The 144179-nt window shown below is 39.7% G+C and overlaps 2 protein-coding genes, 1 non-coding gene and 1 pseudogene across 5 annotated transcripts; 1 reads left to right on the top strand and 3 right to left on the bottom strand.

The window, feature by feature from the left end:
• Nucleotides 1–2261: 2261 nt before the first annotated feature.
• PNLIP (pancreatic lipase) lies at nucleotides 2262–24464 on the bottom strand. 2 transcript variants are annotated; one of them, XM_004050146.5, is made up of 13 exons: nucleotides 24439–24464; nucleotides 24259–24304; nucleotides 22949–23103; nucleotides 21921–22043; nucleotides 19171–19305; nucleotides 16580–16691; nucleotides 15124–15243; nucleotides 14912–15031; nucleotides 14301–14419; nucleotides 11101–11230; nucleotides 9855–9963; nucleotides 8743–8907; nucleotides 2262–2382 (listed from the first exon to the last, which is right to left on the bottom strand). In XM_004050146.5, the coding sequence occupies exons 2-13, from the start codon at nucleotides 24302–24304 to the stop codon at nucleotides 2319–2321; spliced, it is 1398 nt and encodes a 465-aa protein (XP_004050194.1). In that variant the 5' UTR covers nucleotides 24439–24464; the 3' UTR covers nucleotides 2262–2318. The 2 variants fall into 2 exon arrangements, with proteins under 2 accessions (XP_004050194.1, XP_063565859.1); XM_063709789.1 differs by lacking the exons at nucleotides 2262–2382; nucleotides 24439–24464 and adding an exon at nucleotides 6748–6750 and having other exon boundaries at nucleotides 8754–8907; nucleotides 22934–23103.
• Nucleotides 24465–32105: 7641 nt separating this feature from the next.
• Nucleotides 32106–32213, bottom strand: LOC115936098 (U6 spliceosomal RNA). Its single transcript, XR_004071681.2, has one exon. It is a non-coding gene; the product is annotated as a U6 spliceosomal RNA (small nuclear RNA).
• Nucleotides 32214–92497: 60284 nt separating this feature from the next.
• On the bottom strand, nucleotides 92498–142636 carry PNLIPRP3 (pancreatic lipase related protein 3). Of its 2 annotated transcripts, XM_019034502.4 has the most exons (12): nucleotides 142422–142636; nucleotides 133631–133785; nucleotides 127265–127384; nucleotides 126009–126140; nucleotides 114651–114759; nucleotides 109357–109476; nucleotides 109152–109274; nucleotides 104278–104396; nucleotides 101141–101273; nucleotides 98580–98691; nucleotides 93635–93802; nucleotides 92498–93365 (listed from the first exon to the last, which is right to left on the bottom strand). In XM_019034502.4, the coding sequence occupies exons 1-12, from the start codon at nucleotides 142468–142470 to the stop codon at nucleotides 93302–93304; spliced, it is 1404 nt and encodes a 467-aa protein (XP_018890047.3). In that variant the 5' UTR covers nucleotides 142471–142636; the 3' UTR covers nucleotides 92498–93301. The 2 variants fall into 2 exon arrangements, with proteins under 2 accessions (XP_018890047.3, XP_055208225.2); XM_055352250.2 differs by lacking the exons at nucleotides 101141–101273; nucleotides 104278–104396 and having other exon boundaries at nucleotides 92528–93365; nucleotides 142422–142616.
• On the top strand, nucleotides 130389–131038 carry LOC129525021 (high mobility group protein B3-like; annotated as a pseudogene).
• Nucleotides 142637–144179: the final 1543 nt, after the last annotated feature.

The following is a 144179-nucleotide window of genomic DNA, read 5'->3' as shown; positions in this document are numbered from 1 at the left end:
GATGAAAATGGATATCTTTCTTTACAAAAGATTTTTAACTGATTTTTAAAAATTAAGCTCCTTTGTTTCATCTTATTAAATGAGTAAATTTACACATAATCCTATTTCTTCATTGATTTTTATTATTCATTATTCATCATTATCATTAATGTTTAGGAAAGTTTCATGAGGTCCTCATGGTAATTACAATTATAAACATTCATTAAGCACTCACATGTGATAAACATTGCATTATTCTCTTTGCAGGGAAGTGCAGTGCTTAAAAATGACATCTATAGACTAAAGATGCCGAAGTTTATGTGTCTAATCTAGATTTCTGTCCTCACTTCTGTGCTTATATATCCCAATGCCAGCATGCCATGCCCAGTTGCATGCCTGATGAGCCTCTCAAATTTGACACGACTAAAACTGACCTTCTGATCTGCCTCTTCAAAATCGTGCCTCTCAAAGCATGTCCATTTCAGGCAATGGCAACTCCATCCTTCCAGTTGTAATGATGATCCATGAGTCGTTCTTAACTCCCTTTTTCATTTAGATATCAATTCCTTCTCTATATAGTTCAGGTACGTTGAGGATGCTGGCCTTGTTCTTTGCCCAGGAATGTTCACTGGTTGACTTAAGACAATCAGCACATTCCACTTCCCTGGTCAGGGGCCAATAAGAGTGAATCTCACAAGTTTTGTGAGAAAAAAATAGGAAAGAAGATGCACTTTCTCTCCTTGTTGAACGTGAAATAAATGTTTATAGCCTCAATTGTGGGAGATGGCCATTCTTCAACTGAGAAGGGAGCCAGACTTGGTATAAAACTAGCACCATAGATATCAGAAGATAGAAAAAGAAAGTGGCTTTTGAAGAGGTTATTGAGTAACTGGGTCATCAAAACCTGAAGCTTCCTCGACCTCTGAACTTTCCAATCATGTGAGCCAAACACTTCCTTGTTGTTAAAGCAACTTTGAATTGGAGCTTTTGATTCATGCAAGTGAAAGCATCCTAATAAATATAAATGGATGGCCCTTTAACAAGTCTTTGTGTGTTGATTAACTTCATATATTTTGGTGAAATACAGAATAAATGGCATTTTCAATTTTTCATAGCCCTGTGCCTTTGGCTATGCTGTTCCTTCTCTCTGGAGTGCCCTTTCTACCATGTCCTCTTAGCAAATCCCTACTCAACTTTTAAGACCTAACACAAATATCCCTTTCTTTCTTAGGATGTATTGTTTAGACATGGCCTAATTTTAAGTACCTGACCCTAGTGGATTCATTCGTTGGTCCCATTAGTGGGAAAGTCATACAAAAAATACATATTTTCTCTTCTACTATATGCCAGGCATGTGCCAAGCACATACAATGGGAAAACTCCTTAAGGAGTTTAGAAATTGGCTATGCAGAGAAGTGAGCCAGCAAGCAATTACAATATGGGAAGTCCAGTGTTGAGACGGCAAAATGTCTGGGTGTGGTGGGAGTATAATAGTGGTAAGCCCTTAATCAGGTCTTAGTGGGTATGGATAATGGAGGTGAGTCCTGGAGGAAGTGATGTCTACAAAAAGATTTAAGAACCAGTAGGAGCTTAACAGACAGGAAGACAAAGAAAAGAACATCCCAGGAAGAAGAAGAGTTCCTGACAACATCCAGCAGCATCAGAGATCAAGACAACCCTCTTGGGGGACAGGGTCAGAATATAGAGTTCCAGAAGGAACATAGTGAAAGATGAAGCTAGAGTCCAAGGAGAAAACCAGACCAAGAGGGACCTCACAAGGCTTACTAAAGAATATGGATTCTGTCCTGGGGACCACTGGGAAGATGATTTATTTGTGCTTCAGAAAACTCAAGGAGGCTGCAGAAGTGAGGGGTTTGGGGGAGCCCCACATAGACCAGGTAGACCTGTTAGGGAGCATTGGGTCTGTCTAGTCCTTATCTCCTTGTGTGTCATTTCCCCTGAGATATCTGATTAGGAGCAGACACAGAACTTAAAGATTATGGAAAAAGTGGCAATTGTGAGTCTTTCCATGTGAGCCCACCAAGAGGGGGTCATTTTGGACATGGAAGACTGCCTTAAGTGACCAGAATGGCATAAGTAATATTGATAATGAACATGATGACAGTACCATGTAAACAACATTCTTAAGGTCAAATATGCAGCAAAATTTAACAGCCATTGGTGGTTCTTTTGACCAACTCCAAATTTTGGATTTTAGTCACTTCATCCAACAGATTCACTTGAAACAATGGAGGTTTTGGACAAAAGAAACAGGCATGTAATGCATCACCACTAGATTTTATTAGAAGTCAATTCATTGGTCAAATAACAGTAGTCTCCTAACATGGTGTGAGAGTGAGCAGAACTTCCTCCCTGACGGTTTCTGGACTACAGAAGTTGAACCTGTGGAGAAAAAACAACACAAAGTCACCTCCTCTTCCTGGCACACATCTGGAGTGTGACAATGAGGACAACCTATGCCCCCAACCTCCTAGTCTGAGGGAAGGGCACACCCTGTGCTGGAGACCAGACAATGGCTGAGGGAAGACCTCTTCTACATAAAGGACTGAATTCTCCTTTCCAGTGTTATTTTCTGGTTGTGCAATAGCAGAGAGAGAAGCTGTCAGTAGACACCCCAAAGAAAAAGAAAGACTCATTTGTCATGAGCAGTCACTGAACACTTAGCCCATGTCAACCAATGCAACTGAGGAACAGCAGAGTCACCATCATAAGAAATCAGCCCAGTGTATAAAATCTATTTTCTGGTGTTACGTTGGCTAACCATTATTTTAATTCAATATTTGAACTGAAATGACAAACTTTTCTCATTGTGACTGAACAATATGCCTTCTTTCCCTGTGTGGATCAAATAAAGGAAAGGAAGGAAGGAAGGAATAAAGAAAGAAGAAAGAAAGAGAGAAAGAGAAAGAAAGAAAGAAGGAAAGAAAGAAAGAGAAGAAAGAAAAGAAAGAAAGAAAGAAAGGAGGGAGACAAGGGAAGGGAGGAAGGATGGAAGGAAGGAAAAGAAAGAAGGGAAGGAGGGAAGGAAAGAAGAAAGGAAGGAAGGAAAGGACAGAGGGAGGGAGGAAGGGAAGAAGGAAGGAAGGAAGAAAGGAAGGGAGGGAGGGAGGGAAAAAAGGAAAGAAAGAAAGAACAGGCTGAACAATACTTAGGATGCTTTGGAATATTTTTCTTTAATAAAATACCGTACCATGTGTAAACTACCAGGCACAGAAAAAAAGTGCTCAGAAAATGTTTTTTTCCCTTCACGCTCACTTCCTCAATGACTGGCAGCCTCACAAATAGGAAATTAAAGGTTAAAACTGTCATCAATCAGGGACACAAGAAATGAAAGGCACCAATATTTATATATAATTAAAGGTGAACTGAATTTTTTTTGTAGTAGTTAAGAATTTTGTAGAGTCAAACTTCCTGCATAGAAATTTAGAAATGGTACCTTAATTAATTATCCATAAAATAAGGATAATAAAACCATCTACCTCATAGGATATATATTTTTATTTTAACAAATTTATTGAGCTTTAATTTACCTGGAATAAACTGTACATATTTAAATTGATACGTTTTCACACACACACAACACACACACACCTCTGAAGCCATCACCAACATCAAAGTTATTAACATATCTGTCATCCCCCAATTTTCTTTCTTCCTCTTTGTAATTGCTTCTTCCCATTCCCTCCAATATTCACTCCTCCCAGGCAACCACGGCTCTGCTGTCACTATAGAGTAGTTTGAATTGTCTGGAATTTTATATAAATGGAATCTAAGGTGTATGCACTCTTGTCTAGCTTTTCATTCAGTATAATTATCTCGAGATTCATCCATATTGTTGAGTGTACCATTAGTTCATTCCTTGTTACTGCTGAGTAATATTCCACTGTATGGACAGACCATAGACCATAGTTTGTTTATCCATTCCTCTATTGGTAGACATTTGGATTATTTCTACTTCTTGGCTGTTACAATAAAAGCTGCTACAGGCCAGGCACGGTGGCCCACGCATGTAATCCCAGCACTTTGGGAGGCCAAGGCAGGTGGATCACCTGTGGTCAGGGGTTCGAGACCAGCCTGGCCAACATGACGAAAACCAGTCTCAACTAAAAATACAAAAATTAGCTGGGCAGGGTGGCGTATGCCTGTAATCCCAGCTACTGGGGAGGCCGAGGCAGGAGAATCGCTTGAACCCAGGAGATGGAGGTTCAGTGAGCCAAGATCGTGCCACTGCACTCTAGCCTGGGTGACAGAGCAAGACTCTGTCTCAAAAAAAATTGCTATAAATACTCATGTACAAATCTTTTGTATAATCATATGTGTTCTTGCCTCATGGGTAAATATCGAACACCAAAATCGCTGACTCAGTGAGATGTATGTTTGGCTTTTTAAGAAACTATTAAACTGCTTTCCAAAGTAGTTGTATCATTTTCATATTCTCATCAGCACTGTATGATAGTCCTTCACAAGAACTGGTATTATCAATCTCAATTGTGGCCATTTAAATAGGTGGTATCTCATTCTGTTCTTAATTTGCATTTTTCTAATGATTAACAGTGTATCATTTTCTGCTCTTTCACGTTGAGAAATCTATTTTTGTTTTTATATTTAAAGTGCATTTCAGGCTGGGCACAGTGGCTCACGCCTGTAATCTCAGCACTTTGGAAGGTCGAGATGGGTGAATCACTTGAGGTCAGTTTGAGACTAGCCTGACCAACATGGTGAAATCCCACCTATACTAAAAATACAAAAACTAGCTGGGAGTGGTGCTGCTGCCTGTAATCTCAGCTACACAGGCGGCTGAGGCAGGAGAATCACTTGAACCCAGGAGGCAGAGGTTGCAGTGAACCGAGATCGTGCCACTGCACTCCAGCCTGGGCGACAGAGCAAGACTCCATCTCAAAAAAAAAAAAAAAAAAAAAAGTGCATTTTATATAGCCAGAATACAATTGGATATTGAGTTTTAAAAAATACAGTGGGGTAAGTTTTGTCTTCTAATTGTGGTATTTAGACCATTTTTACTTTATATGATTATTTATATGGATAGATATGAGTCTATTGTCTTCTATTTGTTTTCCACTTGTCTCCTATATTCTTTGTTGTCTTTTAGCTCTTTTTTTTTTTGAGACGGAGTCTCGCTCTGTCACCCAGGCTGGAGTGCAGTGGTGCGATCTGGGCTCACTGCAAGCTCCGCCTCCCGGGTTCACGCCATTCTCCTGCCTCAGCCTCCTGAGTAGCTGGGACTACAGGAGCCCACCACCACGCCGGCGTCGTGTATTTAGTAGAGACGGGGTTTCACCGTATTAGCCATGATAGTCTCGATCTGACCTCGTGATCCACCCGCCTCGGCCTCCCAAAGTGCTGGGATTACACGCGTGAGCCACCGCACCCGGCCCCTTTTAGCTCTTTTTATACTCTATTTTGGATTATATTTTATTCCATTTTATCTCCTTGTTTGGTTTACTTGCTATTATCCTTCGTTTCATTACTTTAGTGGTTGTTTCATTATTTGTTTCATTATTTTAGAATTTATAGCGCGTATTTTTAACTTATCACATCATACCTTCAAGGGAAAGTATACCAATTCATAAATGGTATAAGAACCTTCCAATAGTATATTTTCAGGTCTCCCCTCCTGCCTTTTATGTCATTGTTAGATTTTACTTATACATATATTATATATTCCCCAAAATACTGTCATTATTTTTTAAATAGTCAATTTTTTCAAAGAGAATTTAGTAATAAGAATTAAAAATATTATGTATTTATCATGTATTTCCTATTTCCTGTGTTCTTAATTTCTTTTAGTGAATTCTTTTCTACCTGGTATCACTTTCCTCTGCCTGAAGGCCTTCCTTTGACATTTCTTTTAGTGTTAACCTGCTGGTGAGGAATTATTTCAGTTTTAAAATTCTTCATTTCATCTTTGTCTTTGAAAGATATTTATGGGTATAAATTCCGGGTTAACGGTTTTTCCTTTCCATACTCTAAGATGTTGTTTCACTGTCTTCTGGCTTGCATTGTTCCTGATTAGAAATTTGCTGTATTTTTTTTTCTTTACTCTTCTAATGTGTCGTTTTTCTCTGACTGCTTTCAGTATTTTGTCTTTCTAATTGGGTTTCAACATTTTTTTATTTGTGTAAATTTAAGGGAACAAGTGAAGTTTTGTTAGATGGATATATTGTATAGTGGTAAAATCTAGGTTTTTAGTGTAATCACCTGAATAATGTACATTCTACCTGGTTTGAGCATTTTGATTTTTATGTGTATTGGTTCTGTGCTGTTTCCTTCATGTTTCTTGTGATTTTCTTTGATCTGTTGGTTTATAGTTTTCACCACGTTTGAAAATTTTCAAGGTATTATTTCTTCACATATATTTTTCTGTCCCTTCTTTGTTAGGGTCTTCAAAGACCTAAAAAAGGGTCTTATTTCAAATAAATAAGCCTTATTATTGTTGTCCCACAGATCACTGATGTTCTTTTAAAGTTATTTTTAAGATTTTTTTCTCTGTGTATTTCATTTCAGAAAGTTTCTATTATGTATTCAAGGTCATTAACCTTGTCTTCTATAATGTCTAATCTACTGTTAATTACATTCTGTGCATTTTTTGTTTGTGACATTGTATTTTTCATCTCTAGAAACTCAGTGTGGGTCTTTTTCTACATAGGTTGAGCATCCTAAATCCAAAAATAAAAAAATCCATTCCTGAGTTACTTCACTCAGGAATGGAAAACCAAACATCGTGTGTTCTCACTGTTATGTGGGAGCTAAGCTATGTTGACGCAAAGGCATAAGAATGATACAAAGGACTTTGGGGACTTGGGGAGAAGAGTGGGAGGGGGCGAGGGATAAAAGACAACATATATGGTGCAGTGTATACTGCTCAGGTGATGGGTGCACCAGGATCTCACAAATCATCACTAAAGAACTTACTCATGTAACCAAATACCACCTGTAACCCAATAACTTATGGAAAAATAAAATATATTAAAAATAAATAAAAAATCCAAAATGCTCTGAAATTTGAAACTTTTGATTGCCAACATAATGCTCAAAGGAAATGCTTATTGGAACATTTCAGATTTTGGATTTTTTTTTAATTTTTGATGCTCAGCTGGTACATATAATGGAACTATTCCTAAAGTCTAAAGAAATTCAAAATCTGAATCACTTCTGATCTCAAGCATTTTGGATGAGAAACACTTAACCTGTATATGCCATGCCTTTACTGACCTTTTAAGCAAATGGATACAGGTTTAAGAACTGTTTTAATTTTCTCCTCTGCTAATGTAACATCTATGTCAGTTTTATTTTGGTGTCGATTGATTATTCTCCTCATTATAGGCTGTATTTTTCTGCTTCTTTATATACCTGGGAATCTTTGAGTCAAAGTCAGATACTGTGGATTTTAGAGTTTTAGGTACTTGATAATTCTGGATCTTTATAAATATTCTTGAACTTTTTGTTCTGCAATGCAGTTATTTGGAAACAGTTTCTTTACAGATCTTGGTCAATATAGGTAAATTATTTTCCACTATAAAGCAAGACCTTCTAAAATACTCTACCCTGTGTCCTTTGAATTATAAACTTTTCCAGACTGCTTGGTGGAAACAAGCACCATTCCCAGTCCTGCAAAAGTAGGGGAACTATTTTCTCTAATCCATCAAATGGATATTTCAATGACCTCCAGCTGGTTTGTTCTCATACATGGGCCAATCAGTACCTTGATGAATATTCAGGGAGACTTTTCATAATCTCTGGGATTCTCCCTCAGCAACTCTCTCCTCTCTGGTATGCTGTCCTGTGAAATCTACTTCCCTGGATCTTCTCATTCTTAGCTCTGATTCTTTAACTTAAGGAGTCCACTGAACTCTGCCTGGGTTTCTCCTCCCTGTGACACATCCTGGAAATCTCTCGGAGCAGTAAGCTGGGGCAACTGCAAGGCTCCATCTTGTCCGTTTTTGTCTCTCAGCAATCACTATCCCTTATTCCTCAATGTTCAGTGTCTGGAAAACTGCTTTTTCATATACTTTGTTTGAATTTTTGGTTATTTCAGTCAGGCCAGTAAATCTTGGCTCTGTTACTCCATCTTTGCCAGAAGCAAAGTCCTCTCATTTGGTTTTTATGAGGATGGAAGGATAGAATGACAGAAGCACAGTGATTGCCTCAGAATTTGGCCTAATACTCAGAAATACTTGGTCTAGTATTGGTATTGTTATGATTATCACCAGATCACCTTTCCTGGTAGTTCACCATCCTTTGGCTCCCACACACTCCAGTCCTGGTTGAAACCAAGAATTATCTCCTGGACCTTCATCTTCACTAAGAAGACCAGTGATTTGGAAAAGCCTATTTCTATTCCTTGAAACATTCACTGTGTTTCCAGCAACTTAAACAGCAATTAGGTGAGCCTGGGAAGTTTGGAAGATGCACACAAGAAGCACTCACATAGCACGAAGCACAGCTGCCAAAGGAAACATTCCTCTCGCCTTAGAATCATGAAGCCGGTTTCTCATTCTAACATTTAATTTGTATCAGCTAACACATATTTATCATGAATTGATCAAAGCTGTTTCCTAAAGTTCTACCCTTTTCCCTAAAGAAACAGAAGGCATTAGGAGGCAACTGCAACTAGGATGTAGGCGATCCCCTGTAGGAGGTTTCACTTAAATTAGACTTTTAGTGGGAATAGAACTATAAACACAGACTCGATATTTCACATCTCCTGGGATTTTCATTACTTACTGTTTTCCAACATTTGTCTCCACTATAATCTTGGATGCTCCCACTCTAGGTAAAGTTGGGTTGATCACATTGTTATACCAAATAAATTTAACCTTCTGCAAGTCCCCAACGTCCACATCTGAGTCAAATTCATTGGAATGAGTACTATCTGGTTTGAGAGTGCCACTAAGGATTTAGGAAGTTAACAAAAACATACATGAGCATACATGTAAATATATACATATATATTTGTGTGTATGTGTGTACACATATACATACACATTTATGTTTCTAAGACCAGCTTACAATGCATTTCTGGCTAAGGTGATTGGCAGTACATTTGCATTCTAACATATTAAACAAATTCAGACATGCATGCTAACTCAGTGGTAGTCCATTTGCCATGAATATCTCATATTAGTCACCTTTACTTTAATAAAACTTCAAACATGTATTAGTCACAATTCCCCCACAATTTAATAAATGATGAGAGTATTCCATCATCTTTTCACATGTGTTTGGTGGGCAGAGTAATTAATTACTGATCATAAATCAGATGCCAGTTATCAAAGCAAACATGAATGGTCTTATCAGGAAATAGCGTGAAAATATTTAGAAACCGAATTCTGAATGGTACTAAGGCGTAAGGATGACATAATTGCTTCCTTTTCCCTTATACATATCAGTACTCTACTCCCATTTAGTAACGAATAGACAAACTCTTATGTTGATGACATACATTATACATGTGCAGTATTCCAACATTAAGAAGGATTGGCTGGCCACCGTGGCTCATGCCTGTAATCCCAGCACTTTGGGAGGCCTAGGTGGGTAGGTCACCTGAGGTCAGGAGTTTGAGACCAGCCTGGCCAACATGGTGAAACCCCATCTCTATTAAAAATACAAAAATTAGCCAGGCGTGGTGGTAGGCGCCTGTAATCCCAGCTACTCAGGAGGCTAAGGCAGGAGAATTGCTTGAACCCTAGAGACAGAGGTTGTAGTGAGCCAAGATTGCACCACTACACTCCAGCCTTGGCGACAGAGCAAGACTCCAGCCCGGGCGACAGAGCGAGACTCCGACTCAAAAAAAAAAAAAAAAACAAAAAACCATAGAGCAATATTATTTTACTCACTTGAAAATTTCATACTGCTTAGAATTTCCTTTATTTCCAAACAAAGAAACTAGTATGTGTCCTGTAACCTTTTTTCCAGACAGTGTGACAGATACCTTATACCTCCAACCTGCAAGGGAGAAAAATTGCAAAATGTCAGTTTGGAGATAAAAGACACTAAAAACAAGTTAATTTGCATCCCACTACTGCCGAGTTTTGAATAATTTATTTATAATTGTGTGTGTGTGTATGTGTGTGTGTGTGTGTGTGTGTGTAATTTTCTAATGAAATAGTGATAGATATTCCTTTATATGTGTTTAGGGGACAGGCATTAGGTAATAGGGGCTTTGCAGATTTTTTTCAAAGTTAAGACAGATTTTTTTTCAAGCCAAGGGACTAAGGAATACATTTAGTTTTCAATTTCCAACCTGACAATTTATCCTTGAAAGTTATAAGAACTTTATGTTAAAAGGTAGTTGTAAAATTGTGAACTGTGACTTTTTTCAGTTTAATTTATTTTCATGGATCACCAAATTTTAGGGTACTGCTATCTTTTTGTCTAAATATCTACATTTATTTTCAAAATTCTATAATTCAACTTTTCATTGCCTTTGGGAATATATTAATTTATGAAAACCAAAAGAACGTTTTCTTGGTGCTAGCCAATAGTTTGCCATTTAGAGATAGGCTGAGCAAATTGGGGAGGAGATAAAATTTGTCATTAGTATTTAAAAAAATCGGTAACCCCATTAACTCTCATCCAAATAATTTTATTCCTCTGTTATTCAGAAAAGAAACCCAGAACCTGTTCCCATTCCTACCACTCCTCCAGCCTCTAATTCCCATCACCCATGGAGCCTACAATCCTAAACGTCTCTTAAATCTGTCAATGTCTTTCCATTCTCACAACCTCTGCCATCTCTCTCTCCTAGATTACTTTTCTGATTTTACAAAAATCTCAGAATTTTGTTCAGTGAAACTTTTGACTGAATATAAAGAGGCTGGAGCAGAGAAAGCCTTCTGAATTCAGCACCAGAATCAAATGTGAAGAAACTTATTTTTGCAGCATTAAGAGTCCAGGACCCAAACTCCGTTCTGCCACCTTAATTAGCTATAATTACCTTGAACATAGCATTGAGCATTTTTCCACCTTGCAGAGGGAGTGTTTAAAGCTTTTGTATAAAAAAGCAAGTATGCACATTTTCAGTGGACATAATAATAAAATATATAGCAATAAGAATATAAGATACAGAAAATAGAAACTTACGTGCAAAATTACTGGCATCACCAGTGTCTAGATAAAATTTCTGGCCCACATCATTTGTTTTCCCAGGATATCTATCAGCATAGTGACCCATCTGTGGGCAGCCTTCACTTGGACAAGGGAAGCACTTGTTCTAGTGAAAACAAACAAATGATGAATGAGGATGCCCTATCTTTTAGTTGTGTACCATATTTCCTACATGTTGTCGCCATTCAAATATTCTAAAGCCAGTTCTGTTCTGATGATAAATGGGGACTTTAATAGTGTCTCAGCAGCAAAGATTAACAATGCATTTCATTATTCACAACAGTAAGTCACCAACTTCACGGTCAAACAACACAATACCATAAAAATCATACATTTTTTGGTATGGGCGTGGTGGCTCACACATGTAATCCCAGCACTTTGGGAGGCTGAGGCAGGTGGATCACCAGAGGTCAGGAGTTCGAGACCAGCCTGATCAACATGGTGAAACCCCGTCTCTACTAAAAATGCAAAAATTAGTTGAGCATGGTGGCAGGTGCCTGTAATCCTAGCTACTCTGGAGGCTGAGGCAGGAGAATTGCTTGAATCCAGGAGGCAGAGGTTGCAGTGAGCCGAGGCTGCACTATTGCACTCAAGCCTTGGGCAAGAGAGCAAGACTCCATCTCAAAAAAAAAAAAATCATACAGTGAGAGAATATGTGTGTGTGTGTGTGTGTATGTGTGTGTGTGTGTATGTGTGTGTGTGTATCTATCTTCTATTTTTTCTCTTTTGCCTAATCTGCTCCCAAGACATTCATCTACTTACAGCTAGAATTTATTTTAGAAAGATTGCATAAGTTGGCCGTGCGTGGTGGCTCACACCTGTAATCCCAGCACTTTGGGAGGCCAAGGCTGGAGGATCACGAGGTCAGGAGATCGAGACCATCCTGGCTAACACAGTGAAACCCCGTCTCTACCAAAAATACAAAAAATTCGCCGGGCATGGTGGCGGGCGCCTGTAGTCCCAGCTACTCGGGAGGCTGAGGCAGGAGAATGGCATGAACCCAAGAGGTGGAGCTGGCAGTGAGCCAAGACAGCGCCACTGAACTCCAGCCTGGGTGACAGAGCGAGACTCCGTCTCAAAAAAAAAAAAAAAAAAAAGAAAGAAAGAAAGATTGCATAAGTAGAACAGAGGTTATAATCAGCTTCTGATAAACAAAATAGAATTTATTAGGAGAACAATAGGCTCAAAAGTCAGGCTTTTTTCAATTCTTTTTATTTTTAAGGTTTAAAAATGTTAGCCAGGATGGTCTCGATCTTTACTTCCTGATCCACCTGCCTCGGCCTCCCAAAGTGCTGGGATTACAGGCATGAGCCACCGCGCCCGGCTTTTTTCAATTCTTTTAGCTCATGTTTAGCAATATCAAGCCCTGAAGGATTCAGATCCCGGAATTTTCTCTATGTAAAGAGAAAATGCTCCAGCTAGCCTAAGGCTTACTGTGAGGCTGATACCTGGAGAAGACATATTCGTATAGGAAAATACCCCTTACTTCTGGACCAAGGACTTCTGGGAAAAAGAGATGGAGAGGGAGGAACCAAGTTGGCAGGATAAGTGTCCCAATTCCCACTGTGAGGGGTAGGGCTACTCTACAGTGAAGGCAAGTGGTGGACTCCTGGCTCAATGGACCATATTATGGGCTTATCACAGTCGCAGGGTTGGCATTCAACAAAATCCAGGTGTTGCCTAAGCTAGCCGGGAAGAAATGGCCAAAGCTCTCTGAGGGCGTTGCTAGAGCCAGAAGAATAGACAAGCCCAAGACGTCATCTCTAAATACAGCAGTGTGCCCATCAATAAAACAGGCAAGGCTATTACCCAGAGTCGAAAGGAGCCCAAAGACTTTGCACCCATGGACTCCCAATTCATTTCCTCTGCTGAACACACGTCGACCACCACCACCAGATCACCTGGCCCCAGCACTCACTTGGAGAGAAGCTTAGAAGGGAGTGCAAAGGTGAAGAAATCTGCAAGACTGAGACATTTTTTCTTATACAAGTGCTGAGTATCACTTAAAAGAACTGTTTATATTGTTGAATTAGACTAAGTTTTAACTGAATGAAACCTGAGGCTTTTGGTTTGCTTCTTTATTTTTTCCCCCATTACTTATTGTTGGGTATTGGGGAAGAAAATAAAAATAAAGTTAAAATAAATAAAGAAGGGATCTTCTGTCTCATTGCATATGGAAGCCGTAGTGTGAATAATATAGGTACTCCCTCTCCCATAATAGCTAACATTAATTGAATGCTATTATATTTTTTGCTCTGGGCTAAGCAATTAACATATGTATTCTCATTAAGTCCTCTCACCAAATATGTTGAGTTTGCCATCAGTATTTACATTTATACATGAAGAAACTTCTTGGAGAACTGTTTTGCCCAAAGATATTCAGCTATTTAATGGTGAAACCAAGATTTGCATCCTCTCTCTTAATCACTAAGGTATATATCCTGGGTAATTATGACTTCAGCTGGCACATTTGTTACTGGAAATTTTCTTATTAAATCCATAGGTTTTAAATTTTGATTTCAAAAATTTATGGTACAAAGCAAAGTCAATTTTATAAAAAAAAAACCCAGACAATAGATATGTCATATTTGAGATCACATATAAATAATTCAACCAAGAGGAAACCACTACAGCACACATTTACCTATGTAACAAACCTGCACGTTCTGCACTAGTATCCTGGAACTTAAAGTAAAATTAAATAAATGATTCAACCAAGATATCAAGAGAATACCAAATAAGATGAAAATTCAAAAAAAAATTTGGCCATTATGAAATTGCACAGAAACGTCCACATGTCTATAATTATATATTAATAGTTAGAAAGGTCAGCATTTAAGAAAATTTTTCCATGTTCATCAGCATCCTATAGCTATTGCTCAGATTTCCATAGACTAATTATTTTTTGTCTGTTTAGGGTTATTTCTAAAACAAGTTTGGACGTTAACCCAATGCATACAAAAGTAATACAAATGAAAGTAAACAGGACATTTCCATGTACAAGCTCATTTCTCTAAAGTGCTCTAATTTATCACTATTTAAATACATATAATTAAAGGCATGTATAAGTTCGAAAGTATAAACATTCATTGAATGATGTCATGTATCGGAAAGCACACCAGTCATGAGAAGTGACAGTCACAAAATTCTTTATGTGGAAGGTGGAGTCTACTTACCGCAGTGAAGACGTTGTAAGAGGCACAGGGGAATCCAGCAAAGCCATCAGGGTTGACGATGCTATCAGTGTAATATTTGTAGCTTCTTAAGTGATTACAGGCCGCAAAGTCTCGAGTCCCTTTGAATCAGACACAATTACACATCAAGGACAGATTTTATTTTTCCAAGTTAACGTCATATTCAGAATATAGTGGTTGAATAGATTTCTCTAATTAGTGTGAGCTAATGCAGGTCACAGAAAAAAGTCATTTGCAAAGTATATTTATGATTTGTGATGTAATCAGAAGTTGAGTACTGTTTAAGATTATAACAGGTAATACTGTAATTAAATGAAAGGTTTAAAATACTGTAGAAGAAAAAGATTGGTTTAAATAAATAAAAGCTCATTCCCTGAATTAGGTACTCAGAAGTTGACTGAAAATACGCTTTCCTTCCCAGTCTCCTCATGCCCACTTATCCCAGTGAAAACCTACATCTCATGGATACAATTAAAAGTCTTTTGTTATATAAAATGTGAGACCTGTACAATTCCAAAGAATTTAGCAAGTTTAGCAAAACAAAACACAAGCTTTCCCCTGAGAAGATCTCTTTCTACACATAATAGTTCTACCTTCCCAGATTCCATCTATGTCCACAATCTGAGAGAGAATGTTCTTTTTACATCCAGGCATTTCCACTCCTCCATTTGGAAAGAAATCTAGGTGGCCCACAACTTGGCTCATTCCAAACCCTGAAGAATCATAAAAATACATGAGGGTTTATGCTAATGTATATAGACTCAGACACTATAACACCCTTTGGGGGACGGGTTGAGGAACTCACCCAAATTGGGGATTATGGGGGCACCATCCGTGTGAATTACATCCACAAATTTGGCATCGCTGGGGTCCAATCGGACTAATTCAGGTGTGCCCTGAAAGCAAGGTTCTGCTGGGTCCAACCCTAAAGTAAAGAGTATGTTTCATGAATTATGACAAGTCCTGAGTACAAGTATTAAGAGTAAAATATGAGTTATGCATGGAAAGGGATGAACGAGTTCTTCCTTACCTGACCATTTGCTGAAGAGGAATCTACTTCTAGCTATTTGCTTTAAAGTGAATTTTCCCCAAACCAAACAATATGCCTTTCCTCATGGCTGCGTGGTCACTGGGAGAGTCTTAGTCACTAGCAGCAGTTACAACAAAAGAGGTAGACTCTGGGACACACTGGACTAAAAACCACTCAGGGTAAAAAGAGTCCCCATTAGACTGTGAACTCCCACAAGGGCAAGGACCTTGGCTTTCACAAACGTCACTGAGACCACAGGCGTGCACTGCACAGCACCTGGCCGTGCAGGCTGTGGGAAAGAAACATTTACAGACTGTGGAAAAGAAAATCTTGTGCAGATCTTCCTTTCAGCAAATGAACGGATAGGCAGTCCAGATTATCCCAAGTCCAAATACAGCCGACTTATCCCAAGGGTTAAAAAGAAAATCACCAAGTCAGAGACAAAAAGGTTGAACACAGATGGAAGAGGAAAGTGGTCCTTCCTTGAAATAATCACCTCTCAGATCCAGGATGGTAGCATCTTTCTTATAACCTTACAGAGGTTTTAGAACCTGGGTATCCAATATGTGAGCTCACTGGCTGAATGCAGCCAGCCTCAGGTTTGTAAAATACTATTCGTTATCTCATTAGCAGCACACAGAACTGGCAGCCCAGAACACCCTGACCACCTTTTCCCTGACAACTCTGGGGTTATATTTGAGGTTTAAGCGCATTAGCAATTGCTAATGAAACAGAATATAATTAGTTATACAAATTTCAGCTCCTTAGGTTTAATTATTCTACTATTTATGAAATTTATTCTATTCATGAAACTTGTCCTTTGTGAATGTCGGTCAATGGGGAAATAGACATGAATAAAATCTCTAGATGTCCTTAATTCATATTTTAGTCACGTGCAATATAAATATGTTAAACAGAGTGCTGTAGACCAAAGATTGGTATCAATGAAGACTTTACAAAGCCTCAGAACATAGCGATTTCTGATCATGGGGCCCAATTCAGAAAATGTGAAAAGGTAAAACGTAGGGTTGCACCAAATTTCCATCTTGTATTTCCTTTTAAACCACATACAGGCTGCATTTAGTCTAAGTTTGTAGCTTCCTTCCTTCCTTTCTTTTTTTTTTAAGGAGATAGGAGTTTCGCTATGTTGCCCAGATTGGCCTCAAACTGCTGGCCTCAAGAGATCATCTTGCCTCAACCCCGCCTGGCATCTTTCACTGTTTTCACCAACCTGTGATGCGTCCAATGGTCCCATTGGTTCTCCTTCCAGCCTCCCCAGCAGCGTGGGCACCCAGGCTGTGGCCAATGACGTGCACGTCGGAAGGTGAGTAACCGAACGCCGACTGTCGGAAAGAAAACCTTTTCAGAATGTTTTCAAGTACAGTCATGAGTTGCTTAACAACAGGGATACGTTACAAGAAATGCATCATCAAGCGATTTCATTGTTGTGGGAACATCATAAAGTGTATTTACATAAACCTAGATGGCATAGCCTGCTACCTACCTGGACTGTGTGGTACAGCCTGTTGCTCCTAGGCTACAAATCTGTACAGCATGTTACTGTTCTGTGTACTCTAGGCAACTGGAACACAACGTAACTAGTTGTGAATCCAAATATATCCAAACCTAAAAACATACAGCAAAAATACGGTATAAATGATTTTAGGCTGGCCTTGGTGGCTCACACCTGTAATCCCAGCACTTTGGGGGGCCAAGGTGGGCTGACCACCTGAGATCAGGAGTTCAAGACCAGCCTAGCCAATATGTCTACAAAAGTAAAAAAATTATCTGGGCGTGGTGGTGGGTGCCTATAATCCTGACTACTTGGGAGGCTAAGGTGGGAGAATCACTTGAACCTGGGAGACGGAGGTTGCAGTGAGCTGAGATCGCGCCATTGCACTCCAGCCTGGGCGACAGAGCAAGACTCTGTCTGAAAAAAAATAAAAAAATTCTGAAGTGGTAGATCTGTAGAGGGCATTTACCATGAATGGAGCTTGCAGGACTGGAAGTTGCTCTGGGCAAGTCATGGAGTAAGTGGTGAGTGAATGTAAAGGCCTAGGACATTATTGCACACTGCTGAAGACTTTATATACTGTACATTACTCTACACTCAGTTCATTTAAAATATTTTTCTTTCTTTATGCAATTTTTATTTTATTTTATTTTATTTTTGAGACGGAGTCTCACTCTGTTGCCCAGGCTGGAGTGCAGTGGCACGATCTCAGCTCACTGCAAGCTCCACCTCCTGGGTTCACGCCATTCTCCTGCCTCAGCCTCCCGAGTAGCTGGGACTACAGGCGCCCACCACCATGCCCGGCTAATTTTTTGTATTTTTAGTAGAGACGGGGTTTCACTGTGTTAGCCAGGATGGTCTCCATCTCCTGACCTCATGATCCACCCGCCTCGGCCTCCCAAAGTGCTGGGATTACAGGAGTGAGCCACTGTGCCGGGCCACAATTTTTATTTTTTTTAAACTTTTAACTTTTTGTAATAACCTTTAGCTTAAAACACACTGTATCCCTGTATCAAATTATTTTACTTCTTTATATCTTGATTCTATAACCATTTTTATGATAATTTTTTTAACTTGTCAAAATTTGTTAAAAACTAAGACACAAACACTTGCATTAGCCTAGGCCTACACAGGGTCAGGATCATCAATATCACTGTCTTCCACTTCCACATCTTGTTCCCTGGAAGGTTTTCAGGGGCAATAACATGCATGAAGCTGTCATCTCCTATGATAACATGTCTTCTTCTAGAATACTTCCTGAAGGATCTGCCTGAGGCTGTTTTATTTTTCTTTAATAAGTTGAAGGAGTATACTTTAAAATAATGATAAAAAGTGTAGTAAATATGTAAACCGGTAATGTCATCATTTATTATCATTATCATGTATTACATACTGTACATAATTATATGTGGTAGACTTTTATATAACTGGGAGTGCAGTAGGTTTGTTTATACCAGCATGACCACAAATCCATGAGTAATATGTTGTGCTGTGGTATCGTGATAGCTATAGGTCACAAGGCAATAGGAATTTTTTAGCTCCATTGTCATCTTATGGGACCTCCATCATATCTGAAGTCCATCATTGACCTACACGTCCTTGTGTGGTGCATGACTGTATTGCAGAATTCAATGAGGGGCGCAGAGGGAGAACCTTCAAAAACTTCAGTGTCAAGAAGATACACTGCCTTTCCAAAGCACTTGACTTCCATGTTTTTTAAAATAGTTACAATGAAAAACGGAAATGGGTTTAACTTTTAATCTGGTGGAAGTAGGGCTGTATTTTGTTGTTTTACTATGGAGAGAGAACTCTTAATGAACATGAAGAGTTGTTATCCAGAGATGATGAAGCAAGTATTTGGATTAGAAAGTAAAAATAAAAACAATTATTTAAACACATTCAAGTATAACATTTTCTGTGGTTTTTGTTACCAAATGAGGTTAGCTTGTTATCACTGTGCTTCTCTTAAGAAAGCAAAACTAAAATCAAATAAAACTAGATTAATCTTAAGGTTGACATTGGTAATAACTAGTAAAATTAAAACAAATACTCGTGGAATTTATTAAAAACAACCTACCAATTGCTTGAATAACTTAACTTAAAAAAACTAGTTTATTAACATAATGGGTTATTGATGAAACCCAAAGCTAGATTTTTTTTTAATTTTTGTTTGTAGCCAAGAGAAACATCATATTTGAGTAGGGAAGTGTCTTTATCTATGATTAAATCTACAGGCTTTTTTTTTTTTTTTGGAAAGATAATCTGGAAAACCACGTGTACAGGCTTTTATGCAATCCGGGAGTAATTACCTGAAGAAATTCAACAAAATATGCCACTTCTGCTCCCACGATCCTGATGTTCTGCGAGGCTTGTGTGTATCCAGTTCGGGAGCCACCTTTCCAGTCCACACAGATACAGTTCACACTTTCCACCTTGAACAGATTCTGGTGGAAGGGGCACAATAAACAGATAAATAATTCAGGATCTTTATTAATTACTAGTTAACGTATTGGAGGACTAGGATAAATTCCCTCCTTGACCCACACAATGTCATTATAACCCTAATGCAATTGACAAAACTTTTAGTCTGTTATAGATATATAATCTCTGCTAAAGTTTAAAATCATCTCCAAACTGGAATTTGACCATAGTGGGAACTGGATTCTTGGGATTTCTATTGTAGCAGATACAGAGACATTTAATTCAAGAAAAAAGTGTATAAACTGTATAAAATGTGGTACAATGTGTTGTTCATTAGGTCATCCTAAATGCCATAAGACTACGTTGTCCCTTAATAGAAAACACCCAAGGAAAATGTTTGCCTTGTCCACTGGTATAGCCTCTGTGTCCAGAACAGATTCTGGTACACAGTAGATGCTCAGTAAATATTTAATGAATGAGTGAAAGACAATGTTAGGACCCCTTATATAAATACATTGAAGGTAAATAAGTTTTTCCACAATGGAAAGACTAATCAAATTTTTTGGATGAACGTGTTTTATTATACATCACTAAAGAGTTATTAATATTTCACACGAAAGCATGGCCTACCAGATATCTATGGAAAGCCTTGTTTGATGGCATTTAATTAGGGTTTCATGGAGGTTAGTTCTGGAAGGAATTCTGTTGTCTGAGTGTGTTTATGTATAGCCTCTTTTTTTTTCAAAAAGAATTTGAGAATAGGCCAGGTGCAGTGGTCACACCTGTAATCCCAGCACTTTGGGAGGCCGAGGCAGGTGGATCACGAGGTGATGAGATCGAGACCATCCTGGCTAACATGGTGAAACCTCATCTCTACTAAAAGTACAAAAAATTAGCCGGGCCTGGTGGTGGGAGCCTGTAGTCCCAGCTACTCGGGAGGCTGAGGCAGGAGAATGGCGTGAACCCGGGAGGCGGAGCTTGCAGTGAGCCAAGATCGCGCCACTGCACTCTAGCCTGGGGGACAGAGCAAGCAAGACTCCATCTCAAAAAAAAAAAAAAAAAAAGAATTTGAGAATAATGGAACAATCTTAGAAATCATCTCCAACTTTTCCATTTTTCAAAAGGAAAAATCCAAAGCAGGGAAAAGATTTGCTAATCATAGTTAGCTAAGGAGAGAGTCAGGACTGGACTGTAGAACCTTTATCCTTCTAGTTTAAACCACTTGTTTCTGCGTCTCAAAGCAATAGTTCTGTCAAAGCCAAATCAATGCAAAACAAAACAAAACAAAAACAAACCACAATTGCCTTTGGGATCTTAGAAATAAATTGCATAGCCATATCAAAGGTAACTATATTCCTTTTGAACTGAGAATCACATTTTTTTCTTCACTGTTGTATAAAAATCTATTATTACCCTCCCTCCAGTAATCATCAGCTTTAAATTATTTTGGAGGACAAGTTGTGGTTTTACTGCTTGTGTTTAAACTTGCGGAGTGTACAGATTCTACAGTGCTCATCTGTCTTCAGGATCAATGGATAGGCTCTGGAGTTGACTCATTCTGCCCTTGGTTTGAGCCAGAGGGAGACCTGAAACTGTATGGGCTTAGGAGGACCTTTGTGTCTTTTTTTTTTTTTTTTTTTTCCGAGACGGAATCTTGCTCTGTTGTCCAGGCTGGAGTGCAGTGGCACGATCTTGGCTCACTGCAACCTCTGCCTCCCGGGTTCAAGCAATTCTCCTGCTTCAGCCTCCTGAGTAGCTGGGATTACAGGTGTGCGCCACCATACCTGGCTAATTTTTTTTATAGTTTTAGTAGAGACGGGGTTTCACCGTGTTAGCCAGTATGGTCTCGAACTTCTGACCTCGTGATCCACCCGTCTCAGCCTCCCGAAGTGCTCAGATTACAGGTATGAGCCACCACACCCAGCCTGTGTCTTTCTTCTTGACACCTCTGAAGAAAGGACTACTCCCTTTGTGCGACAGCAGGTCAAAGAAATTTGATGAATACATGAATAAATACTTGAATAAATGAATCAACTGTAATGTTCCTCAAGCACTAGCAGTTACTAGGAAAATTTATTCTATTTGATTTTCTGTCTTTTCATTCTTCTTTATGACAGGGCATATAGCCAAAGGCAAATTAAAGAAAATAGGATCACCGCTGTTGAAACAACAGAAGCCAAAAATGAAAACCTACACAGTTTTCCAAGTTATTGCTACCAGAGGAGATCCGAGGTAGCAAGCGAAAATCAAAGGAAAAGAATTCATTCAGGCAAAATGAGACCTCTTAGCACTTCACATAAAATTAAAAACTAATGAAAAAACAGGGGCCTATAACCAGCTGGTGTGCATCAGCATGACAGCATCTGTTGCTATAATGTTGAAACACCTCCATATCAGTTATTAAATAACCACTGCCTGGATCCACCAAGTGCTTGCCAGCCTTACTGCTCTGACCATCCTAAACCCCCTCTTCCCACCACCACCTCCTTGACCTCCCCTAGGAACTCCAGGCCCAGCAGGGGTCTGAATACCCTCCAAGACCTCCAAGCACTGTCCTCATTGGTCGGGGCCAGTGCCTTACCGTTTGTTAATTACCACTTTGGAAACGATCTTTCCTTGAGAGATGACCACATCTCACCTTGCACACATTGGCCAGCCAGTTTTCTTCTCCCTTGTCTATGAATCCATGAATAATAAAGCGAGTTTTTCTATTTGTTTTGAAATTGGAGCCACTGATGCTTGATGAATCTGCGACAACTTCCTGTTTAGATAGAAAAGTGTTTCATGTCAGTTTCCTATAGTAGCCAATAGAACCATTTGTACATGGAGAGGGGCAGTAAGTAGAAGACTGCTAGGATTCAGGATCCTTGTGAATAATGATTCTTCCATAACAACCACAGTATTCACTATCATCATCATGTTGCCATTTCCCAGTCATCACAACATGTTTGCCATTGTTCAACTTGGGATAATATGTCTGTTATAATCTTGGTGGTAATGATCTTTTCTTCATACAATGGAAGGCTTTGTGTGTGTATGTGTGTGTGTGTGTGTATTTTTATATGTCTTTATCTATGTAGAGATACATATATATAATAGGAGATTACATAAATATATAATATTGGGAATGTTTATATACTTTATATGTATAATTATAGCCCTACATTTACAATATTTATTAAATGTTATAGAGGAAGGACAATAATAATATGAAGTTAATGAATCTTTTATAAACAATTTACATTAAGTAATACCTAAGCTCAGTGCCCTGAATATCTACAAAGATGCAAATTTCACAGCTGATTTTTTTCTCTTAAGAACTTGAATATTCAGTATCCTTACTACAGAAAACAGGTGGAACTTGGTTCTTCTTTTTTTTTTTTTTTTTTGAGATGGAGTCTCACTGTGTCGCCCAGGCTGGAGTGCAGTGGCACGATCTCAGCTTACTGCAAGCTCTGCCTCCCGGGTTCATGCCATCCTCCTGCTTCAGCTTCCCGAGTAGCTGGGACTACAGGCGCCTGCCACCACGCCCGGCTAACTGTTTGTATTTTTAGTAGAGATGGGGTTTCACCGTGTTAGCCAGCATGGTCTCGATCTCCTGACCTCGTGAACCGCCCGCCTCGGCCTCTCAAAGAGCTTAGTTCTAAACACAGTGATAGTTCTTACTTGAAAGTTGTCTGGGTTCTCATTAGTATATAGGAGGAAGCGGGTGTTGACATCTTCTGGAGACCAAGGCAATATATGGAGGGGTCTTTCCGTAATTCCTGACCATGGGGAGTCATCACTGAAGCAGCCGAGTCTTTCGTAGCAAACTTCTTTTCCTGCAATCCCCCAGAAGGATATTAGTTTTACAAGCATGCTCTTTTTAACGATCTGTCTGCCAATATATGAGTTCAATTACACTGTGTGGTAGACTTTCCTCCTCTGCTACTCTCAACACCCTCCTAGCCACACACTCACAAAACGGCTTCAAAAGACAACACAACTATTCCAGACAGGCTGTTGTTCTTGTTCCTCAATTCTACCACATGGATCACTTCACTCCCCTTGTGTCTCTGCCCAATCCCAACGTGGGACTCCTTTTAGCCTCTAAACTCAGATATCTTCCTTGGGCTATAGGTGCTCAAGAAAGGGACAGCCCTGTGTCCCTAAGCCTTAACTTCTTGTAGCCACTGTTTAGCTGTGGGCTTTGAAAGGAGAGCTAAAATTTTATGGAAAGGCCAAAACCGTATATCCGCATCCTTGCTGTACTGCAGGTCATCTTCATTCCTGTGATGAAGAAGCTGTTCACAAACAACCAAACAAAAAATCCATGGTTTAACACAACTCTAGGCTTGAATGTCACTCCATAAAAAAATAACCCAAAGTAGGGTTCTCTTCTCTAAGGAGGATAAATCTAGATTAATGGTAGGAGTAAGAGTAGCAGCTGTTGTGGGGGCTGCGTTTCTCAAAATCTTACCATGTGCCAGGTGCTGGGCTGGATGGTTTACTAATCTGACCTAATTCTCACAATAATCCTAGGAGATGGGGAATCCGACTCTCCCCATTTTGCAGACAAAGATTCTGAAGCACAGAAGAGTTAAGAATTTTGCTCAGGGTAATACAGTTGTAGGTGGTGGTGGAGCCAAGGTTCAAACTCTTAACTTGACTTAATGTCAGGGTTGCTAGATTTAGCAAATCAAAATACAAGTAAATTTGAATTTCAGATAAATGACAATATTTTATTATAAATATGTCACATATTTGTTGTTTGTGGGAAATATTTGCTGTTTATCTGAAATTCAAATTTAACTGGGCATCTTAGATGTTTTCTGACAACCCTGCTCCACGTACCTGTGCTCTTACGCATCTCCTGTGCTTTACTCCTTGAAGTAAATCTTCATGTTATTACTGCGGCCTGAATTCAGCTGCCCTAGCCCTCTTGACCGTGTTGAAAAGTGAATCTCTCCCAGCTCAACATTTATTATTTTTCTTACCTGCTACTGCTCCCAGCAGCAGTGAAAGAGTCCAAAGTGGCAGCATCTACACGAAATTAAAAACATGATTGAGTCTGGCTAAGTTTTTAAAAGATCGGCAAGTTTTAGTTCATTTAGACCCCTGGGGGAAAATGGATAAATTCTGATCAATTAGGCCTGGAAAACATGTTCCCGACTCACCGTGGCAGTTCCGTCAGGTTCCACACACAACCAGATAGCAACAAAAACTCCTTTTATAGGCGAAGCTTATCTTTTTGAAACCGTGGAAAAATGGCATGCAAAGAAAGGCCCAAGGATGTGTTTCTAATTTTAATCATAGATAAACTAAGGTTGACAGAGTAAAGTTTTCCATAGTAGTTGTGGGAAAATGAGAAAGGGGGTAGATATGTGATTATGTAAAGCTCAAAATCACTTTAATTTCATTATAGTAAAGGTTCTATATAGTAAAGGTTCTAGTCTTTCTGTCTCTTTTTAAGTTTACAATTCTCTGTGCATGTCTGTGGGCATGTGTGAAACTAAATTGTTTTCACAGATTTGATAACAGCAGTCTTAAAAACAAATACCAGCAGCCTACCAGCTCTTGCCATTTTTGTATAACCTTGCCTTACCTCAAAAACAGTGAAATAGAAGCAATCCTTCAAGAGAGTTCATACCTTCTGGAAAAGCATTTGATTTATTTTGATAGTCCATAGAACTGATTTATTTCTCAACAATGTCATGGAGGAAAGAATAAACAAGCTAAGAAAAGGAATTGGGGGTACGGCCGAAAGCATAGAGCCAGAATCAGTGACCCCACTATCAGATGAAATGATGAATAAGCGGAAAAAATATGACTCAACTTGGAAGAAAATGGTTTAGAAAAAATAATCTGAAAGAGAATTGTTTGATGGAAAATAACTGGGATGTTTTCAGTTAATGATGGATTGCTTACAATAAATGTTAAAAAGAGTACAATGTGATACCATAATTTTAAGAGACCAGAACCTTTTAGCCTGAAAGTGTCACAGCTATACACTGAGTTGTTGAAATTGTCACATTCGTAGGTCAAAAGTGGTCAAAAATAATTCAATCCCCTGGAAAAGTTTATAGGTATAGAGAAAAGCAACAGAATTATCATGTACAAGGGAAGTTCAAGGAAGTTTGGCAAGGGAATTGTTAAGATAAAGCAGAAGGCACAAGGAAGGATCCATGGATGGACACCATGGCAAATTCCTACCTAATCTTTCAAATATCAGCGTTTCATCCCCTCCTCAGGCAATCTTCCCCAGCCATGGTTAAGCTGGTTCCCTTGTTCCCTCTAAGGAAGGTTCTTTTTAGAACTTCTCTCACTTAAGACTGATCATTTGTATATTATAAACTCAGAGAAGGCTGGAATGCTCAGGGCCTTGTTGTCACATCCTAGCACCTAGCTCAGTGCTTGATACACAGCAGGCCTTCAAAACATCTCTGATGTATGATTGAACAAATGAGGGAATGAATATGAAAAGCAAAGCAATTTATTTTGCATAATGGCTGCAATAATAATTGTCTCCACAGTCTCATAAGTAAAAAGCTGTTGAAACTTCTTTTATTCAAAACATGTGGAAAAAAAAAATCCAGAAGCCTCTAAAAACAGAAATCTTGCATCTCTCTAGTATTTAGCGATGGTAATGCTATATTGATCTCAGAGTCATATCCTATGAGAGTCATTGTTTACTCTAGTTTTACCATGAAGTTATTTACATTTTGTGTGAGTTACCAAGTAATTCACACAAAGTTTCTAAGTTGTCATTTTAGATGGCACAAAATGTAATCCATAATTAGGGGGACATTTGTTTAATATAGTATAAAGAATTAGCATCAATAGTCACCAAATTCTGAAATAGTGAAATCTGTGGGGATATTTTGTAAAGTAAAATAAGTTCAAATTTTATAATATCTCAAGAAGATTCAACTTCTCAAATTTATAAAAGCTAAGAACGGAATGGTACATAATCAGCCGTCTATTACATCTGCTCTGGATGAATAACTTCCTCTGTACATAATCCTGTTGAACTCTTAAGCTGGGTTGTGAAATGTTATAAACCACATTGTTTCATTCAGACAACAATGTACTATCTAGAAGCGTCTATTTTCATAGTATGTGTGGCAAAGTTGCTAGCATCTTTTTTTTTTTTTTTTTTTTGAGATGGATTCTCCCTCTGTCCCCCAGGCTGGAGTGCAGTGGCGCGATCTCAGCTCACTGCAAGCTCCGCCTCCCGGGTTCATGCCATTCTCCTGCCTCAGCCTCCCGAGTAGTTGGGACTACAGGTGCCCGCCACCACGCTTGGCTAATTTTTTGTATTTTTAATAGAGATGGGGTTTCACCATGTTAGCCGGGGTGGTCTTGATCTCCTGACCTCGTGATCCAACTGCCTTGACCTCCCAGAGTGCTGGGATTACAGGTGTGAGGCACCGCACCTAGCCTTGCTAGCATCTTTCTACAGGGAATAGAACTAGACTCTATTCTCTGTCCTCCCTTGCAGGGAGATGGGGTCATGTAACCAGTTCTCTGGCTAAAGAGATGTGAGTGCGTGGATGTGCACCCCTGTCAGTCCTGTTCCTAAAAAACCCACACAGTGGCTGGTCGTGGTGGCTCAGCTCTGTAATCCCAGCACTTTGGGAGGACGAGGCGGGTGGATTACAAGGTCAGATCCAGACCATCCTGGCCAACATGGTGAAACCCCATCTCTACTAAAAATCCAAACAAATTAGCCGGGCGTGCTGGCACACGCCTGTAGTCCCAGTTACTCGGGAGGCTGAGGCAGGAGAATCGCTTGAACCTGGGAGGCGGAGGTTGCAGTGAGCTGAGATCACGCCATTGCACTCCAGCCTGGCAACAGAGCAAGACTCCGTCTCAAAAAACAAAAAACAAAAAAAACCCACACATGGTCCTCCATGTGCCATGCCTTCTGTGGCTTGATGCAGACAAATACAAATCCTTAAAGGCCATGTGTTGAAGCTGATAGAAACACAAGATGGAAGGAACCTGGGATCCCTGCTTAATGGAACACTACCCACAATCACAAACATCCATTTTAAATTGTACGTGAGCAATAAATGAACTATTATCCTAAGCCTTGAGATTTAAGGGTTATAACAATTAACATTATCTTAACCAATGGATTATTTATTATAGAATGTTTCTCCTACTTCCATGAACAGTCCATGTATCAAACATTAAATGCCGGGCTAAAAATTTCAACATGAGATTTGGATGGTACTTACGGATAACACTAATGCTTGGACAGATTTTTTTCTAATACTTGATTTTTTGAAAATCCCTTTCTTGCCACTTCCCATATCACAGAAAATAAGTGCTCAAGTATTCACTTTATTGTAGTAAATTTTAAATTCTAATGGGCATTTTTCAGTTCAGTCCCTAGTGGTGACCATTGTTCTACAGAGAGTCTGAGCCCGTATGATACCCACAGTTTAGAGAAAATTCACCCAGTGTTGCTTGGGTCCCTAGACACAACTGATCTGAACTTGGAGCAGCTCAATGTTCTTGATACATAGGAGACCCTGCAACACCAGAGGCAGATTGGAGCTCCCATCAAAACCCTACTTTCTACCAGCCTCTGTCACTCCTCACAACTCAGGATTGCAGGCTTGACAAGAAGCTGTTCAAATGGTAATGAAGCATTGAGAGTCCTCAGCCTACTACCTCATGGCATTGACAGCCAAGATGGGATCTCACTGAGAATTAATTCCATGTGTCCTATTTACCAATGCATTATATAACATCCGTTCAACTTTGCCCCAGAAACCTTGCACATTTGAAAATAAAAATGCCAAACTTGGATGCTTCTAATCAAGTTGCAGCAGAGTTAAATATTAGTTTAAGTTTAGGCTCTGCTTCTGACAACTTTGTGATACTAAACTCCTGGTGAGGGAAAGAAAGGTTTCAGAACACCTGTGTGGCCAGATAACCAGCATGTTAGCCAAAGGAGGTCTCATTTACTTAACCTTCAGAGAGCCTGGCCTGCTTCCCTTTATCTAGCTCAGCCTCTTTCCAAGATCATTGAAGGTAAGGAGGACATGCTCTCTGGAGTATCCCAAACTTCCCTGAGCAGAAAAATACTGTGAAGTTCTGGGGATGGTTAATTGCTTCACACCTTCTAGAGCAACCATCCTGCCAAATGTGAGTGGGTCACACATTCACTATCCAGGCCCAAGGCGTGAACGTATAGTCAACCCTCTTCTGTTATGCATAAAGATGGTTTTCTTTGTGGCCTAGAGTAACAAGCATACCTAAAATTTTATAGCATTAATTATTTAGGTTTCCATACTTTTTAAGTTTTTGCCTTTAATCTCCCACCAAACTTAAAGGATTAGCTGTTTTCCTTATGAAGTCGGTGAGACATGAGTTTAATCAACCTGCCCAGGAACACACAGTTGGTAAGTAGCAGAGCTGTCCGGAGGGACAATTTCTTCTCACCATTTCCAAATGACTTGTTTGTGTCAATCCACGGAAGGCCATGTTTTCCCAGGCTGTGTTAGTCTAGCCTTGGACTAAAATATAGTCAGGAATGAATACCAGGGGGCATTAGTACGTATATACAGGTGTGTAAGACTGGGTATTTGCTTTCCAAAACAAATTCACGCAAATACGCTTTGTATAGCCTATTTTTTTGTTTTATTTATAGTCTGCTTTCCAATACTAATGTAGTAAATGGTAATTTTATCAAACAGAAATACAGCTTTTGTGATACTGAATATGACAAATCATGTCTTTCCTGAGCCATCACAGTAGTCTAACTGCCTTCCTTGCCCTCAGACTGTTCCTTTTCTGTCTGTTCTCTATACACTGTTAGAAAGTCAGTTCTAAAATGCAGACTGGTCATTGTACTGTCTTTCTTAAAACCTCACTTCCCTACCCCTCTCCTGTGCTTTCTAGATTAGCACTGCCCAATAGGAATATAAGCAAGCATATTTAAAATGCAAAAAGAAACCAGTGAAAATAATGTTAATGATTTTTATAATTCAATACATACAAAATATTGTCATATCAATGTTAATATGTGGTACTAGCTGCATGTCAACTGATCAATGGTCATATGTGGCTAGTGGCTGCTGTAATGTATTGCACAATTCTAGATTAACTTTACTCTCTTTACATCACAAATACAGCTTTACAGATCTGGTTAGCTTTTCCGTGGTTTCCGGGCAACCCTGTTGTATACCCACCCACTTAGCCCATCTTCCACCCCTTATGAGCTTCTTTCAAAATATGCACTCTCAATGGGTTTGGAATGGGAGACAACTGAAAGTACTAAAGAATGGAATAACAAACTTTTCCAGGTGCCAATGATCAAGAAGAGAGAGTAAATAGGAAGAGTTGCAAAATTCTACAGACCCAAAGATCACAGCATGACTATTGAGAGGTGTAATGAAAGTGAAAAAAGAGAAAGCACAAAAGAGAAAAGTGAAAAAGAAAAAAAAATCGACTAACAATAATTTGTACCAAATATATATATTTGTTCCACACCTAAGATGTTTGAGGCACCAAACAATTATGAATTATACAAGGAGGCTCACAAAGGGGCGGGCTAAGCCAGAGGTTGTTATTCATGTGCATTCCACAACTACCCTTGTAAGGCATGAAGCAAAGTCTCTTTCAAAAATTATAGGCTGAGGGATTTACACTTCTAGCCATGATGGGGCAACTGGTTTCAGACTTGCTCTTTTACCATAAATAATTAAAAGTCTGGAAAATATATATGAAGTTTCCCAAGATTGGACAATAGGCAATGCAAGACTATGGTAAGTGAAAAAGGAAAACAAATGAGGTGAGATCACCAATTACTTCAGCTATATGTCTGGAGACATTTCCAGGACCCTAGCAGAGAGAGGGAGAATCCGAGAAGAGAAAGGTAGACTCATCAGGCTGAGGAGATGAAGATCAGATTTCAGTGAGGCCAAAGTATTTGGAATGAGCAGAGCAGAGTACTGAAGAGGAGAAGCTACAAATATGAAAAGCTCCAGAAATTGGCACAGGAGTCCACCTGAGTCCTTGAATAATACTAACATGCTTACAAAGAATAAGATTCCATGAGACTGGTCAGATAACAACCATATGAGAAATAACAATTTGCTGGTGGACTTTGTAATCCAAACAACTCCTGGAGCTCACACATGATGGAAGACATTTGGTCCAACAGAGTAAGAGATTTTATTGTATAATCAGAGCATTTAGTAGACACCCCCAAAAGGCCATGCTTTAGGAGGACTAAAATATCCCTAGAATAAAGGTTAATCTCAATCTGCCATAAGAAAGCATAAAAACAAACCTTCAAGCATCAATCTGATCTGCAAAAATATAAAATTATTGGTATTCAGTATCCATTATCAAATTATTTGGCATACAAAGAAGCAGAAAAATATGACTCACTAGTCAATAGAAGGAGACCTAGAATTGATAGGGATTATAATATTAACAGATGAGTACTTTAAAACAGCTATTATAAATAAGATTAAGAGCTAAAGGAAAACATAGGCATAATGAGAAGACAAATAGAAACTATTAGGCAAGATTAGCATATTAAGCAATACAGAAGAGAATATCAGAAAACTGAGACATGGCAATAGAAAAACCATTCACACTGCCAAGTTCAGAGAGGGGAAAAAAGGGCTGAAAAATCTGCAGAGTCTTCATGATCTTTGGGGTAATAATAAGCAGTTTCACACACATCTAATTGCAGTCCTGGGCCAAGTGTTAAATAAAATTGGAGAAATCATGGCTGAAAATGTCCAATATTGATTTGTAAAAATGAATCTATGTATCCAAGAAGTTGAACAATATCAAGTAGGATAAATCCAATGAAAACCAAAAAAAAAGCAAAAAATGGTAAAATTTTGAAACCCAATAATAGAGAAAAAAAAAAACTTAAAAGCAGACAGGGGGAGAAAGATACAGGGAAAACAAAGAAAGAATGACTGCAGACTTTTCAATGGAAACAGCAAGCCAAAGACAATAGAATGGCTTACAGTAGTTCCCCTTTATTCATGGGGAGTATATTCTAAGACCCCAGTGGATTCCTAGAACTGTCAATAATACTGAACCTATATATACTATGTTTTTTCTATACATACATAACTATAATAAAGTTTAATTTATAAATTAGGCACAGTAAGAGAGTAACAACAATAACTAATAATAAAATAGAACAGTGTACAGCCATAAAATTGATGTACATGTGGTCTCTCTCACTTTCTTTCCATCCCTCTCTCTCTGTCTGTCTTAATAACTTATTATACTCTACTCACCCTTCTTGTGATGATATGAGATGATATAATGCCTATGTGTGGTGATAAAGTGAGGTGACTGACATAGTTATCACTATTCTTGTGATTGAGGGCCATTATTAAGTAAAATGAGGCTTAACTGAACAACAGCACTGGATACCACAACAGCTGATCTGATAACCAAGACAACTGATTACCAAGTGACTAATGCCTAGGTAGCATGTCCAGCCTGGAAATGCTGGACAAAGGGATGATTCACGTCCCAGGCAGGAGGGAGTAGGGCACTGTGAAATTTGATCATGCTACACAGAACAGCATGCAATTTAAAATGCATGAATTATATCTGGAATTTTCCAATTAACATTTTTGGACTATGGTTGACCATATGTAACTGAACCTGCAAAAAGAGAAACATGGATAAGAAGGGACTACTGTGTTTAGTGTGCTGAAAGTCACAGACCTAAATGTAAAAGCCAAAACCAAAACCTTCTAGTAGAAAATAGAGGAGAAAAATATTTGCTACCTTAGAATAAGCAAAGATTTCTTAGACAACACATAAAAATCACTCTATAAAAAAACAGATAAATTGGACTTTATGAAAATTTAAAACCTACTCTTCATCCTTGTGCAGGGTCATGCTAATCTCTGTATCATTCCAATTTTAGTATATGTGCTGTCTAAACGAGCAATAAAACCCTATTCTTCAAAAGATATTGTTAAGAAAATTTTCATTGCCTTTTCAGGCAAGACACAGACTTGGAAAAAGTGTCTACAACACACTCCTAACAAAGAACTTGTATCCAGAATATAAAAAGAATTCTTACAAACATGATAGTAAAACAAACAACCTACAAAGATAGAAAAATATTTAATCAGGCCGGGTGCGGTGGCTCACTCCTGTAATCCCAGCACTTTGCTGGGCAGATCACATGGTGGGCAGATCCAGGTGGGCAGATCACACGGTCAGGAGATTGAGACCATCTTGGCCAACATGGTGAAACCGCATCTCTACTAAAAATACAAAAATTAGCTGGGCATGGCGGCTCGTGCCTGTAATCCCAGCTACTTGGGAGGCTGTGTCAGTAGAATTGCTTGAACCTGGGAGGTGAAGGTTGCAGTGAGTCAAGATCATGCCACTGCACTCCAGCCTGGTGACAGCTAGACTCCATCTAAAAAGAAAAGAAAGAAAGAAAGAAAGAAAAGAAAGAAAGAAAGAAAGAAAGAAAGAAAGAAAGAAAGAAAGAAAGAAAAGAAAGAAAAAGAAAGAAAGAAAGAGAAAGAAAGAAAAAAGAAAGAAAGAAGGAAAGAAGGAAAGGAAAGAAGGAAAGAAGGAAAGAAAGAAAGAAAGGAAAGAAAGAAGGAAAGAAGGAAAGAAGGAAAGAAAGAAAGAAAGGAAAGAAAGAAAGATGAAAAATATTTAATCAATAACTTCACAAAAAAGATGCATAGGTGGCTAACAAGCATGCAAAAATACGCTCAACACCTTTAGTCATTGGAGAAATGCACAACAGAATCACAAGGAAATATTACAGCCCAGTAAAATGGCAAATATCTGACAATTCCAAAGGTGTAGAACAATTGGAAATTCCATAAAGTGCATAAAGTGCTAGTGGGAGTATCAAATTGACAACCAGTTTGGAAAAGTTTGACAGTTTCCTATAAAGGTAAATGTCACTTACATAAAAACCAGCAATTCCACAACTAGGTATAAGCATATATCCACAAAAAGACTTTTCCATTAACAGTCATAGCAGCTTTATTCATAATAGCCCAAGATGAAAGTAACCCAAATGTTCATTAACTAAACTATGACAACATTAAATACAGCAGTCTGTTTTTATTAATGGTTTCTCTTTCTGCAGTTTCAATTACCTGTGGCCAAACACAGTTTGAAAATATTAATTGGAAAATTCTAGAAATAAAATAAACACTTCATATGCTTTAAATTGCATGCTCTTCTGCGTAGCATTATCAAATTTTGCACTGTCCTACTCCCTCCTGCCTGGGACATGAATCATCGCTTTGTTGAGCATTTCCAGGCTGGACATGCTACCTATGTGTTAGTCACTTGGTAATCAGTTGTCTGGGTCATCAGATCAACTGCTGGGGTATCCAGTGGTTTTGTTCAGGGAAGCTTTATATTACTTAACAATGGTCCTAAGTCACAAGAGTAGTGTCATAGTTGTTTGTGTCCATGTGAAAACCACATAATCATCCTGATAGATGCAGAAAATATTTTGATAAAATTAAACATCCATTCATGTTAAAAACCCTCAATAAAATAAGTATTGAAGAAACATCTCTCAAAATAATAAGAGCTATCTTTGACAAACCCATGGTCAACATCATACTGAATGGACAAAAGCTGGAACATTTCCCTTGAGAAATGGAACAAGACAAGGATGCTCATTCTCACCACTCCTATTCAACATAGTTCTGGAAGTCCTAACCAGAGCAATTAGGCAATAGAAAGAAATAAAAGGTATTCACATAATGAGAGGAAGTCAAACTATGCTTGTTTGCAGAGGATATTATTCAATACCTGGCAAACCCCATGGTCTCTGCCCAAAAGCTCCTTGATCTGATAAACAACTTCAGCAAAGTTTCAGGATACAAAATCAATGTACAAAAATCAGTAGCATTCTTAACACCAATCACATTCAAGCTGAGAGCCAAATCAAGAATGCATTCCCATTCACAATAGCTGCAAAAAGAATAAAATACCTAGGAATATAGCTAACCAAAGACGTGAAAGACCTCTCCAATGAGAATTAGGAGGAATCAATATTGTTAAAATGGCCATATTACTCAAAGCAATTTACAGATTCAATGCTACTCCTATCAACATTATTCACATAATTAGAAAATTCATATGGAATCAAAAAAGAATCTGAATAACCAAGTAAGTCCTAAGCAAAAAGAACAAAGCTGGAGGCATAACATTACTTGACTTCAAAATATACTACAAGGCTACAGTAACCAAAACAGCACGGTACTGGTATGAAAACAGACACATAGACCAATGGAATGGAATAGAGAACCCAGAAATAATGCTACACACCTACAACCATCTGATCTTAGACAAAATTGGCAAAAACAAGCAGTGGGGAAAGGACTCCCTATTCAATAAATGATACTGGGATAACTTGCTAGCCATATGCAAAAGATTGAAACTTGATCCCTTCCTTATACCGTATACAAAAATTAACTCGAGATGGATTAAAGACTTAAATGTAAAACTATAAAAACCCTGGAAGACAGCTGAGAAAATGTCATTATGGACATAGGACATGGCAAAGACTTCATGATCAAGATGCCAAAAGTAATTGCAATGGAAACAAAAATTTATAAATGGGAACTAATTAAGCTAAGAGCTTCTGCACAGCAAAAGAAACTATCAACAGAATAAACAGTCACCCTACAGAATGGAAGAAAATATTTGCAAACTATGCATCCCACAAAGGTCTAATATCCAGAATCTATAAGGAACTTAAACAAATTTACAAGCAAAAACCAAACAACACCATAAAAAGTGGGCAAAGAATATGAACTGACACTTTTCAAAAGAAGACATACACGTGGCTAACAAGCATAGGAAAAAATGCTCAACATCACTAATCATTAGAGCAATGCAAATCAAAACCACAATGAGATACCATCTCACACCAGCCATAATGGCTATTATCAAAAAGTCAAAAATATCAGACAGATATTGGTGAGATTGTGGAGAAAAGGAAATGCTTACACACTGCTTGTGAAATGTAAATTATTCCAGCCATTGTGGAAAGAAGTTTGGCAATTTCTCAAAGAACTTAAAACAGAATTACCATTCGACCCAACAATCCCATTCTTGGGTATATACCCGAATGAATATAAATCATTCCACCATAGTGACACATGCATATATGTGTTCATCGCAGCACTGTTCACAATAGCACAGACATGGAATCAACCTAAATGCCCATCAATGGTAGACTGGATTAAAAAAAAATGGTACATATACACAATATAATACTATGCAGCCATAAAAAAGAATGAGATCATGTCCTTTGCAGCAACATGGATGCAGCTGGAGGCCATTATCCTAAGCAAACTCACAAAGAAACAGAAAACCAAATACTACTTATAATTGGGAGCTAAATTTTGAGTACATATGGACACACAGAAGGGAACAACAGACACCGGGGCCTATTTGAGGGTGGAGGGTAGAAGGAGGGTGAGGATGGAAAAACTATATCTGTTAACTATGCTTACTTCCTGGGTGACGAAATAATCTGCACACCAAACCCTTGCAACCCAGTTTACCTGTATATTAATAACAAACCTGCACATGTACACCTGAACCTAAAATAAAAGTTTAAAAGTAAACAAATAAGAAGTAAAAAATAGCAACCATAAAAAGGAATGAAAGCATGTCCTTTGCAGCAACATGGATCAGCTGGAGGCCATTATCCTAAGCGAATTAATACAGGAACAGAAAACTGAATACCACGTGTTCTCATTTATAAGTGGGAGCTAAACCTCAGTGACTCGTAGACATAAAGATGGCAAAAATAGACACTGGAGACTATTAGACAGGGGAATGGTGGGAGGCAAGGGTTGGAAAACTGACTGTTGGGTACCATGCTTAGTACCTGGGTGTCGGCATCACTCATACTCAAACCTCAGCATCATGCAATATAACCAGGAAATAAACCTTCACATGTATCCCTGAATCTACAATAAAAGTTGAAAAAAATTATGCAATATTCATACAGTGGAATACTACTCAGTTATATGAAGAAATGAACTATAAGTACATGTAGCATCATAGACAAATCTCAGAGATATTAAACTAAATGAAAGAAACCCAACAAAAAAGAGCATATAACTGTATTATTAGGCTTCCATGAAGTTCTAAAAGAGGCAAAACTAATGTTAACTACAAAGAACAGATCAGTGTGTGTCTAGGGTTGAGGGTGAATTCGGGGATTATTTACAGGGCGCCTGTAATCCCAGCTATTCGGGAGGCTGAGGCAGGAGAATCTCTTGAACCTGGGAGGCGGAGGTTGCAGTGAGCCGAGACCCTGCCACTGCACTCCAGCCCGGGCGACAGAGTGAGACTCCGTCTCAAAAAAAAAGAAAAAAAGAAAAAAAAAAAAGAAAAGTGCCGGGCGCGGTGGCTCACGTCTGTAATCCCAGCACATTGGGAGGCCGAAGAGGGTGGATCACGAGGTCAGGATATCGAGACCATCCTGGCTAACACGGTGAAACCCCGTCTCTACTAAAAATACAAAAAAAAAAAAAAAAAAAAAAAAAAAAAAAATTAGCCGGGCGTGATGGTGGGCGCCCGTAGTCCCAGCTACTTGGGAGGCTGAGGCAGGAGAATGGCATGAACCCGGGAGGCGGAGCTTGCAGTGAGCCGAGATCGCGCCACTGCACTCCAGCCTGGGCGACAGAGCGAGACTGTGTCTCAAAAAAAAAAAAAACCAAAAAAAAAAAAAAAACAAAAAAATGACTGATAGGATTTGGATGGGAGTTGGGTAAATGCAGATGAGTTAAGGATGACCCCCAAATTTTGGCTTGAGCAATGGGAAAGCTGGAATTGCATTAACTAAGATGGGGAAGGCTGCATGTCAGTGGAGTAGGTTTGGGGTGGAGATCCGGAGTTCAGTTTTGGGCATGGTTAAAATTAAATGTCTTCTTAGAGTCTAAGTGGAGATGGAGAGGTGGCAGTTATCTGTAGTTCAGAAGAGAGCTCCACGTAAGAAATATCAACTTGGGTTTTACATAAAGCCATTAGTCTAGATGAGATCTCTTAGAAAGATGTTTCTAAGTACTAAATACTGAGGCTCTGCAATGTTACAAGCACAGGGAAATTAAGGATTTGAAAAACAGCATCCAGTGAGGACAGAGGAGAACCAAGAGAAAGTGGTGTCCTGGAGACAGAGAGAAGAAAATGTTTCAAGGAGGTGAGACAATCAAAAGACTCAGAGGTAAGAAAGGAGTTGATGGTAAGAATGGGGAACATGAGTGAAAACAGTGATTTGGGTAGGCAGAGGTTAAGAGAGATTTCTATTGAATTTACCGTTTTCACTATGTCTTTCAACATTCAATCAGGAACATGAAGCATTTAGTTGATCATCAGCTGGTCTCTGAGATTTAGAATTCTTTGCCACCTTTTATATCTTAACAGCCACATTCTTCCCTGATGCAAACACAGTTGGGGTTCTAAACCTGCAGATCCCAGGGCTTTGTTTTCAGTCTGTGTTATGGCTCACAAAACAATGTTTAATTGTGAAAATTCAATGATCAAGTAGACAAAATCAAGTAGACAAAAAAGAGTGTAAAGCACTCTTCCTTGTGCCTTGTGTGCCAGGAACCAATTCCAAATATGCACAAGTGGGGCCATCCGATTGCAATGTGAGACATCTCTCCAGCACACTCTGGGGAGTAATTTTAAACAATATGCCAATGATACCATGTAACGTTTAAGGTGGTCATCCGATAAGGGAATTTGGCTGATAACTCATTCTTCCTTTTCTCTCCCAATATCGTATCATTATCATTTTGGCTGGTTTTATAGCTTCCATGTGACAGCATGATTTGCAAGTTTCCACTACAAGAAATGTTAAGTTTGAATAATGCCTGTGTACTCTTGGGTTGATTTTCACTGTTAGCCACAAAATTAATCAATTTTACTGAGCTTGGGACCCTTCCAAACCTTGCCCTGTGTGTCTCTTCATTTAACTGTTTCATTTGTATCCTTTAAATTATTCCTTGTAATCAGTGGCTAAACTAGAAAAAAAATTAATTCATTTCTTCTTGCAAAGCATTATTTGTTGCTTGTTCTGGAAAAAAAGTGACTAAATTTATTTATCTGAACAGTCTCTAGTATTATTCAAAATATTATGAAAACAACAACATCATCACCTCCACTTAGGATAAATATTCATGACAAAAGCAAGGCAGACTGGGAGTAGGGGGCAGGACACTACAGGACAAATGAATATGGATCTACTGTCAGCCAAGTTTAGCTCATCATTGCTGTGTACTCTGTTAGCACCATCCCATTTTCCGCTTGTTTCAAGACAGAGATTCATATGGGGGATTCTCCTTTGAGACTTGTCCACAATTTAGGTTATGAACTTATTGTTCACTATTTAGGTTTCTGAGCTATGCTATTTTTTTACTGTTTTTATCACTGTTTTTTCACTTTAACGAACCACTTGAAGCCATTGATTCTTTTTCTTTTCTTGAGATGGAGTCTTGCTCTGTCGCCCGGGCTGGAATGCAATGGTGCGATCTCAGCTCGCTGCAAGCTCCGCCTCCCAGGTTCAAGCAATTCTCCTGCCTCAGCCTCCCAAGTAGCTGGGACTACAGGCACCCACCACCACGCCTGGCTAATTTTTTGTATTTTTAGTAGAGAAAGAGTTTCACTTTGTTAGCCAGGATGGTCTCGATCTCCTGACCTCGTGATCCATCTGCCTTGGCCTCCCAAAGTGCTGGGATTACAGGCGTGAGCCACTGCACCCAGCCTATCCTTTTTTTAAATACCCCAAAATGAGAATCTAACTCAGAATAGGTATAATATAAAATAGAAATTTGACAAATGATATTGAGCCAGTACACAAGGGTTGTGAAAATACATTGGCCCATGAGAACTCTTCTCAGGTGAGGAAATGGTGCTGAGGCAAACTGTCAAAGGCCTCTGCACCATGGATGGCCACAATTATGAAGAAGTGAAAAGGATTTCTGTGAAAAGCATAAGAAATTTCACAACTCAGATCTGTCAAACGTAGGTCAACAAAATGGTTTCATCACATTCTCTACTAAAACTAACAAGCCACCTAGATTGATTTCAAAAATGCTCTAATTGCCTACCTCTCTCTGTATCCATGTCTTTTGCAATATGGCTTTTTAGCTACCTTCATCAATAAGTAGAATTTATCCTTGAATTTGAACTTGCCGGGTGACCTCCTTGTCCAGTAGAATGTGGTGAAAATAACACTTTGCTTCTGAGCCTGGGCCTCAAGAGGTCATTCTTACTTATATTCATTTTCTTGGACCCCTGGGAGTCCAAGTTCAAAAGCACAGGCTAGCATGCTGAAGCATGAGAGATCATGTGGAGGAAAGCCGATGCACACAAGGCTGCCCTAAACCATCCAGCCCTCTGCCAACCAGCCACAAACATACGAGTGAGACCGAGCAAGATCAGCCAACCCTGGCCCAGATCAGCCAAACAGTCTAGTTGACTCATAGAACAATAATAAATGATTATTTTTCAAGTCACTGAGTTTTTGGGGTGGCTTGTTATGCAGTGCTAGCCAACTGATTCATCATCTGTCTTCTGTTTGATTGACCACACTTTAAGAAACATCAAAGAGGCAGAAAACTTCATGAGTGTAGGGATCATGTCTGTATTTTCAACTTCTAGCTCTCCAATATCTAAATTAGGGTTTGGCACATTGTCAACACTCTCTAAGCACTTACTGAATTAATGAATCTATCAACTCCTTACCATCATCTCTACCACCATTTTACATCATGTATTCTGAACATTATCAGCATCCTTTCAAACTGACATAAAGCTCATCTCTTAAGGGAGGAAAAAAATTTGAGTTAGGACTCTAAAAACAGTATTTTCAAAAAAAGTACCAAGTTCAGAAATACGTAAATTATTTGAGTAAACCATTCATTTGAAACAATTAAACCAATTTGTAAATGACTTCATTATGATAAAAGTGGATATCTTTCTTAACAAAAGGATTTTTAACTGATATATAAAAAAATTTACACTCCTTTGTCTTATCTTATTAAATGAGAAAATTTGCACATAACCCTATTTCTTTATTGTTTTTTATTATTCATTTTTCATCATTATCATGAATGTTTAGAAAATTTCATGAAGTCCTCATAGTAATTATAATTGTAAACATTTACTAAGCATTCACATGTGGTATTGTGCTATTCTCTGCAGAGAAATGCAGTGCTTTAAAAAAAGCCACCTGCAATCTTGATTCCCTTTTTCCACGTAGCATGACATATTCACAGATTCTTCAGATTAGGATGCAGACATCTGGGCAGAGGGGACTGTTATTCTGCTGACCACAGCCTTTAAGTACTGAAGGGGGAATCAGGCCTCTCTGAGTAGGTGTTGGGAAGTTTCTTTTTGAGGCTATTAGGATTTTATTAGCTATGATGACTTTTTGAGTCCATTATGACTGCTTTCTCTGAAAAGGTAAGGTTTGTCTTGCTCACACATAGCTTTACATAGAGTATCCAATAAGGCATTTGCAAAAACAAGAGGCACATCAATCAATAGCTCCAAATCCGGGGAACTTCCGTAAAGTTTGTATTCCTGGGATGCACTCTTATCTACTAAATCAGACTCTTCGGGGGTGGTACTGAGGAATTTGTATTTTTCAGAACCTCCCCTGGTGACTCACGGCACACACGCTTGGGGGGAACACTGATACAACATATTGGGTTTGGGGTGTTGACTGAAATGTTATTTCCCCGGGGCAGGCTGCCCATGGAGCTGCAGAGTTGCTGCCCAGGGATTCCACAGAGCAATGCTGCACTGCATTTTCTCCAGCGGACACTTCACCTTGCCCACACAGACATCTGAATGTGTTCAGTGAAACTGCTGTGTATTTCAAAATCTGTTCCAAAAAGAAAAGCCTAGAACCTCACCAAACCAAACTTGAATATAAAGACGTTCATTTTTGTATCATCTAGTGTTGTGGTCTTTCTGCTTCTTAGCTCAGCTAGGTCCAAGTTTTTGTCTTGCAACCAGGAGGAATTAGGCATGCAGACACCAGAGAGTGAGTGGAATAGAATTTATTAAGCAAAAGGAAAGCTCCCAGCCAAGAAGGGACGCAGGTTGGGGGGTTGCCCTACCCAACGGCAGGAAAGTCCCCGGTGTGACTGGGTCTGGGGCCTTTTATGGACTCAGAATTGGGAGTGAATGCTGGTAGGTTTGTGAGTATGCAAAAAAGGTTAAGGTGAAGACACCACTCAAAGGTGGGCATGACAGTGTAGAAAACCAATTAGGAAAGGGTAGGTATATGTAAAATAGATGAAGGGTGGGGACCAATCAGAGGAGAACGCACCAAACAGGAAGACAAGTTCTCAATCCAGTCCGAATATTTAGTTTGTATCTTGGCTTTCAGGCTTTAAACTGTCTTCAGCTTGGAGGTGGGATTTCACCCGGGACCCGCCCCTATCTGCCTAGGCATTTGGCTGCCTCCTGCCGTTCTCACTAGTAGTTTAAGAACCCAAATCCCGGCCGGGCGTGGTGGCTCAAGCCTGTAATCCCAGCACTTTGGGAGGCCAAGGCGGGCGTATCACAAGGTCAGCAGATCGAGACCATCCTGGCTAACACGGTGAAACCCCATCTCTACTAAAAATGCAAAAAATTAGCCGGGCGTAGTGGCGGGCACCTATAGTCCCAGCTACTTGAGAGGCTGAGGCAGGTGAATGGCGTGAACCCAGGAGGCGGAGCTTGCAGGGAGCTGAGATCGCACCACTGCACTCCAGCCTGGGTGACAGAGCGAGACTCCATCTCAAAAAAAAAAAAAAAAAAAAAAAAAAAATTCCTGCTGTGCTATCCAAGCCAATGATACCAACAGACGTATTTTTATCCATAAACATGATACTACAAAGGACATCTTTCATCATAGCACAGAACTTAATCATTTGAGAAAGTATACTGGAACTTAGGAAGAAAATGACAGGTATCTCCAGCGTTTGATAGCTGACCTGACTCACTTCACAGGCCTCAGCCACAGGCCCATCTGGGCAACCACGCCTGGTGTGGGAAGTTCTTGATCTAATGAAAATAAATAAATCTTGGAGTCTTACCTTTTTAGGAATTGGAATGGTCTCAAGTCATTGCTATTTGGGAGGTAAAAAGTGATCTTAATAACGTTTTAAAAACATCATCTCTTGAAAGACCATTTTCTTGGCAAAACACATATAGAATGAATAGCTTTCCAGCAAATATTGCCCTTTATAACAGGGGCACATGAGTTTGGTGCCTAATTAGAGACACAGGAATGTTCCCTGCCTTCCTTCCCCCATGACCAGGTAGTCTGCACCCAAGCCCATGTACACCCCATCCCACCCCTAACCCAGCCCTAACCTGGAAATAGTCTGCAGGTCTCCAGTCCAAAATCCCTTCGGGCAGTGATGACAACAGGTAGAAAAAATTAGACTATGTCTTTCCTTGATTTACTGGCTCTGATTTTTACCAAGTCAATATAGGAAATGGCAGGTGTGTTCTGTATCCAAAAGCTTGGGACATAATTCTTTCCCTCTTGATCTTATCATTTTGCCCAGACGCCTCCCAAATTCCTTCCTACACCTATGCCCCAGTAAAAAGCAGGCTAGACAGCCACTTTTTCTGCCTCTAATTGCTACTTACTCGATTGTATGTAGTTTTTCTCATCACACTATCATTTTTATAACATGAGGTCCCATGGCCAGGTAACCTTGCACGACACAGAGGCCATTTTGGATGGACCCTCTGTTGCATTTGCTCAAATTCCAACTATGTTCTTAGTTCCCTTCACCCCTGTGGTCTATGGCAGAGATTGGTAAATTTTTTTCTCTAATGGGCCAGACAGTCTCTGTAGCTACTACCCTACCTGGCTGCTGTGACATGAAAATAGCCATGGACAATATATAAACAAAAAAATGTACTGTGTGTCAATAAAACTTATTTATGGGCACTGGAATTCTTATTTCAGATAATTTTCGTATTTCACAAAGATATTTTTTCAATGTTTGAAAAATGTAAAAACCATTCTTAGCTTGCAGGCTTAAGGTGGCAGGCTTAAGGTGCAGACCCCTGGCCTAAAGAATGCAAAACCTTCTACAGTTTTGTGGTGATGTATGTGGGATTAGAAATCAGATTTCCTTGGTGTGAATCCCAGCTCCACTACATGCTAATGTGTTCTTAAACTTGTTGCTTAAGCTCCTTGTATCTCAGTTTCTTCATCTATAAAAGACGAATGTTATAGAAGCTACCTCACTGGGTTCCTGTAAAGAATAAATGAGACAGGAAAAGCATACAGAATAAGGCATGGCACATTGCAGGTACATAATAAATATTATCATTATTGTTATCATGATTAATTTTTCCTGTTTTGTATTCCTATAAGGTCTTGCAGAATTTACTAACTTAATCTATTTTATTTCTTTGAGTCAATCTCAATACTCCCCTCTTCTAAGTGAATAGAGCTCACCTCTGATTAATACCACACACTTAACGTATAACTTGATATTTTCATTGTGAAATGATGTATATCACCAAGTCTGAGTTTAATAAATATATATTTTAAAAAATTGATAATAAGAAATAACTGATAATTAACATTGCATAATGAAAATTACAACACGTGAAAATGAAACCAATTACATTTTTTTGTTCATTTGGTGACTATAACTTTGTCTAGAGTATCAAACATGTAGACGAAAAGTAAATATTTCAGATGAGCCAGTAACTTGAATAACTGAGGTTAAATTAAATTTAAATTAAATTTTCTCTAAAATATCCTTTCCTGGATAAGCAGTATGTAAAATAGTTCTTAAATGCATAACATGCAGAAAATTGTATGAGTCATAAAAATTACTGAAAATAATATCCTGTTTCTTTATGGGTGATACTATTCCCTAGTCACTGCCATGTCAAGACACTTTCCCTTATGAAACTTTACAGGAAGGGCAAGGATATCCTGCAAAGATATCTGTGTTGAGAATATTACTGGAAAAATCATTTAGCTGTTGACACACTATAAATTCTCTTATAAAATCGGACTTGATTACACATTAATGACCATTTTTTTTCTAGTTAGTATCCTGTTCAGGATATAACGAGATAGGCATTATTGCAACTGGATCAGAATCACACTGTGACATTACAGCCTTAGGACTCATTTTGTAGTTCCCAAGAGCTGTTTCAAATAGGTCATAGATAAAAGTGCAAAACAAACTTAGAGAAAAAGATTGATTCATTTAGATGAGTCTTACTCATTAATGGATAGTCTAGATTAGCTCAATGAAATGTTTATAATAAACATTCTTTCTCCAACAGTTTTCTTCATTCACCCTGGCAGAATACTCACAGAACACTGGCAGTCTTTGGAACAATGTTTGAAGTCCTTATACATTAAATAAAATAAGAACTAGATAATATTTAGCAAGTTTGGCAAAACAACATTTTCCTGGAAAAAATCTTTCTACACACAAAATGGTTTTATGGTCCCAGACTCATTCTCTATTTGCAGAATAGAAGAGAGAATTCTTTTTGCATATGATATTTCTTTTCCTTTACTTGGAAGAAATATAGATTCTTGCTATTCAAAGTGAAGTCTGCAGACCAGCAACCTTGGCAGAACCTGAGAGCTAGCTAGTTACAAATGCAAAAGCGTTCCTGCTGAATGGGAATCTGTATTTTAACAGGATCTCCGTAGGACTTTGTGAGCACATTGAAGTTTGAGAGATGCTGATCTGGATGGCCCCAGTTTGACTTATCCCCAAACCTAATATACTTGAAAAGGGGCCGGCCGCGGTGGCTCACGCCTGTAATCCCAGCACTTTGGGAGGCTGAGGCAGGCAGATCACCTGAGGTCAGGAGTTCAACACCAGCGTAGCCAACATGGCGAAACCTCGTCTCTACTGAAAAATACAAAAATTAGCTGGGTGTGGTGGCAGGCTTCTGTAATCCCAGCTACTGAGGAAGCTGAGGAAGGGAGAATTGCTTGAACCTCGGAGGTAGAGGTTGCAGTGAACCAACGCAGTGCCACTGCGATCCAGCCAGCCTGGGCGACAGAGCGAGACTCCATCTCAAAAAAAAAAAAAAAAAAAAAGAAGGAGAAGGGGAAGTTAATAAAATTGCCATCTGAGCAATAATAGCTGATCATCCTTGGAAACTGGGGTCCAGGAGCTCCTCTATTTGGGGGTTATGGTACCACCCTCTACATAGTTTGCATCTACAGATAGAGCATCAGCGGCGTCTTCAGGCTTCTTCAAGCTGGGAAGATCCAATTCTAAAGAAATATTTACACCGCTGGGAAAGCAACCATCATGAGAACTGCCTGCCCCTCTCTGGGATTGCTCCATCAGAGCCCTGGGCGTGGAACATTCCTCTATACAGAAGCTGAGTGCTGAGCTGTTGCTTGTTCTCTGATGCTTTTTCCTAATTAGGAGAAAACTCGCCCCTGTTCTGGGTACAGAGTGAGCTTCCTTGTATTGCTCAAGTGTGTGCTACATGGCCAGCCTCACCAGTATATCTTCTACCACCACACCACCCAAGGGAATGTGGGTGTTCTCCAGCAGCCCAAGAGATCTGTGTTCAGCCCTTCACCCTGCGTTGGCTATTGGGAAGGACTTCTGGCCATGGGAGGTGGGTGCACACCACAGGGTACCCTTGATGCTGGTCTCTTCTTCCTGTGAGTAAAGCATTGATCCAACCAGTGCCTTGTGTGTTGAGTCCTCCTTGGCATCTCCAAACCTATAGAAGATGCAGTAGGCTCTGATTTCTGGTGGTTGGCATTGCTATGGTCTTTGGTGTCCTTACTTGAGATTGGGTAGCTGGGTCTTCGAGCCAGACACACTCGTCATGTTAATAGCATAGATGTGAATGCCTAGGGGCATTGCCTCTGTAGGCGGGAATGTGCACAAAAATCCAGCTTTATAATTGGGTCTATGTATGGGATGAGACTTCCCTGCCATTTTTGTTGTTGTTGTTGTTGAGACAGAGTCTCGCTCTGTCACCCAGGCTGGAGTGCAGTGGCGTGATCTCGGCTCACTGCAAGCTCCGCCTGCTGGGTTCACGCCATTCTCCTGCCTCAGCCTCCCGAGTAGCTGGGACTACAGGCGCCTGCCACCGCGCTCGGCTAATTTTTTGTATTTTTAGTAGAGACACGGTTTCACCGCGGTCTCGATCTCCTGACCTCGAGATCCGCCCTCCTCGGCCTCCCAAAGTGCTCGGATTACAGGCGGGAGCCCCCGCGCCCGGCCCTCCCCTGCCATTTTCTGAAGTGAAATCACCTAGATTGCCATTTACGTTACTGAAGAAATCCACAAAATTATCTCCTATCTCTCTAAACCTCAGTTTTTCTCTGTAGAGTAAGAACAATAATGGTAACTTCATCACGGAGTTATTGTGGGGAATATATAAAATAATGCATGTAAGGGCTTAGCACAGCCCCTGCTAAGTGGCCAAGAAGGGGCAGCTGCTGCAAATATCTAAGGCTGCTTAACTCTGAGGATTATCTCCTCCTTGGGCAATTACTAAGATTCTGCCAAAGGTGGGAGATGCTGGTTCCATAAAAGCAGCTCAGCTGTGATGGAGAACGCCTCTTCAGCTAATAACCTGCTAGAAATTCTAAATATCAAATATCTCTTCTAGGATATCTGAAGACAACCAAATTTCCTGAAGAACTGATGAGTTTTAGGAAAGCCACAGAGAGATAAGAGACTCACATTAGCACAGAGAGGAAGTAACAGGAAGAGGGTTACTGGTTCCCGAAGTGCCCCTCATCCACTGGGGGATTATGGGAGTTGCATCCATGTGATTTGTATCTACGAAGTTGACATTGTTAGCCAGAGTAGCAGATAACAGGTAGCCCTCGGTTGCCTACAGATGGCCCAGGGATTCTGCAGCCCACACCATTTTAATGTCATTATTCAGGGAATAAGAACCAGAAGGGTCTGACCTCCTTTCCTTCCTTCTTGAGTAATTGACACTACCTGGAGTTCAGCTGGTAGCTCTGCATCTCTGAGTGATTGCAGTGGAAGCTGGCTGTGAAGAACTATACAATTTCTAGCTCTACAAGTTTAATTTCACTTAAATTACATCATGGAACTGGGACACTGGGAATGGCCAGCTGGGTGGGCGTGGATGCAGATGAGGTCCCCAAATCACTTTTGAGTCTCAGATAGTATTTATGTGTGAAACATGTTCTGCCAACCCCGCTATCGCTATCAATAAAACACAATCATGCTCACTCTCAACCCTTCAAAACTGGATCCTGTGTTCCCGTACTGAAAACACTTGGGAACCACTCTCCCAGGCGAATATGTAACTATTTGAAGTTGAATGTGCTGCCTGTTCTGCCCTGGGCTGCCAGATGAACAGGCTGTGAGTCGCCCGATGGCCTCATCTGCTCTCCTTCCAGCCTCCCCAGGAGAGTGGGAGCCCAGTGGTCTCCAACGATGTGAATCTCAGAAGACCAGTGCCCACTTTTGGAGAGTAAACGGTTTCAGAATGTGCCAGAATGAGCCAGTAATAAAATAGTGTATGTAATGGGAGCCTCTGGCTCCTTGATTTGCCAAGATAACCTGACAATAACATCTACAGAGAAATAATGGGATTTGGGTCCAATTAAGGGAAGATATAAAAGCACTCCAAATATTCATTAGCTATTTTTCTTCATAGTCATATGAGAAAATAACAGTACATCTAACTCTTAAGGTAGTTGTCATGGGTCATTATCTTGTCCCTCTGCTATGAAGAAGCAGTTAATTTAACAAGAATCATTGCAGGAAATTGCTATTAGAAAGAATTTCTTCAAGAAAACAGTAATGAGAGTAATGACTTAACCCCATGAAATTCAAGTGTATCTGTTTCTTATAGTAAGTTTAGCTTTTCATTTACTCCATGAGTTTCCTATAACACAACCTATTTAATATTTTGGATGAATTATGCCAATTTATTAGAATTGACATTGATAACACATGAAATTCAGTTTAAAGATGAGATTAATTCCTTAATTAAATTGCCTTAGCTATATTTACAATTCTAAAAACAGAAAAGACTAGTAAATGCGGTCAAATTGGGTTCTGACTGAAGCTAAAAATAGTTGTCATTCACAGTATTTTTCTGTTGAATAATGGGTAAAGCCAGTGCTCCTGGGGGAGTGACTGTGTCATTGATCATACCTAGAGCATTGCTTTAGGAAACACCCCAGAGAGCAGAGCCTGTGGGTTCCCATGTGACTGCGATATAGTTACCTGGCAAACACTCACAAGAAATGCCTCATTGCCTCCCACCACCCTTTGCTCCAGCCCACACATGTGTTCATCTTTTTCACCTGAAAAATGCAGGAACCATCTACAAAACTGGAAAATCATTCAGGACCCAGGTGTTTTCTCCTTTAATACATTTTTGAGGGTAAGATAAAATTTCATCGATTTTTTACATTCTTGCCCACAAAGCTAATCTAACAGTAGCAACCAATAGTCGGGATAAAAAATTAAATGTCATATTCCTATATATGTAGTCTCTGATACATTTTAATACGGAATCCAAACTAGAAGTTCAACCTGAGTGAGAACTTGAGTATTGAGAATTTTACTGTAATATACGCATAGGATTTTTTTAAATGAATAAAATGTATCACTGGCTATTAAATGTGTAAGCAGCCACTGTTGTCAGGCTATGTCCACCTTCTTCCACTAGAGGGCCCCTCAACTAAATACATTGAAGGGATGTGAAATTTTTTTTTAAGATGAAAAGATCAATATTCTCTTTAATCAAAAAGGCTTTTGAATCTATACCATTATGGTACATTGGCGGAAAGTTATTTCACAGAAAAGCATGCAGATATTCGATTAGAGCTTTATAAGGCAGAGAACTATGACTAGAAGACAATGTCAACAAAATAAAAAATAGAAATGTACAGTGTTAATGATGAATGGAAACTTTTAAAAGAATAATAACATAACTTACAAACACTCTTATCTGTTTAAATATTATTATATTTCTAAGGGCAAGAGTCTTGGAAATAATCCTAAACATTCTCAGTTTTATAGATGGAGAAACTGAGGCTCAAGGAGGGGAAATAATTTGCCCGGGACAAGATCACCAGTTACTCTGTGGGGGCAGAGCCAGGTGCCCTAAGCCCCAGCTCAGTGCGTTCTCCACTATTCTCTAATGTAATAGCATCCTCTATCTCTACCTATCCATCTATCTACCATCTACAATAAATAATTTTACCTCTGATTCTCAAGTCCTGGGAAAAGTCCCGTACCACCTGACTTTTGGGTAATACTGCAGGTAGGATGGCCATCTTCTTCACTGTTATGTGGAACTGTGTTCCTACAGCTACACACCTCTGTTCTCCCATGATGTCCCTGGCTTCTCCAAATGTCCGTCAACAGGTTAGCAGATGAACAAATGTGGCATATCCATACAATGGAATAACACTCCACAATATAAAGGCGTGGCCTATTGTGAAATGCAACAACATGGACAAATCTTGAAAGCATGATGCTGGGTGAAAGGAGCCAGACATATAAGAATACACACCGCAATTCGATTTATCTACAATCCTAGACAATGGAAACGAATCTTTTTGCACAAAAAGAAAATTTGTGGTTGCCTGGAACCAGGTGGAGGAAAAAATGGACTGCAAAGGGGCAAGAGGAGACTCCTGGGAGTCTACCTTGATCATGGTAATGGTTTCACAGGCTAACACACTGTGCGAATTCATCAGATTGGCCATTTTAAATGGGTGCCATTTATTTTAAATAAAGTTTATAGCAAAGTTGGTTTTTAAAAATAACCCCATGAGGCAGGTGCTATTAAAATCCCTATTTGATAGAAAAAAAGCAAATAATAATGGAATATATTTATTAAATGGGAGAACAAGAATGATATCAACTTAAAAACAATATCAACATAATAAATCAATTACAATTAAATTATATAACATAACACTCGAGTTTACTGATTCTAAAGATTTCTAAATATAAAATCTCATTATCTAAAGCCATCTAGATTTTTTAAAAATTAACATATTTTAAAATTAAGAGCTAAGTACAGTAAAGTACCCAAATATTAAATGCATCCTTTGATTAATTTCTATACATGTAAACACCCATGTAACTATCACTCAGATAAAGATATAGAAGATTCTAACAATGAGAAGGCTTCCTTAGGACCCCTCCCAGTCAGTAACCACTCCCAGGAGTCGCTATTCTGACCTACATCACCTTTGACTATTACTTTTATCGTTTTTGAACTTCTTCAGATTGGACACTTTGAATAGGTGCCATTTATTTTAAATAATAAAGTTTATAACAAAGTTGATTTTAAAAAACAACCCCATGAGGCAGGTGCTATTAAAATCCCTATTTCATAGGAAAAAAAGCAACTAATAATGGAATATATTTGTTAAATGGGAGAACAAGAATAATATCAACTAAAAAAGAATAATATCAACACAATAAATCAATTAAAATTAAATTATAGAACACAATACTTGAGTTTACTGATTCTAAAGATCACATGATTTGTACTCTTGTGTCTGAGTTTTCACTCGATATCATGTCTATGAAAATCATTCCTGCTGTTGTACATATTAATTAGATGCTTCTTTTCAATGCTATGTAGTATTTCATTGCATGAATATACCTCAATTTATTTAGCCACCTATTACTAATAGGTATGGGTTGTTTCTGACTTTGGGCTATTAAAATAAAGCCACTATAACATTTTTGAACACATCTTTTAGTGAGAATGGGGCCATAATTTCTGGTGCGCATATATCAAGATAAGATTGCAGTGTCATAAATGTTTTAAAGTTGCATGTTTAGCTTGTTTTGATTAGATAAAATATACAGGCATAAAATATAAGACTAATTAGTAGTTTTCCTGGAAAGTTGTTTCTGTTATCATTAGGTAACGAGGTGTTAATATCTTTCCCACTCGGGGGTCTTTGGAAAACCTCCCAAAATGAATTTCAAGGATAATAGTTTTCTAGAATGTGACTTTGTCAAATGATCCATGATGAGTTAAAATGAAGTTCATAGCAGGTATTTCTTCCCTTCTGGCTTTTCTCCCAGGACCCCACAAACAATCATTCAAACCAGTGCTTCAACAATTTCACTTCTGTATGGGTGGCAGGAATGCTCTTTTCTAAGGAAGTAAGCTGTCTTTTTCCTGCCACTTCTCAGATCAGCCATACTTTCAGACTCATCTTTACCATTCAAGATAGATGGCCGTTGCCATTAATTCAGTCAATTCATTAATGGTTTAGGCTTTACCTTGAGCACTTAAGGTTCCCGTTGTGACCAGAAGTTTTTCCTTTTCATGCATGTCTGAGCTTTTCCATCTCTGGCTTGAGTTTGAGGGTCCCCTGGATGCAAGTGCTACTTATGAGCAAAACAATATGAGTTCTTTCGAGTTCCTAAAACTACTCTATGAAAATATGTATCAAAGGAAAATATTCAGTATATTCAGTTTTATCCGTTACATAATTTGAAATCATATTATCTTGGCACTTTAAAAAAGCTTTTAAAAGTTTTTATTTATTTATAATTTTAGAGACAGGGTCTCACTTTGTCACCCAGGCTGGAGTACAGTGGCATGATCATAGCTCACTGCAACCTCAAACTCTTGGGCTCAGGCAGTCCTCCCACCTCAGCCTCCCAAGTAGCAGGCACACACTACCATGCCTGGCTAATATTTTTTTTTTTTTTTTTTTTTTTTTTTTTAGAGATAGGGTCTTGCTATGTTGCCCAAGCTGGTCTCAAACTCCTCCCGCCTCAGTGCTGAGATTACAGGCATGAACCACTTAGCCTGGCCACAAAGATTTTTATATAACATCTCTTTCAACACAGACATAAGTACAGGCATACCTCGGAGACACTGGGACCACAGCAATAAAAGGAGTCCAAAGTATTTTTTTGCTTCCCAGTGTGTACAAAAGTTATGTGTGTGCTACACTGTAACGGTGCAACAGTATTATGTCTAAAAAACCAATGTGCGTACTGTAATTTAAAAATACCTTGTTGCTAAAAAGTGCTAATGATCATCTGAGCCTTCAGTAAGTCATAATCTTTTTGCTGCTGGAGGTCTTGCCCCAGTGTTGGTCGCCGACTGATCAGGGTAGTGGCTGGCAAAGGTGGGAGGCTGTGGCTAATATCTTAAAATAAGACAACAGGGAAGTTTGCTGCATCAATTGACTCTTCCTTTCACAAAGTGTTTCTCTAGAGCATACAACGATGTTTGATAGCATTTTACTCACAGTAGAACTTTTTCCAAATTCTAGCAAGACCTCTCAAACTCTGCTGCTGCATTATCAACTCAGTTTCTGCAATATTCTAAATTCTTTGTTATCATTTCTTTTTTTTTTTTTTTTTTTTTTTGAGACGGAGTCTTGCTCTGTCGCCCAGGCTGGAGTGCAGCGGCGCGATCGCAGCTCACTGCAATCTCCGCCTCGCGGGTTCACACTATTCTCCTGCCGCAGCCTCCCGAGTAGCTGGGACTACAGGCACCCGCCATCACGCCCGGCTAATTTTTTGTATATTTAGTAGAGACGGGGTTTCACCGCGTTAGCCAGGATGGTCTCGATCTCCTGATCTCGTGATCCATCCGCCTCGGCCTCCCAAAGTGTTGGGATTACAGGCATGAGCCACGGCGCCAGGCCTAACGGTGATATTTTTAAGTAGCTTTAACTCAGTCGGCCCTTCATGTTGGTCAGTGCCACATCCGTAGATTCAACCAACTGCAGATCGAAAATATTTGAGGAAAAAAAAAATAAAAGTGACAATATAACAACAAAAATAATATAACTAAAAGCAGTAAAACATAGCAACTACTTACAGAGCATTGACCTTATGTTAAGTATTTTGAGTAATCTTGAGATGATTTAAAGTATGCTGGAGCATATATGTAGGTTGTATGCAAATACCACAACATTTTATATGAGGGACTTGAGTATCTGAGGATTTTGATATCCTGGGTGGGGGAGCCTGGAACCAATCCCTGAGGCTATCAAGGGACAACTACAGTTTAATCTGAATATAGATAAATAGATATGAAATAAATTTTATATGTAAAAAACATTTGCCATTACCTAATTAAGTACGGCACATTTTTCACCTCACCAAGTAGCTCCAGGAGGTTTCAGATATCATGCCAGAGTATCAATGCCCTTTTATAGGTAAATGTTTGCTTTTTCCTATAATTCCATAGAAAAGGAACAAGAAAAGAGAGGTTCCCAGGATATATTTCCAATTTAAACCACTGAAAAGCTTACATCAATAACAATTGAGGAAAGGTCATAAATACACACATAAAATTTATTTTTAAAACTGGGTAATCAGTGCTTAAATGAGTCACTTTTTCAGTGTGGTTGTTTTTTTATTCCACAATTTCAAGCATATACATCCTTGTGGTTTAAAGGGTTTTGTGACCACAAAGCCCATTAGGGTTGCCTGGCAAATAAATACGAAGAAATTACCTGCCCATACTTTTTCTATGAACAGCTTGTCTAACTCACAGCAAGGTCAAAAACATAAAATTAGCAATAGTTCTTCACTCACTGCTAACTCAGCAAGATCATTCAGTCATTCTAGAAAAACGGGTGTTATTTTAGCTTAGAATAACATATAACCAGTGCGTTTACCTCTCAGCACTAATGTAGGGAAAAAAGTGAGCTAACAGAAGGAGCCGTGGTCAAATAATAAAGGAAAAGTAAGTTACAGGCTGCCCAGTGAAATGATGAGAAGGAAAGTAAACTGAGATTCAACTTGGAAAATTCCATCTGGGAAAAAAGGAGTCAGAAAAGATCTTCTGGAGAAGAGAATTGGAGATTGTGTGTACAGCGTCTGCCTTGTCCATCAGCTCCTAAGTTCTTGAGGCCAGAAGCAGGGCCTTGTGGTATGTTAAGAAGAAATAGAGCCATTGTGGCTTGCCTGTGTGTCCCTAAAAAGAGATATTCAGTGCCCAAGTAAAATGGCAGGTACAGAAAATAGAAAGCAGGACCAATAAGGAGGCAGAGACCTTTGTGTGTAATGACTGACCAAGAGGCTCGAGTGATGTTCTTGAAATGACACAACACAAAGAAAAGGACCAGTTCTCATAAAAATTAGATTAGTTATGGATATAGAAGAATACATTATTTTGTCTAGTAGGCCTGGTCACATCAGCTGTTCGTAAAATCTTACACTAGGACTTTAGTGAGCTCTCATTATCTCAAAACTGGGCTAAAACATTGGAGAACGGAAACTTCCGAGAACCAGAGTCCTAATTCTTCAAGGCATGTGTTCATGCCATTGTCAAGTTAACCCTCTGGTCACAGCCAGAGACTAGGTCTGCACAGCAGCTCCTGGCTGCTATTTAGGAAATACAACATTGAATGCTAATTACTGCAGGCTTTGCCGTTTATACTCGAGTTCTAAGCTTATTTACTAATTGAAACACTTGAATTGTAAGCTCACCTGCTTCCTCTTCTGTTAACCCATGGGAATAAAGTGGGCAGATGGAGGTGGGAGAAAAACTCACTTTTGTCTTTGAATACCTTTATAACAAATTAATATCGAATTTTCAGAAAAGAATACTTAGTCCAATCAGGCTGCTATAACAAAATACCATAAACTGGGTGGATTTCAAACAACAGAAATTGATTTCTCACAGTTCTGGAGGCTGGGAAGTCCAAGATCAAAGTGCCAGCAGATTCCAAGTCTGGTGAGGGCCCCTTTTCTGGTTCATAGATGACGTCTTCTTGCTGCATCCTTAAAGAGCAGAAGAGTGAGGGGTCTCTTCCAGGCCTCATTTATAAGGGCACTAATCCCATTGATGAGGCCTCTGCCCCCATGACCTAATGACCTCCCAAAGGCCTTCAGTCCTAATACCATTGCCTTGGGTGTTAGGATTTTAATATGGGAATTTTGCTGGGACACAAATATTCAGACCATAGGAAATCCTGATAAGATATGTCTAGGGTAGAAAGAATCATGTTTCAGTGGCTGTTGCTCTTTTGCTGAAAACCTCCTTATAGTGTCACATATTCCTTTGAGGAAAAGCCAAAGTCTTCGTCATGATCTACTCTCCAACTCATCACCTCAGACCTGGCCTCCTCTTCACCCTTCTCCAGCTGGGCTCCAGTCACCTGCCTCCATCCTGTCCTTACAGCAGAGCTGACTGCTGCCCCCTCCCCTGGCCCTCACACTCAAGGCCTTTGCCCTGGCCCTTCCTCAGCCCGCAGCTCTCTTCCCCACACAGCCACAGGGCTGAGCCTCACTTCCTCCAGGGATTCTCCCAAATGCCTGCTACCTCTGCAGTGAGCCCTTCCCCTGCCACCAAATATAAAATTTCAGCACCCATTCCAGCCAATACTTCCTCTCCTTCTTCTATTCTTCATTTAAAAAAATCCTTAGCATTTATCACTATAGAACATATATTATTTATTAATCAATTATCTCTCAGCATCAGAAATCAGCTCTGGTGGGCAGAACAGCTGCTCTCTCTCCTGATACAGGGGGGAGGCTCTGAACAAACATTTGTTGAATGCATGTGTGAACAAACACTCACAAATCTACCACCCAGTTGAAGGATCAGGACAAACCTCTGAGTGACCCTCCTCTATTCTACCCACTTCCCTCCCCCCATCACAGGTGGTCACAAATCTAAATACGTTTATCTCTCCCCTGCTGTCTTCATACTTTGTGTGTTTTACAATATGTTTGTATCTCTAAAAACATACTGTTTGGTTTTGCATATTTCTGACTTTCTATAAATGGAGCAAACTACATGCATTCTTCTGTGACTCAGCTTTTTCATTCAACAGTTTCCAAAACTCATCCATGTTGTGTGTCCATGTTGTGTGTAGCTTGGATCCAGTGTTCACCACTGTATAGTATTCTGTTGTATGATTACATCACAATTAATTATCTGGGCATATGTGGACATTTGTAGTGTTCCTAGTTTTGGCACAAAACTCGTTGCTGTGAACATTCTTATACATGACCCTGTGCAATTGTATATGATTTTTTCAGGTTACATATCTAGGAGCGAACTTGATATGTAGGGTCTTCATAGGTTGGCCTTAGTCTTTACTGGATAGTGTCAAATTATTTCCAAAGAGGTTGTTCCAATTTACATTCCCATGAGAGCTGTAAAACTGTTTCAGTTGTTCTGCATCCTCACAATAACTTGATGTTATCAGGCTTTTAAAAGTTTTGGTAATCTGTTGCCAGTAAAACAGTCTGGTCATTTCAATTAGTTTCCCTGATTGCCAATGACCTGGAACGTCTTTTTGGGTTATTTGGATTTATTCCTCAATAAAGTGCCTTTTGACCATTTTTTATTGGGTTGGTTTTCTCCTTTTTATTAATTTGTAAGCATCACTTATATATTCTGGATATAAATAATTTTCCAGTTATATGTTTGAAATATATTCTCCCAGTTAAAGGATTGGATTTTCACTTTCTTTATGTTTTCTTTTCATGAACAGAAGTTCTTAATACTACTGTAATTGAATATATTATGTTTCCCTTTATGGCAGGGGTCCCCAACCCCCAGGGCCACAGATTGGTACTGGTCCATAGCCTGTAAGGAATCAGGCCTCACAGCAGGAGGTGAGTGGTGGGCAAATGGGTGAAGCTTCATCTGTATTTATAGCCATTCCTCATTGCTCACAGTACTGCCTGAGCTCTGCCTCTTGTCAGATCAGTGGCAGCATTAATCTCATAGGAGCACAAACCCTGCTGTGAACTGTGCATGAGAGGGATCTAGGTTGCATGCTCCTTATGAGAATCTAATGACTGATGATCTGTCTCCCATCATCCCCAGATGGAACCATCTAGTTGTAGGAAAACAAGGTCAGGGCTCCCACTGATTCTACATTATGGTGAGTTGTGTAATTATTTCATCACATATTACAATATAATAATAATAGAAATAAAGTGCACAATAAATGTAATGCGCTTATATCATCCAGAAACCATCCTCCCGCCCTGGCCCATGGAAAAATTATCTTCCACAAAACCAGTCCCTGGTGCCAGAAAGGTTGGGGACCACTGCTTTATGGTGTATATTTTTTAATATCTTAAACAATCCTTCTCAATTCAGAAAACATAAAGGTATTTGATACTGTCTTCCAATTGTTTTATAGTTCTTCCTTTTACATTTGAGTCTCGAATCCACCTACAGTTGATTTCTTTAGGTATCGTATGGTGTAAGGGGTCAAACTTCATATGTCTAACCAGCTGTCCATGCACTATTTGTTGAACTGCCCAATCTGTCCCCACTCATCTGCATCTGCCAGTTAAATAATGCATCATTCCTATATTTGTGTGGGTCTGCGTCTATTTTGTTTCATTGGTTTCCTTGTCTATTACTTTTTTAAATTATTGTATTGTGTCAAGAACACTTAACATGAGATCTTCCTCTTCACAGATGTTTAAGTGTGTGATACAGTATCATTATCCACAGGCACGGTGTTGTACAGCAGCTCTCTAGCATTACTCTCTCTTGCGTAACTGAAACTTCATGCCCACTGATGAGCAACTCCGCATTTGCCATAGTAGAATGGCAACCACTATTCTACTCTGTCAATATTTATTCTTGATTAAAAAATGAAGAAACAAAAATTTTGAAAGGAAGATACAAAACTACATCAACAGAATGATAATACTTCTCAGGAACCAATGTTTAATTGATGACAGGCTAGAAGCATTTTCATTTACACCAGATGAAGCAAGGATGCTTGTCATTTATTATAATTTAAATTGTTCTGAAAGTGCTAAATAATGCATCAATTCAATAACAAGCAGTTAAAACCAGGTGGAAAGAAGGAGGCAATATTCCCTTATTTCCAGATGCTATCACTATATTGAAAAAAAACCATTGAAAACCATAAGAGAGTTCAGTAAGGTGGTTAGTTGTAAAATTTATATGCAAGAGTCAACAAACTTCATGCTACAGAAACAATTCGCATCATGAAAGAAGAAGTTCTACTCACAAAAACAAGACACAAAATATCTAGGAATCGCAATGGTAGCTAAAAACAAGCACCCGTTGAAATGGGGATTTTTTTTTTTTTACATTTGTCACTTAATCCTCGAAACAAACTATGGGGTTGGCATTAACATTATTACAATCATTTTGTAACTGAGAAAACTGAGTTTCAAAAAGCATCACCAGCTCGCCAAAATCATTTCCAGAACACAAGAGAGTCAGGATTTGCACCAAAGGTTGTGGTCTTAATGGCTGGAGACTGCCGCTCTACCTTTACAAAAAAAAAAGCCATAGAACTCCACTAAAGTATTATACAAGCACCTGACTCAGTGGAGATATGTCTTGAAGAGGATGGCTGCGTATCATAAAAGGTGTCAGTTCCTACCAAATTATATTTGAATTAAATGCAAACCCAATAAAATGTTGACAGGATTTTAAAAATATAACAACTTTATTTATACATAGTTTACATCAGGATTTTTTTTCTTAATTCACTGGGTGATTCTAAATTTTGGAATTCTGAATGTGGAAATTCTGATAAAAGGGGGTAACTTGCCCTACCTAATACCAGAGTATGCTGGAAGCCACAGTTATTATTAAAATAATGAGGTAGAGGGATAGACATAGACCAGGGTTCACAACTGCGGACAATTTTGCTCCTCAAAGATGTTTGGCAATGGCTGGAGGTATTTTTTTGTTACAATTGAGGGATGCTCAGTTGTGTGTTACTGACATCTAGAGGATGGAGGCCAGGGATGCTGCTAAGCATCCTACGATAATGCACAGGACAGCCGCCCACTCCCACCTGCCAATGAATAACTAGCTCAAAACTGTCAATAGTGCCAAGGCTGAGAAACTAAAATAGACAAATGAACAGCACAAAGTAGTGAATCTGGTATTAGACCTAAGCATCTATAGCAATATAAACTAGTATAAAGATATCATTAAATCAATTAAATGGAAATTGATGTATTTTGTATAATTAGTGAATGGTATTTTTTAAAAATAAAGCTAATCTTAACCTCAGTTGAATGATGAGTGCATAAAAATAAAGAACATCTCCACAAGATAAAAACAAAGACAAAATGCAAACCACAACCTAGGAAAAATATTTGCAATATATATGTCAATCGAAACAATATCAATGATATACAAGGAGTTTTTACAAATCAATCAGGAAAAGACAACCATCCAGATACAATAAATAAGAAAAGAGGTAAAATACAAACAAGAAATTCGGAACTGAAATATATATACATATGAAAAATTACACATAAAATAGAATTAAATATAGTAATGACAATGCAAATTAAAGTGAGATATGATTTTGGCAAGAGATAAAACTGAAAGTCTGCAATGACTGAAAGCACAGGATTTTCAGTCCAATATCCTAGGAACGAATCTTACAGTGTCCTCTCTCACTAGCAGTCATATCTATCTCCAGCAATGTAAGCCTTCTCTTCTCCAATCTCACAGGAAAGCTACAAAGGGCATCTACCAAAGGTGTGGTTACATAATGAATAGTCTGAATTTATGTTGCCCATATGCTGGATAAACAGCTTTCCTTTCCTAGACTGACCTTGTTTGACTGTATAAATCTGTACAAATTCAATCTTCCTGGTGAAAATTCACTAGAGGCAATATCAGGAAATTTTATTAGCTGTAATGATTTATTTAGGCCTCTAGAGCGCCATTTATTTCCCAGTAGAAAAATAGTTTAGAGTATTTCAGTATTTCATTATTCACTGATTTCCTTCTAAAGTCCATTAAAAGTTTAAGTAAAAAAAAAATCTACTGGGCTGCCAACATCCTTAATGGCTTGGGCAGTATTTGTGAATATTTCTGAAGATACAGTATTTGTGCATAACCATAATATCCTAAAAGAGCTTTTCTATATTAGAAAAAAATCCTTCTCCATTTGCTATCCCTAAATTATCTAAAATTCATGATTTGGTAGGGTACTTGAATATATCCATCGTTAGTTATCATACCTACGGGAATTGTGATTTCTAGGCAGCTTGAGGTCAACTGAAACCCAGAATCTCAGTGCAGATTTACCCAGTGCTCCCTGGGTCCCCAGATATCATTTATATGAGGCTGAAGTTGCCCAAGGGGCTAGTACACAGAGGGCACTCACATACCATGGGGAGCTGCTTGAACTTGCCCCCCAAACCTATTCTTCTCCAGTCTCCACAGCACATCACATCTTGAGATAGCTCAACTATGGTCACCCTTGACTTGCTTAGGTCCCCATCAGTCACAGGTGCCCACAGGAAGGAAGGCAGGTCTCCAGGGTCTGTTCCTTCTGACTCCAGGGATCTTGTTAATGCCTGTGTGCTGTGTGGAAGCATGACTTAGGAACAAAAACACTTAGGAAAGAAAAGACTCCTTGCAAAGAAGTGTCAAGGAAGTAATTCTTTAGAAAAACTGGTCCATTAAGTAAAACACCCAACAGGTATTTATTTATTTATATAAATGTATAGGGTATGAGTGTAATTTTGTCACATGCATAGATTAAACAGTAGTGAATTCAAGGCTTTTAGAATATCTATCATCTGAATAACAACCATTGTGAGCATTAAGTAATTTCTCATTGCCCACCTCCTCCTGCTCCCTTGCTCTTTCAAGTTCCCATTTTCTATCATTCCACGCTCTATGTCCATGTGTACACATTATTTAGCTCCCACTTCTAAGTAAATCCGGTATTTGTCTTTCTGTGTCTGACTTGTTTCACTTAAGATAATGGCCTCCAGTTCCATACATGTTGCTGCAAAAGACATAATTTCATTCTTTTTTTTTTTTTTTTTTTTTTTTGAGACGGAGTCTCGTTGTGTCACCCAGGCTGGAGTGCAGTGGTGGGATCTCCGCTCACTGCAAACTCCACCTCCCGGGTTCACGCCATTCTCCTGCCTCAGCCTCCTGAGTAGTTGGGACTACAGGCACCTGACACCACACCTGGCTAATTTTGTGTGTGTGTGTGTGTGTGTGTATGTGTGTGTGTGTTTAGTAGAGACGGCGTTTCACTGTGTTAGCCAGGATGGTCTCGATCTCCTGACCTCGTGATCCGCCCGCCGCGACTTCCCAAAGTGCTGGGATTATAGGCCTGAGCCACTGCACCTGGCCAATTTCATTCTTTTTAATGGCTGAATAGTATTTCATTGTGTATATACACCATGTTTTCTTTATCCAATCATCCCCAACAGATATTTAAACACCAGATTGCCACCAGGTTTACATTAGTCTTTTAACGTCAATCACAGTCACAAAAATGAGGCTATGTCTTTAGTGAAGAGCTCTGCGAAAGTTAAGAGTAAAGGTGTTCCTCTTAGGGAGCTAACTTAGAGGATGTGCTCAAGATCTTCCATGCGTCTCCCAGCTTCCTTGGGACGTGTTCCAAGTTCCTTACCATGGCTTGCAAGGTTGGTTGTTTTGCTCCCTCACGTCGTTTCTTCTCACTTTCTGCCTTGCCCTCTGGCTCTGGCCACGCTGCTGTTTTTCAGATAAGCCAAAGAGGCTCCTACCTCAGGCAAACTTTTGCTGAATGGACAAATGAGCATGAGTTTGAAAGCCTGAGAAACAAGGACTTGCAGAGAAACAGTTGTTCCTGTGTCTTCCCATCTGGACCCCAGAGAGGATAACAAAAGAGATTCCAAGAATGATTGGGTAGTGGAATTCCCCAAGGGCCCTGGGGACTCACGGCAGAGTTGCTCAGCTCTCCTCTCACTTTTCTTTTGCTCAGTCAGGAACATTATTTCCTCCCCACTACACTCCCTCCCCTCATATTCCCCCATCCCCCACACACCTGGCAACACTCACCAATGGCCTACCCAGCGACCCTGGTATTCAATCGGTATCTATCTATCTGTATCATAATTCCCTCCTGAGCATGAAATCTTCCCCTTTGGTGCTGTCCTCCAGTCCCACCCTCACTGTGCTAATTTTTTCCCCAACTTTCTTTTTTTTGAAAATAATTTTTTACAGCATGGTCTTGCTATATTGCCTGAGCTGGTCTTGAGCACCTGGGCTCAAGTAATCCTCCACATCAGCCTCCCGAGCACCTGGAACTACCCTGTGCCTAGCTTCAAGCATCTTTTGAGTAGTCTCTATTTGCTTAGTGAGCTATGAAGATGTCTGAATATGCCCACACATTCAGGACTTCATCAGGATGGGAGGTGCCACAGGGCCTTTTTTTCACAATATCTCAAAAAGAAAAAAATCAGCTGCAGTTATATAAAGGTAGGCTACATCCTAGACCCCTAAAATGGCAACGTCTTCTCAAATGCCACTACTTAGTAAAAGGAGTCAAAAAAGGAAAGAGATAAAATTCCTGAGAATCTATGGAGGTAGCTTGGTCATTGTGAGCTATGCTAAAAAAAAGAAGAAAAAAAGTCTAAACTAATAACTTGTGCCAACTGTTTCTTTTGTTCCATACCTAAGATAGCTGGGTGATCAATCTCTGTTTCTCAGCTTTGGCTGTATATTGGAATGACCTGAAGATCTCTAAAGAAAACACCGATGCCTGGGACCCATTCCCAGGGATGCTGGTGAAATTGGGCTGGAGGATAGGCTGGGATTTTTAAAGCTTCCCAAGAGAGTCTGGTGTATATCTTTATATCATTGGCTGGTGTAATGTTTGATTAAATTATACCCCTATGTTAACAGTGTAAGTGGTAAATACGTTTGAGAACACACAGACATACTGAGTCACAGTGGAATCACCGTGCTGCAGATACCTGTTGATGTTTTACAAAGAGAGTGACAAATATCTGAGAATCCAGCCATTCTTAACATCCTCAGTTGAGGATATTGAGGTTTCTTCTTTATTCTTAAAAACATGCCTATTTGGCAGCAGGGCATAGGGCTGGAGGGGGCGAATGGGGAAAATTATTGAGTAATTAGAAAGAATCCAATCTTGGGCATCAAGCAGTTTCTCACCATATTTTTCTCTTCTTAAAAATTATATTTTTTCCCCTCAGCATTAAAAACTGTGGTATTTTATCCAAGAAGTGAGAGGTTCAGTCTATTCAAGAAAATAAATCTGTTGCTAAGATCATTCATTGGAAATAACGGAAGAGACATCATCAGGGATATTGAACACACTTTTTTCTTCTTCAACATGAACACACTTCCCTTCAGAACCAGAGTTCTTTTCTTCATACAGCATGCTAAACACATATTCCGTGGCCACGATATTGTCATATCAAAAATTTCACAATCTTTCTCAACACCATTTCAGGATCAGAAGGCATTTTGTAGACCAACTGTTCTTTGCACATTCAGCCATGCATAACTGGCATTCTGGTGCCATAGTTTTCAGTTGTGTCCTCCAGCCTCTTTGCTGCAAACACAGCTGGTGTTGTCTGTATTGATCCCAGTATACCTCTTCCAGTTTATCTTATGGCTCACACACCAACCATTGAGCTAGGTGGAAATCTTTGCACCTTTTGGCATGGGCTTTCCACAATACAGAGGACAAAAGGTCATCACACTTCTCCCTCGTGCTACTTTACGTATCGATGGTTTTGTACAACTGTATAAGCCTGTTGGCGTGCACAAGTGATAGTAATTCCACATGGTATACTAGTGATATGATGCAACATCCAACAGCTTCATCTGAAAAGGCATTTAACTGATAGCTTATTCTGTTTTCTCAAAAATATTTGTTACTGACTTTGAGACTGGTTTTACAAGCTCCTCTGCGATACTGCGACTTGCACCTGTTTTTGCCATAAGGGCTGCAACATTGAATGATGCCTGTGTACTCTTGAACTCATATCCTATTTATAAACCTAATTCTGGAAGGTATTGTTTTCTGCTTGTTTAAAAAATAATACACTTAGGCCGGGCGTGGTGGCTCACACCTGTAATCCCAGCACTTTGGGAGGCCGAGGCAGGTGGATCATGAGGTCAGGAGATAGAGACCATCCTGGCTAACATGGTGGAGCCCCATCTCTACTAAAAACACAAAAATTAGCTCGGTGTGGTAGGGGGCGCCTATAGTCCTAGCTACTCGGGAGGCTGAGGCAGGAGAATGGCGTGAATCTGGGAGGCAGAGCTTGCAGTGAGCCAAGATCAGGCCACTGCACTCCAGCCTGGGCAACAGAGCAAGACTCTGTCTCAAAAATTAAATAAAATAAATAAATAAATACACTTAATAAAGAGGCCACCACATTTTGATTAAAAATGTCATGAGAATGTCAAAAACTTGACGCTACTGCTGGAGAAATGTTTACATGATATAGACCTGAAGGAAGATGGAAAAAGTTTTGCTGTTCAGTTGGCTTCTCTCATGCTTTCAGATTCATTTGAGCCAAGGCTGGGTTTTGGTTTATTACACTTTTCTGTGCCTGGTACTTACGCTGCTATTGTCATCTCTGATTTCCCCTCTCACTGAACAACTTTGGAGCCACTGATTGTTTCTAGTGAAGTGGGGATGTAACAAACACAGGAAACAAACACAGGAGTAACAAGAAATTGTGCAAATTAACGAGCTCAATTGAAGAATAAACCCACAAATGGTGCGAGAAGACATCAGCTGAGAAGGCTTGCTACTAAGTAAAATGCTTGCTGAGGCCAAAGGATAGATTCCATCCTCAGAGCGCATTGTTAAGAAGGAAGCAGGGGTTCCAAGGAAATGATAGTAAATGTTACATTTCCTATTTGTTAAGTGCATGCAAACAACATTGTTTCATTCCTTCATTCCTCTGAAACTTGCAAGCTAAATGCTCACCTCTTGATGGAACCCTCTCTGTGAAGTGTGGGACAGTGAACCTCAGGAGGCTGAGGGCCATGTTTATTTTCTTCTTTTGAACCCTGCTGCCAAACATGGGGCCTGGACAAGAGCAGCTCTATAAATACTTGTTGAAGTAATGAACACACGCGCCATTATCAGCCTGAGATACAGGAAGTGTTCGTGATTTCTCACTTTATCATCACTTGCCACTCTCAGGCCCTTAGTGCATGTTAAGGAGATGCAAACAAATCACCTTTTTCCGCCTACTCAAAGTGCACAGGGGATAATAGTAACACCCGAGCCGAGGATGACAAATCATTTTTGTGTGTCAATAATAATTAACTGGTTGTAACTGCCCAGATCATTGGAGTGAGAAGGAATCTGAGGTCACATTTGATTTCAGTGGGAAGAGGATGTTGATCAATTAGTCGCAGGGCTATTGGTTGGGAGTAAAAAATGGTATTACATTGGCTATGCATTTTCCATTCCCTTCTTTAGTGGGTTATTTTGACAGTAAAAAGCTAAACAGTTTAAATGCTGATGGTGGAATTGAAGGTGCCAGCAATAAGGTGGAGGAGTGATTGAAGATACCAGCCTTTTGATGGACTCTCCAAAAATCCCAAGGCTTTACCTGCCTATAGTCTGCTCCATACAGGGTATTAGATGAGGCTTTGGGGACAATAAAAGACAGGCCAATGGTTCTCTTACCTGGATGAACATCAGAAATACCTGTGAAATTTTATAAAATCAATTCCTCAACTGAGATCTATTAGATCACATGATCAGGGGCAGTATTTTGGGTTCAGGTTTTTTTTAAATTCTTTGATTACTCAGATGCACATACAAATTTGGGAAACAGTGATAGACATCTACTGGGGGGAACTGAAATCTGAATCGTTCCCAGTAAGATAACTAGGAAGCTGTTTGTCAAAGCTCCTCCTTAGGATTCTATGCAGCAATGGTAGGTAGTGTATTTCACGACTCTGATATCCAGATATCTGGTTGTCTCTCTTTTTGTGATGTTAGTAGCCTATGATAATCATTGCTTAGATACTATAATTCTTTAAGGTTTGAAAATAATGGTATCTTAATTATGTAATTTCTATTTCATGTATTAGCTAGAATATTTCTATAAAGAGGAATTTGCCTCTCTATTTACTATTACTTGCCTCTTTAATAACTAACTACTGTGAGTTACAATTCATATAGGAAAAACAGGATCAATGATTTACCATTTATTTGCCAATTTTCAAAGTAATGAGTTTGTCATCCTCCAAAGGTGATGAATAAACTTTTTGTTTTGATTTCTAGTATCGTTTTGAACTTATGAGTAAACAAATTTTTAAATGTTTCCATCTGTGGCCATTGCCATATAACTACTGTTTATTGATGATTTATTGATGCTCATAGCATCCCATCTGCAAAAAGTATGAGCCTCTTTAAGTCAACTCCTTAGTCTCTTTAACATGACCCTGTAATCCTTGACAGTTTGCTTTCAGGTCAGACAAGATGTGCTGGCCTCATCTTCAACCTGAAGTCAGCCATTTCTCTAAGAAGCTTTGGTTATTTTTATCGGGAAATGGCAAGTGGAGGTCACAATTTTGGTGTTAGGGTGTTCATCAGTACTGGACTGGTTATTGTTTCTAGACTGTACAAAAGCTTTTTATTTTAGAAAAAGAAAAAATGGATTATGAGTTCCCACTGGAATTTCACTTCAGTACTAAAGGATTTTATGTAATCTCATTAACCTTGCATCTGTATATCCCTTTTTTTCCATGCCAGAAGTAGTGGTTCTCAATGACATCAACTTAATTTTCATTTGTTTTATCCTACAATCGTCTCAAAATAACAACACAGGCATCAGTCTCAAAATGGCAATATCAACACCAGCAACAACAATATAAATACCGGAAAGAGTTTATGTGGTTTTTCCTCGCAGATCTTTTTATCCTTCAGGTTATCCCACTGGGGATATAAATCAAATGACTGCTATAAAATCACTTGCAGTGGTTTATGTGATTATGCAAATCAACCAGATACACACTGAAGTTCATTTATTTCATATTGAGTCCAATATTTAGGGATTTTTTCTATTAGTTTATTTTGTTATATAATCATGTAAAATACCTACATGTTTCCAAAATGAAATCTACAAAACAAAGTAGATTCAGAAAAGTCAGGCTTTCTCTGTCTTTTCCCACCTTATTTCTCTCCACACCATTGGTAATATTTTTTTAATTAAAAAATTTTACTTCCATTTTCTAAGTGCAGTGAAACAATTATATATATATTATATATATAATATATATAATATATATAATATATTTTATATATATTATATATAATATATATATAAACATATTTATTCCATTTTCTTGTTAATATGTTTTGGAAAAATCAAGCCACAAATTGAAAACACAAAAGGCATTTTCTTTAGGTAAAATATATAAAACATTATATATATATATATATAATATTGAGTTCAATATTTAGTTCAAAAATTATATATATATAATTTTTTTTGGCCAGGTGTGATGGGCCACTCCTGTAATCCCAGCACTTTAGGAGGCCAAGTCAGGAGGATTTCTTGAGGACAGGAGTTTGAGACCAACCTGGGCAACTTAGAGAGATCCAGTCTTTACAAAATAGTAAAAAATTAAAAAGTCAGATGCGTGGACATGGTGGCATGTTCCAGTAGTCCTAGCTACCTAGGAAGCTGAGATGGGAGGATCATTTGAGCCCAGGTGTTCAAGGTTGCAGTGAGCTATTGAGAGGTGAAGCCAGCTGGGCTTCTGGGTTGGGTGGGGACTTGGAGAACTTTTCTGTCTAGCTAGAAGATTGTAAATGCACCAATCAGCGCTCTGTAAAAACACACCAATCAGCACTCTGTGTCTAGCTAAAGGTTTATAAATGCACCAATCAGCACGCTGTAAAGTGGATCAATCAGCACTCTGTAAAATAGACCAATCAGCAGGATGTGGGCAGGGCCAAATAAGGGAATAAAAGCTGGCCACCTGACCCAGCAGCAGCAACACGCTCGGGTGCTCTTCCACACTGTGGAAGCTTTGTTCTTTCACTCTTCACAATGAATCTTGCTGCTGTTCACTCTTTGGGTCCGCACTACCTTTATGAGCTGTAACACTCACTGTGAGGGTCTGTGGCTTCATTCCTGAAGTCAGCAAGACCATGAACCCACTGGGAGGAACAAACAACTCTGGATGTGCCACCATTAAGAGCTGTAACACTCACTATGAGGGTCGGTGGCTTCACTCCTGAAGTCAGCGAGACCACGAACCCACAGGAAGGAAGAAACTCCAGACACATCTGAACATCTGAAGGAACAAACTCCGGACACACCATCTTTAACAACTGTAACGCTCAGCACGAGCGTCCGTGGCTTCATTCTTGAAGTCAGCGAGACCAAGAGCCCATCGGAAGGAACCAATTCCAGACACATTTTGGCGACCCAGATGGGACTATTGCCAAGCAGTGAGCACCACCCCTTTCGCTTGCTATTCTGTCCTATTTTTACTTACAATTCGGGGGCTAAATACCGGGCACCTGTTGGCCAGTTAAAAGTGATTAGCACGGCTGCCGCACTAAAGACACAGGTGTCAGGCTTTCTGGGAAAGGGCTCTGTAACAACCCCTGACTCTTCGGAGTTGGGAGCGTTGGTTTGCCTGGAACCAGCTTCCGCTTTTCCTGTACTTCTGGGCTGAGCTGAGGGTCGACAGAGAGGAAAGCCATTCAGCTCCGGGGTCCCAACAACAAGTTGGTTGACCCTGCGACCGTAAGCAGAACTCTCAAAGTTACGTTGCCCAAGTGGGACTCGCCCATCTATCCTATCTATCCTGACCCTTGCTTCCTGGGTCCTAAGGCCTGTCAGACAAACTTCCTCTCGCCTCTCTTCTCCGAGACAAGTCCCACTTCTGAAAACCACTCCCTGTCTCTGGTGCTTTTGTAGTTTCTCCTCTAAGTGTGATTTGTAGTATAAACCTCAGGACTCTATTCCCTTCTTTAGGCACTCAGGCTCACCAATCAGAAAGACATAATTTTTGCCCAAAGCCCCATCGGTGGTGGGGATTACTATCTGGAATTTTAGGATCCCTCCTGAGACTAGCAGACCTAATAAAAGCTATTCCTGAAGCTAGGATATGGGGAGTTTCAGAAATGGTATATTTCCTATTCATATAAGTGAGGAAAAAAGGCATTACTCTTCCAACTCTGGAGATGCCTTCCCTCCCTCAGGGTATGGCCCTCCATTTCATTTTTGGGGCATAAGATCTTTATAGGACAGGGGTAATGTCCCAATACTAACAGGAGAATGCTTAGGACTCTAACAGGTTTTTGAGAATGCGGCTTTAAGGGCCACTAAATCTGACATTCCTCGGCCCTCCTTGTGGTCTAGGAGGAAAACTAGTGTTTCTGCTGCTGCATTGGTGAGCGCAACTATTCCAACTAGCAGGGTCCAGGGACCATTGCGGGTTCTTAGGCAAGAGGTAAAGTTTCTGTTGCTGCATTGGTAAGCACAACTATTCCAGCCAGCAGGGACCAGGGACCGTTGCCAGTTCTTGGGCAAGAGGTGTTTCTGCTGCTGTGTCAGTGAGCACAACTATTCTGACCAGCAGGGTCCAGGGACCATTGCATCTTCTTGGATAAGAGGTGTTTCTGCTACTGCATCAGTGAGCGCAACTATTCCGATCAGTAGGATCCAGGGACTGTTGCGGGTTCTTGGGCAGGGGGAGAAACAAACCAAAACCGTGGGCTGTTTTGTCTTTTAGATGGGAAACACTCAGGCATCAACAGGCTTACCCTTGAAATGCATCCTAAGCCATTAGGACCAATTTGACTTGCACACCCTGAAAAAGAGGTGGCTCATTTTTTTCTGCACTGTGGCTTGGCCCCAATATTCTCTCTCTGATGGGGAAAAATGGCCACCTGAGCAAAGTATAAATTGTAATACTATCCTGCAGCTTGACCTTTTCTGTAAGAGGGAAGGCAAATGGAGTTTATGTCCAAGCTTTCTTTTCATTGAAGGAGAATCCACAACTATGCAAAGCTTGCAATTTACATCCCACAGGAGGACCTCTCAGCTTACCCCCATAGCTCCCCTTCCTATTAATGATAAGCCTCCTCTAATCTCCCCCTCCCAGAAGGAAACACGCAATGAAATCTCCAAAGGACCACAAAAATCCCTGGGCTGTCGGTTATGTCCCCTTCAAGGTGTAGGGGGAGGGGAATTTGGCCTAATCTGCATACATGTCCTCTTCTCCCTCTCTGATTTAAAGCAGATCAAGGTAGATCTGGGGAAGTTTTCAGATAATCCTGATAGATATATAGATGTCCTACAGGGTCTAGGGCAAACCTTTGATCTCTCCTGGAGAGATGTCATGCTATTGTTAGATCAAACCGTGGCCTTTAATGAAAAGAATGTGGCTTTAGCTGCAGCCTGAGATTTTGGAGATACCTGGTATCTTAGTTAAGTAAATGATGGAATAACAGCCGAAGAAAGAGATAAATTCCCTATCAGTCAGCAAGCCATCCCCAGTATGGATCCCCACTGGGACCTTGACTCAGATCATGGGGACTGGAGTCATAAACATCTGTTGACATGTGTTCTAGAAGGACTAAGGAGAATTAGGAAAAAGCTCATGAATTATTCAATGATGTCCGCCATAACAGGGAGAGGAAGAAAATCCTTCTGCCTTCCTCGAGTGGCTATAGGAGGCCTTAAGAAAATATACTCCCATCACCCGACTCACTTGAAGGTCAATTGATCCTAAAAGGTAAGTTTATTACCCAATCAGCCACAGATATCAGGAGAAAGCTCCAAAAGCGAGCCCTGGGCCCTGAACAAAATCTGGAGGCATTATTAAACCTGGAAACCTTGGTGTTCTATAATAAGGACCAAAAGGAAGAGGCCCAAAAGGAAAAGTGAGATCAGAGAAAGGCCATAGCCTTAGTCATGGCCCTCAGACAAACAAACAAACCTTGCTGGTTCAGAGAAAATGGAGCAGGCCAATCATGCAGTAGGGCTTGTTACCAGTGTGGTTTGCAAGGACACCTTAAAAAAAGATTGTCCAACAAGAAACAAGCTGTCCCCTTGCCCATGTCCACAATGCCGAGGCAATCACTGGAAGGTGCACTGCCCCAGAGGACAAAGGTTCTCTGGGCCAGAAGCCCCCAACCAGATGATCCAACAACAGGACTGAGGGTGCCCGGGGCAAGCATCAGCTCACCTCATCACCCTCACTGAGTGCCGGGTATGTTTAACCATTAAGGGCCAGAAAATTGACTTCCTCCTGGACACTGGTGCGGATTTCTCAGTGTTAGTCTCTTGTCCCAGACAGCTGTCCTCAAGGTCTGTTACCATCCGAGGAATCCTGGGACAGCCTGTAACCAGGTATTTCTCCCACCTCCTCAGTTGTAACTAGGAGACTTTGCTACAGATAGTAAGCATGCTTATCTAATCCTACATGCCCATGCTGCAACATGGAAAGAAAGGGAGTTCCTAACCTCTGGGGGAAACTCCATTAAATATCACAAGGCAACCGCGGAGTTATTACACACAGTGCAAAAACCCAAGGACATGGTAACAGCAGCATAAGCGGCTGGCAGAGACAGAGAGACAGAGACAGAGAGTGAGAAAGAGAGAAAAAGACAGGAAGTCAATGAGAGAAAGAGACAGAGATGAAGAGACAGAGAGACAAAGAGGGAGTCAGAGAGACAGAAAGAGAAAGACAAAGTCAAAGAAAGAGAAGGAAAGAGAGAGGAAGAGACAGACAAAGAAGGAGTCAGAGAGGAAGAGAGAAAGAGACAGAAAGTCAGAAAGAGAGAGAGAGGAAGAGACAGGGACAAAGAGCGAGTCAGAGAGAGAGAAAGAGAGACAGTCAGAGAGAGGAAGAGACAGACAAAGAGGGAGTCAGAAAGAGAGAAAGAGACAAAGAAGAAGTCAAAGAGAAAGAAAGAGAGATAGAAGTAGTAAAGAAAAAACAGTGTACCCTATTCCTTTAAAAGCCAGGGTAAATTTAAAACCTATAATTGATAATTGAAGGTCTTCTCCGTGACCGTATAACACTCCAATACCACCTTGTTGTCAGTGTAAATGTAGCCCAAAAGCACTGAGGCCACTGACAACCCGTAACCTTCCTATCAAAAATCCTTAACCCAGCAGGTTTCCTAACAGGGGATCTAAATCTTAATTAATTACCATACAAAGGTCTGACCAGACCTAGGAGGAACTCCCTTCAGGACAGGACAATAGATGGTTCCTCCCAGGTGATTAAGGGAAAAAGACACAATGGGTATTCAGTAAGTGATAAGGAAAATCTTACAGAAGCAGAGTTAGGAAAATTGCCTAATAATTGGTCTGCTCAAATGTGCGAACTGTTTGCACTCAGCCAAACATTAAAGTACTTACAGAATCAGGAAGGAGCCATCTATACCAATTCTAAGTTAATATGGACTGAATGAGGTCTTACTAATAGCAAAGAATAACTGAAATCCCAAGCTTACAAGGTTTTCAACAAAAGAAAAGTTTGCTAACAGGGTAACATGTATTATCCTCCTACCACATGCTCTCAAAGGATTTCTCAGACAGTTTGCAAGAAATAACATAATCTATCCTTACTCTATAATCCCAAATAGACTCTTTGGCAGCAGTGACTCTCCAAAACCGCCAAGGCCTAGACCTCTTCACTGCTGAGAAAGGAGGACTCTGCACCTTCTTAGGGGAAGAGTGTTGTTTTTACACTAACCAGTCAGGGATAGTACCAGACACTGCCCGGCATTTACAGGAAAAGTCTTCTGAAATCAGACAACGCCCTTCAAACTCTTATACCAACCTCTGAAGTTAGGCAACATGGCTTCTCCCCTTTCTAAGTCCCATGACAGCCATCTTACTATTACTCATCTTCAGGCCCTGTATTTTTAACCTCCTTGTCAAATTTGCTTCCTCTAGGATCAATGCCATCAAGATACAGATGGTCTTACAAATGGAACCCCAAATGAGCTCAACTAACAACTTCTACCGAGGACCCCTGGACCAACCTGCTGGCCCTTCCACTGGCCTAAAGAGTTCCCCTCTGGAGGACACTACATCTGCAGGGCCCCTTCTTTGCCCCATCCAGCAGGAAGTAGCTAGAGCAGTCACTGCCTAATTCCCAACAGCAGTTGGGGTGTCCTGTTTAGAGGGGGGATTGAGAGGTGAAGCCAGCTGGGCTTCTGGGTTGGGTGGGGACTTGGAGAACTTTTCTGTCTAGCTAGAGGATTGTAAATGCACCAATCAGCACTCAATAAAATGCACCAATCAGCACTCTGTAAAAACAGACCAATCAGCACTCTGTAAAATGGACCAATCAGCAGGATGTGGGTGGGGCCAAATAAGGGAATAAAAGCTGGCCACCCGACCCAGCAGCAGCAACATGCTTGGGTCCCCTTCCATGCTGTGGAAGTTTTGTTCTTTTGCTCTTCACAATAAATCTTGCTGCTGCTAACTCTTCGGGTCCACGCTATCTTTATGAGCTGTAACACTCACTGTGAGGGTCTGCGGCTTCATTCCTGAAGTCAGCGAGACCACAAACCTATGGGGAGGAACAAACAACTCTGGACGCGCCACCTTTAAGAGCTGTAACATTCACTGCGGAGGTCTGCGGCTTCACTCCTGAAGTCAGCGAGACCACGAACCCATGGGAAGGAAGAAACTCCAGACACATCTGAACATCTGAAGGAACAAACTCTGGACACACCATCTTTAACAACTGTAACACTCACTGCAAGAGTCCGCAACTTCATTCTTGAAGTCAGCGAGACCAAGAACCCACCGGAAGGAACCAATTCTGGACACACTATGATCATGTCACTGCATTCCAGCCTGGGTGACAGAGTGGGGCCCTGTCTCTGAAAAATAAAATGAAAGCATACATTTTTCTTCAGCAAATATTACCATTTAACAGCACAGGCACCCAGTGCCATGGCAGGGAGACCCTCCAAAAGCCAATTTGCATAGGGCACCTGGAGAATGAGTTCTACAGTCATCCTATGAAGATACAAATGATGACAGGTAGAAAAAATCAGACCCTGTGGGTTTTCACTCTTTGATTTATTGACTCTCTGTTGACCAAAGCAGTGAGAGAGACAACAGATATACAGATATATGTTTTGGAGCATCACCGTTCATTTAGTTCCATTATTTAGAACGCAGATGCTTCCCTATGATGCTGCTATGACATGTTGGCGGCAGATTCTTTCCCAAATGGATCCACAAACTTCCCCCCAAGTAGAGTTTCACTCCCCTAGTTTCTCTGCCTTACTACTATTACTTCATTTGCACATCATTCCCCCACCCCTCATTTTGCCTGCCTTGTCATTAAAGTGGTTCATTGCCATGGCAACTAGAAATGGTGAACCCTCATTTTAGGTTCAGTAAAACCCTGTGCTCTATTTGGTCAGATTCCAGATTTTTTTTGGTTTTTATCACTCTTGCGGTCCACAATTGTGTAAAACATTCACCTTTTTGCAGTACCACTGACACTGGGGCCAGACTGCTTGGGTTTGCCCCCTGTTTCTGCCATTAACCATCTGTCTGATCTTTGGCTAGTTACTTAATCTCTCTGTGTCTCAGGTGCCTCATCTGTATATACCTCATAGAGTTGTCATGAAAACTCAATCAGAAAATGCCCAAAGCTCTTAGAATTGTAGCTGACACGATCCTATATCTAGAAAAGCCCACTGTCTCAGTCCAAAAGCTTCTTAAGCTGATAAGCAACTTCAGCAAAGTCTCAGGATACAAAATCAATGTGCAAAAATCACTAACATTCCTACACACCAACAACAGACAGCAAAGAACCAAATTCATGAATGAACTTTCATTGACGATTTCAACAAAGAGAATAAAATACCCAGGAATATAGCTAACAAGGGAAGTGAAGACCTCTTCAAGGAGAACTACCAACCACTGCTCAAGGAAATCAGCGAGGACACAATAAATGGAAAAACATTCCATGCTCATAGATAGGAAGAATCAATATCGTGAAAATGGCCATACTGCCCAAAGTAATATATAGATTAAATACTATTCCCATCAAACGACCATTGGCATTCTTCAGAGAACTAGAAAAAAACTATTTTAAAATTCGTATGGGGCTGGGTGTGGTGGCTCACACCTGTAATCCCAGCACTTTGGGAGGCCAAGGTGGGGAGATCACCTGAGGCTGGGAGTTCGAGACCAGCCTGGCCAACATGGTGAAACACCATCTGTATTAAAAATACAAAAGTTAGCCGGGCATGGTGGTGTGCATCTCTAATCCTAGCTACTTGGGAGGCAGGGTCAGGAGAATCAGTTGAACCTGGGAGGCAGAGGTTGCAGTGAGCCAAGATCACGCCACTGCACTCCAGCCTGAGTGACAGAGCAAGACTCTGTCTCAAAATAAATAAATAAATAAATAAATAATAAAATAAAACTCACATGAAACCAAAAAAGAGCCTGTATAGCCAAAGCAATTCTAAGCAAAAAGAACAAAGCTGGAGGCATCATGCTACCCGACTTCAAACTATAGTACAGGGTTACAGTAACCAAAACAGCATGGTCATGGTACAAAAACAGACATATAGACCAATGAAACAGAACAGAGAACTCAGAAATAAGACCACACATCTACAACCACCTGATCTTTGACAAACCTGACACAAACAAGCAATGGGGAAATGATTCTCTATTTTAAAAATGGTGCTGGGAGAACTGGCTAGCCATACACAGAAAATTGAAACTGGATCCCTTCCTTACACCTTATACAAAAATTAACTGAAGATGAATTAAAGACTTAAATGTAAAACCCCAAACTATAAAAACCCTAGAAGAAAATCTAGGCAATACCATTCAGGACAGAGGCAAGGGCAAAGATTTCATGATGAAAATACCAAAAGCAATTGCAACAAAAGCAAAAACTGACAAAGGGGATCGAATTAAACTAAGGAGTTTCTGCACAGCAAAAGAAACTATCATCAGAATGAACAGACAATCTACAAAATAGAAGAAAATTTTTGCAACCTATCCATCTGACAAAGGTCTAACATCCAGAGTCTATAAGGAACTTAAACAAATTTACAAGAAAAAAACACCCCATTAAAAAGTGGGCAAAGGACATGAACACACACTTCTCAAAAGAAGACATTTATGCAGCCAACAAACATTTTAAAAAGCTCAACATCACTGATTATTAGAGAAATGCAAATAAAAACCATGCCAGTCAGAATGGCTACTTTTGTTTTATTAAAAGTCAAGAAATACCAGATGCTGGTGAGGCTGCGGAGACATAGGAACAACTTTTACCCTGTTGGTGGAAGTGTAAATTAGCTCAACCATTGTGGAAGACAGTGTGGCAATTCCTCAAAGACCTAGAACCAGAAATACCATTTGACTCAGCAATCCCATTACTGGATATATAACCAAAGGAATATAAATCATTCTATTATAAAGATACATGCACGCAGGGCCGGGCGTAGTGGCTCATGCCTGTAATCCCAGCACTTTGGGAGGCTGAGGCAGGCAGATCATGAGGTCAGGAGATAGAGACCATCCTGGCTAACATGGTGAAACCCCGTCTCTACTAAAAATACAAAAAATTAGCCAGGCATAGTGGCGGGTGCATGCAGTCCCAGCTACCCGGGAGGCTAAGGCAGCAGAATGGCATGAACCCGGGAGGCAGAGCTTGAAGTGAGTTGAGATCGTGCCACTGCACTCCAGCCTGGGGGACAGAGTGAGACTCCATCTCAAAAAACAAACAAACAAAAAAGATACATGTATGCTTATGCTCATTACAGCACTATTCACAATAGCAAAGACATGGAATCAACCCAAATGCCCATCAGTGATAGACTGGATAAAGATAATGTGGTACATACACACCATGGAATACTATGCAGCCATAAAAAGGAATGAGATCATGTCCTTTGCAGGGACATGGGTGGAGATGGAAGCCATTATCCTCAGCAAACTAATGCAGAAACAGAAAACCAAACACAATATGTTCTCACTCATAAGTGGGAGCTGAACAATGAGAACACATGGCACAGGGAGGGGAAGAATACACACTGGGGCCTGTAGGTGATGGGGGGGGCAGTTGGAGGAGAGAGAGCATCAGGAAAAATAGCTAATGCATGCTGGGCTTAATACTTAGGTGATTGGTTGAAAGGTGCACCAAGCCACCGTGGCACACGGTTACCTATGTAACAAATCTGCACATCCTACACATGTACCCTGGAACTTAAAATAAGAAGACTAACTAAATGGAGGGATATATCATGATTATGAATCGAAAGGGTCAATATTGTAAGCATGTTAACTTGTCCCAAACAACGTGTTTGGAAATAGGAAAGGGAAAGAATAACAACGACCTTGAAAAAATATTTTAAAGTTGGAAGGACTTGTATTGTCAGATCTAGATATTAATTATAAAGATACAGTAATTAAAATTATATGGTGTTGGCACAAATGTAGACCAAAAGATCCATGAAACAGAAGAGTCCAGAAGCAGACCCATAAAAATACAAACCATCTTATTTATGTTACAGTACCAATGCAATTCAGCGACAGAATAAATGATCTTTTCAAAAAGTGGATCCACTAGATACGCAATTGAAATGGGTCTTCACCCTGCCTCATACCATACACAAACATTAATTGCTTGGTTCTAAAAATAAAACACTGGAGCTTTTATAAGATAACATGGGAAAATATCCGCATGAATTTAAGTGGTAAAATTATTTCTTAATCAGAACATAAAACTCTAATCATCAAGGGAAAGTCTGATAAATCAAACTAAAAATGGATTAGAATTAAGAATTTTTATCCATCAAAAGATACTATTAAGAGAGTGAAAAGGCAAAAGGCAAGATACAGACAGGGAGAAAATATTTGCAATACATATATCCAACAAAGGAGTCATTTTAATAATATATAAAGAATTCCTACCAATCAATAAGAAAAAGATGGAAAAGAGAAACCAATAATGGGCATAAAAGGTTAATAATGACTTTACTAAGAAGGACATGTAAAAGTCCTATAAAGATATAAAAATATGCTGTAGATCATTTGTCAAAATATGCTATAGATCATTTGTCATCAAAGAAACAAATTAAAACCAAAATGAGATATCACTACACACTCACCAGAATGGCTAAAATTAAAAGGATTGTCAATATCAAATGTGGTGAGGATGTGGGACAAAAAGAACCCCTCAGCACTGCTGATGGGAGTTTAAATGACTACACCCACCCAGAGAGCTTTTCGACAGTACCTACTAAAGGGGAATATGTACATGCTTCATAAATCTGCAATTCCATCCCTAGGTTTATATTAAAATTTAATGCAACCGCGCGCGTTTGCATTACAGGCTCATTGCATTGCATTGCATTACAGGCTCATCCCTGTAATCCTAGCACTTTGGGAGGCCAAGGTGGATGGATCACGAGGTCAGGAGATCCAGACCATCCTGGCTAACATGGTGAAACCCCGTCTCTACTAAAAATACAAAAAATTAGCGGGGCGTGGTGGAGGAAGACTGTAGTCCCAGCTACTCGGGAGGCTGAGGCAGGAGAATGGCGTGAACCCAGGAGGCGGAGCTTGCAGTGAGTGGAGATCACACCACTGCACTCCAGCCTGGGCGACAGAGTGAAACTCCGTCTCAAAAAAATAAAAAATTAATTGAGCTGTACACTTATGATTTGTGCACTTTGTTGTATGTATATTACACTTCAATAAAAAGAAGTTTAAATTAAAGTAAACTGTGGCAGCCCCTCTCCTAAGGGGCTTCCTTCCTAGAAATTAGCCTGGATTACACTGAGTATATTAGTGTCGTACATTTTCCAGTGCTCGCTGTTTTTGCTCACCTGTGATTCACCCACTGTTCTCATTTATCCTCCTATCCTCCTCAGTGGGGTAGGAGCCTATCCTGTTGCCAATGATGTAAATAGGGAAAAAGAACATGAAGTGTTAGAATTAAAGATATAGGGAACCTCTGGAAACGTGAGTTACTCAGGTGACAAAAGCTAGAGAGATGGCAGGATTTTGCTCTGTTCAATGCAAGAATTTTCAGCACCCCAAAGATTTATTACTCATGGATTTTTTTCCATAGTTACATTAAAAAATGCAAATTTATTTTTTAAGCCAGTTGACATAGAACTTTCTATTATCCTTTTGCTATGAGGAGTGATCTAAATTTAACATGAAGAGTTGTTATAGAAACTAATCACGTCAGATGTTGTCCTAGAAGGTACTAATTAAGGTAATTATTCAATCCTATGGAATTCAAGTTATCACATCTCTTTTTAGCTTTTTATTTACTCCATAACACTCTCTGTACATACAAACCAATGTTATATTTTGGTATGTTGGTATCTGGTATGTTGATATATTAAAATTGAAATCAGTAACTGGAGAAATTCTGCTTTAAAACATCATCTTTGTTGCTTGACTAAAATGCCTTTGTCACTTTTTAAAAACAAAACTGACCAGTTAATTGTGTGAAATTGGTTTGTAGGCAGAGCTTAAATATTTCCCTCATATGCTTTCAGTTGCTGGTCAACCAAGAGGAAAGTTCAATTTCTGGAGAGAAATGTCTATTGATTACTACACCAACAGCAATTACATTGAAGCCGAGGCCAGTGAGTAAGATGGTAAGTTCCCATGTAACCTGAGGACAGATAGCTGAAGAACGCCCACAGCACGTGCCCCGTGTGCTCTCACAACCTAAACAGTCGGTGAGGCTAGAGTTTCTCCATCCTGGTGCTCCTCTTCTGTGTTCCACGGGTACTGTCCCTGTCCCACCTGGAACATGTGACAGAAACATACATGGCAAACCAGCAAAGAGTTCAGGATATCAGAATCTTCTTTCTTTCCTGGTTGTAATTCATGCATTTGGAGAACACATTGAGGTTTGTCCTTTATGTTTTATATAGCCCAATGTACACTTACTCCAAGAGCATCAGTCAATAATTAGGAGAGGGTTTTTTTAAAAATGATATTCTACCTTAATACATGTTGTTGTTGCTAAATTTCAAGATTGGTTATAAACCAGAATTTTAATCCGAGTGAGATCTTGAAAACTGAAAATTTCACTGCAAGAAGCATAGAGGTTTGATTCATTAAAAATGTATGAAATATAGAGGTTTGTTGATTACTAAGCAGCGGCAGGATGACACAATATGCTCATTCTTCCACTAGAGGGCACTGTAATAAATCTATTAAAGTCAACTAAGGCTTTCCACAATAAAAAGACAAATCAAACTTTTGGAAAATTAGAATTTATTTGGTGCAATCAGTAAACATCACTAAAACATAAAAATATGTAATTATAGCTGCATATGATTGGGGAGAATTATGACCACACATGAAAATCCAAAACTTCTTTTGTATTGATTGACTGACTCATTCATTCATTCATCCATCTATCCAGTCATTCCTGTACACATACTCTAACCTAATTTTCCTCAAGGATTTCACAATAAGAAAGTAACCCCAGAAATCATGAATGTTATCTTCGTTTTACAGATGGATACACTGAAGATTAAAGGGGAGAATAGATTTGCTCAAGTCCACTTCATTCATTGATGCTGGAATCAGAACTAGATCCCAGATCCTCTTAATTCACCATTCTATGCTCTATTCACTATATTAGATTCTAAGATATTGTGGAAGTTCAAACAGAAATAAACTTCTGTTTCTAAGATTTCAGAAAATGTCATCTGCATTGCTGGTACAAAATATCAACATGTTCCATTTGTCTTCCGGCCAAATGTTCCGTTTGTCTTTTGCATTTTTCTTTTTTCAAGTTTTTTGTTTTGGGTGCCTTGGGCCTGTTTCTTTCTCTCTGTGATAACCAATGGAATTACAGTTTTTGGCCTCGAAAATTCATGGGCCTTTGTAAGTGCTGGTGAAAGAAACTTCTGTAAATAAGGCAGAAAATGTTGCATATTTCCCCTGCAGCTTCAGAGAAAAAGTAAATGGCATCATGCATAATAAAAATGTTGCTGTAAGTGCTATTTCCAAATGCTAAAAAGACTTTGGTAAAACACCTGGACTTTAGATATTGATGTTATAGTCTATGAATGTAGCCCTTATCTTATGAAAGGTCTAATTCTGATTGGTTGACTTAAAAATGTTTTGCTGTAGAAATAAAATTTAAATTCCTTTCTGCTCTCCAGAAGCTATATATATATGCATATATTTTCATTTTTAAACCAGATGAGAATCACTCTCTTCCCTTTTCCCACACTTGCAATATAGCGACTTGGATTGAGTTCTTTTTTTTTTTGAGACGGAGTCTCGCTCTTTCGCCCAGGCCTGAGTGCAGTGGCGCTATCTCGGCTCACTGCAAGCTCCGCCTCCCGGGTTCACGCCATTCTCCTGCCTCAGCCTCCCGAGTAGCTGGGACTATAGGCGCCTGCCACCGCGCCCGGCTAATTTTTTGCATTTTTAGTAGAGACGGGGTTTCACCGTGTTAGCCAGGATGGTCTCGATCTCCTGACCTCGTGATCCGCCCTCCTCGGCCTCCCAAAGTGCTGGAATTACAGACGTGAGCCACCACGCCCGGCCGGACGGAGTTCTTAGTTGAATAAAGAGTGTGAGAGTCTTGTCTGACATAAATGAACCGTCGGGAAGCATTGCCCGCTGCCAATATGCTCTTTTCTTTATTTTTAAGTGACTTTTTTTCTTCCTTCACACACTCACGTTTCTAGCCTGAAGTTATTTTAAATGTTAGGTTTGCTGTGATTATTCCTAAATGATGGATTAAAGTTTGGTAATTGCATCTGTCTTCATGCTCAGTGGACACTGTTCTGCAATTGACCCAGTTAGGGCCACTGGACTGTGTCCGAGAGGAGCCTGAGATGAGTGGATTAGTCATGGTCTGGTTGGATTTGTCCTAAATCTATTGGGCATGGCCTTTGCTCCCTTGGTCTAGCACCCTCAAGGAAATTACTGCTTCTCTGGTTTCAGATGACAGTCAATACATCCTTGATGGGTAGCTGTATGTGTGTACGGATGAATGAAATGTCAGTTCTATTCTCCAGGACCATAGCTTCCAGAAAAATAAAGTACTCTGAATTCCAAAGTGAGATTGCTTATGACAACATATGTGTGGTAACCACAGAATTCAGAAAAGAAAACCCACTGTTTTCTCTCTCTGTAGTTATTGTTCCCATAGGAGATCAATGTGTGGAGAGCAAAGGTCTTAAGACTAGCTGAGAAAGCTGGTTCTTTTCTGTGCTTCTCTCACCCCTGTGCCTGCTTCTTTTATAATCCTTGTCATGCAGTATTAAAATCAGTGATCTCCTCTCCTGTGCCCTCTTCAATGCTGTGTGTCCCTTGAGAATAGGGACTATATATCTTTTTATTATATAGCCTCATTATTTAGCACAATGCTTGGCACATAAGGATAACTCAATAAACGTTTGTTAAATAAATGAATGGGAGAAAAGCCTATAAAAGAAAAGAGAAGTATATGAGTATGTGAAGGCTAAATATTTGCAAAACTCAAACATAGAAAATAGGCTGTATAAGGAAGAAAACATCTGCCAAAAATCTTTGGCCCTGCCTATATAGACATTCGGCCTCCCTTATTGGAATAAAACCTGGTAGACTCTACTCTCCTGAGTATAACACTCAAATCCCACAGGGCAGAACTCACAGAAAAGCATGCATAAAATAAAGAAGCCCATCTAGTGTTATAAGTATGTATTTTTGGGAAAAAGTATAAAACAACACAACACAAGCTACATCTATCATTTTTATTACACAATCTACAGAAAGTGAAGATTTACAAAATCTTCTTGGCCAGGGGGTCTATGAAAAAAAAGGTTGCTTTTACCAAGTGGAGAAGACCCCAAGAGGGACATGAGAATTTTTTGTTTATCTAACATGAGCTTAGGTTTTAAAAGACTGAGAAACAATAACTTGGCATGAATTATTATTCTCCTGTTCCTAAGGCCCCCCTGCTTGTTCTGGAGAGTTCCAGAGTCAACAAAATCTGAAGGTTGTATTGAACAGGAGAATTTCTATTATTCACTCCCATCACTGCCATCAACGATGAGCCTGGGGAAATAAATAGCCATGCAACTCAACCTGGTGTCAGAATCTTCCTTTAGCTTCTGCTTTACTTCCCCTTGCCCTAGGCATAGTACAGAGGTCAGTGCTTCTGACGTAATTGGATCTTTACACAACTATAATATTTGCCCCTTTCTTTCCTCCCATCCTGGAGCACAAACCCTTGTAAACCTTCTCCCAGGTACCTTTCTCCTCTTAGCCTGCCATTGAGCAACCAGGTTCCAAGCCATTCGATACTCTATTTTACCTACAATTTGAATTGGTATAGCCTTTTCAAATGTGTAAAATGCTATTACATACATAGTCCTTTAAGAAAAAAAAAAAAAAGGGATCTGCAGCTAACTTGAGAGCAGTAAGCAAGGTGTGAAAATTACCAGGGCTGTAGGCTACCAGGCATGCGGCCAGTCCCCAGGGCCTAATGAAGACACACCTGAATCTCACCAAGCCTCTCAAACGAACTACTAGTTACAGTACATATACAAGATAGAGAAATACTTTAAATGATACCAAGGGAATTCCATCAGTTTTATGTGAGCCTTTTTATAGGATGAATGACCTGGTTTATTTAACAATTAGTGTGTAAGAAGCGAGAGGGGAAGCTGCTACAGAGGAAGAGATTTAGGAACACGTCAATCAAACACAGTGTGTGGACCTTGCTTGGATCCCAATTTAAACAAATTAACTGCCAAAAGCCATTTTTGATACAATCTGGGAAATTTCAATACAACTTCAATATAAAATGATATTTTTAAATGACTTAATTTTTCAGTTAATCTCAAATTCACTTAAAAATGATTATCGTTAATTTTTATGAAATTCATTTTGTAGTTAACGGTAATTTCATGCACGTGCGTGTAAAGAGACCACCAAACAGGCTTTGTGTGAGCAATAAAGCTTAATCACCTGGGTGCAGGCGGGCTGAGTCCGAAAAGAGAGTCAGCGAAGGGAGATAGGGGTAGGGCTGTTTTACAGGATTTGGGTAGGTAAAGGAAAATTACAGTCAAAGGGTGGTTGTTCTCTGATGGGCAGAGTGGGGGTCACAAGGTGCTCAGTAGGGGAGCTTTTGAGCCAGGATGAGCCAGGAGAAGGAATTTCACAAAACAATATCATCAGTTAAAGCAGGAACAGGCCATTTTCACTTCTTTTGTGGTGGAATGTCATCAGTTAAGGCAGGAACCGGCCATCTGGATGTGTACGTGCAGGTCACAGGAGATATGATGACTTAGCTTGGGCTCAGAGGCCTGACATTCCTGTCTTCTTATATTAATAAGAAAAATAAAACGAAATAGTGGTAAAGTGTTTGGACAGCGAAAATTTTGGGGGATGGTATGGAGAGATAATGGGCGATGTTTCTCAGGCCTGCTTCGAGCTGGATTAGGGGCGGCGTGGGAACCTAGAGTGGGAGAGATTAAGCTGAAGGAAGATTTTGTGGTAAGGGGTGATATTGTGGGGTTGTTAGAAGAAACATTTGTCATTTAGAATTATTGGTGATGGCCTGGATACAGTTTTGTATGAATTGAAAAACTAAATGGAATAAGAGAAGGAGAAAAACAGGTATAAAAGGTCTAAGAATTGGGACGACTCAGGACATCTGATTAGAGAGTGCCTAAGGAGATTCAGCATAGTCCTGCCAGCAAAGATTATTTATTTACTTCAAGAGTTAAGAGTGGCAGTTTGGGGATAGCACCAGGAGCTATCAGCTGTGATGGCTTGGAGAAACAGTGTAAACCGGCAGTGTAAACAAGAGCAGGGCATGTATGAGTAGTTGAGAATGGTGAATAGGAGTATGACTAGACAGAAGATAGTAGGAATGACAAGTTTTTCTGGGGCACAGTCTAAGTTGGTCTGGTGTCTGGAATGAGACCGGGGCCTAATAAAAAGGAGCGTCTATACAGGAGCTCAAATGGGCTGTACCTTGTAGCATTCTGAGGACAGGTCTGACTTCTGAGAAGGGAAAGTGGTAAAAGTATTGTCCAGTCCTTTTTAAGTTGGTGGCTGAGCTTGGTGAGGTGTGTTTTTAAAAGACCTTTAGTCCGTTCTACTTTTCCTGAAGACGGAGGACCGTAAGAGATATAAAGGTTTCACTGAATACCAAGAGCCTGAAAAACTGCTTGGCTGATTTGACTAATAAAGGCTGGTCTGTTATCAGACTGTATAGAGGTGGGAAGGCTAAACTGAGGAATTATGTCTGACAGAAGGGAAGAAATGACTGCGGTGGCCTTCTCAGACCCTATAGGAAAGGCCTCTACCTATCCAGTGAAAGTGTCTACCTAGACTAAGAAGTATTTTAGTTATCTGACTCGGGGCATGTTGAGTAAAGCTAATTTGCCAGTCCTGGGTGGGGGCAAATCCTCGAGCTTGATGTGTAGGGAAGGGAGGGGGCCTGAATAATCCCTGAGGAGTAGTAGAATAGCAGATGGAACACTGAGAAGTTATTTCCTTGAGGATAGATTTCCACGATGGAAAGAAAATGAGAGGTTCTAAGAGGCGGGCTAGTGGCTTGTACTATAGCATCGCCTGCCTTTGCTGGTGTGTGGCAATTAGGCCTGGTGGAACTGCCATCAATAAATCAAGTGTGATCAGGGTGAGGAACAGGAAAGAAGGAAATATGGGGAAATGGGATGAATGTCAGGTGGATCAGAGAGATACAGTCATGGGGGTCAGGTGTGGTATCAGGAATAATGTGGGAGGCCAGATTGAAGTCCGGGCCAGGAACAATGGTAATTGTGGGACTTAACAAAGAGTGAGTACAGCTGAAGGAGCCTGGGAGCAGAAAGTATATGCATCAGGTATGAGGAAGAAAATAGATTTTGGAAGTTATGAGAAATGTAGAGAGTAAGTTGAGCATAGTTTGTGATTTTGAGGGCCTCTAAAACTATTAGGGTGGCAGCAGCCACTGCACGGAGACATGATGGCTAGGCTAAAACAGTAAGGTCAAGTTGTTTGGACAGAAAGGCTACAGGGTGTGGTCCTGGCTCTTGTGTAAGAATTCTGACTGCACTAACCATGCCTAGGAAGGAAAGGAGTTGTTGTTTTGTAAGGGATTGAGGTTTGGGAGATTAATTGGACATGATCGGCAGGGAGAGCATGTGAGTTTTTATGAAGAATTATGCCGAGGTAGGTAACAGATGGAGAAGAAATTTGAGCTTTGGAGGGGGATACCCGATATTCTTTGGAGAATAAATGCTGAAAGAGCAGAAGTGTCTTGTTGAGAAGATTCAAAGGAAGGGCTGCAAAGAAGAAGGTCATCAATATATTGAATAAGGTAAGAAGCGGAGGGGTGGAAAGAAAGTAAACCATGAGAAAGAGCTTGGCTGTAGTAATGAGGACTGTCCCTGAAACCTTGCGGCAGCACAGCCCAGGTAAGCTGCTGGGACTGATGGGTGTCAGGGTCAGTCCAGGTGAAAGCAAAGAGAAGCTGGGACGAGGGGTGCAGGGGGATAGTGAAAAAAGCATCTTTAAGATCAAGAATGGAATAGTGAGTGGTGGAGGAAGGTATTGAGGACAAAAGAGTGTACGGGTTGGGCACCACAGGGTGGATAGGCAAAACAATTTGGTTGATAAGGCGCAGATCCTGAACTAATCTGTAAGTCTTGTCTGGTTTTAGGACAGGTAAAATGGGGGAATTGTAAGGAGAGTTTATAGGCTTTAAAAGGCCATGCTGTAACAGGTGAGTGACAACAGGCTTTAATCCTTTTAAAGCATGCTGTGGGATGGGATATTGGAGTTGAGTGGGGTAAGGGTGATTAGGTTTTAATGGGATGGTAATGGGTGCATGATCGGTCACCAAGGAGGGAGTAGAGGTATCTTATACTTGTGGGTTAAGGTGGGGGGATATAAGAGGAGGACGCAAAGGAGGCTTTGGATTGGGAAGAAGGGCAGCAATGAGATGTAGCTGTAGTCCAGGAATAGTCAGGGAAGCAGATAATTTAGTTAAAGTGTCTCGGCCTAATAAGGGAACTGGGCAGGTGGGGATAACTGAAAAGCAGTGCTTAAAAGAGTATTGTTTAAGTTGGCACCAGAGTTGGGGAGTTTTAAGAGGTTTAGAAGCCTGGCCGTCAATACCCACAACAGTTATGGAGGCAAGGGAAACAGGCCCTTGAAAATAAGGTAATGTGGAGTGAGTAGCCTCGGTATTGATTAAGAAGGGGACAGACTTACCCTCCACTGTGAGAGTTACCCGAAGCTCGGCGTCCGTGGTCTAGGGGGCTTCCGAGGCGATCGGGCAGCATCGATCTTCAGCCGCTAAGCCAAGAAGATCTGGGAAGGAGTCAGAGAGCCTTGGGCCAGAGTTCCAGGGGCTCTGGGAGTGGCTGCCAGGTGAGTTGGACAGTCCAATTTCATGGGACGCGGCTTAGGAGGAATCCTGGGCTGCAGGCATTCCTTGGCCTGGTGACCAGATTTCTGGCACTTGTAGCAAGCTCCTGGGGGAGGAGCTTCTGGAGGAATGCCTGGCCGCTGCAGTTCAGGTGTTTGGAAGTTCTTGTGTGCTGGAGATGTGGCTGGGGTTTGTCTCACAGTGGAGGCAAGGAATTGCAACTTTTTTCTATTATTGTACATCTTGAAGGCGAGGTTAATTAAATCCTGTTTTGGGGTTTGAGGGCCGGAATTTAATTTTTGGAGTTTTATTTAATGTTGGGAGCAGATTGGGTAATAAAATGTATATTGAGAATAAGACGGCCTTTTGACCTTTTAGGGTCTAGGGCTGTAAGTGTTTCAGGGTTGCTGCCAAACGCGTCATGAACTGGGCTGGGTTTTTCATATTGGATGAAAGAGCCTAATAAACACTCACTGATTTGGGAGAGGTCTGATAAAGAAAAAGGAGCATTAACCTTGACTATGCCTTTAGCTTCAGCCACCTTTTTAAGAGTAAATTGCTGGGCAGGTGGGGGAGGGCTAGTCGTGGAACGAAACTGTAAGCCGGACCCGGTGTGAGGAGGGGAGGTGATAAAAGGATTATAGGGTGGAGGAGCGGAGGCTGAGGAAGAATTGGGACCTACCTCGGCCTGGCGAGGAGCAGCCTGGGGAGGAGGGGAGAGGTCAGATGGGTCTGTAGAAAAGGAAGATTAGAAAGACTCAGCGATGCTTGGGGTTGGGACTGAGGGGACAGGTGGGACGGAAAGAAGGAAGATTTGGGACGAGTTGCATTGGGAACAGAGACTAGAGAGGGACCGATGTGTAAAAGAATGCCTGGACGTCAGGCACCTCAGACCATTTGCCCATTTTATGACAAGAATTATTTAGATCTTGTAGGATGGAAAAATTGAAAGTGCCATTTTCCGGCTATTTGGAACTACTGTCGAGTTTGCACTGGGATCAAGGGGCATTGCAGAAGAAAATAAGTTGCTTAGATTTTAGGTCAGGTGAGAGTTGAAGAGGTTTTAAGTTCTTAAGAACACAGGCTAAGGGAGAAGAAGGAGGAATGGAGGGTAAAAGGTTGCCCATAGTGAAGGAAGCAAGCCCAGAGAAAAGAGAAAGTAGAGACACGGAGGGAAGGGGTTTGGGGGTTCTTACCCTCCAGAAAAGCGGGAAAGGGGTCGGGGCATAGAGATACAAGGTTGGGGCATGGAAATAAGGGATCGGGGCACAGAGATATAAGGGGTTGGGGCACGGAAATAAGGGATCAGCGTGCAGAGATATAAGGGGTTGGGGTATGTGCCCCTCCCCTAGAAAAGCGGGACTTGCCGCTAAGGGTGAAGGAGAGGGGGTTGGGGTTTCTTGCCCCACAGAAAGGCGAAGAAGGGGTAGAGACATGGAGAGAAGGGGTTGGGGTACTTGCCCCTTCCCCAGAAAAGCGGGACTTGCTGCTAAGGGTGAAGGACCAAGGCAGGCGTCCCTGCGTGGTCTGACACCTCTGAAACCTGGGTGAATAATCAGAGAGGCATCCCTGCAATGATTAAACACCAAGGGAAGGCTGCCTTCCCTAGTCCGTGACCGGCACCGGAGTTTTGGGTCCACGGATAAAACGTATCTCCTTTGTCTCTACCAGAAAATGAAAGGAATTGAAATTAAGAGAAGGGAGAGATTGAAGTGTGGCGCCAAGACTGAAAGGAGAAAGAGGTTGAGGGATAATGAGGGAGGTTGGAGAAGAGAGTAAAAAGAGGCCGCTTACCGGATTTGAAATTGGTGAGATGTTTCTTGGGCTGGTGGGTCTGAGGACCTGAGGTCGTAGGTGGATCTTTCTCATGGAGCAAACAGCAGGAGGACAGGGGATTGATCTCCTAAGGGAGGTCCCCCAATCCGAGTCACGGCACCAAATTTCATGCGCGTCCATGTAAAGAGACCATCAAACAGGCTTTGTGTGAGCAATAAAGCTTTTAATCACCTGGGTGCAGGTGGGCTGAGTCCGAAAAGAGAGTCAGAGAAGGGAGATAGGGGTGGGACCGTTTTATAGGATTTGGGTAGGTGAAGGAAAGTTACAGTCAAAGGGGGGTTGTTCTCTGGCGGGCAGAGTGGGGGTCACAAGGTGCTCAGTAGGGGAACTTTTGAGCCAGGATGAGCCAGGAGAAGGAATTTCACAAGACAATGTCATCAGTTAAAGCAGGAACAGGCCATTTTCACTTCTTTTGTGGTGGAATGTCATCAGTTAAGGCAGGAACCGGCCATCTGGATGTGTACGTGCAGGTCACAGGGGATATGATGGCTTAGCTTGGGCTCAGAGGCCTGACAGGTAAGCAAGTTTATCGTTTACAGATACATACTAAAGTATAAATGGGAGAAACAGCATTATGTCTAGGATTTGGCTTAAAATACTCGAGCAAAAACAAACACAACAAAAATAGGAAGTGTGTTTGTGTGCACACTCATAAAATAGGATTGGCAATATATGAAAATTGTTAAACTGGTTGACAGGCACCTGGGGGTGCTAGTTTACTGCTTTCTTTGCTGTTGTGAATATTTAAAAGTTTCTACAAATAATTTTTTTATTTTTTGAGATGGAGTCTCGCTCTGTTGCCCAGGCTGGAGTGCGGTGGCAGTGGCGCGATCTTGGCTCACTGCAAACTCCGCCTCCCGGGGTTCACACCATTCCCCTGCCTCAGCCTCCTGAGTAGCTGGGACTACAGGCGCCCGCAACCATGCCTAATTTTTTGTATTTTTAGCACAGATGGGGTTTCACTGTGTTAGCCAGGATGGTCTCGATCTCCTGACCTCATGATCCGCCCACCTCGGCCTCCCAAAGTGCTGGGATTACAGGTGTGAGCCACCGTGCCTGGCCAAAAATAATTTTTTTTTAAAAAAATTTTTAAAAAGAGAGAGAGTGGGAGGGAGTTGACAACAGTGTTGAACTCTGCTATGGGATGGAGCAAATAAGTAGAATTTCCCATTTGACTTTGTGACTGGTAGTCATTGGAAATCTGGGTGAGAGCTGTTCTAAAGTCAGATGGGAGCAGAGAGGAATTTAGGATGGGGAAGGATTTATTTTATTTTATTTTGTAATGGCAGGGACTTCAGATTTTAAAAACCGGATGCAATGAGAAGTTGAATATACAAAAGAAAGAAAAAGTAACCCACAGGGCAGTGTTCCCAAGAAAGCAGGAGAGGGTGGAGGCCACTGCACAGAGGCAGGGATTAGCCTGGGAAAGAAGAGGCAGCTTCCTTATTAGAAAGAAAAAGGATAGAATGGATGCAGATGTAGGTAGTTGATGTGTTTGGATCAAAAAGAGTAGAGATTGCTGGCTGGGCGCGGTGGTTCAAGCCTGTAATCCCAGCACTTTGGGAGGCCGAGGCGGGCGGATCACGAGGTCCAGAGATCAAGACCATCCTGGCTAACATGGTGAAACCCTGTCTCTACTAAAAATACAAAAAAATTAGCTGGGCTTGGTGGCGGGCACCTGGGGAGGCTGAGGCAGGAGAATGGCATGAACCCGGGAGGTGGAGCTTGCAGTGAGCAGAGATCGTGCCACTGCACTCCAGCCCGGGCGACAGAGAAAAAAAAAAAAAGAGTAGAGATTGCTATCTGATCATGGCATCTATTTTCTATATAAAGTAGGAGTAGGAGAAGAGTTTGGGGCAGGAGGTGTCAAAAGAAACGCATTTCAGGACAGTGCTGATCACAATATACATCATATCATATACATTCTAATTACATCTGTCTTCTCTGTGGTACCACTGTCCCAACAGCACTTCAGGTGCTGGCCCAGAGAAAAGAAATCTGAAAGTATTCAAGGTTAAGATTTTGCCTAACAGTTAAAAAAAAAAAAAACAAAAAAAAGTCAGCAAGCCGGAAGGGGAGGCAACTGTGGTCAAAGAGGACATTCTGCTTGGCGAGTTTGGAGGTGCGCATTTTTGAGTGATATGATGACAAGGCATGAGTGTGGGTCAATAGTCACAGAGAGTGGAGGGAGTAATGGGTAATTGGACTGCATTTTCAGCATTCATCTAGGAAGCAGAACAATTCCCTAACACTCCTTGCCCAAACAGTAGTAGGCCACAATTGCTTGCTACAATAATGCAGGGCACTCAGAGGGAAAGGGAATCATTTTTTTTTTAGTGCTTCCTTAGGGAAAAGCACACACACAAAATAACGGCGTCACCTTGAACTTTTGGAATTCCTTTGCCTAGATAGTTCATGCACTATTTTTCATCCTCATACATTCTTATAATGCAAAAAAGGGGACAGATATTAAGAACTATAGGACAGTAAGTCTATACTTTATTAAAATAGGGTTCTCAGAAGTTAATTGACTCCCATTAGTCTTTTCAAACCTTGAAGGAGCCAGCCTAGAGATCTCCTGGGCGAGGAGGCAGCTAGTACTCAACGTTGCCTAAGGCCACGGCCGGATCCATAACTCTTCCTCCGCCTTGGGACCTGCGCAGGCTCGGGACAGCTGCTCTCAGGAAGACTTCTCTCCCCAGGGTCTGTGCTGACTCCACCACCAGCTTGCTAATGAATGCTGGACTGCGACACAATTACTCAGTACGGCTCAGTCCCTTCTACTGAGCTAACTCATAGGCACTCTGCTCCTAGGTTGGCCTAGGTGTGAATATGTGCAGCCCACCAGTGAGAGCAGTACACACCGCTAGATCATGCCAAATGTCCCTGAACCCGCTTTCCTCCTTCTCCCCAGCAATCTTCCATCCCTTCCTTGCAAAATGGGAGAGTCATCCCACATGCTTCTCTGCTTTCCACCACAGCACAGATTTATTTATGTACACCCACGAGTCCTTCTGAAGGTTCAGCTGGCAGCGAGGCACCAAGGAGAATCGAGAAACCCTCTGCAGAGTATCTGTCATCATTTCCTTCCAACAATATTTATAGCGCAGACCTATAGGCTAAACACTGAGCCTAGTGATAGAAAACAGAGCAAATGAAAACATGAAATGTCTCCCTTTCGCTGGCTAAGGACAACCGACTTGGAAGAAATTGAAGCAACATAAAGAAAAAAGAAACACAATGGACACATTTAAATATTATAATATTGTTATTGCAAGAACAAAGGGTTACCCAAGTGCTTTACAAATGAAATGCTGCCTTGAGGCTAAATACAAATTCACCATAGAGCCTTCAAGACCCAGGGAGAGGAGTAATTCTCCTGTGGCAGGGACTTTGGAGGAAGGGGGCTATACCCTGGGTTGTTGAACTTCAGGTCCCATTGCTAACTGATGAACACATAACAGATAAGCTCCAAAATCTCTCTTGTGCACACCCTGAACACCGAGGAACACCTTGGAAATACTAGTGCCATCTCATTAGTTTTTATTATTACTAGATAGACACATCAACCCACAAGGTTATAATCTACTATATATCATGCACTATAGTCATAATTTGTCTCAGCAAGATTTAACAACATAACAAATAGTTTTATATAATTTTAGAACAATGATTATTATATCTGAAAATGTACTTCAAAAACTCAGCAAACCAGAGGCTTACTTTTGTCCAGTGAGTTTATACACTCAACATACATTTGCATCACCTCCTCTTATTCAGGAAAATTCCAAAACAGCTCTATTTTGTCAATGATATCCAGATTCCTACAGATCATAGGAATTATCTTTTGTCCCATGGTTCAGTGTGTTTTTAAGGTGCAGTTAGATGAACATTCTACACAGAAAAAAAGCAAACCTGTACTTGACTCTGAGTAAGACCCTTGTAAATGACTAAGTCATTTACAAGGGTCAAATTTGGTCTGGATGCCAGGTGGAAGGAGACACTTTTCTTCATTGCTCCTACTAAAGAAATCCATCAAGACTGTATCTGAGATTAGCACGGTTTCAGGTTCTGGAGAATATTAGGTCCCATAATGTCTTGGCTACAGAAGGTAGATCTGAAAGTTTTTAAGGAAAAAAAACGGAATTTTAACCTGATGCCAGGGAAGAAAAAGACATGGTAGATCCCCCGATTTAATGAGTAATTATTATTTTCTAACACTTCTGCACATATAGCATTGGTTTCTTAAATTTTCCCTTTCTTTAATTGCAAAATTTCAAAGTCTATAAATTTTTATGCTACTTGCACATTTCAAATTATCTCTGGGTTTAAACACCATTTATAAAATGTAAACTATGAAAATTAAAAGGAAAAAGCAATACTTACTTATATCCATATTTCCCAGAAGTATTTATCACCATTTCTGCTCCCAACTTATTCTGAGAATCTTCAAACAAATGTTTTTTCCAGATGAACTGAACACTTGTAATGTTTCCAACGTTAACATCTGCATCGATTAATTTTGTGTAAGTCATGCCTGGCTCAAGTTTTCCACTGTAAACAAAAATAAGACTCATAAGTTTGCACTGGGTATTCACAACACTGAATGAAAGAAAACACATCTGTGTATGCACTATGGAAGAGAAACTTGTATTTGCTAGCATTTGCTTGTAGGAGATTTATTCTTTCCATGTGTATTGATCAGCATCTCAGAATAGCATGGTTCTGAAGTTTGAAAGAAGGGTGAAGTAAATGGAAAGCTTGGCTAGGTGATTTTTAGAGAATACCTAGAGAGGCATTATTGTGATTTCTCCATAGTGAAAGATCTGGTCTTGGCTTTGTAGTATCAGAAACCAGATTATACTGACACCAGGAAATCAAGAAACTCTCAATAGTGGACTAAATGTACACAAGACTTATCTACAAACCAGGAGCCTGTTCACCAATTCACAGTGTGGAAATACCTCCCTTCGATTAACCAGAATGCTCCCGTGCCCTTTCTCTGGTACCTTCTTTAACCATATAAAAGGAATTGGGTAACTAAACTAGTGATCAAAAGACATTTTGTTGATCACGGCAATAGAGCAGAGAGAGGTGCCATATCTCAAGGCATAAGGTATGTTTCATCCAAGGCAAAGTGAAACCAATGACATGTTTTTTCCCCATCATGCAAAAATTCTCCACTGTGACCCAGATTGGTCGTGGCACCCAAACCAACATCTCTTACCCATAAGAGCTTCCTGACTCCCATTTCCTATGGCTATTGCTAATATTCTCCTTCTGATGAAACAGTCCCTTTTTTTGTTGTGTGGGTAACATAAGTTAAACTATAGTTAGTAAATGATTAAGCTACAATCCAATCTAAATTTGTCCCCATGTTGCTCCATACTGTATCACCTTTCCTTATTTCTTCATAACTTATAACTATTCTTCTGTTAATGTATCATTTGTCTACTCAAACTGCAAATATAAGCTCTGTGAAAGACGGACCTGTGTCTGCATCCCCAGCAATTAGAACAGTTCCTGGTACAGTGTAGGCACCTACATATTTGCTGAATGAATTAACGAATGAATATTGCTATTCCTAGGGTCTGTCTTATTATATTACTAGTAGAATTAATTGATTTAATTACCAGAGGAAACTGTTCTTCCAAGTTCTTAAGGGTAATCTTTCTGTTATTCCAAGAACTATCTTCACTCAGTGCCCATACATTGCAGCCCTTTATGTCACTAGAAGCCCAATTAGCTAAGATATAACCTATGGTGAAGCTGGACATTTTTTTTAAACACTTAAGGTCAGGGGTACATGTGCAGGTACATAGGTAAACATGTGTCTGTTGTACAGATTACTTCATCACCCAGACATTAAGCCTAGTACCCATTAGTTATTTTTCCTGATCCTCTCCCTCCTCCCACCCTTCACCCTCTGATAGGTCCTGGTGTGTGTTGTTTCCTTCTGTGTGTCCATGTGTTCTCATCATTTAGCTCCCACTTATAAGTGAGAACATTCAGTATTTGGTTTCCTGTTCCTGCATTAGTTTGCTAAGGATAATGGCCTCCAGCTCCATCCATGTTCCTGCAAAGGACATGATCTCATTCTTTTTTATGGCTGCATAGTATTCCATGGTATATAGGTACCACATTTTCTTTATCCAGTCTGTCATTGATGGGCACATGGGTTGATTCCATGTGTTTGCTGTTGTGAATAGTGCTGCATGAACATATACATGCATGTGTCTTTACAATAGAACAATTTCTATTCCTTTGGGTATATAATCAGTAATGCGATTGCTGGGTCAAATGATATTTCTGTCTTTATGTCTTTGAGGCCTTCCACAATGGTTGAACAAATTTACATTCCAACCAGCAGTGTATAAGTGTTCCTTTTTCTCCAAAACCTCACCAGCATGTTATTTTTTGACTTTTAATAATAGCCATTCTGACTGGTGTGAGATGGTATCTTATTGTAGTTTTGATTTGCATTTCTCTAATGATCAGTGATGTTGAGCTTTTTTTCATATGCTTGATGGCCATGCATGTGTCTTCTTTTGAAAAGTGTCTGTTGATGTCCTTTGCCCGCTTGGTAATGTAGTTGTTTGTTTTTGCCTTGTAAATTTGTTTAAGTTCCTTACAGATGTGGGATATTAGACGTTTATCAGATGGATAGGTTGCCAAAGTTTTCTCCCATTCTGTAGGTTGTCTGTTCACTCTGTTGATAGTTTCTTTTGCTGTGTTGAAGCTCTTTAGTTTAATTAGATCCCATTTGTTAATTTTTGCTTTCGTTGCAATTGCTTTTGGCATCTTCATCATGAAATCTTTGCCTGTGCCTATGTCCTGAGTGGTATTACCTAAATTGTTTTCCAGGGTTTTTATAGTTCTGGGTTTTACATTTAAGTCTTTAATCTATCTTGAGTTAATTCTTGTAATATATGGTGTAAGCAAGAGGTCCAGTTTCAGTCTTCGGCATATGGCTAGCCAGGTATCCCAGCACCATTTATTAAATAGGGGATTCTTTCCCCATTGCTTGTTTTTGACAGGTTTGTCAAAGATCAGATAGCTATAGGTATGCGGCCTTATTTCTGGATTCTCTATTCTCTATTCCGTTGGTCTATGTGTCTGTTTTTGTAGCAGTACCATGCTGTTTTGGTTACTGTAGCCCTGTAGTGTAGTTTGAAGTTGGGTAGCATGATGCCTCCAGCTTTGTTCTTTTTGCTTAGGATTGCCTTGGCTATTTGGGATCTTTTTTTTTTTTTTTTTTTTGGTTCCATATGAATTTTAAAATAGTTTCATCTAGTTCTGTGAAGAAACTCAATGGTAGTTTAATATAGATAGCATTGAATCTATAAATTGCTTTGGGCAGTAGATAGCCTATTAGAAATTTAGCAATTTGGCCAGGTGCGGTGGCTCAGGCCTGTAATACCAGTATTTTGGGAGGCCGAGGTGGGCGGATCACTTGATGCTAGGAGTTCGAGATCAGCCTGGCAAACATGGTGAACCCCGTCTCTACTAAAAATACAAAAATTAGCCAGGCATGGTGGTGGGCACCTGTAATCTCAGTTACCCAGGAGGCTGAGGCAGGATAATCATTTGAACCCGGGAAGGGGAAGTTGCAGTGAGGTGAGATCATGCCACTACACTCCAGCCTGGGTGACAGAGTGAGACTCCAACTCAAAAAAAAGAAAGAAAGAAAGAAAAAGAAATTTAGCAACTTATATAATGTTCTTATTTATTTGTGAGTTGCACAAGTAAAAATATATGCTTATATTTGTATAGTATTAAATGGATGGGATTAAAAATATACCTTATATGCCATCATTTTGTTTCCACTTGCTCAATTATCTAGATCTGTCTTTTCATGTTATTGATATTGCCATTTTAATAATATTGATTCTGCCTATCCATGAGCATGGAGAAGCTGGACTTATAAAACTTGTTTGAAGAATAGAACTAAACCAGCATACAAATTTAGCTAGCTGACTTCATTTCAAGATGACAAATCTGCTGTGAACCTTCAATGCTTACTTATTCTTAAAAGAGGATTGGGTAACTACGCAACAGCATTACAAACAGCTTCTTTGGCCGTTATCAAAAGAACAGAGATGTGGAAACGCTCTCACAAATCTTAAAAGAGGCAGAAACTGCATATTCATCTCCAGCTGCCCCAGGTTAGATGCCTCTGTGCAGGGCACAAATCACACAGCTTTACCCAGCGTCCTGTGAGCCTCAAAACAACAGGCACATGATTATGCTGAACTGCTCTCAGAGGGAGGCTTGATGGAGCCATGAAGAAGAGGTAGAAACAAAATAGCAGACAGGAAAAAGTATCTGCAGCAAAGAAACAGCATGGGTGAAGTCCTGCAGAAAGGTAAGGGTAGGATCTATTCAGTACTGGGTAGTGCAAACAGTGTAGCCTCGCTGAACTGAAGGTGGAATAAAGTCAAATGGTGGGAGACATGGTTAGAAGAAGGGTAGGCTGGAGCCTATGCACCAGTCAGGATCCAGATCATCATTCACTGAGCTTATATTTACAGGCAGTTGGACCAAGGCAAGATGACCTGCAGAAACTCTGCCAGTGATAAAACGGATGCATCTCTCAACTGACAAAATAACCACAAAATCTCTGCTTTTCGTACCTGTGCCCAGTGTTTGAGGATGATGGAAATCACAGAGATAAAACACCTAATACATTCATCTGTTTGCAGAAAAGGTTGCATCTAATTAGTAGGTATAATGTTAATTCTGACATAAATTACAGAATAAAATAATGGACATGAACATAATACAAAAATGCTAAGGCTGAACAAATAAAAGATTAAGAAAATTTCAAGATAAAAGGAGGCTTTAGCAAAAGATACAAAATGAACATCTGAAGTGGATTATTTTTAACCTCTGACTATTCTAACGCATGTCCTGTATCTGTGGGTAATGCTTAGACAGCTTATTAGAAATTTAGCAATTTATATAAATGTCTTATTTGTTACTGACACAAATAAAAATATATGCTTATATTTGTATAATATTAAGTGAATGGGATTAAAAATATATCTTGAATACCGTCAGTTTTTTTCCACTTGCTCTATTATCTAGATCTGTATTTTCATGTTATCATTTCCTAACATTTTCTGTTTCTAGTTGGAACTGTAGAGAAAATACATATTATGATTTCTACTTTATATTTGGAAAACATGAAGTAAAAAGAAAAATCAAAGATACCATGGTAGCCTATGGAATTATAGGAAAAGAGAAGACTAAACAGCTTACTGAGCCAGTCTCACTGAGTGTTACTGAGGCCCCAGCACTGTGCAAAGGGTCAGTTTCTCCCTCGGCCTACCTGACAATGGCAAACTCCCCAGTTTTCCCAATTGCCCCGCCTACACGAAGAAAGACAGTTCCTTGAGTGACTTCGCTTCCACTGAGTTTAACAGACAATTTGTGCCTCCAACCTAGATATAAGGAAACAAGAAGGAAAGGGAGAGAAAGGGTTAAAAACACATGGGAAGTATGACTTCCTGGATCCTTTAATGGAAATAAAATTTTCAGGGTTGTATTTGAACAGTGCTGCACATATTCATGCAAAAATACAACTTTAGTTTCAGTGAATGTGGTGAAAAACTACATTTAAAAATACACATTATGGGTCACATTTTAATTTTCCAGAATAAATAGTTTAATAATATTTTAAAGGAAAATTATTTATTTTTCCAGGCATTTTTATGACTTTTAAAAATGGAAGTCCTGTGTCTTCTTTTGTCTATTTCCTTTGTATTGTGTGGCATATATATAGTATGTATACTTTCTATAGCCAAGTTTTTATTTGCCATAATGTGACAATTAATCCAGAAAAATCTAGGAAACCAATTGGGCAAGAAGATGTATGCTTTTATAATCATTTAGAGGCAAAGTGAGTCATTCTTCTTCTCCTGCAGGGATATATGCTAAGAATGCCCAGCACACATAGATACAGATCAATATAGTATCTGTCAGTAGATCATTCCCTTGCAAATGGCCAAATGTGACTTTTTACATATAGAGCTAAACAGATCTTTTATTCTGAATTCTGAAATTACTGTATGCTTAATAACAAACTGAAAAAATGCAATTCTTCATATGATTATTTGAAAATAATTGAAAGGGGAAAGAAACCAACCAGAGAGGAATTTTAATTCATGAGTTAATCATTGCCAAAGAATTTTCTTTCTCTTCTCAGCCCATTCTACTGGAACCTGGCTCCCCCTGCTATCTCTCCACTGAAACCACCCCAGCCAAGCTCACTAAGGGTTGAATTGTTTCTTCATCCAGTGAGCCTCTATGGGGCCCTGTCTCATTTGACCACAATACAAAGGAAATAGACAAAAGAAGACACAGGACTTCCATTTTTAGAAGTCATAAAAATATTTGGTGTGGGCCGGGCTCGGGGGCTCACGCCTGTAATCCCAGCACTTTGGGAGTCCGAGGCGGTCAGATCACGAGGTCAGGAGATGGAGACCATCCTGGCTAACACGGTGAAACCCCGTCTCTACTAAAAATACAAAAAGCTAGCCTAGCGTGGTGGCGGCGCCTGTAATCCCAGCTACTTGGGAGGCTGAGGCAGGAGAATGGCGTGAACCCGGGAGGTGGAGCTTGCAGTGAGCCGAGATCGCACCACTGCACTCCAGCCTGGGCGACAGAGCAAGACTCCATCCCCCCCCCCCCAGAAAAATTATATATATATATTTGCTGCGGTGTATGTCTCCTCTCTTCCTGCTCAACTTTCTTTCCTTGGCTCTTTTAACGATAAGCTTTGCTGGTCTTCCTTCTCTCTGCCCATTCTTCAGTCTCCTTTGCAGGGGCCTCTTTCTCTGCTCTCTTTACTTCTTTTCTGGCACATTCTTTTTGGGTAATGATGTCATCCACTTTCACCACACTGACTACAGTCTGAGTGACTCCCAACTCTCTATCTGTAGAACACATCCACTTCCAGAGGCTGAGATCCGTATCTCTACCTGCCTCATGGTGCACACACACTCTCAAACCCTAAAGGCAGCTCCAACGTAACATGTGAGAAACTAGCCCATCATCTTGCTCCAAACTAGCCTTTCTTCATGTGTCATCAAGCTCAGAGAATGACAGCTCATCCACAGCCAGAATTGTCCTTGACTCCTTGCTTTTCTGCATTTTTAAATCCATTCACCTAGGTCCATTTTGCTTCTACCTTCTAACTATCTTTGCAACCTCTCTACTTCTATTTTTTTTTTTTTTTGCCTGAATTGTGGCAATAATTGTGTAACAGGCACCCTGCTTCCATCTTGTGGCCTTCTAATCCATGCAGAAACTAAAGTGATTTTTCTAAAAATAAAAATAATCTGGTAATTCTTAATACCCTTCAATGGCTTTCCATTCACCCACAGACAAAGCCCAACCTCTCCACTTGGGACACAAGGCCCTTCCCTCATGATCTGACCCGATTTGTCTCTCCCAATTCATCTGCTATCACTGTCCTCCCGGTCTCTACAATCCCGGCAGGGCCTTCTTTCAGTTTCTGCTCTCTCTTACTTCCAGGCATTTACAGATGTGGTCACTTCTGCCTAGAATACTTCCCTTTTCCCTCTTACTCATCCTTCAGGAGTCAGCTTAGAAATCTCTTTTCCTCGAAAGGCTCTCTGACCTTTATGCTCTGCACATATCTTGAATGTTTCCTAAGAGAAAGTTTATTACTCAGGATTGGAACTGAGATTTTACTTGCTGTCTTTCCCACTAGCCTAAACTCAATTAAAGACCTCACTGTGTTGTTCTTCACTGAAATCCCAGTCTGGCCCAATGCCCAGTTATTTAGTAGACACTCAATAAAAACTGTTGAATTTTTAAAGATAAGTACCTTAAAGCATTACAATTAAACTTAGCTATGATACTTACGGGCAAATGGGGAAAGGGACCCTGTGTTTAAAAAATAATGTGATCCATTAGTCTTCATATTTTTGAGGTGAAATCTATCAGCAAAATGACCCATTGTCGGGCAACCTTCTTTGGGACAAAAGAAGCAATTTCCCTGATGACAGAAAATGAGAGGTGATTACTTATGTAATTAGAAATGTTGCCCTTCAATAAACTCGCTATATATTATTAAATAATAATAAATCTCCAGGATCTAAATAAAGGATAGGCATTCTAAAATTGCCTAACAGGCCACCATGTCTGTTTTCAAAAATAAAACAAAACCAACTGAGGGAAAAAGAGAAACTCCCTATTAGAAAAATGGGTAGATGATATGAATAGACAATCCACGGAACAGGAAACTCAAATAGTCAATAACTATGCAAGATGTTCAGTCTTACTAGTTGTCAAGCATATGTTAAACAAGGTAAAATTTCATATTCAGCAGATTTGCAAACATTAAAGCAATTGGCAACACTGAATACGTGTAATAGGGGAATTCCCATTTGCTTCTGATGGAAAGCTGTATTGTTCTTCACTGCATTCCCAGCCTGGAATATAATTTTTAAAATGTCAAAGATATAATCAGATCAAATTTTTTAATTTTTAAAAATTTGCTGTGCACACAAAAGAACAGTCCTTGAGCTGGGAGACTTCAAACTGAAAATGGTAAGAAGCCCCGCTTACAGCAGTCACAAGATAGTTTATAAAGGCGGAAGTATTTTGACCTTTTTTGGTGATTGGCTATTATGCATTAACATTCTTCTCTAGGGCAAGTAGAGATATTTATGTTGATTTGTCTACAGCTGATTGGTTTCATTTCCCTGAATCATGCTGACAAGGAGGTAAAGCTTATGTTTTTGTGTTTCATTTATGATTAGAGCTAGTGTTTCTGGAAAATCAGGATGACTTGGTTTTGGCTATGTGGTCATGGGTGGCCTTGGGTTATATCTAAATTGTGGCCTTCATTTTTATTTTTCTTTAGCAATCGATAGACATTTTAAACAGCGATTTGGTAATGTCTAATAAAGAAGGAAATGCATGTATGCTTTGATAATTTCACTTCTGTTGTATGCCATGAAGGAATTCCACTCAAGTACATAAAGAGACATACAAAGATGGCAGAGTTGGTAGATGTTGCTTTTTTTTTTTTTTTTTTTTGCGAGACAGAGTCTCGCTCTGTTGCCCAGGCTGGAGTGCAGTGGCCCGATCTCGGCTCACTGCAAGCTCCGCCTCCTGGGTTGATGCCATTCTCCTGCCTCAGCCTCCCGAGTAGCTAGGACTACAGGCACCCGCCACCAAGCCCGGCTAATTTTTTGTATTTTTAGTAGAGACAGGGTTTCACCATGTTAACCAGGATGGTCTCGATCTCCTGACCTAGTGATCCGCCCTCCTTGGCCTCCCAAAGTGCTGGGATTACAGGCGTGAGCCACCGTGCCCGGCCGACATTGCTTTTAATAACAAAAACTGGAAACAATAAAAACTCACATTAGTAGGAGAACGAATCAATAAATTATGACTGATTCCTGTAAAATAAATACATTAGATCTATCTACATCAATGTAAATTTCAAATTTTATATTTATAATATTTAATGAAAACAGCAAATCCAGAAACATAATATGATAGCATTTATTTGATACATATCAAATTCAACTCTGCCTTAGGGGAAGGATTGAAGGGAATATAAGGTCCTTTGCTTCTTTAATTTTATTTGTATGTTTTAAAAATCTAAAGGAAAAGGAATGAAATGTGAACATTTTAAAAACATGGGTAGCAGTGCTTGAGTATTTGCTATTTTAGGCTTTGAACTTTTAATTTAATAAACCATGGACATTTAGGCTAGGGCTACAGTAACATCCTATTTATTTATTTATTTATTTTTTGAGATGGAGTCTCAATTTGTCACCCAGTCTGGAATGCAGTTGTTATTCAGAGGCATGATCATAGCACACTGTAGCCTCAAATTTCTGGGCTTAAGAGATCTCCTGCATCAACCTCCCAAGTATCTGGGACTACAGGTGCATGCCACAGCTGGCTCTGACTTACTTTGATTCTATGACTATTAGGGTACAGTACAATAAAGTATGTCAAGGAAATTGATTCATTCTAATAGTTTGTAACCACAAGTAGCATCCATGTGGCATGAACTAGCTTCTAAGGGTTCTCCAATTTGGCAGATTAACTCTTATCTCCAAATATACAATGAATCCAAGGGCCTGCTTCTCCTAGAAGTAAACGCCAGGATCCCGTGGGTGCTCAGAGTAGCAGCCGAGGCAGGAAGAAGAGAGAGGTTGGGGACAAGGAGGATATGTGGGAAATGCTACTCTTTGGCTGTCAAGCTTTCCAAGAATGGCAGGAAACTGAGAGGATGGCCTAAACCCGTCCATCTGCCAAGCTCTGTAGCAAAAGGGATATGCTTCTTCATGTCACAACACAGCACTTATTCACGAAGTACTATTACTTACCATAAACTTCAGCTGAATAGCCCACATTTTCTACCGTGATAAAACAGGGGATTAGGTCTCTAAAGCACAAGAATGAAGATCTTTTCCACTTCCCACTACAAAATAGATTTTCTTTCTTTTACTCAAGTAAAATCAGATTTGGTAGTTTGTCACATATTGATCTGTGTAGAGCTCCTGTGAGCTATCTATGCTTTAGTTCTGCTCTGTATAAATAATTAAATTTTAATAAAATAATTTTCATGTTCCAAGTAAATAGCAATATGTTTCGTTGTAGCTATTGATTGGTTCAGCCTTCTTAGGGCATCTTTGAAGATGACATTTAAAATATATATGCAGAAATATTTTTGCCCTAGACTTATGCCTGTTACACAGTAGCATCTAATTACTGCATAACAAATGGCCAAAAAAGCAAAATTGTATATAATTTTCAAAGGAGCTGAAACAACCAGAATACAAATAGTTGGTTGAGTTATTTCAACCCTCCAGCAATCCCAGCTACTGTTCAGTACTCAGCACAGAAACAATCCATTATTTCCCAAAATGGCAGGTGCATTTTTTTTGCTACCTACACAAAGCCCTAATGTTTAGCTGGATGATTGTGTTTCAAAAAATTACTTTATAATTAAGTTCCAAGTAAGATGATTTACTTACTGCTTTAAAAGATGTGTAGGATCTACAAGGATAAGCAATAAATGCATCAGGATTAAGAATGCTTTCAGCATAAAATTGATAACTTCGGGCATGGTTACAGTCAAAGAAGGAAGCCATTTCTGTGAAAACAATTCCCAATTAACTGATAGCAATTAACTGATAACTGGTAGCATAAACCATTTCTTAGAAACAGTAACTGTAAGTGGCAGTCTTCTTGAGTTGGGAGGGCCAGACCTTTTGTCTAGGCTTGGATATTGTACATTTATCAAAGTTACGTGTAATTTTATTTGTACCAAAGAATTATGTGACTCAAAAGGGACATTCAAGAAGTGGAAATAAGCAAAAGCAAATGTGGATGACTTTGTGCTTTGACACAAATATACTGAGTCACTTCCTAGTTACAGTGGCAGGAGGCAGACAATTTCCTAGGCAGATAGGGGCGTGTCCTCAGTGAAACCCAACCTTTAAGCCAAAAAACAGTGTGAAGCCTGAAAATGAAGCTGCCAGTTCCAGGTAAAGTCCCTGACCAGAGTGAGAACTTCTATTCCTGTTTGCCTGGTCTTTCCTGAACAACGTTTTTGGTTCTTTCTGAACAAGGTTTTTTGTTTGTTTGTTTGTTTGTTTTGTTTTTTTTTAGACGGAGTCTGGCTCTGTCGCCCAGGCTGGAGTGCAGTGGTGCAATCTCGGCTCACTGCAAGCTCCACCTCCGGGGTTCACGCCATTCTCCTGCCTCAGCCTCCCGAGTATCTGGGACTACAGGCGCCCACCACCACGCTGGCTAATTTTTTGTGTTTTTAGTAGAGACGGGATTTCACCATGTTAGCCAGGATGGTCTCGACCTCCTGACCTCGTGATCCGCCCACCTAGGCCTCCCAAAGTGCTGGGATTACAGGTGTGAGCCACCGCACCCAGCCTGAACAAGGTTTTTTAACCAATCTAATGTTGCTTTTTCCAAGGCTACCTACAGCCAACACCTCCCTCATTCTGAGCCTATAAAAAGCCCAGACTAAGCCACACTCTGGGGACTACCTGCCTTTGGGTGGGAACTACCTGCCTTCAGATAGGGGCTACCCACTTTGGGTTCCCCTCTCATCCAAGAGCTGTTTTGTCACTCGATAAAACTCTTCTCCACCATGCTCACTCTTCAGTTGTCTGTGTAACCTCATTCTTCCTGGACGTGGGACAAGAACCTGAGACCCACCAAACAGCAGGTGCCAAAGGAGCTGCTGAAACACTGTAGCCATCCCACCCATGCATCAGGAAGCTGCAGCAGGACTGGGACAGCCCAAGAGCTGTGGTCTGGAGTACAGCAATGGGATCAAACAATGTGAGACACACCCCTATTCGCTGAACTGTGCAGAGGGTGGGAACAAATAAGTTGTAACACAAACGAGCTGTAATGTTTCCTGGGGGCTTAGACCTCAAGGCTCCCTAAGCCAGAGCTGTAACATGCTGTATGTAATACCCCCTTTGGGGCTCCGTGGTTCCTGCCATCTCAGAGTTTTTTTGGCACCACCACATTTCCCTCGTTTGGAAGCTGGTGCCCAAGGTGGAAGCTGCTTGCAGTATGCCTGGTCCAGCCACAGCCTCATGTGGAACCAGTGCCTGTACTGTCCTGAAGCCACCTGCCCTACCACAGCAGTGGGCATGCCTGGCTCACCCTTGGCAGGTGTGAGATCCAGGTCAGCAGAGTGAGCTGAGCACAGGCTGCCAGGCCAAGTGGGTGAGATAAGTCCGGTGGTGAGCCCAGCAGGTGCAAGTGAAACTCAAGCAGAGGCAGTGCAGGCTGTGGAGGTCTCTGGCTGGTGAAGCAGCATGGAAAAAATCCCGTATCACTAGGACCTCTGACACAATATCCCTGTGCATATAGTATCTCCACTGTAGACCAGTTAAGACTCTGCCTCTCTGTTTCTGCAAGAATAACTGAACTCCCTCCTATTCAATCACAAAACAGTCAGCACTGTGAACCAGTGCTGGGTTAAAGGTGTAACAGGTGGGGGGTTTTATAAAGAATGCTAAAGATGAATTAGTTTTGTCATTATCAAGCATGACATTATTGCCATCAATAGTTAGGATTATTGGAATAATAATAAGATCTAAATACATCTGCACATTCCAAAATTTTCATAACATTCTAGTCATTTATTCTTTCTTTTCTTTCTTCTTCTTCTTTTTTTTATTTTAGAGATGAGGCCTCACTATCTTGTTGTGCCCAGGCTGGTCTTGAACTCCTGGCCTCAAGTCTCAAGTGATCCTCCTGCCTCAGCCTCTCAAAGTGCTGGGATTACAGGTGTGAACCACTGTGCCCAGCCATTTATGCTTTCTTTTATTTTACATAACAATATTTTTACTGAATGGCATGGACTATTCTTTCAATGACCTACACAGCTTAGCCAATCTTTGAGAAACTAGATTTTGGTTTTAGCATATGCAGTATAATTATTATGTAATAATTGCTTCCAACAAATGACTCCTTCCTGGGTCCTCACCCATTTGCAGTATTATGTAACCATTCCTTCTCTCAACATGGAGGCCATGTTAAAAATACCCCTGCCCCATTACAGGCTGATCTTATAACTTGCTTTGCCCAGTAGCAAAGAACCAAGATCAGTTCTGTGGAGAAACTGACACTGGTTAAGTTCTAAGGCCTTAAAAGACCTTCCAGCATCCACTCTTACTGTCTTGAAACCCAGTTGCAATATTATGAAATCCAGGCTACCTGTCTGGGGAGAGAGGTCCTGAAGGATGACAGACCACCTGACAGAGGAGAACAAGTCCCAGGGTTCCTGACACGGAGAGTCATCTCAGACCTCCTCATCCAGCTTAGCCCAGCTCAGCCCCCAACTCGATGCAGTCACCTGAGTTGCTCCAGCCAACACCACACGAAGCAGAATCTCAGGAGAACGTTGCCTGAATTCTGACCCTCAGAATGCTGGGCAATAACATACTTTTTCTTGTAATTGTTCACTGTGGTTTGTTATACAATAGAGAACTGAGACAGCATAGTTTCAGAAATAATGTAATATCGTCAGCACAGATTAATAATTGGCATCATCCATTTTTATTAAACAAAGACTTCTCTTACATTAGGTCTCTGTATATCTATAGATTTATATTCACAATTAATTGTGATTTAGACAAGATGGTTCATTAGAATATAGCAAACTATTAATTTTAAAAGTAATGGTTTGTTAGTAATAAATTTAAGTAAAATAGAACATCTTGAAGTCTTAAAACTCATCCAAAGGTTTAACATGAATGATAAATGTTCTTTTAATCCAATAAAGTTATAGGAAATCTTAAAATGTCTCAGAATGATAGCTTATGATAAATGTATATTTTAGTTGAATTAATCTTTCATAAAATTTCATATGATCTGTGTATAACAATTAATTATGTAATGAAGTCTTCTGATCTATATTTTGTCCTAATAGAAAGGATTCATAGTCATAATATAGAAAATAATGAGGAAAATCAATTTTATAATATGCCTTTTTTGTATGAATTTTGCTTATCTGAACTAGGTGAAATTGGCTTTAATTCTTATTTGTTGCACCTGTAGATTAGACAGTTGTGTGGGTTTTTAAAATATAGTCATTACAAATATATACTTCTGATCACATTTTCTCTTTCAGAGCAAATATTAAACCTTTGTAATTTATTTCTAGTGAAGTAGATACCTGAGTTACACTCAATACTATGATCTGTGTATCTTTCCTCTACAACAGCCAAATGAAAGAGCAAGTAATTTCAACTCCTTGATATCTTGACTACAGGGGATTGGGCTATGAGATATTCAGAATCATCCAGGTATCCATTATCATATCATCATACATATATATTATTATTATTATATATTATGGGTAATGTATTTCATTATTTATATGATGAAATGTAGAGATAGGGAAGAACAAATTTCCCAAATAATAACCTTTTGGTGCCTTTTAACTTGATGCCATATAGATATTGTAACTATTATTATTGGAAACTACTATAAAAAGTTAAATACTACTTGTTTAATTTGTAATTACAGCATCCAGAGTGATTCTTGTTACGAGTAACTCAAACCACGTCTCTTCTCTGCTCAAAATCCACTCATGGCTCCTATCTCATTTGAGTGAAAGCTTAAGTCTTTTCTACTATCCACAAAGTCCTGTGTTATTGCCCTCTGCCTGGTTCCCTCTCCAACCTTATGCCCTACTTCTCTCCTTTTACCTAGTTTCAGCCACAACAGGCTCCTCACTGTCATGAACCTGCCAGGCTGACTCCTGTTTTCAGCCCTTACACTTGCTTCCCCCTGTTGGCCTGGAATGCCTCTCCCCTTGGTGTCTATAAGGCTAACTCCTTTAGGTCATCTTTTCAGTAAGGACTCCCTTACTATCCTGTCAACAATTTTCTTCTTCTACTTTACCTTCACTGTCACCAACACATCATATTCCCCTTCCATGCTTTATTTTGTCCCCTTAGCTCTTACACTATTTATTGGTTTCCTAGCAAGTTAGAAAATGAACTCCATCAGGGAGGGACCTTTGTCTTTTGTATTCATTTCCATATTTGCTGTTCCTAGAATAATGCCTAGCACATAGTAAACACTCAATACATATTTGCTGAGTGAATAACACACCTTCTTTGTTTATATTGAGTGACTGCAATATGCTAGACATTGATAAGGCACCAGGGATACAAAGCTAATGAAGACACGGTACCCAATCTTGTGGATCTGAGAACTGGTGGGAGAGCTTCTTATATGCAACTGTGTTTTGAGAGAAAATACATTTTATATGTATATTATACACAAAAGTATGTGGATCCCATCTAAGGAGAGAGCTCAGTGAATATGCATCAGCAGCATTCATAGTTTAGAAAGTATTTACCTTTTTTATAAGCATTGAAGTTAAATTTCAGTAAAGGTGTAATTAAGTCTTCACATCCTGGCATGTGCTTCCCTCCATTTGGGTAAAAGTCAAGATGACCACAAGCATCAATGGTTCCAACACCTGAAATAAATAAAAACAGGGTAAATGCCTCTAAAAATCTCCTCTATGCTTCAATGAAGTTTCTGATTCTGTTAAAACTTACCAAGCTCAAAGAGGATGCGAGCTGCGTTTGTATGAATAACGTCAACAAAGTTGGCATCCGAGGGGTCTAGCCTGACTTCCTTTGGAGTGTTGTGGAAAAATGGCCCAGCTGGGTCCAACCCTAGAGAAAGCACAACCAAGACATGTTCTATGGAAGTGCACATTAATATTGTTGTTACTTTGGAAGCATGTGTCCTTTCCTACATTATTTCTATCAATCAAAGATCACTCAGGAAAAAGTACAGATACATAACCTAAATCTATAAATGTAGGGTCTCTATATATTGCAGTGTCAAGTATCTACAGATAAGTAATGCTATGTTGAGACAATGCCAAAACAGCTAACAAACTAAAAAAATCACAGTGGCTATTCTAGGGTCTGTATATGGAATACCATATATACAATAAGGTTATGAATTACAAAGGTTCTTGAAAAGCAACATTTGTAGGCAAAAAAATTAAATTAAATTAAAAACACAACCACTCTTTGATGTGTAAAGATGAATCTACAAAGCAACACAATTAAAATAACAGAATCCTTGTCCTGAGCTATGGCTCACTTAGTTCTGCTTTTCATTAATAGTAATACAAATGAAAAGCCCGAAGCCCAGGGAAGTGAAGTGACTGGACAAGGTTATCATGTGTTAGAGGCAAACTGGACTAAGAGGCCAGGTGTCCAGACTCTCATCCCATTGCGTCATGTTCAAATGTTTCGTAAAATAAGGGCAAGATAGCTGGAATTCTTTAAAATGTTATGATCTTTCACATATTCAATCATTTCTGTATTTGACAATTATTTGTCAAGCACCTAGTATGTGCCAGGAACTAGGTTTAGCATTCAGATATGAGGAATAAGACCTTGCTTTGTCCTCAGGGGATTTTCCATTTGGTGGGAAAGGCATCCCAGTCAGTGTCCTCCGTGAAGAAGCAGTGGCGATCATAAGTGTTATCCAAGCACAGAGAAGCCACATATAACCCAGTGTTGTGGAACTAGGACATGCTTCTGCAAGAGATAAGAAACACGGCTGGGCGCGGTGGCTCACACCTGTAATCCCAGCACCCTCGGAGGCTGAGGCGGGTGGATCACGAGGTCAGGAGTTTGACACCAGCCTGGCCAAGATGGTGAAACCCCGTCTCTACTAAAAGTACAAAATTTAGCCAGGCATGGTAGTGGGCATGTGTAACGCCCGCTACTTGGGAGGCTGAGGCAGGAGAATCACTTGAACCCAGGAGGTGGAGGTTGCAGTGGGCCAAGATTGTGCCACTGCACTCTAGCCTGGGTGACAGAGCAAGACTCCATCTCAAAAAAAGAAAAAGAAAAGAAACACTAGTAGAGATCTGAAGGGGCAGAAGAATTGGCCAGGGCAAAGGTAAGGTGGCCAGCAACCCAGGGGAGGACAGAAAAGTACATGGCCTCCAGATATAAGCATTGTGTTTGGGAAACTGAACTAGTTTGCTAAGGCTGGTGTGTAGAGTTCTAGGATTTGGTGGAAGATGAAGGTAGTATTGCTAGCAGGAGCCAGATGTCAGCTGAGCCATGTCAAGGAGTTTGGACATGACGTGGTCATCAACGGGAAGCTGTTGTAAGCTTGCAAGCAGGGGAGATTTATTATCAGATTTATATTTTAGCAAAATCCCTTTGCTGTGATATAGAGGCTGGGTCCCGGAGTGGGGAGGATGCAGAGTAGCATTGCCGTTGACACCTCTGGGAATGTGGCATCAGCAAGGAAGGAATGTCTGTGTCACAGTCTGGGGTGTGTGCTCAACACACATAGCTTGTCATAGGATGTGTGTTTTTTTTTTATTTTTCTGACTAATAGAATCACTAAAAGAGTGATTATAGAAAAACAACAGGAGAGAAGAGGGGGCCTAGAATGGAAACTTGAAGAATATGAACAGATAGGCAAAGGCAAAAGAAAAGAAACTCATGAAGTAGCCTGGAGAGAGGGAGTCGAAAAAACAAAGACAACCAAGAAGATGCGGAATCATAGAAGCTAAGAGGAGGGAGCACTTCAGCAAGGCGGGAGGGGTCCACTGGGACAAATTCTGCAGAGGGGTCAAGTAAAACACAGAGTCAAAATGTCTGCTAGAGTTCCACAAAAAGCCACTAGTGATCTGGCAATAGTGGTTTTGGGGAAAGAAGCTAGGTAGCAGCAGGTCAAGGAGAGAATGAACCCTAAGGAAATGCAATCACTCCACTTTCAACTATGTGGAGCTTGGATCTAGAGGAATGCAATAGGCTAGGGCATCATTTAGAAGGAAATGAGAGGCCAGGAGGGAAGGGGTGCGTTTCAGCACAGCACTTCTGTTGACAAGACCTGAAAAAAAGTGAACAAATGACTTAAGTCCACAAAGCAGGGGAACTCAGAGCACAGGTGGAAAGACACTTAGACAAAGAGATCAGTGAAGTAATGCAACATGCATATGAACGAACCATTCGTGCTTAACAAAGAAAGAGGAAAAAGTATTTATCTCACAATTAATCTTCAACTCTTGGAAGAATTTTTATTTTACTAGTGTGATTACACACAACTTTCTAATAAAGTCAGGATTCCTGGAGAGAAACATCCCAAGATAGGTATACCTCAGATCTTATTGATTGGAGGACAAGGCAATCAGATTAAAAAAAAAAAAAAAAAAAGACAGTCTTTCCAAGATGTAGGGAAGAGGGAACATTGAATTTGTTGTTCTAGGATATCTCAGGAGAAAAGTCTACAGAAGGGAAGAGAATTATTAGGTTCAACCTATTAATTAACCTCAGGGAGACAGACATGACCTCTTACTACATGAGTGAGAACTAATCGTTTAGGATCTGAGTGTGTAGTATGTATGTGTATTTTGGTACGTGTGTGTGTCAGCAAAATGAGAGTAATTTTTCCTCAAATAAGAAAAGTGTTGATACTGTTTATAAATAAAAATAAATAAAAGCAGAATCAGCTGAGTAACCCCCTAACTATACTTATTATGACAACTACTTACCACTTATACATAAATACCAAAGACATAAAAACTTATGTATGTCCTTAATATGTTTATCATATTAATTTTGTTTTTAACTGGTTAATTATATAGCTAAAATCTGTTTGTGAGGTCTCAGTTCTTCTATTACTCAAGGAACATGATTGCCCAAAAACTAATTTCTCAGAGGAATGTAGATTACAACATCCACATGATATTAATTCTTCGGACATTCAGAAAGCCTTTAAAAATCTGTTTTCTATTTACCCAGCAGGATAATTCACCTGATGGGAAAAACTAGAGTTAAATAGTATCTGATTTTTGAAGAAACTTAATAAAAACAAAATCTCTTTGAATTGATCATAACCCAGTATGAATTGTAAATGCAGTTATGTGTTCTGCTTCACTCAGGCCTGGTCATCTCACAGCCTGCCTGAGGCTGTGAGGCCCCGTGAGTTTCCATCTTCAAAAGAGGAACTCATTCCTTCTTTTTTCTGGGCTTGAAAATTGACCGCAAAGGGTCACATAATGACTTCAGTGAAAAAGTTCAGTTTTTATTATTCTAAATAAGAATGGTGGTGGTGGTGGTGGAGGCGAGTGAGGAGGATTTAGGAGCAGAGAGCTAGGAGAAGAGAGATGACTTATAGCAGGAATAAGCCTGTTATATCAACAGATTGCAGAGACAAAATACTTTAATCCCAATTTGGACTTCTTTGTATTTTTTTTTAAAACTGTGTTCTAAATTGAGATTTGAATTTAAAGTGTGCATGTATGTGTGTGTGTGAGAGAGAGAAAGAGAGAGAGCGAGCACGTACACACACATGCACACAGAGCACAGCAGTTTAACGAAGAGAAAAATACGCTTCTGTGGCCAAGCCTGGAGTCAATGCAGTAAGGGAGGCTTTCTGTTAAAAATAACAGGCTCATCCATAATTATAAGACCATGTGATATAATATTTGTGTTTTCAAACACAAAAGAGGCACATGTCAAAAGGTATGAGAAGCACAGAGAATTAATTCCTGCCTGAGGAGGAAACATTTGAGATGAATCTTGACAAATGGACAGTTAATGCTCAGCAAGAGGGACAACAGCACGTGCAAAGGCACAGAGCATGAAAAACTGTGATGAAACATGACAAGTTTACGTGACAAGCTAAGAGGCTTCACACAAGGAGACACCCTGAGAGATTTGGAGCAGTGGAGTGGCATGGCCTGCACCTGGAAAGATAAGCCTGGCAGTACTTGTAGAAGACTAGGCTGGGGCACCAGCAGGGACCAAGGCCAAAATGCAGGCAAGAGATGAGGGACTGAGCCAGGACAGTGACCAGGGGATGGACAGGGAAAAGGCAGATGAAGCAGACGTGGGGCTTGCTTACTGGCTGTTGATGGGGGGATGCAGAGGGAGAGGCCAGCCCCGCCTGTCGGTAAAGGAGTTGATGCTTTGACCTTCATCCATCTCACACAATTGGTTTGGAAAACAGAATGTGGGGAGGAGACATGATTAATTATTATACCCCCAAACCCAATTCATGCTATATACTTTGCTCTGCAACTTATTTTTAGACTTAACGGTATATCCAGGGATAATATTAAAAATGGTAACAACTGAGTAAGCTGCAGTCCAGGTGTGTCAGGAACGTCCAGGACAATCAGTGGGATTCAAACTCATTCTTTTTTAAAAATAACTTTTAAAAATTGATATATAATAGTTGTCCATATTTTGGGGGCACATGTGGTATTTTGAGACATGTATATAATGTGTAATGATCAAATCAGGGTAATTGGGACATCCATCGCCACAATCATTCATCTTTTCTTTGTGTTGGGAATATTACAGTCCTTCTCTTCTAGCTATTTTGAAACGTAATAAATTATTGTTAACTGTAATTTCTGTATCATATACTAGAAAGTACTCCTTCTAGCTATGGATTTTTGTACCCATTAACCAACTTCTCTTTAGCCTCCCCTCTCTTCTTCCCTTCCCAGCCTCTCATAACCACCATTCTACTCCTACCTCTAGGTAAACCTCATTCTTTGCATTACTAGTATGAAATCCCAAAGGATGGAATGTGTTATAATTGCTTCAACCATTCCATTGCGGGTGAGGGAACACATAGTTTCTCTTACTTTGTCACCACAGACAACGCTGCAATGAACCCCCTTGAAGCAAATCTGCACATTTCTGCTCTGAAAACACGTTCACGTTTTATTTCATTGGAATCACATTTTGTAGTATCTTATATTTTCTTCTGCAGTATTACTTGGTGTTCAGATACTTGGTAGTATGTGTAAACAATATTTAAACACACTCAAGGCCCAACTGCAGGGCATGCTTACCAGTTATTCTTCCAAGGCCTGGTATCCTTGACCCAGCTTCCCCAGCCAGGTGTGCTCCCAAGCTGTGGCCAATCAAGTGCACTTTAGAAGGGGAATATTCAAATTTTTTCTGAAAGAATTGTTTAACAGAATAAGTATTTTAAAAACAGCGGTGAAATAGCTTAAATATGCTTTAAAAATATAAAAAGAAAGGATCAACTTGGTTCTCCCTTTTGCACATAAGACAGGGACTGGTAAAGTCACAAAGTGACACCTCTGCCTACATCCTTATCCAACTGAAGGAGAACAGATGAGCTTGGAAGAATGCCTTCTATAGGAGCTCTCCTCCTTGTGCTAAGGGGCTGGCCTGTGGTCCCTGGAAACAGGAGAACAGCCCTAACATCTATATTCGTGGCTTCTAGCTCCATGCTGATCCTTCCTGAGGCCCAAATCCTTTCAGCATGCTCACAGCATGCATCAAAGGCAGCTCATTCCTACACTGTTATCCACCTTGCCTGTGTCTGTATCCCAGGTTAAGGCAACACTAGAAAATGTATGGGATAACTTTGGTTTTAAAACAGGAGATTTTAAGAATATTCACAAACTCAAATAACTCAATATCAAGAAAGCAAATGATCCAATTGAAAATGGGCAAAGGATTTGAATAGTTATCAAAAGAAGACATACAAATGGCCAACAGATTTATGAAAAAATGTTGAACATCCTTAATCATTAGAGAAATGCAAATAAACATCACAATGAGATATCACCTCACATCTGTTAGAATGGCTATTATAAATTAAAGATAAGAGCTGTCAAAGATTTGGAGAAAAAGGAAAACTTGAACACTGTTGGAGGGAATGTAAATAGGTATAGCCACTATGGAGAATAATATGGAGGTGCCTTGAAAAACTAAAAATAGAATTACTATATGATCTATCAATCTCACTTCTGGGAATATATGCAAAGGTATCAAAATCATTATGCTGAAGAAGAGATATTTGCACTTCCATTTCATTGCAGCATTATTCTCAATAGCCGAAATATGGAATCAACCTGTGTCCGTCAATGAATTAATGGATAAAGAAAATGTGTTATACCTGCACAATGAAAAAGGAAATTCTGTCATTTGTGACAACATGGAAGACATGCCAAGTGAAAGAAGCCAGGCATAGAAAGACAAACACTGCATGACCTCACTTAATATGTGGAATTTTAAAAAGTCAAACTACGTAAGTAGAGGATAATAGTAGTTATCAGGGACTGAGATTGGGGTGTGGTGAATAGGGAGATATTGATTAGTGGGTACAAAGCTTCAGTTACACAGGAGGAATAAGTTTCTGAGATTTATTGCTTAGCATTAATAGTAATGCATTGTACATTTCAAAATTGCTAAGAGTAGGTTTAAAACACTCTCATTATTAAAAAATGGTACATCTGCTGGGCGTGGGGGCTCACGCCTGTAATCCCAGCATTTTGGGAGGCTGAGGCGGGCAGATCACGAGGTCAGGAGTTCGAGACCAGCCTGACCAACATAGTGAAACCCCATCTCTACTAAAAAAATAGAAAAATTAGCCAGTCGCGGTGGTGTGTGCCTGTAATCCCAGCTACTCAGTAAGCTGAAGCAGGAGAATCGCTTGAACCCAGAAGGCAGAGGTTGCAGTGAGCTGAGATCATGCCACTGCACTCCAGCCTGGGCAACAGAGTGAGACTCCGTCTCAAATCTCAAAAAAAAAAAAGAATGAGATCATGTCCTTTGCAGGGACACAGATGAAGCTGGAAGCCGTCATTCTCAGCAAACTAACACCAGAACAGAAAACCAAACACTGCATGTTCTCACTTGTAAGTGGGATCTGAACAATGAGAACACATGGACACAGGGAGGGAACAACACATCGTGCGGCCTGTTGGGGGTGGGGGACGAGGGGAGGGAGAGCATTAAGACAAATACCTAATGCATGCAGGGCTTAAAACCTAGATGATGGGTTGATAGGTGCAGCAAACCATCATGGCACATCTATACCTATGTAAAAAACCTGCACATTCTGCACATGTATCCCAGAACTTAAATAGTGCTAGCATCTGCTTCTGGTGAGGCCTCAGGGAGCTTAGAATCATCGGGGAAGGCAGAGGAGGAGCTGGTGTATCACAGAGTGAGAGCAGGAGTAAAAGGCAAGTGGGGAGGGGCCGTGCTCTTTACAATCAGATCTTGTGTGAACTAACCGAGCAAGTACTCACTCATCACCAAGGGGGTGGCACTAAACCATTCATGAGAGATTCATCCCCATGATCTAATACCTCCCACTAAGCCCCATTTCCAAATTGGGGATGACATTTCAATATGAGATTTGGAGGGGACACACATCCAAACCATATCATTCCACTCCTGGCCCCCCTACACCTCATGTCCGTTTCACATTGCAAAATACAATCATCCCTTCTTACTCTTCCCCCAACATATTAATCATTCTAGCATCAACTCAAAGCTCAAAGTCAAAGGTCTCATCTGAGACTCAAGGCCAAGTTCCTCTTCCCTATGAGCCTGTAAAATAAAAAACAAGTTATTTACTTCCAAGACATAAGGGAGGTACAGGAATTGGGTAAACAGTTCAATTCCAAAAAAGAGAAATTGGCCAAAAGAAAGAGGTAATAGGCCCCATGCAAATATGAAACCCAGCAGGGCAGGCATTAAATCTTAAAGCTGCAACATAATCCTTGACTCCATGTTCCATATTGTGGTGTGAGGAGTGGGATCCCAAGGCCTTGGGCAGCCCTGCCTCTGTGGCTTCTCTGGGTGCAACCCACATGCTGCTCTCTGGGGTTGGAGATGAGTGCCTGCCAGTTTTTATAATCACGGATCTTCCAGTGGATCTAACATTCTGGAGTCTGGAGGGCAGGAGCCCCTTCCCACAGATCCACTAGGCAGTTCCCCAGTGGGGACTCTGCGTGGGGGTTCCAACCCCACATTTCTTCTTGGCATTGCCTTAGTAGAGTTTCTCTGTGGGGGCTCTGCCCCTGCAGCAGGCTTCTGCCTGGGCACACAGACTTATCTATACATCCTCTGAAATCTAGGTGGAAGCTGCCAAGCTTCCTTCACACTTGCTCTCTGAGCATCTGCAGATTTAACACCACTTGAAAACTGCCAAGGCTCATGGCTTGTACCCTCCAGAGCTGTGTTCTAAGCTGTATCTGGGGCCCTAGGAGCTGAGGGTGGAGCTGAGCAGCTGGGATGCAGGGAGCAGTGTCCTGAAGGCTGAGCAGGGCAGTGGCACCCTAGGCCTGGGTTCTGAAACCATTCTTTCCTTTCAGACATCTGGGCCTGTGATGGGAGGGGCTGCCTCAAAGATCTCTGAAATGCCTTTCAGGCCTTTTCCCCACTGTCTTGGATAGTAGCACCCAGCTCCCTTTTAGTCATGCTAATCTCTCTAGCAAGTGGTTGCTCCACAGCCCACTTACATTCTGCTCCTGAAAAAGCTTTTTTTTGCCTGCCACATGGCTAGACTAGGCTGCAAATTTACCAAACTTCAATGTTTTGCTTCCCTTTGAAATATAAGTTCCAACTTTAAGTCATTTATTTGCTCCCATATCTGATTGTAGATTGTTAGAAGCAGCCAGGTCATATCTTGAATGCTTTGCTGCTTAGAAACTTCTTCTGCTAGAAACCTGAAGTCATTACTCTTAAGTTCAACATACCACAGATCCCCAGGGTGTGGACACAATGCAGCTAAGCACTTTGGTAGGGTGTAACATGGGTGACCCTTACTCCAGTTCCCAATAACTTTGTCATTTCTATCTGAGACTTCATCAGCCTGGATTTCACTGTCCATATCTCTATCATCATTTTGGTCACAACCATTTAACAAGTCTCTAAGAAGTTTCAAAATTTCCCTCATCTTCCTGTATTCTTCTGAGCACCACAACTCTCCCAACATTGCTCATTTCCCAGCTCCAAAGTCACTTCCGCATTTTGAAGTATCTTTACAGCAATGCCCTGCTCCTTTTTACTAATTTTTTTTGTGTTAGTTCATTCTTGTGTTGCTATGAAGAAATATCTAAGGCTGGATAATTCATAAAGAAAAGAGGTTTAATTGGCTCATGGTTCCGTAGGCTACACATAAAGCATAGTGCCAGCATCTGCTTATGTCCAGAAGCTTACAATCACGGTGGAAGGCAAAGGTGGGACTGGGGTATCACATGGCAAGAGCAGGAGCAAGACAGTAAGTGGGGAGGTACCATGCTCTTTTAAACAAACAGATATTGTGTGAACTAACTGAGCAAGAACTCACTCATCATCAAGAGGATGGCACTAAGCCATTCATGGGGGATCCACCCTCATGATTCAATACCTCCCACTATTCCCACCTCCAAATTGATGACCACATTTCAACATAAGATTTGGAGGGGACACGCATCCAAACCACATCCTCCTCTTTGTCTATTTTTGCTTCTGCTGCCTGTGATTTTGGTGAAATATCCAGGAAATCATTGTCAAGTCCAATGTCATAAAGCTTTTCTTCTATGTTTTCTTCTAGGAGTTTTATAGTTTTAGGTGTTATGTTTGTCTTTAATCTATTTCAAATTGATCTTTGTGTGTGTGTGTATAGCGTAAGATAAGGGTCAAATTTAATTCCTTTTTATGTGGCTATCCAGCTTTCCCAATGCCAGTTGTGGGAAAAGCCTATCCTTTCTTCATTGTGTATTGTTGGCACCTTTGTAGAAGACCAGTTGACCATACATGCATGAGTTTCCTTCTGAGATCTCTATTCTGTCTTTATGCCAGTGCCACACTGCTTTAATTGCTGTATTTTCGTAATAAACTTTGAAATCAGGAACTGTGATGATTCCAGCTTAGTTCTTCTTTCTCGAGATTGTTTTGGCTATTCAGGGTCCTTTGTGCTTCTGTATACATTTCACAATTGTTTTTACTATTTCTGTTAAAAAAAGGCCACTGAAATTTTGGTAGGTATTACGTTGAATCTGTAGATAGCTTTGGGTAGTATGAACATTTTGATAATATTGACTCTTTTGATTCATGAACACAGGATGTTTTTCCATTTATTTGTGTCTTCTTTAATACAGGTCTGTTCAGATTTTCTGTTTCTTCATGATTCAGCCTTGGTATGTTGTATGTTTCTAGGAATTTATCTATTTCTTCTAGGTTATCTTAAATTTTGTTGTGTAATTATTTATACTAGTCTCATGTTCCTTTTATTTCCGTGGTTTCAATTGTCATGTCTCCTTTTTATTTCTTATTTTTTAAATGTTAGTCTTCTCAAGTTTTTTTTAGTCTAGCTAAAGGTTTGTAAATATTGTTCATCTTTTCAACAAACCAACTTGTAGTTTTGTTCATTTCTTAATATTGTTTTTGTATTCACTATTTTGTTCATTTCTACTGTAATTTTTATTATTTCCATTCTTCTGCTAACTTTAGAATAAGTTTATTCTCCTTTATCTAGTTCAGGGGTATCCAATTTTTTGGTTTCCCCATGCCACAGTGGAAGAAGAATTGTCTTGGGCCACACATGAAATAAATTAACACTAATGATATCTGATGAGCTTAAAAATAAGGTCCATGCATAAATCTCATAATGTTTTAAGAAAGTTTACAAATTTGTGTTGGGCCACATTCAAAGCTGTTCTGGGCTGTGGGTTGGGCAAGCTTGATCTGGTTCTTTTAGGTATAAAGTTAGGTTGTTGAATGGAGAGCTTTTTTCTTTTTAAATTTAGGTGTTTATCACTATAAACTTCCTTCTTAGTTTGCTTTTGCTGAATCCCATAGGTTTTGGTATGTTGTGTTTTCGTTTTCATTTGTCTAATGGTATTTTATAATTTCTCTTTTGATTTATTCTTTGACCCATTGGTTGTTTAAAAGTTTTCTGTTTAATTTGCACATATTTGTGTATTTTCCAGTTTTCCTTCTGCTATTGATTTCTAGTTTCATTCTACTGTGGTCAAGAAAGATACTTGGTATGATTGCAATCTTCTTGAGTTGGCTAAGATTTTGTTCTGACCTCATTTGTGATCTATCCTGGAGAAGGTTCTGTGTGTACCTGAGACGAAAGTGTATTCTGCTGTTGGGTGAAATATTCTATGCACATGTGTTAGGTCCATTTGGTCTAAAGTGTTGTTGAAGTTGTTGTTCAAATAAATTTTCTTCTTATTTGTTTTCCATCTAGGTGATCTATCCGTTATTGAAAATCAGATAATGAAGACTCCTACTATTATTTCACTGCTGTGTATTTCTCCCTTCCAATCTGTCAATGTTTGCTTTATATATTTAGGTACTCTGGTGTTGGGTGCATATATATTTATAATTATTATGTCTTCCTGGTGAATTGATTCTTTTATCATTATATAATGACCTTTGTCACTTGTGATACTTTCTGACGTAAAGTCTATTTTGTCAGATACAAGTACATTCATTTGTTTTCTTATGGTTACCATTTGTGTTGATTATCCTTTTCCGTCTCTTCACTTTAAACCTATGTGTGTCTCCAAAATATAAAATGAATCTCTTGTAGACAGCATGTAGTTAAATCTTTTCAAAACTATCTATTCAATCACTCTATATCTTTTGATTAGAGAGTTTAATACATTTACATTTAAAGTATTATTGATGGAGAAGGACTTACTGTTTTTTGTTTGTTTTGTCTTGTTTTGAGACAGGGTCTTGCTCTGCCAGTCAGGCTGGAGTGCAGTGGCAAGATCATTGTCACAGCTCAGTGTACCCTCAAACCTTTGGACTCAAAGAATCCTCCTGCCTCAGCCTCCTGAGTATCTAGGACTACGGGTGCATGTTACCATGCCCAGCTAATTAGAAATTTTTTTTTTTTTTTTTGAGATGCAGTCTTGCTCTATTGCCAAGGCTGGAGTGTAATGGCACTATCTTGGCTCTCTGCAACCTCTGCCTCCCAGGTTCAAGCAATTGTCCTGCCTTAGCCTCCTGAGTAGGTGGGATTATAGGCACCCACCAGTATGGCCAGCTAATTTTTGTGTTTTTGGTAGATATGGGATTTCACCATGTTGTCCAGGCTGGTCTTGAACTCTTGACCTCAAGTGATCCGCCTGCCTCGGTCTCACAAAGTGCTGGGATTACAGGTGTCGGCCACCGCACCCAGCCCTAAAACAAAACAAAACAAAACAAAACACCTTTTTATAGAGACAGGGTCTCACTATGTTGCCCAGGCTTGTGTTGAACTCCAGGTCTCAAGTGATCCTCCCACGTCAGCTTCCCAAAGTACTGGGATTACAGGCATGAGCCACCACATCTGACCACTATTACCATTTAAAAAAGTTGTTTCCTACCTTTCTGTCTTATAGTTCTTTTGTTCCTCTTTTCCTCTCTTGTTGTCTTCCTTTGCGTTTTGTTGATTTTTTGTGTTAATATACTTTGATAGCTTTTTTAAATCTTTCGTGTATTTTCTATAGGTACTTGCTTTGTGACTACCATAGGGTTTACATAAAATATCTTATAATAATATAATAGTGTATTTTAAGGAGATAACAACTTAATTTCAATCATATACGCCAAAGTCAACACTTTCACTTGTTCACATCACATGCTTCATGTTATTGATGTCATAATTACATCTTTTTTATTGTGTATCTATTAACATATTTTTATAGTTATATTTATTCTTAATACTTTTGTCTTTTAACTTTTATACTAGAATTAAAAGTAATTTACACACACACGTTACAGTATTTTGTATTTGTCTATATGTTTACCTTTACCAGAGAGTTTTATATTTCCACATACTTTCCCTCTTTCTTTCTGTTTCTTTTCTTTCTTCTCTTTTTCTTTCTTTCTTTCTTTCTTTCTTTCTTTCTTTCTTTCTTTCTTTCTTTCTTTCTTTCTTTCTTCTTTCTTTCTTTCCTTCCTTCCTTCCTTTTCTCTCTCTCTCTCTCCTTCCTTCCTTCCTCTTTCATTTTTTTTTTTGATGGAGTCTCACTCTGCTGCCCAGGCTGGAGTGCAGTCTGTTACCCAGGCTGGAGTGCAGTGGCACCATCTCAGCTCACTGCAACCTCCGCCTCCCAGGTTCAAGTGATTCTTATGTCTTAGCCTCCCATGTAGCTGGGATTACAGGTGCGCACCACCATGACCAGCTAATTTTTTGTATTTTTAGTAGAGACAGGGTTTCACCATGTTGACCAGGTTGGTCTCGACTTCCTGACGTCAAGTGATCTGCCTGTCTTGGCCTCCCAAAATGTTGTGATTGCAGGCATGGGCCACCACGCCCAGCCTTCAATTATTATATTCTTTTGCTCCAAGATTTGTTTGGTACTTTTTATATTTTTTTAATCTTCTTGTTGAAATTGTCACTTTGTTCATGCAATATTCATTCTCCTGACCTCATTTAACATTTTTATGATGGTTAGTTGGAATTCTCTGTCAGTTAAATCATATATCTCTGTTTCATTAGGGTTAGTTTCTGGAGATGAATCTGTTTCTTTGGTATATATTGTTTCTTCATTTTCCTTGACTCTTTATGTTGGTATTTGCACATTAGAAAAAATAGCCACCTCTGCGAGGGTGTTCATGGATTGTTCTTTGTGGGAGAAGACTCTCACCAATCAGCCTAGCCAACAGTTCTGGGCACCTGTCAAAACTTTGTGCTGGTCCAAACTACTATCTTCATTCTTAGCAGCCCTCAAGCAACTAGAGTAAGCTGAGTGCCATCAGCACTTCCAAGAGAGTCAAGACAGAAATCAGTCTCTCAGGCAGCCCCTGGAAAAGTTGGAACTTTTGATTTGCAGTCTAACTCTTTTCCTCCCAAGGAGAACATGGGATCTAGGGTATTCTACTCAATCACTTTGTTTGTCTGCATTGAGCTAGGGGAACGGGCTATAGTGACTGCTTGAATGACATCTTTCTTCCCATCTTTGTTCTCATTGGCCCCTAGATACTAAAATATTCTGGGTTCTATCAGTGCTCCAAGACATGTGAGATTGAAGTGATTACCCTAAGCAGCCCCCAGAAAAGCTGAAACATTGGATATGACGTCCCACCTTTTCCGTCCACAAGGTGAAGCAGGAAGCTAGGAGTTTCCTTCAGATCATATGGTGCTGGGTCAGGGGTAGAAGTTAAGACAAGAAGGTATCTCAAATTTTCCTCTGGCCTTCGTTGTAGCTGGTTTTATATTTACCCAGGATGTAAGAGCCTCTCAACTAGTTTCTTAATTTCTCACGAAGAAAATTTGTCTGTTATTGTTGAATCAGTGTGCTTGTCAGAGAAAGAAGGATCCAGGTCTCCCTATTCTATTATCTTAATAATGTCACTCCTGAGCAAGCATTTTTAGTTTCACCTAAGTTTCAGGCTCTCATAATTATCACGAAAATCAAGCAATTGATTTATACTTGCATACGTTTTTCATTTGGTCAAATGTTCCATTTTTTTCCACCAGTTATGACAGTTTTATAAGTCACAGAACAAAGAATATTTTCTCTCTCATTTACATATGTGAATAACTGCCAATGAATGCTACATGGTCATTAGGATATCCCTTCCTCTACTGTTGCCACTATTTTTTTTTTTTTTTTTTCTGAGACGCAGTGTCGCACTCTGGCCCAAGCTGGAGTGCAGCGGCACCATCTCGGCTTACTGCAAGCTCCGCCTCCCGGGTTCACACCATTCTCCTGCCTCAGCCTCCCGAGTAGCTGGGACTACAGGTGCCCGCCAACACGCCCAGCTAATTTTTTGTATTTTTAGTAAAGACGGGGTTTCATTTTGTTCACCAGGATGGTCTCGATCTCCTGACCTTGTGATGTACCCGCCTTGGCCTCCCAAAGTGCTGGGATTACAGGCATTAGCCACCACTCCCGGCCGACTGTTGCCACTATTTTAAATGTCTATTTTCTTTCCTATCTCCTTATATAGGTTGGTATTTGAGATCACTCTCAGCCCTTATCCCCTTCATTCTTCTCCTTCTTCCCCATCTTCCTACCCCATTCCCAAGCACCTGCTTGCCCCAGTACCAATCCAGGTGGTGAATTGTGGTGGGCTAGTAACTTGTGATGAGATGACAGAAAGAGAGGTGGAGAAGAGACTCAGCTGTTCCTTTAGCTGCTCCTTCTTTAAGCTTGAATCCTGAATTATCCCCAGAGGCCCTGGAGCCCACTCACCCTAAACCCTTTTCCCACTTCAAGGTTGCCTATTCAATTCAATGAACATTTTAATTCAACAAACATTTTTCCCTTCAGTTCTGCAAACATCTCCTGTCAGCTTCCTATGAACCACTATTATTTATTTACTGGACATAGGAAAGCCCACAGCTCAGGCCCTAAGGTCAATAAAGAAACTCACAAAAGCTTACAGCTGGCTTTTTTTTTCTAAAGAGAAGATGAAGATGAATCTGATTTCATCCTTTGTACACAAATACTTTCTCTAAAGATCTTGTACCTTAGTCTTCCCTGATAGAGTGGAAAGAGAAGATAGAGAAGTGTCGGGGCATAAATGAGTCTTTGGTTCCCTAATTCCTTCTTCAGGATGTTTACTGACAGTGGTCAATGTTCAAATATCACCTAACCTGGTTGCTCATACAATTTGTTTCTGCTTCTGCCATTCTCCATTCTACTGCCTTGCATTTTCTTCACCCAGTACTTGTCACCAACTGACATTTTCTTGTTCATTTGTTTCTGTATGCGCCTCCATTGCCTACTAGAGTGTACATTTTGTCAGAGCAGAAACACTGTCTTACTTACAAGTCATATCTTCCATGCCCAGCCTACAGTAAGTGCAGAGTGAAATATATATTTGTTGAATGAATGAATGAACCCTCCTTAAAAATCTGAAAGGATTATGCATCTTTAGATTTTACTACACTGCATTTTAGGGTGGGAAATTACTTTTTAGAAAGCATTTGGAGATTCGTGAATGTCGCAGAGTATAGGCCTAATAAATAGCAAGGTCTATTTTATTCCTTTAGAGAATATGTGGGTTAAATAGTTGTGTCTGGACTGGCCTACAGACCTAACTAATTCACAGGCACAGAACCCTGTTTTTGTGTGAAAATACATGTCATATTCTAAACAAATAATATTGAAGGATGGTAACAATCTGTAATTCTAAGGATAGATTTACAATGTGATGAAACTGATTGAGGTGGTCCAACATGCTGACCAAGGCAGTGACCTTGCGGGGGCAGTTTTTAGTGATGAGCCTGTGTAGACACACTGCCACCTAGTGGTGATTCAAATAACCACAGACTCTTTACTGCGAAGAAACTTTTCCTTTTTTGTCTGCCATATACAAATGCTTAGTATTTCACATGTTCAGTACCTGTCTAAGCTAATAAAAAAAAAGACATTAAATGTCCCAACTTCTGAGTGTTAATATCCAAAACCAATTCAATATAATTAAAAAAAATCAACTCTTCTTACCATGAGAACATCAATAAAATAAGCCACCTCAGCACCAACAACACGGAGATTGTTTACAGCATGGATGTATTCCCGTGAACCGTTGATCCAATCTAAATTAATGCAGTTTATATCTTCCAGCTGTAGCAACACCTGGCACAAAGATTTATATAAATGTTAAATAAACAAGTGTTCAAGGAAACCGACGTGTCTCAACACTTGATTCCATAATAAGAAATTATACTAGTAGGTTGATATGGTTAGACTTTGTGTCCCCAACCAAATCTTATCGTGAATTGTAATCCCCATAATCCCCATAATCTGCACGTCTCAAAGGAGAGACCAGGTGGAGGTAATTGAATCACGGGGGTGGTTTCCCCCGTGCCGTTTTCGTGATAGTGAGTTCTTATGAGATCTGATGGTTTTATAAGGGACTCTTCCCCCTTCACTTGGCACTTCTCCTTCCTGCTGACTAGTGAAGCGGTGCCTTCCGCCGTGATTGTAAGTTTCCTGAGGCCTCCCCAGCTATGCTGAACTGTGAGTCAATTAAACCTCTTTCCTTTATAAATTACCCAGTCTAGGGCAGTTCTTTATAGCAGTATGAAAATGGAGTAATACGTAGGTGTTAATAGAGAACCTACCACAGGCTAAGCTCTGTCCTAACCCATATATATATATGTATGTCCTAACCCATATATATATATATATATACACACACACACACACACACACACACATTAGTAATTAGCACCTATGCATTAGTACCTATCTCACGGAGTGAGAATTAAATTTATATATATGTGTTTTATATATACTGAATATATATATATATAAAACACATGTATATAAATTTAATTCTCACTCCGTGAGATAGGTACTAATGTTATCTTCAGTATATGGCCTTATAAATATTTAACTGCTTATGATGTTAGCAGTCTATTAATCTTAAGTATAGGAGAGAAAGATTAATTTCATGGAGTTAACTTGGAAATTGTTTTTCTTAAATTAAATGAGAAATTGATCATACCATTTAATCTCCTGTCAAGAGAAGAATTTATTCAAGAGTGATTATACAAATTTGCTTCCCTTGTAATCTGTGCAATTTATAATAAAAATAAATGGGAAATGGATAACTCATTTGAGGCCCCGGAACACGGATAATTGTGGATAACTGAATGGAAGATTTCCATGAATATACATCAATACCTTGCAAAGTACATTCATGTTAAACATAAAGCTCGCATGCTAGTGTAAAAAGGAGCTTATTCATGTCATACATTGCACATGTCTCTCTGCCATTTGCCATCTGTTTTCCATCCAGCTATGTTGATACGGGTGATCTTGTCTGTTCCAAAATATGAGGCTTGGATAGTTGAAGAATTAACCGCACTGATCTCCTGTTTCAAGCAGAAAGAGATTAAGGAAAAATAATAATTAAAAATTATTTAATAGTTAGTAGACCTAAAGCTGCTCGAAAGCCTTTCACTAAATTTGATCTTTAGCAACCTTCTTTAATATATTTTTACTAAATAGTTATGGCTACATATTATAAAAGTACCAAAAATTATTATTATTATTATTTAGAGACAGTGTCTCACTGTGTTGCCCAGGCTGAAGTGCAATGACTCCATCATAACGCACTGCAGTTGCAAACTCCTGGGCTCAAGCCATCTGGCCGCCTCAGCCTCCTGAGTAGTTGGATTACAGACCCACGACACCACACATGGCTAATTTTAAACAATTTTTTTAGAGACAGGGTCTCACTATGTTGCCTAGGGTGATCTTGAACTCCTGGCCTCAAGTGATCTTCCTACCTCAGCCTCCCAAGTCGCTGGGATTATAGGCACGAGCCACCACATCTAGCTCAAAAAGTTAATGCATTATAAAATGCAGTATACGAATTCAACACAAGGAAAAAATCTTTGATTTTTAAAGTAATGTTTGCAAGACAATGTTGGGAAGTTTAAATCATAATTTCAGTAAATCTTATTTTTGTATAACATTTCTCAGTGATCAGTGTAATTCATGAGAATTAAAACATGCCTAGAAGCATGCCAAAAACATGGCAAAATGGAGGTTGTCCACCCCACTTTATGAGTAAGGAATTGAGGTTAGAATCTCATCACATGAAATACACCAGCATATTGGAGATAATTTTATATGATTATGTCAAATATTCTTTTGTATTTCTTGTATTTTGTTGGATTGCCTTAATAACAAAATTCTCAAAGACTTTAGGAGACTATAAATTTAAGTGATTTTGTTATTTGAAACAATAAAAGGCACAAGTATAAGCGATTCTATTGGAAAAAATGAATACTTAAATCAGCAAATAGCAAGTCTGACAGTGGTGAATCCTATAACCTGGAAGCAACACATTTAGATATTTATGAAATTCAAACAAAGAGCCTATTTCTGGCTACCTGTGTTTAATAGTAATGCAATTAATCATACAATTTGCTGGCTAGGTAAAGTGTCTCCAAGACTGTAAGCTAATGGTTATGAGAGTCATAAGTTGGCTTGCTCAGTAATTATAATAGCTAACACTCCTATCTGTCTATTTGCCAGGCATTGTTCTAAGCACTTTATAGAGTAGCTCATTTAACTCTCAAAACACTGTGAGGTAGGTACTAATTTTAAAAATTAGAAAAGGGGACTCTGAGGGGCCAAGTAACTTGCCAAAAAGTACTGCAGCTAATGAGTCCTGGAGCCAGGGTTCAAATCCACATGGCCTTTGAAGTTAGGTGCTTAACCACTGGGCTCTCAAGCGATGTTCTGATTATAGTGTTCTCTGCTGATAGGGCCCAAACCAGATGTGGGATTTGCTGAAGTGAGCAATAAAATCAATCATCTTCAGGCCTTCTAGGAAGCATTTTTCTGCTAAATAATCCAATCCAAGTACAAAAACATGATTCCATCTATGTCTCTAAGATAATCCAGATGCTCACTCATTTCAACTCTCTTAGGCCCAGCTGGAGCGCCTCAAACACCTACTATAGTCCCATTTCTACATCTGAAAAACCTTTTGGAGGGAATTTAGTCCGAAAAAATTTGTTTATTCTTTTCTCAACATGAGAATAGCATTCTGACAGGCATTGTGGGGTCTGAGCATCTGTTGTCATGCTAGTGTAAAAAGGAGTTTATTCACATCATACATTGCACATGTCTCCCTGCCATCTGCCATCTGTTTTCCATTCAGGTATGCTGATATGGGTGATCTTGTCTGAGATCAATGAGGAGTTTAATCAAGTAGAATAGGTAGAGAAAACACTTTCACATTCACTCTGGCACAACCCTCTAAAGTAGCTTTTCAACATAAATGTGGGAAACTCCATACAGCATCATGGGATCAAAAGAAGACAGCTTAGATTCTGCTGCCACAAGGATAGAAACCAGGAAATGATGTCAATATCGTACAGAATAGGTTATCGAGAGGAAGGGTTAATTAAAGCATCAAGGTTTATCTGGGCCTTTTAGCATTCTTTGACTGAGTAGACATGAAGCATAATAGGTACGAGATCAATCCATTCTGATGACTACATTTCCGGTGATATCATCTCTAGCAAGTAAAAAATAGTTACCAGTTAGGTATGTTCTATCCTTGACTAAAGCTGCAGACACAGAAACTACCGGAAGTGTGCAACATGTCCATCACCACCAGTGACTGTATAAGTCACTCTAGGTTAAGGTGTCATGGATTCATGGGGGAAGTCGGTTGGTTTTATTCTTACAGAAAGGTAACTGTAAAGACCTGTGACCTCCAGAAGACCAAGTTTATCGTACCACACTACATTTACCTTTGACAATTCCTCACTTGGAGAAGAGAGTATGTTAACTGTGTAGAGTTAATTTCTGATTTGTTTATAAATGAGTCCAATTCATATAGCATATGAGTCAGGCCTGTGGAAATCCTTATTTTAATTACACACCTTGACTCATCCTATATCACAGTTGTTAGAAAAACACTTTAACAGCAAACAATAGGCTTCCATCCATTACAAAATTCAGATACATATCTGGTTTAATTACACACGATTCTTTCCAAATGGAGAGAAGTGGGGAAGGTGTGAAGAACATTATTTAGGGAAGTATTTAGTTTTCCAATTTTCTCTTCATTGGCAGCAGGACCCAGCTTCACCTAAACACTGTCTTTATCACCTTCTGTTTTACTGACCGTGCTCCACAGAATTCAAGTGCATGGCCACTTATATAAAAAGATAAAAGGATCAATGAGCCTGATGAGTCCTAAGAGTGAAGATCAGGGAATAGAGTTAGTCCTAAGTGGATAAATATGCCCTGAACATCCCAAAAGGCAGAGAAGGTGCCCCCAAATACTTGTATTCAACATAGATTCTCTTCACTTAAAAAAAAGTTAATCTACTAGCGAACAATACAGTCAGGATGGCTAAAGGGGACCCCTAGAATGGCAAGATGTCTGCTTATGCCTTCTTCGTGCAGACGTGCAGAGAAGAACATAAGAAGAAAAACCCAGAGGTCCCTGTCAATTTTGCAGAATTTTCCAAGAAGCGCTCTGAGAGGTGGAAGATAATGTCCGGGAAAGAGAAATCTAAATTTGATGAAATGGCAAAGGTGATTAAAGTGTGCTATGATCGGGAAATGAAGGATTATGGACCAGCTAAGGGAGGCAAGAAGAAGGATCCTAATGCCCCTAAAAGGCCACCGTCTGGATTCTTCCTGTTCTGTTCAGAATTCTGCACCTAGATCAAATCCACAAACCCTGGCTTCTCTATTGGAGACGTGGCAAAAAAGCTGTTCTGTTTATTCAGTTCAATAGACAATAGGCATTGTTGCTTATTCACAGTCTTACAGATGGAATAACTTAAATGACAGCGAAAAAGCAGCCTTACATCACTAAGGTGGCAAAGCTGAAGAAGTATGAGAAGGATGCTGCTGACTATAAGTCAAAAGTAAAGTTTGATGGCGCAAAGCGTCCTGCTAAAGTTGCCCGGAAAAAAGTGGAAGAGGAGGATGAAGAAGACAGGGAGGAAGAAAAGGAGGAGGAGGAAGAGGAGGAGGAGGAGGAGGAATAAAGAAACTATTTATCTGTCTCCTTGTGAGTACTTAGAGTAGGGGAGCTCTGTAATTGACACGTTTCTTATCTGAGAAGTGTCTGTTGCCCTCATTAGGTTTAATTACAAAATTTGGTCATGATCATACTGTAGTCTCTAAAGGGCTCTAGAAATAGTCAGTGGTTTACACGAAGTGGCCACGGGTGTCTGGAGCACCCTGAAGCTGTATGAAAGTTGTACATATTTCCAAACATTTTAAAATGAAAATGCAAAAGAAGTCAAAATATACATAACATTAAAATCAACATTTTAACCATTTTAAAGTGCAAACTCAGTGGCATTAAGTCGTTCACATTGTCATGCAGCTATCACTACCATCTTTCTCCAGAACTGTTTTCACCCCAAACTAAAATTCTGTACCCATTAAACAGGAACTCTCCATTACCTGCTCCAGATATCTCCTATAAATGAAACCATAGATTATTTGTCCTTTTGTGTCTGGCTTATTAGCAAAATGTTTTGAATGGTCATCCATGTTATATTATGTATTGGCATTTCACTTCTTTTTAAAGCTAAGTAATATTCCTCTCTTTACTTCTTGATAATTATAAAACTCAAACTTTTGAGGAATGTTTCTTTATAAGTGTCTCTATACCCATAGTAAGAACTTTTTTTCCTTGTTCTAGAGACAGCCACATCTACAGAATTGGTCAAACTCATGTAACATATGGGTCAGGCCTGTGGAAATCCTTGTTTTAAGTACATACCTTGATTTATCCTATATCTTAGTTGTTGAAAAACACTTTTACTGCAAACAATCAGGCTTCTATCCATTACAAAATTCAGGTACGGATCTGGTTTAACTACACATGATTCTTTCCAAATGGAGGGAAGTGGAGAAGGTGTGAAGAACATTATTTAGGGAAATACTCATCTACAGATGGCTGGCAGATTTCAGTAAAGAGTAGTGTGTACATATGTATGTGTGTCTGGTGAGTAGACAGCTACAAATCAGACCATATTTGTATGGTAGGAATGCATAGGAGAAGACTGCCCTGTCTGGCAAGGCCCAGCAGTATGTGATGGGCCTGATGGAAAGTAAGCCCTGAGGTTACAGATTCAGGTAAAGACTGGAAATGATCTTCTCTGGCCCCACTTTTTTCCTGCTCCCTAAATATAGATCCTCCAACCACTCCTAGTCCTGCCCTCGTTTCTCTGCTTCTGAGATTTCATGTACTCTTTGGGTTTCAATTTGCAACCCCAGCCAGAAGACTTTTGAATCTTTTTCTCCAGCTCTGGGCTCCCTGCTTCGCTGTTAGACTAACATCTCCAACAGCCTGCTCAAGCCTCACCTGTCCAGAATCTAACTTCTTCTCTTTTATCCTCAATTTTCCTGATAAGAGGGTTATCATTTTCCCAATCATTTACGTGTGAAATCTCAGACTAGTTTATGATGTCTATCATGTTGATATTCTATTATCATAACTACTTTCATTACTGCAGTTCAGGCTGTTTCCCGTGTGTGATCCAAACTGCACTATAGCTTTCTATTTAACATTGTCAAATGGACCTTTCTGTGATGATGGAAATATTCTATATCTGTACTGTCCAGTATGGTAGCCACTAGCCACATGTGGCTATTGAGCACTTGAAATGTGGCTGGTGTGGCTGATGAATTGAGTTTTTAATTTTATTTAATTGTAATTTTAATAGTCACATGTGGCTAGTGGCTACTATGTTGGACAGCACAGTTCTAAATGGCCTCATAGTCACCTCTATTCTCTTCCAGCTTCAGACAAGAGAGCAACAGCAGCCAGAGTAAATGCCCTAAAGCATCTCTGAAAAGCTCTCAATGGGGCCTCATGGCTTACAGGATGAAGTACAAACTCCACAGGAAGGAACTATACAATTTGTTCCTCAACTACTTTTCTAACTAACCTTACTTTTGAAGACTCCTTCTCTGCCCACAGACTAACCCAACACGTCATTCATCAGATGGGCCTGTGGTTTCTCTCCTTTATGTTCATGCCACTTCCTTTGTCATTACCCTGCTTATCTCTGCTTGTGAGCACCTTGCCCATCCTGCAGGATACACCTCAAATACATGTCCTCCTCAAAATGTTACCTGGTTCCATCCCTAACCTCAAGGTGAGCTCTTCTTCACTTTGTTCCCAGAGTCTTTCAGTTGCATCTTACATCACAGATCATAATTTGTGTTGCAAGAAAGGTATTTGTTTGTACATGTCATTTCTCCCACTGTAATAAAGTCAAGACTGTTCTGTTTATTCAATTCAATAGACAATAGGCATTGTTGCTTATTCACAGTCTTACAGATGGAAGGTTCTCAGTTGGTACATTGACTGAACATAATATCAAGTTTACCTGTTGTGAAATAACGTAAGAGCAATCTTCATATTTAAATCAGATATATCAGAACAGATAATATAGAACAGATAACATAGAAAAAATCTGACTCATAATACTGAAAAGAAATGTTTGCATTTAAGTCAATAGCATATGTCAGAATAGGTTACTGTATCTATGTCTTCTGTATCTATAGGCAAATCTTATATTTTAGAATAATCCATGTGTGAAGGCTGCAAGTTAGCTTACCTGATAGGCATTGGGATTGTGTATAGTGTAGAGCAGGAAACGAGTGTTTATCTTCTCTGGAGACCAGGGTAAACCTACCAACTCTGTTGAGAAAGTCCTGGTCCATGGTAAACCATCTTTGAAACACCCTAACCTTTCATAGCAAACTTCTTTTCCTGCAGCAGAAAGGTGGAGTGTCAGTATAGAGGAACCAGGCTTAGAGAGAGGCTGTGTTTCTCACTGTGAGTTAAAGTAGACTTTAATTTTGGAAATTAACCCCTCATTGGATTTATGGCTTGAAAATATTTTCTCCTATTCTATAGGGTTGCCTTTTCATTTTGTTGACTAGTTCCTTTACTGTGCAGAAGCTTTTCTGTTTAATGCAATCCCACTTGTTTATTTATTTTATTTCATTGCCTGTGCTTTTGTTGTCATATTCCAAAACAATCATTGCTAAAGCCAGCAACAAGGAGATTTTTCCTATGTTTTCTCATAGGAGTTTTATAATTTCAAGTCTTACATTTAAGTCTTTATTCCAAGTTAATTTTGTATATGGCATAAGGTAAGGGTTCAATTTCATTCTTTTGTATGTGGATATCCAATATTCCCAATACCATTTGTTGAACAAACCTATCATTTCCTCATTGTTATATTCTTGGCACCCTTGTCAAAGACTAGCTGACCATATACACACAGGTTTATAATTTTGTATATGGCGTAAGGGTTCAATTTTATTCTTTTGAATGTGGATATCCAATTTTCCCAACACCATTTGGTGAATAAGCCAAACATTTCCTCATTGCATATTCTTGGCACCCGTATCAAAGACTAGTTGACCATATACACATGGGTGTATTTCTGCACACTCTACTCTGTTCCATTTGTTTATGTGTCTGTTTTTATGTCAGTATCACACTGTCTTGATTAATATAATTTTGTAGTAAATATAGTTTTGAATCAGGAAGTGTGCTGCTTCCAGCTTTGTTCTTCTTTCTTAAGATTGCTTTGTTATTTGGAGTCTTTTCTGGTTCCACATTAACTTTAGGATTGTTTTCTCTATTTCTGTAAAAAAAATACCTAAGGAACTCACACAACTTAATAGCAAAAAGCAAATAACTAAATTTTAAAATAGGCAAAGACCTGGACAGATATTTTCCTTAAGAAGCATACAAATGGCCAACAGCCATATGAAAAGATGCTCAACATCGTGAATCACTATGGAAATGTAAATCAAAACCTTAATGAGATATCATCCCACCCTTGTTAGGATGGTACTGGCCACATTCCAGCCTCAGCAAAGCTCAGCCAGAAGGGCAGGCTTGAAGCCGAGAGATAACAGCTCAATAACCCAGCGCATCCCACTCTTCACTTTGTCTCACCTCTTCCTCCAATGCGGTCAATACACTGTTTTGTTTTTTGTTTGGTTGTTTTTTTTTTTTGGCTCATTTATTGGCTTCTATTGTAAATTTAAATAGTAACCTTCTATTTTTTGATCCATACATCATAGTCATTAGAACCTGACTCCCAGTTTCCTAAGAGGAAGATTTTAGTGGTACTGACTCTCCCTCTCTTCCTCCCTTCCAGCTTCCAAGGTCTGTCAGCTTCATAACATTGCTTTCATACTATCAAAAATAAATAATATTCACACTTTGCTCTATAAGCAAAATTAATCTTTCCATGTTTTGTCTGCAGGCTGACTCCAAAAAGTTGAAAATCAACGAACAGAATTTATATTATTATGACTAGATAAATATTTTTGGCTTCAATCAACTCGCATGCTATAATTACATTTCCTTTTCTGCACCTCCATTGTTCAGACACTCATTCTCTTCAAAGAAGACGATTCAAATGAATTGTCTTTCTTAATATTTGAATTACTCAGGATCAGTGTCATCGTAATTTACTCCATATTTGGATCATGCCTTTCTTGTACTGTTTGTGTTTTCCTATATTCTCTGGTTGCCTTTTTTTCTCTTCCTGGAAGAATGAACATGTGCCTTCTTCAATATATTCCTATTATATTGCAGCTTCTTAATATTTCTCCTGCCTGGAATCCATTCTGATCCTTTTCTAATTTGAACCCGTGACTTCATAGTTGGATCATGGCTTTCTAAAACAGCCTTCTGTTTTCCCTAGAATGCCCAGTTGCCCTTATTTTTTGCATTCTGTTGCTTTTTTCTCCAGGTCCTCAACTACATTATTCAGTCTATGGATTTTAAAATGAAGATTTTTATAACTAGTCCTTATTTTCTATGTTTATCGCTTACCAGGGTTATCTACCACTGTGCTCTTTTTTCCATAAGAAAATACTCACAGAGAGTGTAAAGTTAAAGGAAAATGGATGTGATAAAGCACAGTGAGCAACATTATAAGGTATTAAAGCCGCTTAAGAAAAGGTTGAAAGATTAATAGTTCTGTAAAAATAATGTTTGCTATAAAGTTAATACATTGAAATTGGGTCAATAACTTAAGTGGCCAATAATAAAGGATATAGTTTTAAAATTATGGTATTGAGGAATATTATGAAGCCATTAAAAATGTTTATAGAGAATTTGTAATAATATCTGTAATGGAAAAAAGTAAAATTCAAAGAAAGTTACCAAAATATTAATGGTGAATCCCAGTGGTTTTAATTTTCTTATTTATACTTGTCTATGTTATCAAATTTTCAGTAATAAATATGAATTACCTTTATAATAATAAAAAAGTCACAAAAGGAGAGAAAGAGTACTTCTTTACCAAATGATGCCCAGTCTGGTTTTTTCTTTTTGTCTTACTACTGCTAGTAAAAAATACCAAAAACAGATTTAGCCTTATGTGTCATACATGTGAAAAAATGAAGACTTAGAAAAAGTGATGATCTAAGTGAACTGTATTGCTATTTGTGGCAGGAAAATAATTGAACCCTTATGCCGGTCAGTCTATCACTAAGTGGAATTGGGAGATATAGCCTAGCTTTTGCTAGGTTACTTTATGGTAATAAACAGCCCCTCACATCTCATTGGCTTACAAAAATTAAGGTTTATTTCTTGCTCATGTTATCCTTTGGCTGCAGCGGTTTTAGGTTGGGCCTAGCTCTGATTTACCAGCCTTCTGCATTGCAGGATCCAAGCTAAATGAGTAGCCTCTGTTTTGAGCCTGTGTCTGTTGGGGCAGAGGAAAAGAATGCAACTGTGGAACCATGCAAAGGCTCTTAAAGGTGTCTAGACTTAGAACACTCTCTTCCATGTCATGTGGTCAGAGATGAATGTGTATAATGGTCTTACAGGGATGGAGAGTCAATATGGGGAACAACAATACAATCTACATACTATGGAAGGGTATGTAGGTTTCAGTTTCTATAAGTACCACCAGTATAACATCCTTACATGTTCTACAAGAATGAAAACCCGTTGTTATTTTAATTTGCATTTATTTAATTACCAGAAACTTTGAATATCCTTTTGTGCATTTCTAGCCATTTGTACCTCTTGTGGATGAGATCTTTGTGTCCTATGCATATTTTTCTAAAGTTTGTTTTTGCTTATTTATTTGTAAAAACTCTTCAAAGAGTAGAGAAATTTGCTTCCTTTTAGTCAGATATCTGGAAAATATACTCAAATTTGTTGTCTATATTTTTGTTTTACTTTACTTTTGTCATTTAGAAATTTTGCATTTATGCAATCAAAATTATCAGGCTTTTGCTTAGTGGCTTTGGGGTTTTGTTTTGTTTGGAAAAGTCTTCCTCACTCCAAGACTTTTTTTTTTTTTTTTTTTTTTTTTGAGATGGAGTTTTGCTCTTGTTGCCCAAGCTGGAGTGCAATGGCACGATCTCAGCTCACTGCAATCTCCGCTTCCCAGGTTCAAGCGATTCTCCTGCTTCAGCCTCCCGAGTAGCTGGGATTACAGGTGTGCACCCCCACACCTGGCTAATTTTTTGTATTTTTAGTAGAAACAGGGTTTCACCATGTTAGCCAAGCTGGTCTGGATCTCCTGACCTCGTGATCCGCCCGCCTCAACCTCCCAAAGTGCTGGGATTACAGGCATGAGCCACCGTGCCAGGCCACTCCAAGACTATTAACAATTACACACTTTTCTTTCAAACTTCTTTCTAATGTTTTATCTTTTACTTTTGAATGTTTACCCACCTGGGATTTATTCTAGTGTAAGGAGTAAGACTTTCATCTAGAATTTCAATTCTTTTACTATAAATTTATGCAAAGTCTAGTCATTTTAACTTCATACACATCTGAGGTTATTTCACTTTATTTAAATTTGCCATCATGGCATCGTTAGTTTTATTAAGCAACTGCCACATAGGCTTATGAATGCTATCTTTCCTGTTTGTATGATTCACTTCTACTTATATTTTTATTTTTATTACTTAAATGCTTTCTTCACCTTTACTTATTTTTTTTCCAGTTTCTTCAGTTCTTGAGTCATTGTATTTTAATATATTCTCTAGTTGAAATGCTTTATTTCCCCTTTGGCCTAAGAATTCTTTAAAGAAACATTTGAAAAACAGCACATTACATGAAGCTAGTGTTAATTGGTTAAGAAATCATGTAAATTGGCATATTAGTTCTTATCTTCCTAATTTCCACTTTCTAAAGGAGTCACTTCTCTATCTTACTGTGAGCAGGCTTTTCCGAAGACATAGAAAAGCTGGAAAGTAGATTCGATAATCTATTCAAGAAATATTTGTTTGTGCCTATTATTTGCCAGATGCTATTAGCACTGGAATTCAGCATTGGAAAAAACAATTCTAGCCCTCATGGAGTATATAATCTAGTAGGGGATGTAGAGACAGACAATAAATAAGAATACGTTTTTCAAAAATGGCTACATTAAAACAGTGACAGGTGCTAGGAGGAACCTAAAGCAGGGAAGGGATGAGGCTGTTTGTGTGTTTAGGTGAGGAGGGGTTTGCAGTTCGAATAGGGTGTCCAGGGTAGCATTTGCGTCAAGACCTGAGGGGGAGAGGAGCAAACCACGTGCAGATGTGCGGGACAGCATTCCAGACAGAGGGAAGGAAAGTACAAGTCTCTGCAAGGAAGCAGAGAGCCTACTGTGACTGAGGAATGAGGAGGCACCGGGACTAGGGCCCAGGGAATGGAGACAGGGAGAAGACATAGCTCCACAATGTCTTACTCTGCAATTTCAAAATCTAAACATCTCTGGGGAAAAATAGTTGCTTTTGGATTTGTTCATTTATTTGTTTTCTAGTTTGCAGTAACTAGTTTGGCAGCAATAACAGACCTAAAGCTGTTTATAGTCTTTATCCCATTTAATATGAGATTAAATTATGTGGGATCGTAGTCATGTATTTTACTACATAAATATTCATGTGATTAAATATGGGGTTCTGTCCTAGATTTTTCTGGAAATTATGTATTATATACAGTATGTTTACCATAGCATGTTTCAAAATAATTTTTAAAAACCCTAACATTTGTAATGCATGTGGCCCCCAGGAGTTTGAATAGGGGTAGATGGATGAGTAGCAGGGGTTAATGCTAGGAGGTAACAGAGGGCTAAAGCATGTAGCACTTGGTAGTTCACTGGTTCTTACTCTGAAGTGAGATGGGAAGCCACTGGAGGGCTCTGAGCAGAAAAGTGACATGGACTGACTTGGCTTAGCTTCTGGGCAAGGTAGAGGAAGAGGCCAGTTAGGAGACTATTATAACAAACTAGATAAGAGTCAATGGTGGCTAAGACTAGGGTGGTAGCAGTGGAGGTGGTTACAAGTGGTCAGGTTCTGCATGGATTTTGATGGAGGATCCAAAGAGTTGTGCTGACTGATTGGCAGTGAGGTATGACAGAAAGAAAAGTCAAGGATGATGCAAGGTGTTTTGGCCAGAGCACCTGGAAGGCCATTAATTGTGAAAACTTTGAGATGAACAGATTTGGGGGTAGATATTGAGAGTTCAGTTTTGGATATGTAGATTATATATGAATTAGATACCTAAGTGGAGCTACCTTGCGTGTATGAGACTGGGATTCCAGGGAGAAGTTCAGCTGGAGAGATTACATTTGGAAGTCATTAGCATAAATGGTAGGTACCAGAAGATTGAAGGCAATGGACTCTGTTACAGATTTAATAGATGAGATATAGGTAATAATACAAATGAATGTAAGCTCAATTGTTAAATTTATGGCAGTTGTGTAATAGATATGTGGTGTGTAGGAGAAATATATGTATTATCTAAATTTTACATAAGTATGTATTTTGTTAAAATAATTTCTTATTAGGCAGACATTTCTCTCCTCAATTCCCTTCGTATCCAGTGTAAATCCTACAGTCAATTAAAACCACACCCCTGTACTCTCCTTGAACTTCTCTCCTGTTCTTGCTTCACTTGGCTTAACCACAACTCTGGTTAAACCCAACACTTCACCTATTTCCTGTCTACACCTGTGCAGCTGAATGTGCCTGGAGGAAATCACATACCGTACTGACTATCTCACTTTTAATTTGTGGTTATGAAATTAAAGCAGATCCTAAAGCTACCCAGCCATCATATCATATTTTCCTAGGCCCTTCATTTTCCCAGACTCCTGGGTTATTTCATTCTTCTTGCCTCTCAAACCTCCAACATCTTCATGCCCACCAATCCTCTTGGCTGATGACCCTGTTTCCTATTTCAATAGGAAACCAGAAACAAAGAGAAGAGACCTTTTACAAGCTCCCAGCGTGTCTATCCAGCTACCTGCAGATATCTGCCCTTCTATTTTGCCTTCACTCTGTTCACAAGAGATGAACTGTCTTTGTTTCTCGCAAAGGCAAACCTTCATCCTATTAAGACTCCATCTTCTCTCACCTACTGAGGGGTAAGTCACAACATTACTCCCTTCTCTTTCTCCTGCTTTACCAACTTTCCTCCTGTCTGCTGGATCATTCCTAGCCTCACACAAACATGCTGTTATTTCTTTCATCTTAAATTGACTTCTAGGATGCTGACTCTCCTAGGTTTCCTACCACTTCACTGAGTACTTCTTGGCAGTCTTGTTTGCTAGTTTGCCTTCATCTTCCTGATTTCTTAATGAGGAAGTGTCCTAGGACTCAGTAGTTCCATCTTCCTTCTCTACCTGCAGTCACTCCCTTGATGATCCTGTCTGTAGTCATGGCTTTAAATATCATCTCAGCAGATCAGGGCAAACTGCCTATTTCTTAATTCTGCCTTCACCAGTCTAACTGCTTTCAGCACTCAATTAGGACTGTCCTGGGGCAGGAGAATCACACAAAATAGAATATAGTTCTTGAAATATGAAAACTAATGATAGTCCTATCTCCTTCATTTTTTATCCAATAGAGGAGAGCTGGAGGTCAGGGACTGAAAAACACTGAATTGAAAGTCAAGATTGGCCAATTCCACAAGCTAGCGCCAAGATGTTACACAACGAATCTCTCTGTGTTTTGTTTTCTTCATCTGTGTAAATAAGAGCGAACATTTATTGATTGCTCACTACTAATATGTCCCAAATCCCATGCCAAGCATTTTACATGAATTGCAGATTGAGTATCCCTTATCCAAAACGCTTGGGACCAGAAGTGTTTCAGATTTTGGGTTTTGGAATGTTTGCATATACACAATAAGATATCTTGGGGACAGGGTCCAAGTCTTAACACAAAATTCATTTATGTTTCATATATACTTTATACACATAGGCTAAAGGTAATTTTATACAGTATTTTAATAATTTTATGCATGAAACAAAGTTTGTTTTAAGTATTTGTATGTGAAATATTCTGCTTGTGACATCATGTTAGTGCTCAAAATGTTTCAGATTTTGGAGAAGTTTAGATTTTAGATTTTTGGAATGGAGATGGTCAACTTGCATCTTATTTAATTTGCACAACCCTATAATTTTATTTTGGTTACTGCCCTGTTTCTACAGATCAATCATCTGGGCTTAGAAAGGTTAAGTACTTGTTTAAAGTTAAGCAACTACCAAGCAGCAGAACGAGGACTAAAACCCAAGAAGATTCAGAATTCAAACCGGTGGTTGAACTGAATGTTAGATGTGACGACGGTCTTCTTACCACCATACTATCTCAACCAACTACGTGATACTTTACAACAAACGGGTTGATCTCTTTCAACATTAAAATTATTTGATTCTAGTTTGGTTAAAATAAATCAACTAATTTTAATGTTTGCTTATAGGCACAATATTAAACATGGATGGTAAAAGTAGCCAAAATCACTAACTCCTTACATTGTAATGTCTAAGGAGTCCATAGTATAAAGAGCAAACATGTCAATGAATACTGAGTTAATGTTTAAGAAATGTCCACAGGCTAATATCCCTCCAGAAAACTGTGACTGAAGTGGAAAAAAAAATGGACACTCCAACTGACATTAATAATTAGTTAATTCATTCAATTATTGAGTATCTACTATGAGTCAGCTACAGAATTTGGAAATTTGTATATATTTTCTCATTTATTGCTATGTACCCATCTTAGAAATGAAGAAATTGAGACTTCAATGTCTAAGCCCATAAGACTAGTACGTGGCAGAGCTAGGAGCCCAACACAAGACTGTCCGGCAACTCTTTTATATTGTTGGAAATAGATGCTTCTTTATGTTCATAAGACTCATTCAGTATTAAGTGATGCATTTTCCATTGATAATTTTATGGTAAGTGAAAAAATAAATAAATACAAAGAAATATAAGCAGCCAATATTTTAAACATATTCATAAAAACAATAAACTACTTATGAAATTAGCAATAGTAATTTCTAAAGAATAAGTTCATGTCAATTACATTTTAGATGTAAGTATACTCATTATTTTTAAAGAACTTATTATAAATTATGAATCTTACCTCTTGATGTGCCAAAGAACAAGAATGCAACAATCCAAATTCCAAGCATCTAAGCTGATTTTTTAAATCACATAAAAATCTTCTTGAAGATCTTTACTTGTAAAGTCACCTCACTATAAAATACTAAGTGGTTTTCCTCACAATGATGCAACTCAATGTTTAAACTCTACGTTTAAAAGAACATGTTATTCCACCTTATGCTCTGCAAAGTAAATAAAATTATCGGGGTGTGCCTTACATCTTGTGATTGGCAATGGAAACTTCCAAGGTTTTGCTGTTTCATTATTAGTAATATTTTGGTTAAGCACAAACTGAGTCACTCTTGAAAGTTACTTTAAGGTTACAAGGTGTTAGATAATAAGCATTTAAAAGGTAATATTTTTTTCCAAACCAGGATTAGGCACTTTCAGAATATTTTTCCCTAACACATTTTTGTGTGTAAGCATCCCAATTAATACAAACAGACCCTGCTATAAGATGTTCCGAGTTCAATAACAAACATAGCTAATCTTTTCCTCTTACCTGTGTGGCAGTATAATATGGGAGTTATCAGTATTGTTTTCAGAGCCCGAATGCTGGGTCCAAATTCTGCCTCTGCCACTTATTAGCAGTGTGACCTTGGGCTAGTAAGCCTCACTATTCCTTTCCTTACCTGTAAAATGGGGATGATCATGGTTCCTAGCTCATATGCTAAATAAGATGATTGAATTATTTATTGTCTGAAAAGCACCTGGTACACAGTAAGTACTATATTACCTGTTAATTTTTTGGTACTGTCATTGTTCAACTATGTTAATGGGTGTATGGGCAAATTGATGTTCACATATAGCTAAATATAACCTTACATGATTGTACATAGGCTTCATGATATACTTTAACATAATAGAAACTTGCCATTTTGGCTACTATGTTAACTTAAAGTGATGAGCAATTCAATCTACAGATATTCTTAGTCAGTTTGTCAATTTTTAGACGCTCATAGAAAATAGCTAACATTATTTCTTAGTTTTTCCTAACTTTTTGTTTCTGACTATTATAATATTAAAATTTCCAACATTTTTGAGGCACAGCCTTTTCATACAAACTTTGTTACATTATGCAAGAATTAGACAAAGAAGAGATTATGAACAAGAGTACTTCCAAGTCCTGGATGCTTTATTTGGTTGAAACCTTTCCTGGTATTCATGGCAGTCAGTCCACACTGGCATGCAGACCTGCAGTAATTAGAGAATTAACTATTCAACAGCACCAAGCAGTGTGCCGGACACGCTGTGAGTGCCCACACCATAGAAAAATCACCCTCTAAAAGCTTCACTAGTTACAACTGGCTGTTTTTCTTTCCAAGCAACACCTCAAGAATCAATGTTTTCAGCCATATCTGTAAGATAAGTATGAATAACATTTAATACATTCATCAGTAGGAGCTCTCAGAAGACTACATGTTATTTATATCTGCATCCCAAGTGACAAGCACAATGTCTGGGACTTAGTAGGTACTTAATAAGCATTTTTAAATTAAAAAGTACAAAGACCTACAATGATAATATAGGATATTTTTAAAAACCACATCCTTTTCTGTGTTTTTACAGCAATTTATAATGAATCTCTTATAACACTTAGGATATTATAGAATTGTTAGGTATTTACATTTTACTCTCCTCCCCCAGATCGAACTATTCTGAGACAAGCTGGGTTTTGTTCATCTCTGGGCCCCCAGCACATAGCAATAGGTCTATCATCGCAGGCACTTGGTCAATA

Source organism: Gorilla gorilla, chromosome 8 (genome assembly GCF_029281585.2).
Source record: "Gorilla gorilla gorilla isolate KB3781 chromosome 8, NHGRI_mGorGor1-v2.1_pri, whole genome shotgun sequence".
In the NCBI taxonomy this organism is placed as follows: Eukaryota; Metazoa; Chordata; class Mammalia; order Primates; family Hominidae; genus Gorilla; species Gorilla gorilla.
This window is presented reverse-complemented; position numbering and strand designations above follow the sequence as displayed.

Coding starts and splice junctions, on each gene's coding strand:
- PNLIP (XM_004050146.5), bottom strand. CDS start 24,304: ATGCTGCCACTTTGGACTCTTTCACTGCTGCTGGGAGCAGTAGCAG. Junction 15,244..16,579: donor GACCATTGGACGCATCACAG/GTTGGTGAAAAC, acceptor TCTTTACTTTAG/GGTTGGACCCAGCAGAACCT. Junction 9,964..11,100: donor TGATGCCAGTAATTTTGCAC/GTAAGTTTCTAT, acceptor TCTCCCTTGCAG/GTTGGAGGTATAAGGTATCT.
- PNLIPRP3 (XM_019034502.4), bottom strand. CDS start 142,470: ATGCTTGGAATTTGGATTGTTGCATTCTTGTTCTTTGGCACATCAAGA. Junction 114,760..126,008: donor ATTTTATTGATGTTCTCATG/GTAAGAAGAGTT, acceptor CAATTCTTTCAG/AAAAAATTTGAATATTCCCC. Junction 93,366..93,634: donor TCTGGGAAATATGGATATAA/GTAAGTATTGCT, acceptor AAAAACTTTCAG/ATCTACCTTCTGTAGCCAAG.